The 115232-nt window shown below is 38.7% G+C and overlaps 2 protein-coding genes and 1 pseudogene across 2 annotated transcripts; 1 reads left to right on the forward strand and 2 right to left on the reverse strand.

The window, feature by feature from the left end:
* Nucleotides 1–889: 889 nt before the first annotated feature.
* Nucleotides 890–33834, reverse strand: TOMM70 (translocase of outer mitochondrial membrane 70). Its single transcript, XM_020999903.2, has 12 exons — nt 33370–33834; nt 18857–19030; nt 18497–18623; nt 17092–17201; nt 14490–14638; nt 12063–12270; nt 10399–10533; nt 9076–9183; nt 7913–8029; nt 5910–6007; nt 4538–4660; nt 890–3154 (listed from the first exon to the last, which is right to left on the reverse strand). Exons 1-12 carry the CDS (start codon nt 33709–33711, stop codon nt 3001–3003), a joined length of 1845 nt encoding a protein of 614 aa, XP_020855562.1. The 5' UTR covers nt 33712–33834; the 3' UTR covers nt 890–3000.
* On the forward strand, nt 33130–91846 carry LNP1 (leukemia NUP98 fusion partner 1). The gene is made up of 4 exons (XM_078146135.1): nt 33130–33543; nt 88620–88877; nt 89859–89996; nt 91304–91846. Exons 1-4 carry the CDS (start codon nt 33130–33132, stop codon nt 91445–91447), a joined length of 954 nt encoding a protein of 317 aa, XP_078002261.1. The 3' UTR covers nt 91448–91846.
* A 4101-nt stretch (nt 91847–95947) lies between these two features.
* LOC110217535 (ADP-ribosylation factor 1 pseudogene) lies at nt 95948–96507 on the reverse strand (annotated as a pseudogene).
* Nucleotides 96508–115232: the final 18725 nt, after the last annotated feature.

Below are 115232 nucleotides of genomic sequence, written 5' to 3' on the forward strand. Positions count from 1 at the left end.
TGGTGAAACAAGTAGAATGTGAATATGACGGAACTGTTAAGAAATGATGACTACAGAGTAGTGATGACAAATAACTAAGACAGTGGAGTAGGCTGAATGAGGAAAACTACACACAGTGGCAGCAACATAGAAAGGAAAAAAAAAGTTAAAATCCAAACTTCACAGAACACATCTCTTCAATAAAAGGATTTGTTCTGTAAAATTTGGACTCGGTCAAAAGGAAGCACACAAGGACCCACAAGGCCAGTTTCCCCACCCCTGGTCTAAGAGAAGGCCCCTCTCCTTTGCAAAGGTGACGGGAGGGATAATGAGCATGGAACTCTCAAGTACAGAACTGCACATAAACAACACTGTTCATATTTTTAAATGTTTTTGCTGACTTTCTTTTACATTCTTGGATGGAGGAGGGGTAACACTGAGAAATGTGGGTGATGTGAAAATGTTATCAATAAAGGATTTTTTTTAAAGTAGAAGTTGGATGGGGTAAAGGAAAAGTAAGGAGGATAGTTTTCATTTGACTGGCAGTCTTGTCATAGTACCAGCACACTGAATGCTAGAGTTGGTCCTGACAGATTAGGGTAGAACAGATTTCCATGACCGTTGTCCTTATTGTCATGGTGTTTCACATAATTTCTTCTACCCTTTTTGTAGGATCCAATGAGCATATGGGTATCAAAAGCCATAGTCTGCTGGCCCCTGCTTTTAAAGGAATGCCACTTTTGTCCTGTTTTGTCTTTGAGCACACATCATTTCAAGGGACTGTATTTATCTGTATTCTAACATCTAACACCTCTGGCATTTTCTAACTACTACCATTACCTTGTAGTAGGCTGCTACTATTTGGTGATCACTTACCTACTGGTTCCACCTTTAAAAAAGGAAGTTAAGAAAAACTTGAATGTAATATTTATTTGGTGAATTTACATGTGAGTTCATTTACAAAAGAAAAGTTACAGACAAATGTAGCTTTCAGTGCAGTTTCAAATATTTTAAGAACAGGCAACAGTCCGTGAGGATTTGGAATGATAATATTGAACGGCACATGCGTCATTTTCCTTTGTGTGGTTTTTTTCTACCCCTCCCCAGGGGGAGGAAGGGAGAAGAGTAGAAGAAAATGTCAGTGTCAATGAAAATAAGGCCATGCAAATAAAAACTCTTTTAAGAATCAGAGGAATTTTAAGTAGCGGATAAGTAACCCTCCTGAAGTCAACAGTGGTTGTCCTGGAAGGTGCACAATTTAAAGACTAAAAATGGAGAGAGAGCCCTTAGATCTGAACTGTCACTTATCCTGGTTGTCAAAAAAATTTCACTTCCCGATTTGCTACCTTTAGACCCACGACCTCCTAAAGCCAGGAGTTACTACCCCTGCTGTGAAAGAGGGACCAATCTTATAGATACTGAAAAGGTAGTGTCTGCACTGACAAAGTTTATTTGGTTTCAGAAGTATAAGCACCCAGTGAATGCTGGCCCTTTGGATAAGCAGCAATTCCTCACCCCAGACCCTGTACACTAACAAGATTTTAGTTCCCCAGAGGGATGGCATAAGGCCCTAATATATTGTGGTATGTATTGTCTAAGGCTCAGGCTTAGTGAGATACTATCCAATGGCCCACTGCTTTAAAAAAAAAAAAAAAAGGAAAAGAAAAAGAAAAAAGAAAACCCAAGCAACAAAATGGGACGCTTTGCTAGTAAATCAGGATAACCCAAAGGGATAGTCTGGATAAAATGATGGCTAGGAATAAACAATGAACTGAAGTATGGGTTGCGGGTTGAGTGAGAATAAAAATGTAAACAGATGGTCAGGTTTCCTAAGTTGTCAACAAATTCCTAGATATTGGCCCTTAGGACCTCACAACAAAGGGCTCACTGATTCAAAACTGAAGGCATCCCACACACATACTTTTACATAAAAAGGAGCAACTCGGAAAAGGTACTTTTTCTAACTCTGTAACTGTAACTTGGTGAAACACTCAAGACACTTAACCATTTCAGGAAATATGAGGCTCTTGACAATAACATTTAAGTTCTTAATAAAATCACATTCCTTTACCAACTTTTCTTTACTAGCTATTTTAAATTAAGTAATTCCATGTATCACATTCATTACACTTTTATTTGGGTTATATACATAAGCCAGCATTTGAATTTCTTTAAAAAAGTGTACACCATTAAATCTAGCGGTACCAAGTTCAGAAAATAGTCTTAGGCCTGTAAAAACCCACCTGCTTTACCTCTTGAGTGGTCTACTCCCAACAGTGGCGATGCTATTAAAAGTCTTCTAAGTCTTCCAGCCTACAAGTCCTTCAAAACAGGTTCTGTGTTTCTGCATAGTTTACTACAGGGAGTTTGTGGCTGCTTTAGATTTGAAGCTATTTATATTTCTCATCATTTATTAGTGTTGCTGTGGAAAATGATCAAATTGATCAGTAGCTGCCACCAGGTTCTTCCTAGGGTTATGCAGAAGGCAAAGGCTTTGTGCCTCTGGTCTTATTTAAGGTTCTCTCTCAAATTAGCTTTAAAAACAAAAACATACTTTTTTCCTTTGAAAAACAAATAATCAACCCAGAGGGATTAATTGCATATAAAAGAAATCAATTTTATAGTACTCGCCATATTATTTTAAAACCAACATGCTGTAAAATGTTCACATATATGTGTACATATATAAAAACAAAATCATCCAAAACATAATCACTCCCCCCCACCCATGAACAAATCCGAGTTTTTATTTGCATGGCCAAAATATCCTTTGTTCCCTTTGCAACACTGTTTTGGGTATCCCTTTCTGTTGCATCAGGGAATAAGCTTCAACACTGAAAACTTCCTCAAACAGCCACTCCCACAACATCTAAACATTAAACAGATGTGACAAATGACAAACACCACAAACGGAAAAACTAAACTCCGCCATTCACCACGGTCTGTGATCGCATCTGTAGGGCTCTGCTGACGTGTGGGCAAATGGCTAAAAAGAGGGTCATTTTTCCTTTCCCAGCTGTTTTACAACGTAGGAGGTTTTAAGCCATATTTCTTTGCAACTTCTGTCTGAGCATAGGCAGCATCACAAAGTGAATAGAGGTGTGCCATCTCCATTTCCGACTTGGCTAGGTTAATCGCCTTGTTGAACATGTCAATGGCTTTATCCATGTTTCCTCTGAAAGGACAAAATTCCAAGTCAAAACAATGCAACAAATTTTATAATTGTAAAAAAAGGAAGGGACAGTAACATAAGCAAAATAACATAGAGACCTGACTACTAAATTTTAAAATGACTAAGTTATCTACTTTGTACTTAAACCCCTGTTAGTGAAATATGGGGCTTCTGAGCAATGCTAGGAAGAAGGACGCATTTTTGTTCATGAGACAATTTAAATACAGTCAGAGAGAAACAATGAGGTTTTAAAATAATATCTGCTAAGAACAAGTAGCAGACATAGTACAGATCAGCAACAAGTACTCAAGCAAAAGTCCTATAAAACTACTCTACACCTAGTTGTAGAAATAGCATTTCATATCACTAATTCCAGGGTGGTTTATCTTGGCCACAGAACTTAGTCTCTATTCAATGAATATCAAATTCAGTGATTCAACTTGTATCTCTCCATACAAACTTCACCCAGTGCTTCAATGAGACGGCCACCATTTTGCCCCTTTCTACCCTGGGAACAGAGCAAGTTAGAGGAGCACGTGTTTAGAGGACCTGGGTATATCCACGGATCATTTTTAGTCGGCTGGCAGATTCTAAGCTTCATTTGATTCTGGGCAATCTATACTTCTCTAGACAAAAATTCTCATTTCTGCCTTAGCAATATTAAACTCTTAACAAGGGAAAGTCAGACCAGAAAGACTGATTTGCCAAAGGTCACACATCTATAATGTGTAGCCTTGATTCATTCTATTACTACCCACATGTGTTTCTAATATAGAGAGAACTAGAGAATGCAGAAAAATCTGCTGACCAACAATGATTAGTCCACTCCTCATGGGCCTAGGAATGTGCTTAGGAAATGACCCTTATCTTTTACCTAAGAGACTACATATCCTGATAGACAAAAAATGATAAAAAATACTGTTTTGTAGCACTAGGCTCTTATTACCAATAAAACTAGCTGAATTCATCCAGCCCACGTAAGAAGATAAACAGGAAATTAGGAACTTTCAAGTTAAGCTAAATCTGAGTTCCAATACAAGTGAGTGTTGTAGGGCATCAAAACCCCGAGGCTATACAAGTGTAGAGCAGAATGAGCTGCTCAAGAGTAGACTGCTCTCCTTGGAGGGCACCACTGTCTGGTGCCTTACAGCTGAGATTCCTTTTGTGTACAACTTGGACTATATGGCCACTTAAGTCCTTTCCAACTCTCGAAATTCTATGATTTTGAGACTAGTTAAAATTCCAGTAGAAGCTAACCATCTTATTAGTCATTGAGTAGGCTTTGTTGTCCACCAATACTGTGAAGAGGGGCAAAAAGATTTAATAATGGTGTGTGCCCCCTCCCCCTTTTCTAGAAATAGCCTCAACAATGTAAATTATTTTTACCTCTGCACTTCAATAGTTCCCATTGTTTCATATGCAAAATCACACTTGTTGTCGATTTCAATGGCCTTACTAATAAGCTCCAAGCCTTTTTCTAGATCTTGCTTCCACTGAAGCTGAAGCAAACTGGAAGACAGAAAGAAGGTTCAAAGTCAGCGAGGCATTTCCTAAATTATAACCCCTCTCTATCCCTTGTCAGGGAACGAAGGTATAAAATTTAGTCTTTACCCTCAGAAGATGTAATCTAGTTGGAGAAGGAGAAGTGATACAAAAATGGTGCATACAAATTAATGACAAATTTTATTACAGAGATTAAGTGCTACTAAAATAAAGAGCATGGATGGCATAAACAGGAAAAGCTTCCTGGCAGGTGTGAGATTTGAGGCAGGCCCTAAAAACAGATCAACATTTGATGAGGAAAGAGGAGGCTGGGTTTTTTGGGGGGTGAAAGGCAGTGGTAGGGAGGGAGTGAAGCAAGAGGGCAAAGTAAAAAGAGTAAGGGTGAGAGTAGGGGTGGAAGGGCAAGAAGAAGACTATCCTATCTGGAAATTTAGTTTAAGGTTTATTAGTCTCATATAAAATGTACACTTTATTTTCCAATACACGTATATACTTCCCTTCTTGTGAATGTATGTGACTCTTCTTATAATGATTAATTCAAATACCTAAAGAGGACAAGGTACTATAAAACGGAGTTGTAAAAGGGATCTTTATGAAATTACATGTCCTTCCCACCAGTTACTGTCATTTCTCTATAAGAATGAAGTATATGGCTGGCTAAGGAATTCTGAAAACTGGGTTAGCTTGACAGTAGTGGTGGGTTAAGGGGCAGCTAGTGGCACGGTGGACAGAGTATTGGAGCTGCAGTCAGAAAGACTCATCTTCCTAAGCACAAATCTGGCTTCAGACACATCTTTAGCTGTGTAATCCTGATCACAATCTCATTTGCCTCAGTTTCCTCATCTGTAAAATATGCTGGAGAAAGAAATGGCAAATGACCCCAGTATCTTTGCCCAAGCAAACCTCAAATGGGTCATGAAGAGTCTTGGAAGAGTCAGACAAGATTGAGAAGATGCAACAACACAAAGTGCAATACTTACTGGCTTTCTCCTTATCTCTTAACTATAGCCAAGTGGATGGGGAAGGTTAAGTCAGTAGACTTGGATACATCAATACTGAAACAAGAAGGGACTTGTCTGTTATTTACAGCCCTGTGTCCTTCGCCTTTAAGTCACATTACATCTGAAAAGTACTGAAATGTTAGAAGTGCTATGTGCTGTGGGAAGTTTGACGTAAAATTTCTATTTTATCAATCCCACTTAAACCATTTAATATGAAAAATGGTGGAATGAACAGAAACCACAAAAATACATACCCTTTATGAACATATGTGGTGGCATTGTCTGGTTCCAAGTCAATACATTTGTCATACATTTCATCTGCTTTACCAAATTGTTGCTGATCTGTTAGTGCCTGTGAGGTGACAATTCATTGAAGCTGAGTAACTTAATGCAATTTTAAATTATAACTGCTCAGTATCACTGGCTGGTTGTTTTAATTCTCTACATTTCAATCACTGGTTTCTATGCATTCTCCCTCAATCCCCCAACCAAGCTTCAACTTGACTACCTTCTTCCTTTTTGGTTCAATAAGGTTACACATAAGAGCAATCATGGATTTCGTGTTTGTATGCATAAAATCCACCAGTTTCATTCATAATCCTGACGCCAAATTGTTAACCAAGTATATTTTACATCTTAACAGTTCTGTACTTAAAAAAACAGGTCCATTAATACTATTTGCTCTCTTCTCTGCATCACAATTATTTAACAAATCTACTCCAACAAGTACTTTGGAAATGCTCAATTCTACTTTTTAGTGATAATTTTAACCAGGACCCTGTACCTTACCTTTAAAATGCATTTTTAAAAATACCTATGATATACCCACAATGAGGCATTAAACACAGAATACTACAAGGAGCCTTGAACTTCCATTCATAATGCTTAACCAAATGATCAACTGTGTAGTGGTTTCACTAAGTAGGGAGCACACAAACTTAAGACTGTTATGGCTTGCTTCTTCACATACTCCTTTAAAAAACTCCTCTCCTCAAAAGGTGCCAAGAGTACCAGCACATTTTCCATATCTTTAAGGTAAAGACAAGAGGAAGGCAAAAGAGCAGGTTTGCACTACACATCTTCCTGTCTTTGTAAAAATCAAAAGATAAATAAAAATCAATTTTTTAAAAAGAGATGATGGGGACCTGGAATGAATATGGAGAAGGGAATAAGTTCAAAAGATGTGGATACACAATCCATAGAACATGGCAACTGATACGTAGGTGAGAACAAATGAAGAGTCAAAGACAACAGTGAGGTTCTGACCTTGGGTGATCAAAAGGCAGTTGGTAATGTGGACTGCAATTGAGAATAAAGACAGATCTGGGAGAAATTCCTTGCATAGATGATAACTGATTCAACAGGAGCCAATGAGATCAGTGGCAAACAATGTAAGGAGTAGTCTTAGGACAGAACACTGGAGTATACTCACAGCTGGGGGGGGCACTAGTTCTCCATGACAAGCTAGCAAGAGAGACTGGCACTAAGTGGTTTATACAGGTAGCAAGACCAAGAGATATCGCAGGTCAAAAAACTCAGAGATGAGAGTATCCAGGAGGAAGATGGTCAGAGTCAAATATTACAAAAGTCAAGAAAGCTATGGACTGAAAAAGCAATTAAGAGATGACTTGTAACCATCTAAGAAAGTTATTACATGTTACTTTGTTTTTGTAAGTAGAAAAGCAAGTATCCAAATTCAACTCAAATGTTCAAATCAGATGGGTGCTCAGCTGTGAGCTCTTATTTTTTAGTCACCTGTATTGGAGTTAAATTGATGCTTCAAGTGGAATCTGTTGCATAATATAGAATTCCAATACATGGCCTATTTTGCCATGTCAGAGGACTATTGTCTGCATCTAAATCAGCATTCCTAACTATTTTTATGTCCTGGACCTCTTTTCAGAATAATGCTTCTTAAGTATTTTAAGTGAGATTACAAAGAAAGCCAGTTTTATTAAAACAGTTAACAAAATAGTTAAAAAGGAATTCACAACTAGCTGTGACCCAGAGCAAGTCACTTTACCCCAATTGCTTCACCTCCCCCCCACCCCAAAAGGAATTCACAGTCCCCAAGTTAAGAAGCCCCGATCTAAAGCAACATAAGCAGGTACATATATCTAAGCAAGGTACATTACTTCTGGAGAGATTAGATCTTTTTATTCTGAATTACCAGAATTCAGGGTTTATTGAGAATTGGTTAGAGGATTTTAGTGGGAATTTGCTTAGCAAGACTAATAAAATATCTACCATCACTTACCTGGGCATACAATGCATAGCCTTCGGCACACCTTGGAAATTTCTTTATGACATCCTCAAAGCCTTTCATAGCTGCTTGGACTTGTGTAGAATTGTTTCCTGTGTAAGCTTGACGATACTGTTTTTGAAAACAAGCAAAATACACACTCATAGCAGGCCTGTCAGTCTAGGAACCCTAAATCATGAAAGTCAGCATTAAAGGCACGCAAAATGGTACATGCATTCTTCAGAATTTTTAGTTGGACAATTGTATAAAATGCTTTGTGTTCTGACACATTCCAAAGAAGTATGCTAGCAGGGCAGCTAGGTGGCACAGTAGACAGAGCACCAGTCCTGGAGTCAGGAGGACCTTAGTTCACATATGGCCTCAGACGCTTGCCACTTACTAGCTGTGTGACCCTACCCCATTGCCTAGCAAAAAAAAAAAAAGGAAGAAATATGCTAGCAAAAAGATTTGTTCAGGGCATTTTGATAGCCCCTCATTCTTAATAACATCATTTCATGTTGGCCACTTCATTAAGATATTTACTTATAAGAGGAAACAAACTGGCAGATTTCTAAGTCTTTGCAACATGGCAACATTTTCATTAGTAGTCATTGTCATAATGATGCCTTCTGAAAAGAGCAAAATTCATAGCCTCAATGTTATAGACAGCTCAATTTTTACTTGTACTCAAGAGTTTACTTAGCTATAAAACACATCCCTCATTTAAAAGGAATAGTTTTTTTTCAGGGTCAGTAAGGCATAGTGAAGAGGGGCTAGCCTCAGAATCAGAGAAAAATGGGTTCAGGGCCTGCAAAATTACCAAGACTTTCAGTGGCACCTCTCAACATTTACAAGAGTTGCCACTTTTCCTTGGCGGAGTGAGTTAATCACATCCTAGCCCAAAAAGAGTTTTCTAATCTGAACATGTAAGCCCTTAGACTTATTTCACCATTTAGAAACCAGCAGTTCTAACTCTTGTGGTCACAGGACATTAAATATGGTCCTGAGCTGAGCAGGATCTGACATCTATAAGATGAAGAATATCAAAATAAACACACACATAATGGTCCTTAATAGAATTTTTTTCATATACAAATACCCCTTGTAAAACAGTGACAAATTAGATAATGAAATAAAATCAACTTCAGTAATATTTTAAATAAGGAAGAAATGCCTACCAATGCAAAACATTTTTGAGCTTGGGCCAGGGCAGAATCAGGTCGTAATCTAATACATTCATCAAAATCTGCCACTGCTTCTTCAACCTGATCAAGAAGGATCTTTAACTAAGGAAATAAAAACAAAATTAATTCTTATTCCCAAATTATTCCATAAAAAGCAAGCATCAGCACTAATACAGAAAAAAATGCATTTGTCTAAGACTCAATGTTAGCACAGTTTTGAATAATACTAAAATACTATGTGAATATTTGCTCTCCCTCAAGAAACAAAGTAATCAGGAAATATTATTCTAACGTTTACATCAATTTTCCCCTTGATCCACGTGTAGATTTTACCAACTCCTTTCTACTGTGCGAGATTTTTTTTTTAATTAAAGAAACCCAAATTTTTCTATTGCACAAGCAACAGAAGATGTGCATCTTACATGAAGATATGTTTCTGGAAACAATCATATGATAACGATTTTCCCATGGGGGGGGGAGAAGATGAAAACAACAGATTGCATTCCTAACCAAAGATTTCAAAGAAATCAGACATGACAACAATTAGAAAAGCAAAAGGTACAATAGCTACAAAATTCAAGTAATTTATATTGGAAAAAATTTATTTCGTGTCCTATAAAATAGACCTAAAGTGTACTACAGTAATGTAGATGATATGATTATAGAGGAAAATCGAAGGTACACAGAATATAAAGAGCTTTAGATTAATAGTTGCTGATATTTTTGTTCCTACATACACTCAAAATTATTCTGCTGACCTGTGGCAACTTAATAAATTTAGGGTATTCATATTTCACATCCTACTGAAAACTATTTTTAAAGTAAAGGCAGACAACGTTTCTCTGCTTCACCCTCCTTCTTAGCATCAGAAGATCACAGATCCAGAGTTGGAAGGGGCCTCGGGGCATCTAGTCTTACCCCTACATTTTACAGAACAGGGAAACAGACCATTTCCAAATAAAGGTCTCCAGAACATTCTGCTTGACACTTTGTTTCTATAAAGCCAGGACTTTATACTTCATTAGAAAGCAGTAATTTCCATGGTCATTAGTGTCTAGTTCCTTTAAAAAAGGGGGGGGGAGGACCAAAAAAAAAAAAGATAGGTCTAAGACTGTTCGGTGCAATGACTATGGAACTATATCTCTAACACTTCTGACTGGGAAGGCCTTCTTGGTATGAGGCAGGCAAACCCAAACAAGGAAATAAATGAAGGCATTATAAATCAAGATATTAGTGAAAACAGAGAACTACAAAAACCTCTAGAAAATGTAAGATCATTTCCAAAGGTCAGAACATTAAGCAGAAAATTGTGTTTACCTGTCCTCGGTGGTGGTAGACATCTGCATTCTGGGGATCAATATCAGCAGCCATATTAAAATCCTGAGTAGAGAGCAAAGGCTGCTGTTGCTGCATATACATGCTACCTCTTTTGATCAGGGCATTTGCACGAAGCTGTTGATCCAAACAAATGAAAGATTGAAAATATCCGATATTATCAACACCATCCTTTGAACTCTTACAACACTCTTTCTTATGGCATTTGTTACATTTTACATTGTATCACAGCTATCTGTTCACACTTCTCTCTACTATTACACTGTAAAAGGGCAGCATGGCCACTGGACAGAGGACCAGCCTTAGGAGTCCAAAGACCAGGATTCAAGTCCTGAACTTCTCAAACATTCTGGTTATGTGACTCTAGCAAGACACTGAACCTTCTAGTGTCCCAGGGAACCCTGAAACACTCTTTTAAGTTTCAGATAAATTGCTCCTGGAGTCTTCTTCCCCCAACCCGAGGGGTCACAGAAGCTCTGGCCCAAATGCTACTCCAAAAATACTGAACTGTAAACTCCTCAGGGATATGTCTTCTAGTTCTTCACTCCCCATAGCCCTAGTATCCCAGCACCGCCCTCCCCCCCAAGCAGTTCCTCAGTAAGTGTGCACCGAGGGGTGAATGTTACTGCTGACAGTGAACTTTGCTTCTATTTATGATTAGGAAATGAGAAAGGGAAGTTTTAAGTCAAAGCTTAGGAATGGAAGCACATATCAATTTCTATCTTAACTAGTTAAACATCTGTCTTATTCTAATCTCATTGGATAATTAGGTTTAGACAAAAAAATAAGCATGTAATTATCTGGGTGTTTTCTCCTGGAGAATTTACTAGTTGAATAGCTCACACTCTAACGCTGATCAACATCAACAATAAATATCCTTTCTTTTCAGTGAGGGAGAAACACCAGTTAAAGCAGCCACTTCATAAAAGAACCAGAGACATAGGAAGCTTAAGTAAATTACCCAAGCTAACCAGTGGTAAAGCCCTAGTTTTTTGCAAATTAAAGTAACTTTTTTGCTGAATACCCTAAAACTACTGTTAAGTTTATACAACTGAGTGCCTTTGTGAGCTTGTATTATTGTGCTATCCATTACTCACAAGGGTCTCACAAAAAAGAAAAAGAACCCAACTCCCGATTTGCCTTTGTCATCTCACTGCATGTAGAATGGCTGGGTAAGAAAACTGATACTGCCCCATAGCAGAATAAAAGACCATTGACATTTTGTTTCATACCACTCACTCAAACATTACCAGGGCATTTTAAGTCCAGAACAAATATCTTGATAATAAACATATATGGGCACTATATGAGGGCACTTAGGTGGTACAGTAGGTGAAGCACTGGGCCTGGAGTAAGAATGACTCAGCTTCCTGGGTTCAAATCAGGCCTCAGACAATTACTAGCTGTGTGACCCTGGGCAAGTCACTTAACCCTGTTTGCCTCAGTTTCCTCATTTGTAAAATGAGCTGGAGAAGGAAATGGCAAACTAGCATCTTTGCCAAGAAAACCTCAAATGGAGTCAAGAAGATTTAAACATGACTGAAAAAAAGGAGTACTATTGCAGAACAAATCTTTTATTTCCCTTCCCGTAACACTATGGTATATCAAACAGGAAAAAAAAGGGAAAAAAAATCACTTTTTTTTACCTTCACATTGGCATCTTCCATGCTGATGACCTGATCTAAATCTGGCTTAGCTGCATTGGCATTGCCAATAAGTAAGTAGAACGTGGCTCGTAGCAACAATGCTTCAGCTATATATTTACCTCGAGCATCTATTTCTTTTGTGCACTCACTTATGATCTTATCATAGTTTTCTTCTTCCATATATTGCTTAGCCTTTAAATATCCAGAGCTGGAAAAAATGCCAACAGAGAGAACTATTCATTAACTTCATACTTAAATCTGGCCATAATCAATGTGTCAGGGTAAGCAAACAGCAGCTTCCTCAAAACAGAAACCTGGGACTGGTCTGGCAAAAAGACCTAAATGGTGAATATGAACATGAACAGCAGCACCTGATACTTAGAGAGTACTTTAAGGTTTACAAAGCATGTTGCTCATCACATAAAATGTCATTTTCAACATTTGGATAATTATATGACAGGGAAACAGAGATTAGACTTGAACCAATGGTCAAGTTACAAGGATGTAAATTTTGTCACAATAGAGGGTTGTTCCAAAACTCAGGACTTTTGGGACACCTGGTGTATGGAAGACAAATAATTAGAGCTGTCTCAAAATGGAATGAGTTGCTTGAAACATTTAGAGATTTTTAGGGATGCATGAAGGAACTGCTATAGTGGACAGGAGAGGTCAGATTATGTCCTTGGATGTCTTTCCAACTATTATGATTCTAGGGTAAGTACTTTTGCTCATGAACCACTGCATTATTAATACACAGGGAAACTTTCTAAGGAATTTTAAAATTTAAAACAAAATAAAACTTATTTTTGATGCTGTGCCCCTGAATTAATGCTCATAAACTCACGTTTTAATATGCTCAAGACCCAATCATTTACCAAGATGAAAATCAACATCTTGAGTTAAGTTTGGAAGTATCTCCTAGGAAGTAATTAACAAAAGGTGAAAATTTGGGAGAAAAATCACAACTGCTGCCCAATAAGGGAGGTTATTTATAACAATGGAAAGAATACTAGGAGTTAGAGCATCTGGGTTTAAAACCAGCTGCTGAAGCTTGTTAGGTACTTTTATTGTGACCTTGTACAAACAGGTCAACTCATCTTTGGGCCTGACTTTCCTCATCTGTAAAATGAAGGGGTGGACCTGGAGCAGGAAGATCCGAATTCAAATTCAACCTAAGATATTTTATAGCTGTGTGACTAAGTCACAACCTACGTTTACTCATCTGTAAAATGAAGATAATCCCAGCCCCTATCTCTTGGGATTGATGTGAGGATCAAATGAAATCATTTTAAAGCACCTGACACAGTGCCTGGCATACAGTAAGCCCTTGATAAATGTTGGCTATTATTGTTATTATTATCATGATCATCATTTTTCCACACCCAAAATGCTGCAAAGGCAAAATACAGTGTGCATGTGCAGGGGAAATGAAAGCTGGACTTGGGGTGATGAAGACTTGGATTCAAAACCAGTCCTGATACTTAAAGAGCTCTGTGATTACCTGTCTGACCAGGGCAAATTATTCTAGTGCTCTGTCTCAGGTAACACTTTTAAGATCTGTCTAGGGGGCAGCTAGGTGGTGATGTATTTAGAGCTCTGGCCTTGGAGTCAGAAGGACCCGAGATCAAATCCGGCTTCAGACACTTGACTCTTATTAGCTGTGTGACCCTAGGCAAGTCACTTAACCCCACTGCCTCACCAAAAAGCAGAAAAAGATTTGTCGACTAAGTAAAGATGGCTTACTCTACACCTGTGGATTATGCTTTTGGGTTCATGAACACAGTCATATGATCTGTAAGTGGCCATTTTGCCTAAATTTCAAAGAGTACACATTTTCATGTTGTGAAGATACGTGTTGCTACATATTTTCCATGTTCCTTTTACTGCCTTGGAAAGACCACATATTTTCTAGAAGGGCATGGACAGTGTCACTCATGAGTTTAGTCTACCTATACTATCATAGTTGGCTAAATACAGTTCAGGCCTATTAAGTGGTTGCATGTATTCAAATTTACACTATTTAAAATTAAAATTACATAAATTATGCTAGCTGGCTCTAGCCCAATGGGAAATATTCAGTACAAACAGTGAGATAACTTTACGGGATTCATTAATTACACTAAGCAAGACCTAGCAACACCCCACCTTCAAATACATATATGTGATCCTACAACTTAACTACACAAAATTTGCAGCCTGAGGAAATAACTGCACCTGCTTGGATAAGCAAGGCAGACAGCACAGTGAGAGTAAACCATAAGCAAATGCTGTACTTTTAAAACAACCGTGCATGTTGGATTCATATTTCTTTGAAACCAAAAGGCACTGCCTCAATTAAAAGGTACCAACAGCTTGCCTAATATTTGGAAGCTGAAGTATGGTTTTAAAAAAAAAGCAAAAACAAACCACAGGCTTGGGCATACTTACTTTTCTCTAACTTCTAATGCCTCCCCTTCTTTGTCTTTATCTTCATCAGATTTCTCTCCTTTAAGCATAGGCTGAGAGATGATGTCATCAGTGAAGGAACTAAAATAAGATTTAATGAACTGTGGAGACGGCATCAGAGGTTCACGATTCTGGAATTTAATTATATGAAACGTTAAAACAGATTTTAAAAAATGCTAAAGCATGTACATTTGAAGGATATAGGATAAGAAAATCAAAACTGCACTTTAAAAAATATATCATTAGAACTGAGGTTAAATCCAAATTAAAGCACATTCAATGGTTTTTTTGGTTTTATATTTTGCTTGTCAGGAGCAAATCTTTGCTGTGAATCATTCATATATGAATCCGTGTTAAAAATATGCCTTTTCATTAATGCTTATAGAAGACTAAGATGAAGGAAAAAATTTGGCTAACTATACTTACTTCCAATATACACAGCAACATACATCATCCAATGCTTTACTTCTGCCACTCTTGTCCATATTTTCCAATGATTCCTCCATACATTATCTACCCAACAAGCTTGGCAGGGATTGTTTTAGGGTTCCCCAACATGGTACCTTGAATATACTAAGCCCTTAATGCCCTAAGCCATGGTTAATAACTTAATATACAAGTAGGACTGTAAGGATCATACGGATATAAACAGAATTTTAAAGCTTAAGTTCTGTACCATGTCAGTTGTGGTTTTTATCATTAAATCTTGTGAATGCTGGGTCAATAAGCATTCATTTAGTACCTACTATGTGCCTGGTATTGAATGAGGAGCTGGACAGCTATAACAACAAAAAAATGAAACCATCTATTGGGACAAGCAACACCAACACAAATGCAGAAAGTAATTGAAGGGGGAGGATCAGGCAGACAGGGCAGGAAGTAGAGCTATGGCAGAAACTTAAGGATTCTAAGAAGTGGCCAAGCATCAGAACATAGGACCAGCCTATTAAAAGGCAGAGACAGAGGACATAAAAGCCTGGAAGTGAGCACTGCAAGACATAACATGGAGCTGAAAAGTTGAGGACAAATTTGAGGCTGTAAACCTGGTTAATTTCAAAGATGGTAGTGCCCTTGACAATAATAGTGAAGGGGGAAGACAGATGGGTTTGGAGGAAAAACCAGGAGGTTGTGAGTCTGTGGTGGTGGTGGTACACTTCAGAAGGAGTGCAGGCCTAGAGTTCATGAAAACTACCAGGACTAGAGATATGAGTCATTGACGAAGATAATTAAGTCCAGGGGAGCTGATGAAATCACCCAGGAAAGGTGAAGAGAAAGAAGAAAGCCTGAAACAGACATGGTTGGGGTACATGTGAGGGGCAGAGAGGTTCAAAAAATGCAGGATACTTTTTAATCTGCATTATTAAATTTTCTCTGTCATTTTAAGTCTTCACAATCAATAAAACAATCAAACACTAATTTGTAGCATTTGTTGACTTCCAAGGCATAAATGCTCACACTGAAAATTAACAATCAGTTCCAGCATACCCCTGAGTACCCTCACAATTAGGAACTTATAATAATCCAGCAAAGGACACAAAAAAAGGAAGCCAGGAGGGTCAGAGAGCCAGGAGAGGTGAGACGTTGGAAGAAGTTGGCTGCAAAAGTTGAAGTAAAGAATGACTGAAAAAATTCCATCACAATTGTAGAGGACTCAAGATGAAATGTGCTATTGAACTGCAGAGAAAGAACTGATGGATTCTGAATGCAGACTAAAATATACTATTTTTCATTTTTTGGAGGGTGGGTCTGTGTTTTCTTTAACAACATGACTATCATTCCCCAACTGATAAATGGTCGAAGGATATGAACAGGCAGTCCTCAGATGAAGAAATTAGAGTCATCTACAGTCATACGGAAAAAATACTTTAAAGCACTATTGATTAGAGAAATACAAATTGTGGGGAAGGGCCAAAAACAAGAAGCTACATGTGGTAAGGAAAGGCCAAATGACTCATAAGCCACTTCTTCTACCCAGAAACTATTTGCAATAAATAATTATTAATAATGAGAGCTAGCACTTATTTAGTGCTTTAAGGTTTACAAAATGCTTTACACGTATTAATTCACTTGATCCTCACTACAACCCTGGTACTATATTATCATCCTCATTATACAAATGAGGAAACTGAGGCACAGAGAGGTTAAATGATTTTCAGAGCAAGTAAGCTAGTACTTACTTAGCTAGTAAGATTCTGCAGCAAGATTTGAACTCAGTTGTTTCTGATTTCAAGTTCTGAGCTCTAATCACTTCACAACCACTCAGCTGTCTAATTAGCTCTGCACCCATAAAAAGATCTTCTATAAAACATGTTTTTTCAAAACTTTCATCCTACAGACTCATTTTCCCAAACTTCTTAGAAAGCAATTAAGTTAGAAGGCAGGGAGCACCAAAACCACTGAAAACCTCAACAATCCAGGCTAACAATACAAAATGATCAGTCACACAAAGCAGCTACACAATTCAAAACTAGTTCCAATTTAAGATCTTCATTCCCGGCAGCACACCCCAAACTTAAAATGCAGAGCTGAGCTGATCCTTCTTCACATTCATTGAATAATCTCTCAGAACACAAATAAAGTTTACCTTGTATTTCTCTTTGGCCTTTTCTTTCCCAAGAAGTTTAAGAACTTTATCAGCTAACAGCATGCTTTGTTGATTTTGGAAGCCTTCTAAAATACAAACTGCTGTGACATCTAGGAGTAGGGAGAAAAATAAGGATCCTTATCCATTAAAGTATCATGACAACTGAAATACCAGCATTAACTTTACAATAAAAAAAAATTTTAAAAGCAGCAAAGTGAACTTTAGGGTGTAGCCACATAAACTAAGAAACTGAGCCCTTACAAGCTGATTAATTACACCCTGTAGCTAAACAGGGAACAATGAAAACTTCAGTACTGCTTTCTAAAGTATTCAAAAATGGTATGGCCAACTCCTTTCCTGTTGGGCCTCACCTGTCAAATTAGAGGACTGGACTAGATGAGGAGTTTCTTAAACAGCAGTCCATGAATAGATTTCAAGGTGTCTGTGAACTTGGATGGGAAAAAAAAAATCACATCTTTATTTCAAAATAATTGGTTTCCTTTACAATCCTATCTATTTTGTTTTATGCAGTTTAATATCATTCTAAGAAGGGCTCCATAGTCTTCACTAGACAACCAAAGAGATCCAAAACCCTTGGACTAGGTATCTTTAAGGTCCTTTTCTGCTGTGAAATTCTACAAACAGTTTATGGATTAGAGCCGAGTTCTCAACCTTGTGTGTCACAGACCTCTGTGGAAGTCTGATACAACCTCTGGACTCCTCAGAATGTTCTTAAGTGAATAAAATACATGGAATTACAAAGGAAACCAACTGTACTGAAATAAAGATATAATTTTTCCCCCATCTAAGTTCCCAGAACACTTGAAATTTATTGGACCATAAGGGGTCTGTAGAGCCTAGGTTAAGATTCACTGGATATGCCCTCTCTAGGTAACATGCTATCAGTCGAAACTTATTAGCCAGTATGGCCCAAATCACAAACACTGACTTCCAATTTCATGCCACAGACTAATTTTCCCAGTTCCGCTGCCATGGATGATTTTCACGAAGCTACACCATTGTTCAAAGTAAGAGAAATGGCAATTAACTGTCACATTCAGAGCCTCCAATGATAGGCTGGGCTGCCTGTCTACACCTTCAAACTACTTTTGCTACCTGATTTTTCCCTACTTCACATACTCTCTCTGAGATTCAAGTCAATATGTTCATAATTGCTCATACTAATTTTTGCCTGGCCTAGTGAGCTTCTGTCAATTCCTTCTAACTCCTCCCTGTAAATCTAAGCTTATTTTTTCTTTCAAATTATCATGTGGTTCAATATTCTTAAAGTCCAGAAGAATTGAAGCAAAATCTCAGACCTAAATAACGAAGATACTGAAGTTAATAAATAATTTGGTAACAGGGATTTTTTAAAGTCAAAAAAACCAATACAAAATGCACTTACCTTCTAAACACTCTTTCTTATTGTCTAGTTTCTCATGGGCTTTTGCGCGTCTAAAGAGAGCTTTCACATATCTGGGATTAAGCTCAACAGCCTTTGTACAATCTTGTGCCACCTCTTTCCACTTTTGCTGCAATTTAAAGCAAAAATACCATCCTAAAGGAATAAACTTAAAAGTACCAATCTTGATTTCACCAAGTCACAAAAAAAATTAAAATCCTATTGTAAATAACATTAGTCTGGAAATAATCCCCAAAGGATCAAATCAGTTACTGGATCTGAATAAACAGCAGTAAATTAAATTTCAGTTTGGCAAACTGATATAATAGCACAAATTAACAGGAAAAAAGTCTTATGACATACCAATTGTTCAAATGCAGCAGCTCTGTTCTGATAAAATGTAGAGAGGTCAGCTTTTTTCTCTGTAGGGCATAAACTGATGGCCTCTGTATAGCACTGAATAGCTTGCTCATATTTTCCTGCTTTAAAATACTTGTTGCCTTTGTTCTTTGCTGCTTGGGCTCTATCAAGAGGACTCTGAAAAGGAGAGAATAATTACCACCCACTATATAACAAAAAAACAGACTAAGATCCATAGTAACCAATAACATGGTTTTAAATGACCAGTAGTATAACCACTATGTAGTAGATCCAGTAAAGATCATCTTAACAACGAGCACATTCACCATCTAGAAATAAGCTAGGGCATTGGTTCTAGGCCCTAAAAAGAAACCTTTTAAGTATCCACATTTCTACAACTGTACCAGTGAACAAAATTTGAAAATCTCCAAATTAGTACAAAATATGAAAAGTAACCATAATAAAATGGATCCATAAATATGGTAATAGAATGTCAGAATCAGAGAAGCTTTCATCAGAGAAGCCCAGAAAGGTCCAATGGCTCATCCAACTACATATTGTGACAGAAACAGGACTCCTGACACCCAAAGCTAGCACTTTATTAAATGCATTAATACTTGACAAAAAAGGGCCTTTACATTAAAAGGCTGGTAAAACACCATTAACTGCTGGTTAGAATATCAAGAGATTAAAGAGCCTTACCCAAGTGGCTCACATGCAACTACAAAGAGGCAAATTGAGACCGTTTGAAAATATATTTGTTCCTTTATAATTTGGGACGCACAAGCCTCACTCACATGGGAAGTTGGGACAAGAGGGCTGGGGAGGGGCAGGACCCAGCTCCTAGCATCAAGGACTTAAACCATGTTGGATTCAAAATGGCCCCCAAAATATGAAGCCTGAGCTTGGGTGCTGGGGAGTAAGTTGGACTTGTACCCAGCTCACATGCAGTGCTGTGGAATGCCCAAGAATGTAACAGTGGATAAAGTGTAGACTGCAACCCCATGACAGCAATGAATAAAGTATATCCAAATGGACTTTGAGCCAGTGGATTTAAAGTAGTGAAGTTCATTTGGTTTCCTGACTGGGTACTTTGCACACTTTAGTGCCTGACTGCTTCTTCACTGACTTTTGACTCAGTCACTCTTAGCTTTATTGGTCTGAGCCAACTCCAATTTCCGAGGTTGCAGACTTATCGTTCCAACAATTCTGTTTCACTTGAATGGAGTATGCATTAAAATGTAACACTTCTGGTTCTCACACTGTACTCTGAGGTCCAAATGACTGTCAATGTGTAACCTGATGTGTCAATCTCCCAGTAAGAGTAAAGTCTGGGTGTTCACTGGATTGGGAGGCCTCACAGGCCTTTGCTTTAGGCTCTGCTGTTTATCTGCAGAAAACCCATGTGTGAACAAACCTGCTCTTTTCACAGCAGTACCTTAGGGTTTTGCCATTATAAATGGGTTTAATGTGATATGACAAGACCAGAAAAATTGGATGTAAATTTATGTATCTGAATATATTGCTTGTTCTTTCATGTGATAAATTCAGGGTATGCAGCTCCTCTTTTTGTAGTTTTTATTTTTACTATTTAAATTTGGAAATGCTGCCAAAATTTTGTATTTCTTTAATCAATGTATTCTCTTCGGTCATATATATTGCATTATATATCGATATGTGTATCAATATATACTGATATGTATTACACTTACAACACATGCATATATGAGGGTGTGAAAATCATAGCCTTCGAATTCCATATAGCTTCTGCAGAGAGATCCTAAGCAGCAAAATCTTGGTGTTGTGATGTACAAAAATGGAGAAGAGTATTAAACCATATTTAGGAATTAAAAAAAAATACATTTGTTCCTTTAATACTAATTTGTGTTTCTAGTTATTTTCTCCAGTTTAGTGCCATACTCATTTTGAAGGTATGGAATTGGATCTCAACAGAATCTCAAGAAGCCAAATGATCTTAGCCAAACCTGAACAAAAGTATTCTCTAAAACATACTGACAAGCGGTCACCCAGCTTTATGCTTGAAGGTCTCCAGCGAAGGGGACTTTAGTGTGAGAGACAGAACTTCCAGAAGACTTTATGGAAAACAAAACAAAACAACACAACAACAACACGAACAACAAAAACAGCAGGTGAACAAAGAGGCTCTCTGAATTTTGGCTAAAAAGGAGTAGCTACTGTTTGAACCAAGCTAACGAAACAATGATACCTATATAAGTAGTATGTTCAATACTTCTTGGCAAGAGGTGACCAGCTGAAGAATGACTTTAGGTTGTATACCTATAAGTAGTCAGAAAAACAGGTTTTCCAGATTGTTTTCTTTTATATCTTCTCATATTACTAAATGCTGGTGTGAAGGACACTCAATCTTGAAACTCCTGCCATAAACTGTCAACTCATATTACATGAATTCATCTATTTATTCAACAGATGACTCTCCTTAGTTGGTACAAGCTGTATATTTATAACTATTTTCATGGGAAAATTATATTTAATAAGTCCCAAAATTAAGTTGTATACATTTAATATATTTCAAATCCTCACTTCTACTCCATATATGAATTACTAATACTGCAATGTGCTATAATGAAAAGACCTGGAATTAAATCCTAGCTCTGCTACTTATGACCTGTGTGACTTCTCTTCAGTTTTCTCTTCTGAAAATTATGGGGCTGGACTAGTTGGACTTTTAAGGTCAATTTTTAAAGCCATGAGCTTATGAATTTCAACTATAGCCTTAGATACAAATAGAAAGAAAAATTGGTTTTGCACCCTCCCTTGTAAATAATTTTATAGAAAAAAAAATTATGACTACATCAAAAGGATAAAAGCCAGAAGTAAAGCAATATTTAAAAATGGAAGCCAGTTTCTTGCACTGTACTAAATTTAATCTAAGTATGCACATGGCAAATAGGTTACGAATTTCCCACCTTGCTATATAAGACAATTTTTTTTATTAAATAGAAATATAATAATTGGAAGAGACAGGATTAGACAAAAAAGATCATTTCTGATCATACTCTGCATTCTTCATCACGTGTTCAGTTTATGACATTTATCAAAACAAACTGAATAAATCATTTGTAAGGCTCAAAAACAGCAGATCATCCTAATTTAGGACTCAATGGAACAGAAATCATTTTCCAAGCTCCAGGTGACAGCCCCCTTCTCATAAAAATACCATACAATCCAACTTGTTTTCCAACACTATCTGCCCATGAGCCGAACTTGTAAATAGCACAAAGCATACCTGAGTTCTGGGTGACCAATACAAGCCACTCCCAATCCCTTTAAAGAACTGGTTGATTTAAATGATGCAAGATGTTACAGGCAAATTGGAGCCACTGCAGGATTAGTTCTATAACCCAAATCATCTACTTCTACTACCTGGTAAAGGTCCTCACTATTATCTACCTGAACTACTGTATGGCCGAGTTTGGTCTTCTGAATTCCATTATCTCCTCCCTCTGGCTAATCCTAATGCATGGGGATCTGGTCATGGCACTTTGGGGCTCAAAACACTTCACTGATTTTTTTTTGAATAAAATTTATATTTCTTTGCATGGTATTCCAGGCACTCCATGATTTGATAAATTTCCACCTCTCCAATATTATGTCAAAATGACTCCACTACACATGACCTGTATTGGACTTCTTTCGTCAGTCATAAACATTATTATTTTCCATTTCTATGCCTTTCTATACCCTATTCCTTATGCCTAGGAATTAATCCCATCTTTCTTTATGTTGAATTTTCCACCTATTTAACATACACTACCACCTTCTCCATGAAACTTTCCTTCATCCTCTTAATCAAGAATCTTCCTTCTCTACTTAAGCCTCACATAGCACTGTGTACCTCTTTCAAACATTTTATTAAACTTTTTTTGTATGTATGCATCCTAGAGGGCTAAGTTCCACCTAAATTTTAAATTTTGCCAGTGCTAGCATAATACTTAAAAAAAACAACCCAGAAGCATTTGCGTTTGCCTAAAAACACTTTCAGAAGAGCTGAGACATTAGCTTCAATTGCCCAATGACAAGGACTTATTCGATGAGTCTGGTAGTGCCTACACCTAACAAGTGGATTAGGAGAAGACTGCAAAACTATGGAACACCACAATCATGAAAGAAACAAAATTATGATTAACCTAAATGGCAATGGAGAGAGATACACGATTGGGGCAAGGTAGGCTGTATCTTGGTTAACAATGAACTTTCAGATTCATCCTAGAAAGTAGACCAGTCATGTAGGAAGAGCAGGAAATTAAGATAAAAACTAAAATAGGGATAGTGTTTGGAGAAGGATTGTGGGTATACTGAGTCAGTAATTAAGTTCAGACTACTAGATGGTGGCTACTTAAAGTAACAAATGGGCATCTTTTTTTATAAATACAGTAAGTTGAGAGATAGCGCTAAAAGGAAGATCATCAAGAAATTTGCTAATTCAGAATGATTTAGGTTTTACTCCAAAACAACTGTGATAGGTTTGTGGATCAGGAAAAGTTCTTTTACATGTGGGAAATCTTACTCCAATTCACTCTCCTATTCAATTTATACATACTAATGAATAATTTAAGTCAACAGGTTGCATATGAACAGCATATATAGTTTGGACAAGAGCCATGGATTGCTAGACTAATCCTCTATGCTATAAGTCATGAAAAAACTTGAAAAAAAACCCCTATGATCCAGGAAATGTATGATTGGGAAAAATATGTTATACACATGCTAAGAATAAAAAACACCTAACCAATGAATAGCTGGAACACTTAATTAGTACATATGGGATGTTAAAAGACCTAAAAGGTAGAGTGGAAGAATGCCACGAATCATACCCTACAAGAGAAGATGTAGATAACCTGACATCTGAACCAACCGAGATGATTGAAGTATTTATTTCAGGAACTTTGCTAGGTGGGGTCTTGCTATGCAAAAAGGAATAAAGGTAATTCTTATCTTCAAAGAGCTTATTATCTAATACAGTTTTCTCCATGGGTCTCTTTTTTAAAAAAACTTTCCAGCATTTTTACTAATGGACTGTTAGAAATATGGGCTAAACAAAAGAATGAGACAAACTAAAAAACTGGAAAGTCAGCTTCAAAAATGACTGGCACTTAATAAATGTTTGTTGATTTTTAGGATGTTAAGTGCCAGACTGAGCTAGAGTCTGGGGATACAAAGTCAAAAAATGAAATAAATCATGGCTTCAAGGGGCTTACAATCTCTCAGTTGGGACAACATACACATAAGTTTGTGGAGAATACAGCACAAGAACAAAATTAAGACAAAGGAGAGCAAGCATGCCCTTTCAGTGTACCAAAAAAGGCTTCTTCCTGTAGAAAGAAGGTAGAACTGGAAGAAGTGAGGAAAGAGGATATTTTGGACTTGGTGGGAGGTCACCACACAGTAAAAAGTGTAAAGGCAGAGAGGGGAGCTATAATAACCATTATGCATAAATAAGCATTTATTATGCCAAGCCCAGACTATACGAATAGTAAAGCCAAGACAGTTTTTGTCCTCAAGCAATATATTTTCTAACCATACAGACCATATTCAAAGGGGAATGGCAGCCAGGTCAGAAAACTTTGGTCTGGAGAAATTACAGGGACAGAGAGCAGTGTCATAGGAGAGAAGATTGCCATACCCCAACCACATAGCAGCAGTGTAAATAAATTTGCATGGTTGGTTCATAGCTGATTTGAGCATGGTTCCAGAAAGTGAGGAGAAAGCTGTACCAGAAGATGGCCAGAGGATAGGAGGTAAAAGGAAGCATGACTAAGTGCAGTAATCTACAATGAATGATACTGAAAAGGCAGGTCAGGACCAGACAGTGAATGACTATAAACTTCAGAAGTTTATATTTGATTCTTGAGTATGGGTTCTTAACCTGGGGTCCATGAACTTCTTAAAACAAAACAAAACAAATTGTTATAACTTTATTTCATTATAATTAGTTTCCTTTGGAATCCTCTGCTATGCCAGATTGCCAAAGGGGTCCATGACACAAAACAAGTTTTAAAAATTCCTTGCCCTCTAGGCAACAGGAAGCCACTGAAATTGATCAGACCTGCAACTAAAACAAAATAAAAAACAACTACTCCTAAGGAAATTATTTTGGCAGCCGTGTGGAGGATGGATTAGTGGGGAGAGGCTTGAAGTCAAGGAAATCAATTAGGAAGTTATTAAAATAGTCCAGGCCAAGAGTAGTGAGAAAGGAGTATGTGCAAAAAATGTCGTGGAAGTAGAAATGCCTGTATTAAGTGGCTTACTGGATATGATGCAGATGTGGGAGATGCAAGAATACTGCCTCCACTGGGAACCTGGGAAACCTGGAAACCCTGTTTCCACAGCAACAGAGAATTTCAAAAAGAGGAATGGGTTGTTTTTGTGGGGAATGGGGGAAGGAAGAAAATGCATTCTTTTCTGAACATGTTCATGTCTAGGTGACATGTCTACGTGACAATAAAATGTTCAATAAGGGAACTAGTTATGTGAGACTGAAGGTAGGAAAAAGATTGGAGCTGGCTGGCTATATAGATATGGTAATCAACTGCATAGAGATGCTAACTGTAAAGGAGTTGATGAGGTCATTGAGAGACATAAAAAAGTGGAGTCCAAGATGGAGCTTTGAGGGTACACTTAGATAGTGGTTATGTTATGAAGACTAATGACTATTCAAACAGGTAAGAAGATGATAATCAACAGCATTAAAAGCTGTAGAAAAGACAAGGTTGAGAACTGAGAAAAAGAGCACCAGATCTGGCAATTAAGGATGGAAGGCAGTGACTCGTAGGCAGCTTTTTCTAGGAGTTTTGCTGAAAAACAGAAAGGTGAGAATGCTATGGTAGCATGTCTCTAGCAAAGATCTGTTTCAGGATGAGAGAGAACTGAACATATTTGTGGGAGTGGGAGGGCAGTCTGCTGGAAAAGATGGGAGAGGAACAAATGGACAGGTTTTGGTCTTGGCCAAGCAGGATGGGACACCTCATTATCAGACTATATGGTACAGGAGAGAATGAGGCATGACATTAAGGGGTTTTGAAATTTAGAAGAAAAAAAAAGCTAAAGAAAATATTAAAGATACTACCCAAAGCTCCAACATTTAACAGAATCCATAAGAAAAAACCCTCATACCTCTATATTTCTAGAAATTAATGATTATTTTACTTTCCATTTCCCAATCTCCCAGAAGCAGCAAAACTCTGAGACTTTATAGATTTTATGTACATAGATCAAAACACTGAAATTTACATATACATTAGGGAAAGATTATCTTCTGTGTTTTTGTGAGCTCTCCATGTAATAATCAGATAAACTGACAAAGAATCACCATAGAAAATTATGGTGCATTTATGCCCCTGTGTAGGAAAAATAAGTAAAAAAATATTACCATGTGGCAATCTATCACAAAGGAACATATTGAGTCACCAACAAATTTGTTTAAACATAACTGTCTGTTGTATGCAAAGCATTCCACCTAGTACAGTGAAAATACAAAAGACACTAATAAGGCCCCTATATCAAGGAGTTCAAAATCTACTTTGGGGAAAAAAGTTACACACAGGTACAAACTGAACATAAATGAAGAGGAGGTGGAGGGAGTTGGGAAGTTGTCACTGGTAATGTGAGAGAAGACTTATTGGAAGAGACCCTTTAACAAACAGAAGAAACATGACCAACATCCGTGAAAATGAAAGGGATAAGTTTAGTGAGGGCAGAACAGGAATCAGTCCCCAGAAATAAAGTTAGGGCTAGGGAATTTCTTTTTTTGACAGGATTACTAGGTAAGTATTTCAGTGAAATAAATGCTACATTCATAGTTTACTTATATTTTCGCAAAGCATTTGACAAAAAAGTTTCTCATACAATTACAATGGGCAAATGGAGAAGTGGGTTAAACTGATACAACTGGGTAGGACAGGAATTGTTTGGATGGCCAGATCCCAAAAAGCAGACAAAAAGTTGCCACTCTGAAGTAACTTAAATTCTGAGATATACCTGTGGGTAGATAAGCAGAAGGCATGTACAAAAAAAATACAAAACAGTTTGGTTAGGGGAAACAGCAGAAGCAACTGGGGTTGGGAGGAAAATCAGAAAAGACTTCTTGTAGGTGGCTGAGCCTTGAGGATACTAGGGGTTCCAAGGAGAGGCAGGAAAAACCTACTAGTCATATAAAGGGAAGGAGGCAGGCCTATATAAAAACACAAGAAGTAGATTTAATGTCACATACAGGGGGACTGAAAATACACCAATGTGGCTGGATTGAGATGGTTAAAGATTTTAAATGCTGAAGAGTTTGTATTTCAACCTAAAGAACATAAGAGAACCACTGAAGTTTCTTAAGAGGAGAGTCACATGGGCAAACCTGTCCTTTGGGATATCAATCTGGCAATTCAAATGATTATTTTGGCAATGGCACATAAGGAGAACTGGCATAGAAAGGAAAGTAGAAGATTATTGTAATAATTCTTGTGTGAAATGTTGAGACACTGGGCAATAAACTAGTGCAATTCATTTTCTCATGCTACAATGAATATTGTGCAGGGCATATTTAAGACAGTTTACCAAAGTCACGTTTTCATTAAAGAACTTCACCAACTTCACTCCCAAAAGCACACTTTTTCCTTCTTCCGAATGCCACCAGGATAGACTAAACACTAACTTCTGTTATGTGGTACTAATAAGACACAAAAAAATAAAATAAAAAATTTCACATGGCTCAGGGCCACTTACTGCAATGCAAAGTCAAGCAGTCTTTAACATGGAAGGCTCTACCACTAAGTAGTAAAATTTACATACACTACTCCAAACACAGTTTAGGGAATTTATGCTCATTTCTAAGACTAGTCTAAAATAATTTAGTTCACATTCATACCAAACAATTTAGGAAGCTGCCTAAAGAGGGAAAAAAGTAGTCAAATGAGCCTGAATTTAAGTGTGGCCAGATTTTCGAAGATATTGAACATAGTATTTGTTATATAAAGTATTTTAAAGGCATATAGCTAAATAGTAATGAGCAACTTCTTTCCTAATTTTATATAGTCCTTTTCCCTTTTAGAACCAAAATTAGTACTTCAGGGTGCAATTACTAAATGATATCAAGTAGAATGATTTAGTTCCTTATGAAATCATTTCAATTTTTGAATGTAGCTTTATCTACTTCACCAGATGTCTTGAGACACTTTCCCAACTGATTAATATCAGAAAGCTAAAATAACATGTCATTTGCTTGATTTATAATTATACAATTCCCAAAATAAGTGACTGGTACTGTCTACCCACACATGAAAAATTTAAGATTTGATGGATTAGGAACCTAAAACTCCTTTAGTTCAATTATATTCAGCAACATGTTCCATCAGTTATGCAGGTAAAGAGATTATCTTTCCACTTAAACCCATTCTTTCTTCTAATTTTGATATTTCTGTCACTGGTATCACTCAGTCTCCCAAGTTGGAAACCTTGGGTTAAGACTCTTCCCCTCTGCCTCATATATTATGCAATCAGTTACAAAGTCCTGCCAATTCTACCTTTGAAATATTTCTCCAGGCAGCTAGATGGTGCAGTGGATAGAGTACCGGCCCTGGATTCAGGAGAACCTGAGTTCAAATCCAGCCTCAGACACATAACACTCACTAGCTGTGTGACCTTGAGCAAGTCACTTAACCCCAAGGCCTAGCCAAAAAAAAAAAAATTCTCACCAATATCTTCCTCTCTTCTCTATCCTTATCAAAGACAGACAAGATAGACAGACTGACCCTCATCACTATCCTCCAAAACTGGGATCATGGGATTCCGTACTACAGGACGAGGGAAGGAAGGATATTGTTATGTCTCTTCTTCAATAGCACTGACCATGACAGTTGTTTACAGTTGTTCATCCTAATTCTAGAAGAGGAGCAATGACATCAGAAGACTGATATCTTGACTTGCAAGTGAACTGGATTTAAGTAATGCAGAGCTGTGCAAAATTAGCCTCATTCTCTCCTTCAGAGTCACTGGAGTCCAGTGGCAAAATGTAGGTTAAGACAACGTGATGGCCCCCCTGCCACGACCATGACATTCCTTAGCTCAAGAAGCTTCAGTGGCTCCCTAATGCCTCTAGGATAAAACACAAACTCCTATCTGGCACATAAAGCCCTTTCTAAAATTATTCATATTACTCCACCCTAGTACTTTCTATTTAGAGCCTAACTAGTCTATCGTAATTCCCATGACATTTTATTTTGTGCCACCTGCTTTTGTATAAGCTGTCTCCTATTCCTAGGCTACTTTTTTCTTCCTTTTTTTTCCTTTTTCCTTTTTGGTGAGGCAATGAGGGTTAAGTGACTTGCCCAGGGTCACACTGCTAGTAAGTGTCAAGTGTCTGAAGCTGGATTTCAACTCAGGTCCTCCTGACTCCAAGGCCGGCGCTTTATCTACCACACCACCTAGCTAGCCTCTACAATACTCTTTCACCTCAGCTTCTCAGAATTCCAATCTTCTCTTCAAGGCTCAATCCAAAGCCCACCTTCTGCACGATGCCCGATGCCCCCCAATTATTAATGCTCTCCCCAATTACTTTGCATTTATTTATCTATGCTGTCTGCCCTATGGAATATAAACTCCCTTAGAGCAGGGACTGCTTCTCTTTGTATACCCACAGAATCTGGTTCAGTGCCTGGCACAAGGCAGAGGCATGATAAATATTGATCCTTTATTTTACAAATGCAAAAGAGGATCTGTGAAGTTGAATGAATGAAAAAAGCTCTTATATGCAAAAACACTGGGGATATTAGCAGAAAAGCAAGACAGTCCCTTCTCTCCAGTATCTACTAAGGGGAGAAAAAAATGTAAGTTTCAGCTGCAAGTCAAATGGAAAGGTCTCAAGGGGCTTATAAACCATATTGATTTCTACTGAACCATTCAATAATGCCAGGTGCTTTGGTGGTTAAGAATTTTCTTGACCAAGGAGGCCAGAATAGCTATTGAGACCTAGGGTTAGAACCCACCTGTTGACTCCAAATCTAATGCTCTTTCCACTATGGCATTCAGCCCTCCAGCTTATCAGTTAAAACACACAACACAAATACAAAGCAAATGAGGGGGAAGGCACTAAATAAAAGGCCTGTTGAACTGTTTCTGAATGTGTGCACAGCTTCACTCTTCAAAAATCATCAAAACAAAGAATTAATATAGCAAATATATTTAGAGTTATTTGTTTTTACATTGTATCTCTCAACTTTAGACTGTAAACTTCAGAAGCAAGGGAAAGGCAGACCAATTTATCTAAGCCTTGAAAAATGTCTGAATTAAATTTTTCCACATTTACATAAATCAGAAGACAAAAAACACCGGTTTTCCACCTTAATTGGGGCAATAAAGACATCAAATATTTGGGAAGACAAAATTACCCAAACTGACTTTACCTATTTTTGGAGATCCAACTATACCCCAGGAGAGAACACAACAAAACAATTTTTCCATCAGTTAAAAAAGAACTCATTCTCCACTCTCAGAAAAGTACTGTTAAAGTTTAAAGCAATACTTTTACAACACCTGAAAGGTAGCTAATATTCTTCATCCTGAATCTCTCAACTCTGGAAAAAAGTAAAGCAAGATTAACTATAAGGGGAGGGGGAGAGAAGAGAGAACTAGGTGGCACAGTGGATAGAGTACCGGCCCTGGAGTCAGGAGGACCTGAGTTAAAATCCGGCCTCAGATCAGACACTTGACACTGACACCTACTAGCTGTGTAACCCCGGGCAAGTCACTTAACTCCAACTGCCTTGCAAAAAAAAAAAAAAGATTAACTATAATGCTCAGGGACCTCAGAAGAAACATGAAAACTAAGGAAAAAAAGCCCTTTTCAACATTTCTAGATCACCGTTTGTAAGATAAAATATGATTAAAAACAACCAAAAAACTTACCCTCGATAACCAAACATATACTTAATACATCCTTAGCATTTTCTTCATCTGTGTCTTTTCTATTGCCCCTTCTATTTATTTCATTTTTTAAAGCTGGGAAAAGGATATCCAAACCTGCAGTATTAATAACATCTTTTCTATCATGTCAAAGCAGGAATTTATTTTTATCATCACACATAGCTTCCCATGGTATTGTCATAAAGGCAAAACCCAGGATTTGGAAGTGCTTTTTCACTGAAATTTACTAAGTCAATCTTTTAGAACTTGTAGCAGCCCAAAATATACAAATAATCTGTGGGATAAAAATCTGATTCTCAGTCAGCACCATTAAATGAATGAGAAAATATAAAATACAATGTTACTGAAGAGACAAGATATGTTTAAGTTGAAGAAATATTACCCTGCTAAGGAAAAACTTGGCATGAAGTTTCAAAACGTTCTAGCCAAGGTCCAGCCAAATGCCAAAAAGAAGAATTGGGGGCAGGGGAGGTGGGAAGGAACTTAAAAACTGTATTTATTAAAAATCAATGTCTAAGCAGTTTTTAGTTTTATCAAAGAAAACAATTGTCGAAATTTAGAAAACCAGACCTCTCTCCTCAAATATAAAATTAACATATCTTTTCAAGCTTTTCATTTCATTATTCTTTCACTCCTACTTGAAAATGAACCATCCTTTTAATTCAATTTTAAAATACTGGCACATGTGTATGACAACCACTTCAAATAATAACTTACTAATTTTTGAACTACATAGAACTTCAGTTCTTTTAGGGCTGGAAGTGTTGCCTAATACCCTCATCAAACAGATGTGAGAAGTAAGGTTTAAAAATTAACTGATATGCCTACTCAGACACCTAGTGGGTGGCAAGAGAAGTAAAAGCTTCAGATTCACTGCAGAATTCCTTCTCCTAACCCACCACTTTTCTTAATGCCTAAGTCTTTGCCATCCCTAAATAAACGAGTTCTACAAAGCATTATATAGAGCTGGAAGGAACCCAATCCTCATTTTATAGATAAGGAAACCGAGGTTCAAAGAGGAAGTTGTTTACTCAAGGTTACAATGGCACTAAATGACTCCCCTGAGATCTGAACCAAAGTTGTCTAACTCCAATCCACTGCTTTTTCTGCACAATGCCTCTTTCTCTAGAGTGAATATGGATGACCAGAAGTGGGCATATGGCCAGTAAGGTGTGACCAGTTTGACCATTTAAGATGTAAAAGGATTTTATGTATAAAATTTTCAAAGACAGTGCTGCAAGAAGGAGCACTACGGCTTTTTCACATTAAGATTAAGAGGCATTAAGAGCCATCAACAATACAATCTCAGCTCTTTCCAGTTTAGCCAAACCTGCAGAGCTACCTGATGCCAAAAGGCGAAGAAAGCACACTAGACACTCTGTATTGACAGCAGAAAAATCATAGCAATGCAGAGACTGAGAGGGCATAGAGTACTGGATTTGGAGGCCTGGTTCAAATCCAAGACCTGCTACTTACTGTGTGACTTCGGGCAAGTCACTTAATCTCATCAGTTTCCATTATATGCAAAATTAGTAAATTAGACTACATAGCTTCTTCCAGCTCTAAATTTATGACCTATATCTTGTATTTGATTACTTTATATTTACTTGCTTTTATTCACTTTACATTTATTTTGTATTGTTTTTCCCCCTAAGAACGTTAAGCTCCTTGTGAATGGGGACAATTTTAATTTTTAAAATTTTTATCCCAAGAGACCTAGCAAAGTGCCTAATATGTGGCAGGTGCTTAATTAATGCTTGCCGCTTAAGGTACCTTATGTATGGATCTGTCATTTACGTCGAAGGAGATTAAGACAGAAAAATGAATTCAGTATGCTTCAATGGATATGTAATCCAATTTTAAAAAACCCAATGCTACTTTTAGACACAGTATCTAAAATATAATCTAATCAGCCATTTCCATTGGCTAATCAGTAGCATTGTAACATTCCTTCTTTCTCCGAAAAGAAAAAAAAAGGGAAGGAGCTATCATTCTTTGTTACAATTAAAGTTAAATCAAGATAACGACTAAAGGCAGCACGCGTTGGACAGTTAGTAGTGGGAAGAACAATGGACATGGCTTGAAGTACCTGTACCTGGAAGTTGTGTGACCTTGGGCAATCTGGTTACCATTTGGGGCCTCAGTTTCCTCACCTGTAAAGTTGACGGGTTAGGACATAATAATTTGGAAGAGCCTTTCCGGTCTTAACAGGTGATGTATGATGACCCTTTGCTACATCTCTAAAGAATCCGGGGTAAGAGCTAGTTAAAGTGAAGGAGCCACAGGACTTCTCTCCAACTCCCCACCCCTGAACCTTCAGCCATCAAATGCTGTGTCACAGAAGGGGGGGGGGAAGCTTCCAAAGAGCTTTCTCCACCAAGAAACCCTCCCCTTTCTGGAGGGGAGACACACAGACACCAATTCACCGCTCGAAGGCCACTCCCACCGTCGCAGCCCACCCCCACCGGCCGGTGCCCGGGCTCCTCAGACCCACGTGTGGTCGGCGCCCGGCGGCCAGCCCGCGGAGGGCGGCGGCGGCCCCGGGCCCTCCCACGCCGCTCTCTCACCGTCTCCTCGTGGGCGCCGGTGCCGTCCTGGTGGCCGCTGCCCGCCCCGGCCGGGGCCGGGCTGGCCCTGCCCTCGGGGGTCTTCCTCTCGCTGTTCCGTTTGAGGCCCCCGCCCCCCGCATCGCCCCGGCCGCCGCTGCCCGTATCCCGCCGTCGTCGCTGCCGGCTCCACAGGTACACGGCGCCCGCGCCCAGAATGAGCGGCGCCCCGACCGCCAGCGCCAGCTGCCAGCGAGGCAGGCCCCCCGCGCCGGGAACGGCCGCCCCGCTCCCCACCCCGGCCCCAGCCCCGGCGCTGGGGACCGCTGCCACCGCCGCCTCCAGGGGCTTAGAGGCGGCCATGACGACCTGTCCGCTCCTCAGCCGCCGCCCCTCCCCGGCCGCCCCAGTCCCGGAGCGAGCACGCCAGCCAGCGGGAACTGCAGGGAGAGCGGGCGACAGAAAAGGGCCAGAGGGCACCGGAAACCCGGGGCATGCCGGGCCGATCTTCCGGTCTCCTCGCCATCTCGAGGGGGTGGGAGGGAGAGGCGATCACTTCCGGTCACGGGACCACCCGAGGTCTGAATACGAGCTTTCCACAGTCTCGTTTCTTGGGCTACGCCGAGTGGAAGCGTCCGCTCGGGGTCTCTGTCCCTGGGCCCTGAGGAGGCGGGAGTCGGGATGTAAATGAAACGAGCGCGCGGCGATTTTTGTTGGGGGAGGGGGCGTTTGTAATAAGACTCTAATGAGATAATGGATGTTGAGAGCTTCGCTAACCTTTGGGAGTTATTTCAACGTCCGTCCGTTAGTCGGAGGGCGAGTGGGCGAGCCGAAGGGGGCGGGGCGGAATGTTGCGCGCCTTTGCTATTGGCCTTCGCGGGGAGGGAGGGCGGGGACGAGCACGCTCCGCCCCGCTCTTTGGCGGGGTTTTTCCCTCGCCCAGGGCCAGGTTTTCGGTGTGCCCCAGTGCCGGTGGCTCGTGGGCGGCTCTGGGTACTAGGTGTCTTTGTACAAGTCTGTTGGCTCTCCTTCAACAGTTGCTCAACTTGCATCTTCTTATCGCGATGAACCAGCTCCCCAGTAGCTTAAGAGAGCGTGAGGTTTTTATGGGCAAAGGGGACGTACTGGGAAAAGATTGTACTTTTGGTAGAGCCTTGCAACACTTCTTCCTCCTTCCCTCCCATAATTCTTTCAAGCAGAAGTTCTCCCTGCTAAGGTCGACTTGTCTCACCCCAAGTTCGTATGACAGTGATGAGCTGTTATTGCCCGCCTGTAAGCAAAGCCGTAGCTCTTCTTTCCTTTTAGCTCCCTAAATATTCTCAACCCTGTGTTTGCATTGAATTCCATGCAGTACACCGTTATTGGGACTCCCTTCTACCCAGTCCTACCCCAACCTGTCTTCTAACGTATTCCTTTATCTCATCTGCCCTTATAATTTTGTTCCACCTCAGGTTCTATTACTGCCAGTTCTATAGTACCTAACTTCTTCAACCCCAAATGTCTTGGTGGAAGTACAGTGTTATAACTCTGTGACCCTGGCAAGTCGCTTAACCCCGATTGCCTCACCAAAAAGCAAAAAAAAAAAAATAGTGTTATGGTGTCTAATTAACCTGTTACTGTATTAAGCATTCACCTCTTAAATCCAGCTGTAAGTCTTCACTGCTTTCAACAACAAACTTTGTTAGAATTTTATTTAATTACACTAGAAGTGGGAGAAACTTCTCATTTACAAATTATAATTGTAAAATATTTCAGTTATTCCAAACTGCTCTTGTGAGGAAACCTGGTTTAGTGGATAAAGAACTAGCTTTGGAATTAGTAAGAGTCCTCATTCTCCTGGCTTCATCAGCCTTCCTCTACCATGCCCCACCAACATAGCCCTGGAACTCACACACTGAAAGCACTCTCTGCCCCTTCAGCCTCTCCCTTTGGTTAGATGGCACCCAGATCAGCCATGTCTCATTCCTCTCCAGGTTGCACTGGACTTTCTCTACCATGTCCCTGGCCAGCTTTCTTTTATGTGTTGGAGTGCCCACTTAAAATGTAAGCCTCTTGAGGACAGGGACTTCTTTCTACTAGTATTTGCATTCCCAGAGCTTAGCATAGTGCCCAGCACATTGCAAGTGCTTAATAAATACTTTTTGATTGATTAAAGATCTGAAATCAAGTTCTACCTCGTTAAATACTGGCAGTATGAGCCTTGATAATTGCTTAAACCTATCAGTGCCCCAGGTAACCCTGAAGGCTATATATTGCTGAGCTCTAGCCGGTCAGCGTTAATAAGAATTCTTCCACCTAGGGTTCCCTACACTGATCAAAACATTGTTTAACCCTTTTAAATGATATAACCAAAGGAAGAACCATGACAGTCATTCCACATATATTTATTAAGAGCCAGCTATGTGCTAGGCTCTGGGGATACAAATACAAAAGTGAAAGTTCCTGACCTCAGTGAGTTTACAATCTACCTAGAGGATAAAACATCTTCACAAATAAGTAAATACAGGATATATACGAAACATACAGTGATGAGAGGGTACTAACTACTGGGGAAATCCATAAAGGTTTTTTGGAAGAGGTAACATATACATTCTTATCTTAGTTATTAAATGTACATGCTCCTCTTTTCCAAACTCCACAATAATAATAGTTTACCTATGTAATTCTTAACCACCAAGGTAGTGGAAAGAGTGTTGAATTTTAAGTCAGAGGACCCGAGTTCAAATCCAGACTGCCACTTATTGCTTGTGTGATTTTGGACAAGTCACATAATCTCTCTGAGCCTCAGTTCCCCCTGAATAGAGAGAGAGGATTGTATGAGGTATAACGTCTAAGGTTCCTTACAGTTCTCAGTCTGTGATCACATGAACTTAGGCGCTTGCAGGGTTTGTTGCCTAACACTAAGGTTAATATATTTGCCCATAGTAACACAAATAGTGTCATAGGCAGGTTTGGAACCTGCTGGATCTTCTTAATTCCAAGGCCAACACTCATATATTAAGGCAACTTGCTTCTCGTGTGTTAATTATTATCTTCATTTTATTGATGAGGAAAGTTAGTATTATGGTTGAGTGACAAGCAAGTTAGTCTCAGAAATAGGCCCAGTGGTCTTTTTTTTTTTTTTGGTGCAGCCTGTGATTTTGTCAGTGCACTTGGAACTCCATGTAGATCTGCCACTATTCTATAGCTTATAGCCTCACTGAGTTTCCTAGTGTACTGATTGAAAGGTTAAGTAACCTGCTCTTGACCATATGCTACTATGTGTCAGATATTTCAAAGGCAGATATATCAAACTCAAGTGGTGTAGTGGATGGAATGCCATAACGTGAGTTCAAGTCCAGCCTCAGACACTAGCTGTATGACCCTGGGCAAGTCAATTAACCTTGTTTGTCTCAGTTCCTCATCTTCAGAATGAACTGGAGAAGGAAATGGCAAACCACTCCAGTCTTCTTGCCAAGAAAACCCCAAATGAGGTCGTGAAGAATTGGATGCAATTCAGCAATAATAAAAAACCAAAGTTTTCCTGACAGATGCCAGCACTCTCAACTGCAATACTATGCTTTTCCATTTACCACTGAACAAAGCATTTTTTTTCTCACAAACTGTATACAAGAAGATAACAGCTGGCATTTATGCTTTAAGATTTGCAAGTAAGTACTATAGGTATTATACCCATTTTACAGATTACCAAACTGAGGCTCAAAGACACTAGAGGATTTGTCCTGAGATACATAGCTTTGACCTAGATCTCAACACTACACCTTGCAACCACAACTAACAAATAGGTTGTATTTCAAAAGATCACTTTTAAGTTGGTTGTTCAAAACTCAGTAACTCTAGGAAGTAGATAGAGCCAAATGTTAATAGCTTTACATTATAGATGGAGAAAGCTTAGTTACAGAATCAGCAGTGTAACTTGAGCTAGAATCTAGAATTTGACTACTGGTTCTAATGTCCTGCTTTGTAGGTCCTTTGGACTTTTAAACATTAACTAGTTGGTTTTCTGATGCCAGGTTAACTTTGTGGTACTAGTAACAGCACGAGTACCATGCTTACAATTAAAATTTGAAATTGGATTAATTGGCACCAGTAGGGCCTTACTGATTAAATTAGGATGACATAGTTTGAAATAAATTCAGTTCTTCAATACTGTATGTAGATACTCATTAATAAATTGCTTTGAGGCAATGGAGTGTTTCTTAGCAACAGAACTCAGAGGAGAGCTAAAAATAATAGTGATGGAAATCTGAGTGCTTGGAATAAAGAAGGTTCCAGGCACTGTCTCCCTCAAGCCTACATTATAACAAGTGTCACCATGCATCTGGTTTCGTTCCTCTTGGGAAATAAACAGATAACATTTATACAACAAAGTAAAATAACTAACATAAGCAAGTAATAATTGCTTTTATTAAAACTAAGTATTTATAAAGCACTTTGTGCTTTTCAGACCATTTTCAAATGCTCTCACATGATGTAACAACCTACTTAGAGGTGGGTAGGGCAAATGACAAAATTCCCATTTTACAGAGAGTGAAGTCAAGACAGAATGGTTATGTGATTTTCCCAAGGTCGGTGGCAAAAAAAAAAAGCTAGATCTTCCGACTTCTAGTCCAGTACTCTTCCTACTACACTCAACCTACAAAACACTGACCATACATTAAATACATGCTTCAGTGTGTTTACCTCATAATGACCACAGTAAGGTTTGGGTTGTCCTCCACCTTTTTTTCCTCCTAACTACAAAACATCAGAATTTCTTTAACCAATTTAAAGAGAAAAAATCATTTTTTCTATCCATTAAACTTCTGAGGTTGTGTGGTATTATGTTTAAATCCCATGACCTAAGCAAATATGTTCCAGGGGACCACTTTCAGACTATTTCCCTTAGAAAGTGAATTGGATGCATTACCTCTTTTTGTCATCTAAAGAGTGAAGATACTTATGAAAGAATAGTTGCAGTGACTGAGTACTTTAAGTTTTCAATTTCTAAATTTGCTTTGAAGAGTTCAGCCATATGAGTCATAATTCTTGGGGAGATTTTCCTATAAAATTTTGTTTTTTAATAGCACTCTTTTCTCCAAATGGAATTCTTTCAAATTTTCTTTTAAGAATTTTGGAAGGAGACAAGGCTGAATGTGCTTCACTGACTTCATCGTAATTGATTAATCATGCTGATATTCACTGGTCAGGTCACCAGTTTTGAGTCTGTTTGCTCTTCATTGAATTTAAGAGATAAGAGCTGACATTATAAGGCTTACATAAAAATCTTCACCATAGGACATTCAAGGAGAATGTGCTATAGATAATTAAAATTAACTCAGAAGCAGTCTGTATTATTTACCTTTGCTTTGGCATCCTGATCCTGTCCTTGAATATTTTTCATCTGAACAACTAAATTTCTGTGTCAAATTGAAATGATGAGTCTAATGGACCAAGAGTTATTTTCATTCATGTAACCCTACAAGCTCAAAATTGCTACATGCTTTTTCTTTCAAATTTTACCTAAAACATACATTTAAAATATACTGCTTTCTTTTCTTAATGTTATAGAGAAAGTTCTTAGGAGCAGTAATCACCTGTAGAAATGTAACCAAGTCAGACCAGTTTCCTAGTTCCTTTCCTCTGCTCTACTTCTCCTATAGAGTCCCTTAATTAACTTCTCTAAGAAATGGTAACGATCAGTATCTTTACTTGTATACATTTCTAGTTTTCTGGGATCAGTAACTTTTAAAAATAGGTTAGATTGTAGCGTTTATAGTTTGATGCACTATATTTGGTCCTGTCTAACAAGTCCATTATAGTTTGAGAGGTTATTACTCAGCATCTCCGCTGGAAATCTACTTTTTTTAACCCTTTAATTTTTTTAAAAGTTGCATCATTTCAATAAAAATATTTTTAAAAAATAAAGCATCTTTAATTTAGTAATTTATTATAAATTTGTGGGGGGTTTTCCTGCATTGAAATTTAAATGACACAATATTGGGTCATGTAACCATGGAGTATTGTATTATAAACAAGTCATTACACACAGACATTCCTGTCGAAGCATGCTGGACTTCCCAACGATGTGAAAGGCTCACCTGCCAACACTTGCTTGTTAAGACCTCTATTTGGACTTGACCACTGATCGGTTATAACTTGCATTTTGTGTGTTTATTTGGAAAATAATGTAATCACTACAACTTTAGGTCTGTAACACAACAAATGAAACATGTACGAATGGTTTTTTCAAAATTTCCTTATCCTTCGAGCACCTCCTTATTTTTATCAGACACCTCCCAATTGCACCCATCATGTGCAAGTCTTTTTAGGTAAGCTTGTATTTGGCATTTGAACAATGTGACCAGCCCATCAGAGTTATGCTCTCTGCACAAGGCAAGTGCTCACGTGAAGGTCAGAAGAAGAGATAAAAGGACACTGCAGGTGTCAGTGAAGAACTTTAGTGTCTGTTGTGAGACATGGGAGACACTGGCGTAGGACCACCAAGCAGGGTGTACCCACATCAAAGAAGGCACTGTACTCTTTGAGCAAAGCAGAACTGCAGTAGCTCAAAAGAAACGTGAGATGCACAAATCCAGAGCCACTTCTGATGGGGTGATGGGACCTGGACCCCTAAAAGAAAAAGACCATGTCTTTGAAAGCAACCGAGTCCCTAAATTTTCCCATACATCTTGCAGCTCAGATCACTGGCTTCTCACCCAAGGCACTTGGCCTACCCCAGCCCACCTAGGTCACCTAATTAGCTTAATTGACATTCCTTTTACTGTTGCTCTGTGCCCACCCCAGACTACTTGAATATACAGATCACTCCTTAATCCCATCTAAATCTTCTAATTAACCTAATTCATCTAATCATCTAATTAATCCTTTCATTGTTGCACCTAACCCACCCCAGACTACTTTCTACTCCTTAATGGGATCCAGGTCTTTGCACTGTCTGTTTTGTATTTAAGCATCAGTCTCACCTCTGTTAAGTCGCAGGTTCACTAGGAATATTGGTATAAACTTTGCCAAGGACTGGAAGATGGTTTGAGTGTGTGAATTCATTCCAACTGGATATTGCCCTATACCCTGACATTTCGGGGTTCCCAGCAACCCTAAGCTGCATCACTTCCATTGTAAATGTTCTAACAGACCACAGGTGCCTGACTTGTGGTAAAGCTTTCTGAACTCAAGGGACTGATTAGCCACAGCTGAGCACACTGTACCCTGACCCCAACATTGTGATGTCATTGCTCCTCTTTGAAAACAAAGGATGAACAACAACAGCTTTCCTTCTGAGATCTTCTCTAATTTATTCTGTATGTCTTCTTTATACATAGTTGTTTTTATTTTGTCTCCCTAATCGGACTGTGAACTCCTTGAGAGCAGATATTATTTTTTGCCTTTCATTGGATCCCCAGCAGTTAGCATAGTGCCTACCCTACAGTATGCTCATAACAAGTGCTTGTTTAATTGACTTTTGTTTCTGTCTGCCCTAGTTTCCTCATCTGTAAAGCAGGGTGATAATAACAATAATAGCTAGCATATAGCACTTATCATTATGTGCCAAGCACTTTTCAATTACCTCATTTGATCCTAAAAACCACCCTGGGAAGTAGGTGCTATTATGATCTCCATTTTACTTATGAAGAAACTGAGGCAAACGGGTTAAGTGACTTGCCCAGGATTCCACAACTAGCAAAGTGTATGAGACACTATTTCAGCTATGGTCTTTCTGATGCCAGGCATGGTGCTCTATCCATTGTGCCACCTAGCTGCCCCATGACACTGCTTTTCCAGAGTTATGAGGATGAAAGAAGAGAATAGTTGCAAAGCTCTTTGCAAAGCAATATGTAAATACTAGCTGTTATTATTATTGAGTGGGGAAGGGTCATGTAAAACTTCTACTTGGTTATTTTGGAAGCTGTAGAGAGTACTGATTGAAGAGGGGAGACACTGGAAAGTGAGAGTCCAGTTAGGAGACTTTGTTATTACAAAGTTCAAGAGAGGAGTGATGAGAATCCTCTGGAATCATGATTAGTAGTTGCTATGTCCAGAGTTCTTAAGAGTTTCACAGTTGTTTTTACATTGTTGTTATATAAATTGTTCTTCTCACTTCTCACTGCATCAGTTCAGACAAGTTATCCCAGGTTTCTCTGAACCTGTCCTTTCCATAATTCTTACAGTGTGATCCCCTTACATGAATATACCATAATTTGTTCAGCTATTCTGCAGTCAGTTGGCTCCCTCCCTTCTTAGTCTCCAATTCTTTGCCACTACAAAAAGAGCTACTGTCAATATTTTGGTAAACATGGGTCCTTTCTCTTTCTTTGATCTCTTTAGGAATTCAGAGGTCTTGCAAGGGAGGCCCCCATGATTCCATGAATGCTTAGCCTGGCTTCTAACTGGGACTTTAGGAGCCACGTCAGGCCTTGCATTCAGTTTAGGCAGGTCAGATTAGTTTCTTGTCTCTTAGGGCACAGTCAAGGAAGTGCCAGTTAGCTAAGAAACTTGACATTTCTGACCTTTCTAACCAAATATTGGACTGGCCAGAGGAGTAGCAGGGTAGAACTCAGCTCAAGCCCCACTTCCTATAAGAGGCCTTCCCTGATCCTGCCACCTGCTGGTGCCCACTCAAGTTATCTTAGACTTACTTTGCATCTGTTTTGTATAAACTTATATGTGTATGTGTTGTTTCATTTGATAGAACATAAACTCCCTATGGGCAGAGTTTGTTTCATTTTTGTTTTTATAGTGCCAATACCTAGCACAGTGCCTGGCACACAGTTGGTACTTAATAAATGCTTATTGGTTATTGGATATATTGTGTATTGAATATATTCCTATAGATAGATAGATATAGATATATTCCAATAGGTATATTGGAAATAATTTCCCACAATATCTCTTCATTCCAGTTCATTTCAGTTGCATTTACATTTCCAAAAAAAGCCAAAGCCAGTTATTTCCTCCTCCAAAGGCAAATCTCGCAGGTGTGCTCATTGCCTTTTTGGGGATCAAACCTTTCAACCCATTTCAAAACTTTTTACAGTATAATTGTATCATATTTACATTGCACTGTACAACAGAGACTTTCAGATTTCCACAAAGACATTTGAAAGCCAGACTCTTAAAAGTATCAAGGTTATGTTGCAAGTAGAGTAGAGTTAAATCTTAACACATTTTGCTTAGGAGGGAATTAGGTTCCAAAATCAGTGCAAATGAATCATCAAAATTACCCTTGAAATTCCCCCTTTATTACCCATCAAACACAATACAATATCTTTAAACAATTATGACTGTGACAACAGAGTTAAAGCTCTCTTTAAAAGGAGATAGTCATTTTTGGAAAGCAGAGGAATCTGAGGTTTTTGCTATACAAAAAATTGAATATGTATTATTTTTCATCATACCCAGCTAAGGTACTGATCAAGAGAGAGTCAGAAACCAGGACTTTTATTCAAATAGAAGAAAACAAAAACAAGTAAAGACTTCACTGTCAGCAACACTGATGGTTGGAGGGAAAGTACATCCTCTTTTGGGGGGAATATTTTATTTTTTCTGAATTACATGTAACAGTTAACATTCTTACTTTTTAAATTTTGAGTTCCAAATTCTCTTCCTCTTTCCACTTACCCCTTATTGAGAAGGCAAGCAGTTTGATATAGGTTATACACGTGCAACATGTTATTATATGCAAAATATTATTTCCATATTAGTCATGTTGTGAAAGAAAAAACAGACCAAAAACCAAACAAACCCCAAGGGAAAAAAGTGAAAAATAATATGCTTCAATCTGCATTCAGATTCCATCAGTTCTTTCTCTGGAGGTTGATAGCATTTTCCATCTTGAGTCCTTTGGAATTGTCTTAGATCATTGTATTGCTAAGAATAGTTAAGTCATTCACAGTTGATCATCCTACGATCTCGCTGTTATTGTGTACAATGTTCTGGTTCTGTTTACTTCACTTTGCATCAGTTCATATAAGTCTTTCCAGGTTTTTCTGAAATCTGGCAGCTTGTCATTTCTTATATCACAATAATATTCCATTACAATTGTATACCACATCTGGTTCAGGTATTCCCCAACTAATGGACATCCACGTAACTTCCAATTCTTTGCCACTACTAAAAGAGCTGCTATAAATATTTTTGCACAAATAGGTCCTTTCTCCCCCTTTTTTAATCTATAGGAAAATATTTTCTCAAAGGCTTAGAAATCACACTATCATATAATTGTTTCTTCCTACTTCACCATGTGACAAGAAAGAACTTAAGGAAATCTAAAGGAACATATGAGGGGCCTTCTAGCTGACAGGAATGCTAAGAAGGTCAACTCAGACTGTCCCTCCATTAACTTTATAGCCAAACTAGAACGAATAGAGTGTGAGTATGATGAAAAGGAGATTCCAAAATCCTACTCAATGGGATGAGGTACTTAACACTGTAAAAGGAAACTGGAATTGATCCTACCTCAGTAAATTCACATTTTCCATCTCATGCTCAATATGGGAAAATAAATTCATTTCATGAAACAGATGGCTGAATTATTGGCACTATTTAAGTTGCTATCTCTCTTCTCCCCTGACTCCCCCAGGGCCAAGCAGGCATAGTTAAATTAAAATAAGTAAGAATCCTTCAAAATACTACTCTCTAGTACTGCCCTGTCCTATAAAACCTATGCATGCTGTGGAAAATTTCTCCATTCAGTATTCCCCCTGGTAAGAAGGTGTAAAGGCCAATAGAAGTACAAAGCCATCATCAACTCTTAGCCAGGACATAACTCTTATGTCTTTTAAATGGTCCTTTCCTGCTGAGGAAAAGGAAACAACTTTGCTCCAAATTCCTAAGCTGCTTTTCCTCTAGGATTGAATGAAACTTGTGGAAATCCCTCAAAATAATTTCAAGAATGTTTATTAGTTACTTCTTTTGGTTGAGTAACAAAATCAGGACTGTTATGTTCATCTGTTAAGATACTGAATCATCAGCCTTCTTTAAAAAGAGGGGAATTGAAAAGAAGTGGGGAATCACCATCCCTTCTTATAATTCTCTTGGTCTACTGTTACTATTCAGTGGAGTAGTACAATAGGTTTCTGTTTTTATTTTGCCTAAAGTATTGCTCTCCCTTGAGAAAAAAAGATTATTTTCTTATTATATTAATAACCAATTTTATATACAGGACTCAAACATCTTTTTGATTATCAAGAATCAATTATTAGTAGGTTAGTTAATAGTAGGCTTTCCTCCCTCTCTTTTTATTTCTTGATTCGAAGCCCAGTCCCTGTGAAGGACAGGATGACAATGAGACATTTTCCTCAATCTTGGGCCGGACCCCACCCAACTGGGAGAGCTAATTAAAGGGTAAAGATCCTCTACCAGAATCTAATCTAGGTGAATTTTGGCCCATTGTGTTCAATTTTAAGTGGTCTGGGTGGAAATGGGTCTCTTTGTCCAAGAGCTGACAGGATCAAAGTCAAGTCCCTAGCCCCCTCATTAGAGAACGCCCACCTCTTATTATAATATTCATTTTCTCATTGTTGCCTAATCAGAATTGATCTTCACTCTCCAAGACACCTCCTTTTCCAAGGGTATTTAAACATAGACTCCATGCCGGGTCTTTGGTTTCTGAGAAAGCCACTGACCTCAATTAGTTGATTATCTGCTAGCCTAATTAATAAATTGATTATTAATTACCCAGAAACTATGTCTCCAGACGGTTCATTTGTCTCACCCTGCATTTTGACTGCCCTGACCAAGTAGGAATAGACCGAGTCCCCAAAATATCTGTTCCAATAATACACTCAGGATGAGGCAATTACTATCTGATGCCCCATTTGTTCCTAGCAGCTTACTGACAAGTGAGTAGGATCAGTTTTTGCCTCAGTCACATTTCTACCATATTTTCCATTATTAATTCTCTCCTAAATTTAGTAAAGATACCTGAAATTAAGTAAGACCCAGTGTCAGTGACTCCAAAGAAGCTTTGGTCATTTTATTTTCCTCAGTGTACTGTTACCTTAAATGGCCCAGAGCCCTTGATATATTTACAGGAAGGGACAGGTAGGATAATTTCCTTGGTGTGGCGCAGATTGTCCTGGATTCCAAGGTGGAGGTCAGGTCTTTTTAACTAGGTGATCGGCTCTTTGACTATGTGGGTGGTCTAAACCAGAGACCTTCTCAATAGGGCAATCCAACAATAAATTCTCAGAGTATAGGGAGTACTTTTCATTAATCAGGGTTCTAGAGATTTCCTAGACTAGTAGCAAATGAAATGATTTTCCAAAAGAGGACCACAGGAAAACAGCACAGAGAAGGTGATAGAACTAGTACTCAGGAGTTCGGTTTTTTAAAAAAACTATTTGACAGCATTGGAGGCAGGAGGGGCTGAGTAGGCAGGAGTGAACCTCCTTTTCTATGTCAAATGAGGTCTGTGTGGGGAGAGTTTAAACAGTCTGTCAGAAAGTTATATTAAGTGGGCCTATGTTTGAAAGTTAAGTCCTGTTTGAAAGATTTGGAGGACTACTTCATGAATTTGGATCCAGCAGAGATAAAAATAACTAGATTTTGCCAAGAATCAGATTCATTTGGTCTACATGTAACCCATAGCCTAAGGTCCTCTAATGACTGGACTCCCCTGAATGAGGTCCCCTTTTCTTTGTCTTGTTGCCCCCATCTGGATCAATCCAGGAAAGTCTCCAAAATAAAAGCTTATATAACTTGTATCTAAGATATCCCAAAATGTAGGTGGCAGTATCCCCCAAAATCTGCACAGACACTCAACATGCAGCATTGTTGTTGAGTATCAGATAGTCTGTGTTTTACTCCATAGAGTGAATTTCTTTTGAAATACTAAGAACTCATAGGATCCCTTGAAGGAACATAGAAGCATAAAGCATTCCAATACCCCATTAGTTCCTCCAGGGAAAGACACTACCAAATTTGGAGATGCTGTTGGGGTAACCTTTTTGTCATGTTGGTGGATCCCTCTTTCAGAGTCTTACACAGTCCCTAGGATTCATAGAACTGCCCTGTGGCTTAGACTTTCTCTGAAAGGCAAACATTATTTGATGAACAAGCAGACTCCCTTCTCATCCCACCCGTACTATCCCTTAGTAATTAACTTCTTCAACTAAGACACTGCACAGAAGCTGTGTGAATGATCTTCTTCCAAGGAACAGGATGCATCAGGAAACTTCTAGAAATTTCCTTAATTCGTGAACTTAGGAACTCTCAAACATAGAGTTATTTATAGGACAGTTCACAAAGCAGGTGCTTTCCAGGATAGCTTCTTTCTTTGCTAGAAGTCTAGATTCTGATTTCAAACTAATTAGGTAACTTAAAATCTCTGCAGAAGATCTGTTTGTCTAGGATTCCTGATCCACACTATTTTAGACATAGCTTTCAGATTCCTCTTCTTTCTGTCTTAAAAAACTGAAATTGTATTTGCCCTTCAATCCCTCAGTACCTTTGCTGTTCTCCACAAGCTTTTAAAGATCATTCATGGACTGTGGCTTAGCTACATCTATCAGTTCTTAAGGACCAGAAGGTGAAAAGTCCTTCAAGGCAGTGGAATGCCCTTTTACAATTTCCCTAGTTAACTTGCATATTGTTTGCCTATTAGCCAAGTTTGTTCTGTCCTTTCTGATCTAGAGATAATTCTTTTTAACAGAGAAAACAAGCAAAAAAGGAGCTGCTATTTTTCACTTTCTATCTTTCATATTTTTCTTTTATTTGAGTCTTCTACAAAATGATTGATGTGAAAATGTTTCACGTAATTATACATGTATAACCTATAGCTGAGTGCTTACCAGGGGGAATAAAGGGAGGGAGGGATAGAATTTGGAACTCAAAACTTTAAATAAAAATGTTAAAAAATTGGAAAAAGACAAGAAGGATTTATCTTAATACTTAAAAGAAAAACTAAATGAGAGAAGTTGATAGCAAAACCATAAAAGCCTGAGACCTCAAATTATCCTTCTCAGACTTAGGTAAATTTAACAAAAATAAATGCAAAAAAGTTTGAAAAAAAAAGGATCTGGGCAGCTTTGCCTTTTCTCCATTATTAGTTATCATCATTCCATCTCTCCTGGGTGATGGTTATGTCCCTTATTTCATCCTCCTTCCTCTACCCCTTCCAATATAGCTGAGAACAAAATTAAAACTTCAAAAAATCTTTCTTATTGTCCTTAGTTTATCTTGTCAATCTCAGCTCATTTTGAAGCTTAGCATTCCTGACACTACTCTTACAGGTCCATATTACCCTTGTGTATTCATGCTCCATTACCTGCCCTTATTTCCTTCTCCTGTATATGACTTTAAAAAATGTTAAGCTGGTCTATAGATCTCCTTCCCATCCACATTCTCTTTTGACACCTTTCTCTTTCATCCTCAATGGAATTGTTTCTTTGAAAACCATTACCTACTTCCAGTGACTCACATATCTCTTGAAGGAACCTAAAAAGTGCCAGGGATTGGTGTGAGAAGTTGTAATGCAGACCACAAGCATTTTGGGTCAATTTTGATACCAGGTTGATCGATCTGGGATCCAGCTGTGGGCCCTTTGGTCAAGAAGAATATAAAAGCAGCTTTTAGGATGTTGGCCAAAAACTTCTGGGAACCTGTTTGCTAATTACTTTTAAATTTCCTTACCAAAGGCTTTTATTTATTTATTTTTTAAAGCTTCCTGAACTTTTTAACCTCCTCTGAGAACTGCTTCTACCTGAGGGCATTAGTATCAGTTTTTAGTAAAATGACTATTTATTTAAACCCCTGGGTTCTGAGTGATTCATTGTACCAGATGCAGAATAAGGACCAAGAAAGGAAGAGAGCTCAACGTCAAAGAAAAAGGCCTGATCTTGAAGTTCTGTCTACTGCATTAATCAAGTTAGGTCATAATGGCCCCACAACTTAAGATCCAAGCTATTCCTCAATTCCTCCTCAGGTAAGAAGGCAGTCCCTTATCTATATTCTAAACTCTGCCAAATAATTGTGTAAGCTTTTAATTAACATGTTTCAGCTCTCATTAATTAAAAGAGCTATCTCTTTAGTACAGGTCACATGGCTTACTGGGGACTGAAGTATTTGATCTAGGTAGTCCTGCCCCATTTACGAGAGAAAGCCTCCCCCTCAATCCATGATCTGTTGGGCAACATTGTCTTTCTACTTTTTGGAGCCAAGTAAGGGAAGTAATACCCCTAGATCTCCATTCAGATAGTTATAAGGTGTCAGTTGTTAACTATCCTGTGGTCAAAGATGGCTCAGAGTAAATTTTGTCTACTCAGGTAAAACCTGAGGTTTGCTTGGAGGACTTCCAGTTAAGATGGTGGCATGGAAGGTCCTAGCCAAGTCCAGCTCCCCTGACAAACACCCCAGCAAATATTTAAAGAGGTGCCAGTTGGAAAAATTCTCAATAAAACAAGGGGAAACTCAAATAAGCTTAGTCATTTAGTTTAGGATTGTATAAGAAGACACCTACAAATCTGTGTGTACTCTCAGCATGGATCTACCAGGGTTGCTAGAAACCAGGAGGAGATTAGCCCTGGTCTGTTAGAGCCCAAGTTAAGGATGGAGTTGTTGCAGTCTGAGAGGTTGAGACCCCTCAAAGACTGGAGTACAGGACGGGTCGTCTGGAATGAATTCACAAACTCAAGCATTCTTTAAGTCAAGGTGGCAAAGATTTATTGTTACTCTTTTCAGCGGGCAAGGATTCTTAAGGAACCTGCAAGAGACTGGGGATGGAGCTAGAGTTTATATGGAAAAGGGCATGGGAAAGGAATTCCAGGGACACTGATGAGGTAATCTAAAGGTCCAGGTGTCTTTGTGAGCTATGGATGAGAAAGTACAAGGAGTATACCAGACAGGGAGGGAGATGACAGAGGTATGGATCTTTAGAGTCTGGCAGGAGGAAGAGTCCTTGGGCTGGCCAACAACAAAACTCCTTGGGCTGGGCAAGGCACCCCTCTCCCTCTGTCTTGATGAGAGAATGCTCTGCAACAAGGGAAAGCTTTCTCACAAGACAGGGACTTACTAAGGAATTAGGAGACTTCCGTAGACATGATCTGAGGGCTGGCGCCTGAGCAGCCCAGCACTTTCTCACCCAGCTTTGTGTAGCTGCACCAGGGAGAGAGATGAGGGTCTTGCTGGGGCTCAGGTATGAATAACTGCTAGGCACAGTGTCGTGGGGCTGGGGAGTGGTTGTCAGAGACAGTGTTTCTGAGACTAGGGAGAAATTGAGGTCTAAGTACAAGCACAAGCACCCAAGCACCCCATCATTGTCAACCCTGACAGGCCGATGTTTAGAAGGATGAGCTGGGGGGCAGCTCCTGGAGGTCCCCTTGGTACAAACTACCTGGACACTGTATCAATTTACTCCCCTGGCTACCCCAATGCAGGGTAGCCTGCCAGCATCATCCATAGCTCACAAAGACACCTGGACCTTTAGATTACCTCATCAGTGTCCCTGGCATTCCTTTCCCATGCCCTTTTCCATATAAACTCTAGCTCCATCCCCTGTCTCTTGCAGGTTCCTTAAGAATCCTTGCCCGCTGAAAAGCGTAACAATAAATCTTTGCCACCTTGACTTAAAGAATGCTTGAGTCTGTGGATAGAGCACTGGCCCTGAAGTCAGGAGGACCTGAGTTCAAATTTGGCCTCAGACACATAACACTTACTAGCTGTATGACCCTGGGCAAGTCACTTAACACTGATTGCCTCACGAAAAGAAAAGAAAAGAAAAGAAAAGAAAAGAAAAGAAAGGCAAAGGAAAGGAAAGAAAAGAAAAGAAAGATGAGCTGGGCAGTAACAAAAGTCCTGAAGCCAGGCCTCCTTTTAGAAGCACATTGTGAGACATAACCAGTTCCCAGTGAGTGACTGCCAGGGGAGTAAATTGATACAGTGTCCAGGTAGTCTGTACCAAGGGGACCTCCAGGAGGCCTGAGACCAGCTCAGTCTCTGATGTCTTGTCAGAGCCTGTCAGGACCATAGCAGAGGACCAAGTCAACTCCTGGTTGGTGATTGCACAGGAAAGAGGCAGAGATGTGTATGATGCTGCTTCTCTGTAGTCTAGCTGTTGCTTCTGTTGCCCTGTTGTGGCTGGGGCCTGGCCCTGACTCATGTTGCAGTCTCTGGCTTTTGCTTCTGTTTCTTGGTTGCCCAGTGTGGATACTGGCAATAGTAAAAACACGGTTAAAACACATAATTAGGGAAAATTATGTTATGCTTCAAGGCACTAACAATGTAATATCAATATGTAATACACATATACACAAATGGTATAATATGTAAGTACTTTAAGGAAAAGTCAATTGAATTACAGAAGAAATGGACAACAAAATTAGAATAGCTAGGAACCTCAATGTGTACCCTTTCAGATCTAGACAAATTTTACAAAAATAGGAAAGGGAGCCTCCAGTAAAGCCAGCACCAATGCAGGGTATACCGCCTGCCAGCATCACCAGCAATGGACCAGGGACATGTGTAGTCTGCAAAAAGTCTGTGTACTTAGGCAGCAAGATCTCAAGATCCTTCTAGGAAAGCCTACTGTGGTGGCTGTAGAAGTCCTGGGGAGTCCTGTGGGTTGCATGGTACTGCACTCAGACTATGGTACACTAAGCCCAGGGTTCTTAACACTGAGATGCCAGAAAGGTCTCAGAAGGTCCAAAATTAATAATCTCAAAGATCAGGGGGAGGGAGAAGAGGAAAGGTATCTTACCTCAGGTTGGGGAGGTCAGTGAAGTAGGTCAGTTGACCTAGGCTGATATCAAACAGAGTTGACCACCCCACCCAAAAATCAAAGCAGGAGTCAGAGCCTAGCCCTGGCACAAAGCCCCAGTTCAAGAACTAAAGCTCGAAAGATGAGTAAATAAAAGAAAATATTGACCAGTGTCAAAAAATATTGCAAATCTAGAGATCCCCCAAAAGAAGGAATGAGTAACTCTGTAACTGCAAGCAGACTCAAAGAAGAAGAAAACAATTTTCCAAAATGATATGTGAACACCTAAACTTGAACCAAGAGATGATAAATTAAATAAAAGTTTTAGATGGAAGAATTGGAAGGAAAATAAGTAGTTAAGAAGAGAAAGTGTTAAACTTCACCCAAGAAATGAACTCCCTGATCACAAGAATAGACTAAACAGAAATCAATGATTCTATGAGACAGCAGGAAATATTCAAATGAAATCAAAATTTGAAAAAGAATAGAAGAAAATGTAAGATAGCTAAATTAAAAGACAACTGACTTGGGAAAGAAGTCAAAGAGATAATTTAATAATCACTGAATTTCCTGAAAAATTATGATTAAAAAATAAGTCTGTACACTACATTTCGAGAAATAGTAAAAGAACAAAAAACTGGCCAGATGTGTTAGAATTAGAGAGCAAAGTAAAGGTAGAAATAATCTACCCACTACCTCCTGAAAGGAACCGCAAAAAGAAAAGCTCCAAGAATAGTAGAACCAAAATTCAAAGTTTTCACATTAAAAAAAAATACTGTAAGCATCCAGAAAATCAGTTCAAGTATCAAGGAACGTAGTCAGCATCACGCAAGACCTGGCAGCTTCTACATCTGCCAGTCCTTTCAGTACTCTAGGATGTAGTTCAAATGAACTAGTAAAATAAAACTCCTCCAAGGCAGTGGAGTGCTCTCCTGTAATCTCCCTAATTATTTTGCACATCAATCACCTAATTAGCTGTTTTTGTTCTGTCCTTTCTAATCCAAAGATTCAACAAAATTTGACTATTTATCAAAAAAAAAGAAAGAAAAAAAGGAGGTGTTAAAATAAAGTCTTCCAAAAGACAAATGACATATGCTTAGAACCAAGAATAATTTACCCTGAAAAGATCCTTATAACCCTACATGGGGAGAAATGGAGTAGAGGACTTTCATTTATGATGAACAGTCCAGAGCTGAGTAGGAACTTTGAAGTAAAAACACAGGAGTACAGAGAAATTTAAAAAGATAAGGTTATTTGACAAAGATATTTATTTGAAAGAGCTATATCATGATGTATTGCCAACATTCTAATGGGGGAGATGTACAAGTACCCCTTGAGAAACTTAATGTCTTTGAATGCTATTGAACAAGTAAGAAAAACAGGTCCTGGGAATAGATTGGTTTTGTTCTGAGGTTTTGATATAGGGAAAGAAAAGGGAGGGTAAAAGTTATACACTAGTGTAGAAAGGAGGAAGAAGAGTGTATGATTTGCTTTTATCATAATTAGGATTTGAGAAGAGTATATAAAAACTGAGGAAAGATGAAGTAGTGGATATCAGATATACCTCATTATTATTTGAAACATCAAAGAAGGGTTGAACACACAGTTTGGTGTAGAAATAAAATTCAATAAGAAAACAAATGGAGTTGGGGAGAAGGGAACAGTTAAGAAAGAAGATAATACCAGAGAATGAAGTCACAAGTGGAGGAGGAAAAGAAAAGAACTAAAATTTAGAGTGCCTTAGATCACCTCTTAGACAACTGGAAAGTGGCTAGACAAATTGTGGTATATGAATGTAATGGAATACTATTGAGTCATAAGAAATGACAAAACAGATAATTTCAGAAAGTCATACATAGTATGAATTGAACCAGAATGAAGTGAGCAGAACAAGAACAATAATTTATTTAAGGAAAGCAGCATTATAAGAAACTTTGAAAGACTTAAAAACTCTGATCAATGCAATAGCAAACCAACCTTCCAGAGGACCTTTGATGAAGTATGTAACCTACGTCTTGACAGAGAAGTCTTGATGGATTCTCACACACACCAAGTAAATAAGAAAGAAGTTAAAGATCTGAATAAAATTTTAGAAAAGTTATATATGATAGATTTCTAGCAATTACTGATAGGGAATAGAATAGTTAGAATAGGTAGTTTGTTTTACACATAATACCTCACATTCTTGCTCTGAAGAACAAGAAAAATTTTAAAACAAATTTGGTACATATTAAGTTACACATTTTCCTGCTGTGTATGACACCTTTACAAAAACTGACCATGCTAAATGCAAAAAAAAAAAAATTAAACACATCCTGAACTGACTGCAACACAATAAAAATTATAATCAATAAAAGGCCTTTGAAGAAAGGATTCAAAATTAAATAGTTTAAATAACATAATCCTAAAGAATGTGTCTCAAAGAACAAATTACAGAAAAAATAGGTAATTTCATCAAAGAAAAGGACAATAATAAGACAACATATCAAAACTTTGGGGATAAAACCAAAACAGTTATTAAGAGAAAATTTATAGCTCTAATTCTTTCATCGGGAGGCAGCTAGGATTGAGTGCTAGCCTGAAGTTAGGAAGACCTGAGTTCAAATCTTACTAGCTGTGTGACCCTGGGCAAGTTACTTAACATCCATTTGCCTTAACCCACTGGAGAAGGAAATGGCAAATCCCTCTAGTATCTTTGCCAAGAAAACCCCACGGACCACACTGTCCATAGGGTCATGAAGAGTCAGACACAACTGAACAACAACAGCAATAGCAACATTTTCATCAAGAAAAGAAGTAATAAATTGAGCGTGTATAAAAACAACTAGAACAACAAAATGAAACAAAATCAACAAACCAAAAACCCCAACTAAACCCCAAAATGGAAGTTTTGAAACTTAAAGAAGAAATTGAAAATGAAAAATAATCTTGACTTGATAAAGCTGTTGTAGTAGCAGATGCATTAGTGATCCTGATCGTTCGGCCACTCTTATTTTCCCCTCACTCCACTGCAGACGCGTTCCCCAGATGGGTTTCCTGGTATCTCCACTTCTCTACTGTGTGAAATAGCATTTATAGATCTGTAATTTTCTTTATCCTTTTTTTTTAGACCCTAGCTAGAGAGATTATACCATAGATGCAATATCCTAACTTCTTCCTGAAGCGTTCCTTAAAATGTATTGAGACCGCCCTTACGACTTGGTTGTCTCAAGGGCCGTGGCTCATACTGTTCCTCTCTTGATGCGGCTTCCGGCCACTTTATCTAATTTCCTGATCATCTGAAGGGGGAAAAAGGCCTAACCACTGGAAGGTGGGACTTTTCAAACTTGGCTTTGTCCCCAGGCTGCACAAGTCTTTCCATCCTGCCCTGCTGATGAGATATGTTTTGGTTTCAGCATTTACCAAGCGCTAAGCAGTAGCTGGCAAGCTAGAGCTCGAGGGCCAAATCTGGTCCTCCAGGCTGTACAGAAATGGGCTGTGAGCCAGTCTGGGTCTGTAGGCCGTAGTTTGCCAACCCCTGTACTAGTGTCTCGTTTTCTTATAATACTGAACATAAATACAAGGGAATTTGCCTGGTTTGGACCAGCCCAGTTACAAATGGCTTAGTCATTCAGGATCAACAGATAATGATCTTTTTGAAGTTGGGGGTATATGGTGCAGAGGAAGACGTGTGGGACTACAACCACCGAAATCAAGGGCTTGGAGTCTGAATCAGAGATCAGAAAAGGTCTTTATTCTTTCTCATGAGAAAGGGCACAGCCCTTGTTGCTCAAGCAGCAGCAGCCAGGGAGTGGGCCTGCTGGCTGTGAGAAGCAAAGTTTTATAGCCCTAAAGGGTGCCCCCTCCCGCTTTCTTACCTCTTTCCCCCATTGGCTGGGTACTCAAGGCGTAAAGTCTAAACTCGGCAGCTAATACCCAATAGAAGCAAACGTACCCATATTTGGGAGCTAGATGTATGGGTGTACCAGGAAGCAGGAGCGACAGGAACTGCCTGTGCTGAGGAGGATTTTGAGAGAGGGGAAACTCAACTCAGGGCTTCCTAGAAAAGTGAAACTTAGGCCTGAGGGAACTGCACTTTAGGCCATCTCTCACAATGGTCAGTCAGGATTGGCCTTCACACTTCTGGTATGGCTCTGGAGGAGAGAGTGAGGCTGGTGACTTTGCATAGTCCTGCCTCACTTAAATCCAATTCAGTTGCAAGTTAAGGCATCACCTTCCTGCCATCTTTGGTCCTCTTCAAAAATGAAAGACAAACAACAATCTGTGAGTAGTAGCAGCTGCCCCGCTGGGGTCCCAACTGGCCAATTCCAGTTGGGCAATGCTCCTTCCTTCCTTCCTTCTTTCCTTCCTTCCTTCCTTCTCTCCCTCCTTCCTTCTTTCTTTTCTTGCTTCTTTCCTCCTCTCCCTCCTTTCCTTCCATCCACATAGAGAATCATACCCTTACTTGTGGGTGTTCTGCCCAAAGGAATATACATTTTGATTGCTAAAACCTTGCAAGATATCTTGGGCTAGATTTTTTTCCCTCTTCCCTACTTATTTATTCTATCATTAAAAAAAAAAACAACAACCAAGAACTGTGGCAATTAACTCTTTTGTCCCATGTAGTTTCATTTATGATCTTTTGAAATACTGAACTGGAAAACCAGACTTTGATAAAGCCCATTGGGATTCAGATGGAGCTATTTGACCATGCCTGAAACCCATATTGCTCTGGCACTCATTGATTAGCCAATAATAGGTCCCAGCCCAACCCTACCTTGGTCTTTGTTTGGGTTTTGATGACTCAGAATGAGTGTAAATAGTAATTGTGTCTGTTCTGTCCAGAAACCTGGAGGGTTTTTTCCTCTCTCACTGATGTTTTTTTAAGTAGGTAAAAGAGGCCATTTTTGGCCTCGTTTCTTACCTAGCCCTAATCACTGAATGGGTACTGTCTCAGACAAACTGAGACCTGGGAAAGACCAAGGTCTCTCACTGCATTTAGGGTCATCTCCAGTCTTTCTTGTCATTGGACCCAGATGGCTGTAGAGGAAAGAGTGAGGCTGGTGACTTTGCACAGCCCTCCTTCACTTAAGTCCAATTACTTGCAAGTCAAGACATCACCTTCCTGACGTCATGGTCCTCTTCAAAGGACAGACAACAACAACATACTTTGAAAAAACAACAACAACAACATGCTTTGATGATGTCTGGAGATTGTGACTGCTTACTGAGAAGCCCCCACTCCTGGGATACTAGAGAGAAAACTACCTCAGGCCATTGAGCAAGGAGAGACCAGTGTGAGTATGCTCTGTGTCCTTAGGGACTGAATCTTGATGGTTATTTCTTAGAGGGTCTTGTAGATCCATCAGGTATGTTATGTTGCCCCTGGTCTTCTAGCCTGGTAATTTTAGCTATTTTTTTTTTTAGGTAATTTAGGTAATTTTTTTTTTGGTGGGGGAGGCTATCAGAGTCACACAGCTAGTAAGTGTTAAGTGTCTGAGGATGGATTTGAACTCAGGTCCTCCTGACTCCAAGGGCAGAGCTCTATTCACTGTGCTACCTAGCTGCCTCCTTCCTCCAAGTTCTGGGGATGGCCTCAGCTCTGGCTTTTCTGGGACAAAATATATATATACATACACATATATATGTACATATATACATATATGTGTGTATATGCATACATACATACATATATATGTGTGTGTGTGTGTGTGTTCTATTGGTTTCATCAACAGGTTTCCTCTTTAAATCCTTTTCCTGGATTCAGGAAAACTGAATTTTAAAGGTCACTCTGAAGCATAACTCATCTTTATTAACTCCATGGTGAATTCACTTCCTTTTTGATTCTTTCAAGGTAGTCATTCACACCTTATATAGGGATTCTTTGACTCTTCTGCCTCTTTTAAAGTTAAAGTCTTTGTGGGTCCCTTTTATGGGATTAGGTCCTGGACTTTCGAGGACCATTCTTTTATGGGAGGAACTATTTTTTAAAAAACCTAACAAAATGGACAATTTTTGTTTTAAAGAGATTAAAAATGATACTAATAAAACTATCAGAAACTATCTTGCCCAATTATATACAAACCAAACTGATAAATAGAATGGATGAATATTTACAAAAATATAAAATATTAAAATTAACAGAACAAGAAACAGAATTTAAATTATCCCGTCTCAGCAAAAGAAAATGAACAAACCATAAAGGAACTCTCAAAGAAAAAAATAGGTCCAGATGTATTTATAAGTGAATTCTACCAACCATTTGAAAAAAACCCCAAAAAACCTCATATAAACTGTTTCCAACAATATAGAAAGGAGCCAGAGGTAAAGCCAGAGATAAAGCTGAGAAATAAAAACTATACAAAAATATTTCTAATGAATATCCATGCAAAATATTGAGTAAAATATTAGCAAGAAGGCTATGGTAGCGTTGTTTTAATAGCATCTTGAAGTACTGACTGAAGGGATGGAATGCATATCAAAGCAATACTTAAGGTGTGGAGAAATCACCTTGAAGGGGTATGGCATCCCATCACTATCTACTCCAACAACCTAGAGAACCTTCAGATTGCTTGGCAGTTCTCAACACCAGATCCTCAGGGCATTATTTCAGTAGTTAACTTGGTCATCGTCTTTGTTCTCAAACATCAAAAGTCATCAAACATCAATCATCTTTCAGAGGTTTGCTCACCAAACATCTGTCAGCAGATACAATATTGAAAAAAAACACTGGAATTTGGACACTAAGCTGATCACTCACCCTGAAAGAGCAGTGGCTCCTTTATTCATTAAATGTTCCTTAAAGAAATTTTCCATCTTTATGGCCTTTCCTTTCAGGAAAGGAAGCTCCTAACAGGACCCCCCCCCCAATTTATCTCTAATTTCTGGAGCATTTCATTCACAGCCGTTCATGTAAACAGTCACCTTTTCATAACATATTAGCCTCAGTCTGATTGACAGATATGAACCAAATCCTGGAACAGTGTCTCCAGGCCCTACTCCTTATTATGGAATTCTATTATAATGACTTAGTTCATCCATCTAGCCAGAATATAACATGGCAGAATGGAAAAAGCATTGAATCTGAATTCACAAGATTGTAAGTTCAAATTTCACCTCTGAAGCTTGCTACCAGAGTGACCTTGGCTGCTTAAATTTATACTTTCAAGACGTTGGCTTCTTCATCCGTAAAACTGGGAGAATGGAATGGATGGCTTCTGAGGTCCCTTCCAGTTCTAGACTTATGATCCTTTGTCTTTCTATCCAAATTACTGCTTTCAACTATATTCACTGTAAGCATCGAAACTCCTATAATCTATTGTCAAATAATCAAAATCCTATAATCTACCCCAAAGAGATGAAAAAAATGGGAAAAGGACTCACATGGACAAGAAGGTTTATAGCAGCTCTTTTTGTGGTGGCCAAGAATTGGAAGTTGAGGGGATGCCCCTCAATTGGGCAATGTCTGATCAAGTTGTGGTGTATGAATGTAATGGAATACTGTTGTGCTATGAGAAATGATGAGCAGGCTGGTTTCAGAAAAACCTGGAAAGGCTTACATGAATTGATGCTGAATGAAATGAGCAGAACCAGGAGAACACTGTACACAGTAACAGCAACATTGTTCAATGGCTAACCTTGATAGACTTAGTTCTTTTCTTTTTTTTTAAATTAATTTGTTTTGATTTATCAACAATCACTTCCATAAGCTTTTGAGTTTTAAAATTTTCTCTCTCTCCCTTCCTACCTCCCTCCCCAAGAGGGAATCTGATATAGGCTATACGTATATTAAACATATTTTCACATTAGTGATGTTGTAAGTAAGAATTAGAACCTATAGGAGGAACTACCAGAAAGAGGAAACAAAACACAACAGAAGAAAAAAAATAGCAAATAGTATGCTTCGATCTGCATTCAAACTCCATACTTCTTTCTTTGGATGTGGATAGCATTTCCCATCATGAGTCCTTTGGAGATGTCTTAGATCCTCGTATTGCTGAGAAGGGTAAAGTCTATCAATGTTAGTACTTAACTGATTATGTTATTCCCTCCTTGAGCCAAATCTGATGAGAGTAAGGTTCAGACAATGCTCATCTCCCTCCCTTCTTTCCCTCTGCTGTAATAAGTTTTTGTGCCTTTTCCTATAATACAATTTACCCTTGTCTGCCTCCTCTTTTCCTTTTCTCTCAGTACATTTTTTTAGTTAGATCAGATTAATCCACTTACTTCGATCCATTTAACCCACTTGATTAGATTTTTTTTTTCATCATTGCATCAAAGTCAACTTATACCACCCCCTTTATGTATGCCCCTTTAACATGGTGTAATAACAATACAGTTCTCAGGGGTTACAAGTGTCATCTACCCTTGTGGGGATGTAAACAGTTTGCCCTTATTAATAACATGTTGTTTCTTTCTGTCCCATTTTCCTTTTTATGTTTCTCTTGAGTCTTGTATTTGAAGATCAAATTTTCTGTTGAGCTCTGGTCTTTTTTATCAGGAAAGTTTGGAAGTCCTGTATTTCATTGAGTACCCATCTCCTCCCCTGAAAGATCATGCTCATTTTCGCTGAGTAGTTGATCTTTTGGTTGTAATCCAAGCTTCTTTGCCTTATGGAATAACATATTCCATGCCCTACGGTCTTTTAATGTAGAAGCTGCAAGGTCCTGTGTAATCCTGACTGTGGTTCCATGATATGTAAATTGTTTCTTTCTGGATGCTTGCAGTATTTTCTCTTTGACCTGGTAATTTTGGAATTTGGCTACTATATTCCTTGGCGTTTTCAATTTGGGATCTCTTTCAGGAGATGATTGATGGATTCTTTCTATGGCTATTTTACCCCTCTGGTTCTAGGACCTCAGGGCAATTTTCCTTTATGATTTCCTGAAAGATACTGTCCAGGCTCTTTTTTTCATCGTGATTTTCAGGTAGACTAATAATTTTTAAATTGTCTTTCCTGGATCGATTTTCCAGGTTGACTTAGCTCTCTTCAGCAATGCAAGGATCTAAGACATCTCCAAAAGTCTCATGATGGAAAATGCTATCCACATCCAGAAAAAGAACCATGGAGTCTGAATGCAGATTGAATCATACTATTTGCTCTCTTCATTGTTTCTTCTTTCTCATGGATTCTCCCATTGGTTTTAATTATTCTTTGTAACATGACTAATGTGAAAATATGTATATGTATAGCCTATATCAGATTGCACGCTGTCTTGGGGAGGGGGGAGGGGAGAGAGGGGGAGAAAATATAAAACTCAAAATCTTTTGGAAGTGAATGTTGAAAACTAAAAATAAGTAAATAAATAGATTTTTAAATGAAAAAAAAAAATCCTATAATCAAACTCTGGGAGGGTTGGAGGCCAGATGGGCTTTTTGCGTACTCTACATGTAACCAGAGTAGCATATAAATAGGACCTGATTACAACTGAATTCCCAAGGAAACTTTGAGTATATAGGAATAGGTCTAGCTATTCCCATGAAACCTCCTCATCAGTAAGCCTTCCTGAAAATATATCTAGATCGAGTGTTCACCTGTTTTAATCAGGTGACAGATCTGCCCTCCTCATCTCACGTTCAATCAGTTGTCACTATCACTGGCTTACCAAAATGCTATGAGTCCTTGCGTATACTAGTAATGATGGATAGTAGAGAAGCCTATATTGTTTAGGGTATTATCAGTTCTTGGAATTGAAAGAACTGCCAATATCATCTAGTGAAAGGGAAAAGAAAGGGGAAAAAACCCCCCCAAAAAGCCAGTACATGTTGGCAATACACTACATCCTTATGGTGCAGAGGACTGTTTTGTGGGGAGAGATGGTGTACATGTTCATAACTCAATGGGGGCATCTGAGTCAGAAGGAGGCATGATGAACCCCACACATTGCTATGCAAACATATCTGCTGTGATGGGACTGGAGAGGGAAGATAAACTTATGCAATAGTATTAAATTTCTGAATAATCAGGTTGATTTAGACAAATGACTAACTCTATAGCATTCCTGGTATTTTGGTTTCCTAATTTCATTCAGCCTCCCTTGTAGCTCTGAAATTTCTTGACACTCAGTTGTCCAGCTCATTTCAACTGTTATGTCTTGATGCTTCACAAAACATGAAAATAAACAAAAAATCTTAATTTTTCTTTCTTTCTTTTTCCAGATAGAATTATTTTAAAATGCATTAAGGATACTCCATCATTTTCATCATCATCGTCGTCATTATCATCGTCATCATCATCCTTGTTGCTGTTGTTATTTACATCACTATTACTTACCACTGACCGGTCCAAACCCCCTCTCCCTCCTACCATAACAGAACTTCCTCTTGTAACAAATAGGTATGGTCAAGATGAATTAATCAGCACATTGGCCATGTCTGGAAATATATTCCTCAACTTTAGTTCACTACCTTTCTGCCAGTAATGTGGAAGACAGGCTTCTGAAATCAGATTGGTCAGTACATTGTTCAGAATTCTGAAATTTTTCAATGTTGTTTTCTCTTTCTGGTCATCACGTAAATTGTCCTCCTGCTTCTGTTTACTTCATTCTGCATCAGTTCATATGAGTCTTCCAAAGTTTCTCTGTTTTCTTTATATTTGTCTTTATATTTGCCATAATATTCCTTTGTGTTCATATTGCATTGTTTGTTTCGCCATTCTCCAACTTATGGTTCCCCTCTTTGTTTCCAGTTTTTTCCTTGTACAAAACTATAACTATAATTTTTTTTTGCGTAGACAAGCCTTTTCCTTTGTCTTTGGACTCCTAGTAATAGTATCTCTGAGTTAAAAGGTAATTTTATATCTTTTGGGGTATAATTCTAAATTATTTTTCCTGGATTATCAGAACAATTCATAGTTCCACAAAGAGTGTATTTATTGTGCTTGTTTTCCCAATCCCTTCAAAATATTCTATTTTCTTCTTTTTGTCATCTTTGCCAATATGATGCAACCCTATGTTTCCAGCTTTATTTCATATCACTCACCCATATACATTTTATTTTCTTACAAATGGCCTATCCTCCAGCCAAATTGAACCATCCTCCCTCCCCCCCAAATGCCCTGTGATTTCCTGCATCCAGATCTTTGCTCATGATTTTCCCTCTGTGTTTCTTTCTAGTCTTCGTCTGTTGAGTTAAATACCGTCCCCTCCATGAAGCTTTCCCTAATCCTCCCTGTCAATAACAATCATTTCTTTAGGACTTGGCATAGTATTTCTTTTTTAGCATTTCATGTATTTGTAATGTGGGCTGTGGTTGCCTCTGCCCTTATTGGAACCTCTCCAATGCAGCTTAAAATGACCTAGCTTGTGACAGTAGGCAATTGAGACCTCACTGGAAATGTTCCACTAAGGGTAAATAATCCCTGCCTATATTCTAATTCATCCTCTCCCTCTCCCTCTCCCTCTCCCTCTCCCTCTCCCTCTCCCTCTCCCTCTCCTTTCTCTCTCTCTCTCTCTCTCTCTCTCTCTCTCTCTCTCTCTCTCTCTCTCTCTCTCTCTCTCTCTCCCTTCCCCCCCCCATCTTCCTACAGGACTGTTAGTTGCATTAAGCAATGATCTTATCTCGATTTGTATTTTCTCCACTTCCTTGCCCACTGCTCTGCACAAAGTAGTTTGAAATGTTTGGATGGCATCTATAATTTTAGTAAGGAACTCCCAGTAGGGAAACTCCCTCTACCAATGCAGATCAGCAACTGCTCTGCAGCTCATAGTCTTAGAGTATTGCTTATGGGATTGAGAGTTTAAGTGTCTTGCCCAGGGTCACTGAGCTGGTATTTGTTAGAGACAGAATTTGAACCCAGGTTTTCCTGAATTTGAGGTTGGTCCTTCAGGTTTTCTATTTAGTATTCCAGACTGCTTCTCTAGCACAGAGTAGTCAATCAATAGATGTTTATTAAGTGCCTCCTTTGTGCCAGGCACTGTAGTATGTAGTAGGTAGGCATTTAATAATGTTTACTATTGTTTTTGTGACTTACCTCAATCATATACATTAGATCAAGCATAACAGGGCTTTAAGGAGATTAGGCTGTTGTATAAGAATTTAAATAAAAGTGGAAAAAATGACTCTGAGTCTTGGTATTAGACGTGGCATGGACTTGGAATTGATACTATTTGCCATAGTTATAATGATAGCAGTATGTGTGATGACATCAATGTGAGTAATATTGGTAAGCATCAAAGAGCTAGTATTGTCAAGTAGTTAAAGAAGCCCAAGAAGAAAAATATAGGAGTCCAAGCATGATACCCCCTATTCCAGGTAAACCATCTGCTAATTCAACAAATTACATTTGAAATATTATCAGAGCCCTGGAAGGTTCCTGAATTTCTACATAACACTCAATTCTACTATTTTCTCTAAGTTTGTAAGTCATCCATTACTTTCAAGTTCTTAACTTCATGAGAGAAAATTTGTATGTGGCTCAGGTCTGAATGGGAAAAGTAGAAGAAGGCAATGGGGATCCAGTGAGAGTTAGAATAAGGAAGCTAAATCTGGAGAAAGAAGATCCTTTCCCTAGCTGCCTCATTTCTCCCTCTTCTCAGGTTTCAATATTGTCCAAATAATCTGTCTAGAGGACCCATAAGTAGAAGGGCTTCTCCATTGAACTTCTGTGTATTTTTTTCTAGGAAAAGACCTTTTCAAAATGTTTGCTTGGACCCAGAATTTAAACTTAGGATATAGAGGAGCTGTGCTAATAAAGTTGTTGCGGTCTGTTTCTGATGGTGTTTATAATATTCCACATCCACTGTCCCCCACCTCTGTGATAACGGAGGAGAGGTACATTTTCTCAGTTCTTCTTCAGGTCTAATAATTGTGTAGGCTTAGGTTCTCCCTTCCTCCCTTCTTTCCTTCCTTCCTTTTCCCCTTCTTTCTTTTTTTCATCCTTCTTTATCCATGATATTTTTTCAAAGTGGATTCTTTCCAAAATGTTTGCTTAGGTTCAGAATTGAAATAAGATGCAGATGAGTAGGTCTAGTACAGTTTTTGCAGGCTAGTAGGTATTATATATATATATATATATATACATATATATATACATATATATGTATATACATATGTATATATATGTATTATAATAGTATATATAGTAGATATAGTAGGAATATATTACTCCTAGAGTAATTGGCTTATAGAATCACTGACTAACAGAGCTGGAAGAAGGTACCTGGAGATGTCATACAGTTAATAGAGATGGTTCTAATCAGTCCTATGCCTAATCCATCTTTGACAAGATAAGACTGTATAGTTTTTGAAAGGCTGCCCAATGAAGGGTTGTCCACAATTTCCCTTCATAGTCTATTCAAAGATCTAACAGCCATGACTATTATGTTTTTCTTATACCTAACCTATATCAATCAAAATATTTATTAAATACCAACTATGTGCCAGGAATTGTGTTAGATACTAGGGATATTAAGAAAAAAAAGGACCCAAAGAGATCAAACAAATGGGAAAAGGACCCACATGTACAAAAATATTCATAGCAGCTCTTTTTGTGGTGGCAAAGAATTGGAAATTGAGAGGATGCCCATCAATTGGGGAATGGCTGAGCAAGTTGTGGTATATGAATGTAATGGAATACTATTGTGCTATAAGAAATGATGAACAGGCTGACTTCAGAAAAACCTGGGAAGACTTATATGGTCTGATGCTGAGTGAAGTGAGCAGAAGCAAGAAGACTTTGTACACAATAACAGCCACATTATGCAATGACTAAGATTGTTAAACTGAACCCTTCTCAACATTATGAGCATCTAAGACATCTCCAGAGGCCTCGGGAAGGAAAATGCTGTCCACATCCAAAGAAAGAACTATGGAAGTCAAATTGCTATCACTTATTTTTACCTTCTGTTGAGTTTTGTTTCATCTTTCTGATGGTTCCTCCTATTGGTTTTAATTTTTACTTACAACTTCACTAATGTGAAAATATGTTTAATGGGTATGTAAATGTAAAGCCTATATCAGATTGTGCGCTGTCTTAGAGAGGGTGGTGGAGAGGAAGGGGGAGAAAAATTTTCAACTCAAAAGCATATGGAAGTGATTGTTGATAAATCAAAATAAATTAATAAAATAAAAAAAGGAAATAATTCATGCCTTCAAGGAGATTACATTCTATCAGGGAAGACAACATACACATAAAAAAGTGTATAAAAAATAAATACAATGTAAATTTTTGAGGCACTATCTACTGGGGTTGTCCTGGGGATCAGTACAGGCTTCATGCCGAGGTGTTGCTTAAGGAAACAAGAGATTCTAAGAGGCAAAATGGAAAACTTTCCACTCATGGGGGACTTGTCAGTGAAAGGGTACAAGGCAAGATGGAGTGTCATAAGTAAGAAACAGTAAGCTGGCTAGGGCCAAGTTATGAAGGACTCCAAAAGCTAAAAAGGAGTTTATATTTGAGCCCTGGGGCATGGATCCTTCATATTGAAGCTGAAATGTGATTCTTCTCTGAGCTTATCCCTGTCCTCTGTATATCTGTTTACAAAAACCAAAAAAACTGTAGTACTCAACGCCTTGGACCTTAGGAATTTGTTCTTCATTTGCAACAGTCAGCCTTTTCAAAGGTTCTTGCCTCTGAGATCCATCTTCCTTTCACTTCATATTTTTGAAGATTGTGGGTGCAAGGAACAGGGAGACTGGGAAGAAGGGATATAAGAGTCTAATTTTTTACAACTATGCCACAGATCAAATTCTCTTCATGGAACACATTTCTTCCACTTTATCTTGAGAAAACAAACATAGAACCCTTTCCCAGAAGACCTTGATATTATCTCATAGAGTTGTAGTGAGGAAAGCACTTTACACAGTGCTTTTATGTGAATAATTGTAATTATTCGCATTAGCCAGAATCTCTTTTAATTTTTTCATCAACAGTGGGCAATAGGAAATGAATGATTTCCTGGTACATGATTGCCCATAGCTGTTCATCTTTCAGGTTTGGGTCAATACATCCGTTCCCATACTTTCCAACTATGGCCCCATTTCCAAGCCAGGCTACACCTTCCAGGCATGTTTTAGCTGGTAGCACTCCAATGATATTGACAGCTGGAGATGCATTAAATAACTGAGTGCATAGGAAAATAAGCAGTGAACTGGGCTTCCCACCCTTAAGGCTATGTAGCGTAAGCATCCCCGTAATGAAAAGATTAAAAGGCCTCTTGTTTTGAAAAGGGGGGAAGAGGGGGAGCAGGTTAACTTATAAATAGAAGCTGCCTGAAGCTCCCCTTGGTGCATGTCATTATTTTATAAATCTTTTTTTTTTTTTAAGGATCTCATTAATAGAGACCAATTGGAAACTCCATTCTCTTTTCATGTTTTGGAGAGATCTTGTTGGAGGTCTGTTTTATAATATTTGCTTCTATCACATTGGGTGACAAAGTCTGCTGTTTTGAACCGTCTGTGCATGGAAAATGAAGATGATGATGATGTTTCTTTTGCCAAATGGATGAGCAGCTTCTGGGGCCACAGCTGGATTGATGAAAATGAGAGAGAATTAAGAAACCACAGGGAACGCCGAGCCCAGGATATCAGAAAAGAACCTCCCTGCCTTGTCCAGTAAGTTATTGCTGCAGAACATATATGAGGGAATAAAGGAAGGGGGTTGATCCAAAGTAATTTTTAAAGACTTCTTTGGCATGGCCAAGTTTTCACGGCCTTAAATGTATTTCGTTTAATCTTTTTTTTTTCCCTTCCCTGAACTCATCAGAGCTTTTACTGAGAGAGACAGCCCAAATCTCTCCACTCTGAAATGGAAATCCAGCAATGTTTTCTGCATGGACACAGTGTCCTAGGAACAAAGCCCTGATTATGGAGCTAATAAAAGGAAAATGATTGAGTGTAATCACCTTGAAGCTCAGAGATAAATAGAAGCAACAGTTCTCATCTTCACAGTGATGGTACTCTCCGGTTTTTTCTGAGAGCTTCACTGTTTGTTATATGGTGGTATAGTTATCCAGTTCTTTATGTAACCTCTTATGCCACCAATAACCAGGAAGTAGCCTTCCATTATAAGTTTCTTCAAGGCCAAAAGATGTTGGAGATATATTGGGGGGAAGGGCAGAAGAGGAGGAGTTTTTTATTTTTAGCACTGGGTTCCCCTGAATATGTTTTAGGAAATTCAAGCTTATTTTCTTCTTTTCTCAGGAAATGTGAAGAATCCTAACCAGTTCAAGTAATAAGTTATGTTTCAGATCTGTATCACTTATCAGATAGTAACCTTGACAAATTCACTTAATTTTTTTAGATCTCAGTTTTCTTATCTGTAAAAAATGAGAGGGTCAATCTGGATGATTTCCAAGTTCCTTTACAACTCTGTTATTCTTTGATTCTGTGAGTCTAGGCTGAAAAAGTACTTTACTCTTGCAGATTAACATCATCAAACTTTGCTTACAATGGAGGCAGTTATCAGAATTTGCATTTTAAAAAAATTCCTTTTTATTTTTGTGAACTTGACAACATTTAACAAATATGAACAACTCTTTACACAAAGAAGAGTATTGCATAAGAAGGCATGACTATGTGGATGTTGGTATATACACCTTCAGTTGCAGTAGTCAACTTTTTCAAAGATTCTTGCCTTTAAGAATCCATTTTCCTTTCCCTTTATGTTTTTAAAGATTGTGGGTGCAGGGAGTGGGGAGGCTAGGAAGGAGGGAAGGAGATAAGGTGCTATTTTTTTGTATTTTATTTCATATACTTCAAATTTAGCATGCTAGTTACAACACTGGCCTGCATATTTGTGTCCCCTTTTGAACTTCCTTCTATTCTCTCCCTTTTTAAGGATGCATCAGCTTGGTTGTAGTGTAAAATATTTTTAATGTGTTTAGCCTTTTTGCTAATACATTACCAATATTTTATTTGTTGCTGTCTATAGGTTCCTTTCTTTGTCTCTCTCTGGTTTAGGGAACAGGGCCATCTTAGATTCAAAACAGAAAGCTGATAGGATTCTTTCTTTCCCTATTTTTGCAAATAATTTATGTAATATTGGAAATAATTATTCTTTTAAAGTTTGATAGAATTTACTTGTGAATGCATGTGGTCCAGACATTTTTCTTTTCTCATTCTTTTGTAGTTTGTTCAATTTCTTTTTCTGAGATTGGGATATTTAAATTCTCTGTTTATAGTTCTGTGAATTTTGTTAATTTAAATATTCTTCCACTTCATTTAAGCAGTCAATTTGTTGGCATGTGATTGGGAAAAAAATAGTTTAATGATTTCCTTTATTTTCTCTTCATTTATTGTAAATTGTTTTTCATTTTTTATACTAACATACTAGATTTTTTTTAATCAAATAAGTTAATGGTTTACCTATTTTGTGATTTTTCAAAAAAATGAATCCCTACCCTTATTAATAATTTTTTGTTTTCAATTTTGCTGATCTCTTATTTGGTTTTAAGAAATTTTATTTTTGTATTTGTCTTGGGGTTCTATTTTATTGCTTTTATAATTACTTTAGTTGCATGCCCAATTCATTGATTTTTTTCCTGTTATGTGTTTTTTTTTTAATGGAAATGTTAAGAGATGTAAATTTTCACATCAAGACTATGTGGGATATATCCCAAAAGCTTTAGTATAATTGCCCATTATTTCATTTTATTTAAAGAAATTACATATTGCTTCTATGATTTGTTCTTTGATCCACCAATTCTTTAGGATCAGATTACTCAGTGTCTATTTAAACTTGAATCCTTTCTTCAAAGGCCTTTTAAAATTTATTATAATGTTTGTTGTATTGTTATCAATAAAGGATATGTTTAATATTTCTGCTTTTCTGTATTTGTTTATGAGGTATTTATATCCTAGAATATAGTCAATTTTTATAGGGGAAAAATATGTATGCTCCTTTCTATTCTCATTCAATAATCACCAGAGATCTATCATATCTAACTTTTCTAAGATTCTATTCAGATTTTTAATTTCTTTATTGTTTATTTTTGTTAGATTTATCTAGGTCTAAAGAAGGCACATTGAGGTACCATCTATTATTCTTTTCCTCTCTGTTTCTCCTTATGATTCAATTAACTTTTAAGTACATAGATTGCTATACTATTTGTTTCGTATATGTTAAATATTGATTTTGTTTTGTTATCCATGGGATCTTTAACTATAATATGGTTTCCCTGCTTATCTCTTGTAACCAAGTCTATTTTACTATTTCTTTGCCAGAGAGAATGATTATCATGTCTACTATTTTTAATTCAGCTGAAGCATAAAAAATCTTGCTCCAGCTCTTCCTTATAGCCCTTGTGAATCTTTGTCTGAAGTTTGTTTCTTGTAAATAGCATATTGTTGGATTCTGATTTTTAAAAATTTTTTATTAATTTATTTTGATTTATCAACAATCACTTCCATAAGCTTTTGAGTTTTAAATTTTTCTCCCCCTCCCTCCCCAAGATGGCATGCAATCTGATATAGCCTATACATATACATTCCTATTAAACATATTTTCCCATTAGTGATATTGTAAGTAAGAATTAGAATCAACAGGAAGAACCACAAGAAAGACGAAACAAAACAAAACAGAAGGAAAAAAAATAGAAAATAGTATATGCTTCAATCTGCATTCAAACTCCACAATTCTTTCTTTGGATGTGGATAGCATTTTCCATCATGAGACCTTTAGAGGTGTCTTAAAGGATCCTTGCATTGCTGAGAAGGGTTAAGTCTATCAAAGTTAATCATTTCACAACATGGCTGTTACTGTGTACAACTTTCTTCTGGTTCTGCTCACTTCACTTAGCATCAGTCCATACAAGTCTTTCCAGGTTTTTCTGAAGTCTGCCTGCTCATCATTGCTTATAGCACAATAGTATTCCATTACATTCATATACCACAACCTGTTCAGCCTTTCCCAAATTGATGGGCATCCCCTCAATTTCCAATTCTTTGCCACCACAAAAAGAGCTGCTATAAATATTTTTGTACATATGGGTCCTTTTTCCATTTGCATGATCTCTTTGGGTTATAGCCCTAGAAGTGCTATTCCTGGGTCAAAGGGTATGCACATTTTTGTAGCCCTTTGGGCATAGTTCCAAATTGCTCTCCAGAATGATTGGATCATTTCACAACTCCACCAACAATGCATTAGTGTTCCAATTTTCCCACATCTTCTCCAACATTTATCATTTTCCTGTTTTATCATGTTGGCCAATCTGATAGGTGTGATGTGGTACCTCAGAGTTGTTTTGATGACTTGTTTTTCATGATTTTCTTGCGTCACTCTCATTTCTCTTCCCAGTTTTTCCTCTACTTCTCTTACTTGCTTCTCAAAATCCTTTTTGAGCTCTTCCAAGGCCTGGGACTGATTCATATTTTTCTTGGAGGCTTTGGATGTAGGAGCTTTGACTTGGTTATCTTCTTCTGGTTAATCTTCTTTGTTACCAAAAAAGATGCTGTGGTCTGACACTTCTTGCAAGGTTTGCCCATGATCCCAGCCAATTACTTGAGTTATAAACTCTTTATTACAGTAGAAGTCTGCTTCCAATTTGGAGGATGTACTGTCCCCAGCTTCAGGAATTTATACAGCTGTTTTCAGAGCTACTTCTAGGGACCTGTAAATTTTCAGTTCTTCCAAGGTGGTATGATAAAGGGCAAGGTGTTTCCTCTCCACTGCCACTGTAAGCTCCACCACACCAGAGCTCCTCCTCACTCTAGGACTGCCCCTCAGAACTGTGACCCAGATCCAAGCAAGGGCAAAGCAAGAGATTCCTGCCTCAGCACTGGCAAAGAGATCCCTGCAATCCCCCTCTGATCAGCCACCCGATTGCCCCTCAGTCAATGGGCTGGAAGCTCAGGAGGCAGCCGCCACCCCGGGCTATGCTCTGGAACTGGGGCTGAGACCTAGCTTCTCTCTCACTGCAGAAACAGACTTTTCCTACTGACCTTCTAAGTTGTCTTTGGCCTTTGTGGGTTGAGAAGTCTGGAAACCACCACAGCTGTCTCTGATTCAGTCTGAGGCCTGCTCCAGGTTTGCTGTGGCCTGTGTGCCCATGCCAAACTGTGCTACTCTACCAGCTGGGCACGATATACCTTTCTGATCAACTATCCAGGTTGTCTTGGGCTGGAAATTTGTTTCACTCTGTCTTTTTGTGGGTTCTGCTGCTTTAGAATTTGTTTAGAGCCATTTTTTATAGGTATTTGGAGGGGTTTGGGGCAAAGCTCAAGCAAGTCACTGCTTTCACACAGAGTTGTTTTGATTTGCATTTCTCTAATAATAGTGATTTGGAGCATTTTTTCATATGACTATAGATGGCTTTAATTTCTTCATCTGAGGACTGCCTTTTCATATCCTTTGACCGTTAGCAATTGGGGAATGACTTGTATTCTTATAAGTTTGACTTAATTCTCTATATATTTTAGAAATGAGGCCTTTATCAGAGATACTGGTTGTAAAAATTTTTTCCCCAGTTTTCTGTTTCCCTCCTAATCCTGGTTGCACTGGCTTTGTTTGTGCAAAAACTTTTCAATTTAATGTAATCAAAATTACCTGTTTTGCATTTCATAATGTTCTCTATATCCTGTTTGGTCATAAATTTGTCTGTTCTCTGTAAATCTGACAGATAAACTATTCCTTGCCCTCCCCGTTTGCCTATAGTAAAAGCCTTTATATCTAAATCATGAACCCATTTTGACTTTATTTTGGTATATGGTGTGAGATTTTGGTCTATGCTTAGTTTTTGCCATACTCTTCCAGTTTTCCCAGCAGTTTTTGTCAAATAGTGAGTTCTTATCCCAGAAGCTGGGGTCTTTGGGTTTATCAAATTTTCGATTTCTATAGTCATTGACTACTGAGTCTTGCATACCTAACCTATTCCATTGATCCACCACTCTGTTTCTTAGGCAATACCAAGTAGTTTTGTCCATACTATTTTTCAATGAGTCCACTACTTGGGTAAGGTTTTTCACTTTCTGTTCTAAGCTATTCTCATTTTCTTTTTTCCTCCTAAATTCATCATTTTCTAGTTTTAATTTTTAACCTCTTGTTTTATTTCTTTCAACCACTCTTTTAGTCCTTGCAGCTAAGGCATTTCTCCCATTTCTGAGGTCCTGTTTGTAGTTGTTGAGGGGTTACTCTCATCTTTTGGGTTTATTTTTGAGGCAGCTAGGTGGCACAATGGAGAGAGTGCTGGATTTGGAGTTAGGATAAACCTGAGTTCAAATCTGACCTCAGACACTTGTTAGCTTTCTAACTCTTGGCAAGTCACTTAACCACTGCCTGCCTCAGTTTCCTCAAATGTGAAATGGCGGTAGTGATAGCACCTACCTCCCAGGTAAATGAAGTAAATGAAGCACAATTCATAAAGCTCTTAGTACAGTGCCTGGAATATAGTAGGTGCTTAATAAAATGTTTGTTTCTTTTCTTCCTAGTTTGTGGGCTTTTTCTAACCCCAAATATTTCTTTATTATGTTTGATGTTTTCTTCTGGTTACTTGTCTTTTTAGCCCATGTTCTTGGCTTGGGATTTTGTACTTGGGATATTTTCCCTTTGGTGCTTTTGGATCGATTAAATAGGGCAAGTAGTCTGGATGTTGTGGCTGCTATTTATCTAATGAGGTGGTTGGTATTAGACCTTGACTTTTCCTTCAGCCCCTGTTTTCTCTCTTATGGTGGTCCGCAGCAGGTTCTGGCCTTGGCTGGTCTCTATCTTCTCCCTGCACAATGCCTAATTGAAATTGCTAGGCCAAAGTGCAGTGTTGGAGATAGTGCTCTGTCTTCCTACACAGTCCCATCCCACTACCACTATTGCTGCTGCTGGGGCTGATGTGGCTCTTTCTCTTTCTGTGATTCCTAGTACTCTGAGAAATACATGTCAGGGTTCAGTCGCCTTGCTCAGTGACCTGCTCATTGGTGTGGTCCTGGTTTTATCCTTTCTTCTAACCAAGGCTAGAATCTGGCTCCCATCTCACTCTTCAGTGGCTCTTGCCCCGACTTACTACCTGCCTCCCCACTTTTCCCCATCTTCCGCTTCCAGTTCCAGTGTCCCAGCTTCCCTCACCTCCGGGGCTTTCTGCATTTACCTGAACTTGAACTGGCTTCCCTGGCTTTTCTTCTCTTGCCAGCCTTCATGGCTTGCATTTATGTAGCTGCTTTCATTTTATGTGGTCTAGTGGATAGCATACTGGACTTGGAATGTGGGAGACCAGGATTTGAATTTGGATTTAATACATTTAAAGGCTGTGAGCCTAGGGAAATTACTTGGCCTTTGGAAGCCACAGTTTCCTTTTTTTGTAAAATGGGGATGATACTAGCATCAATCACAAAGGGTCATTCTGCGGATCAGATGAGATGATATGTAGAAGTGCTTTGCAAATCTTTAAGCTCGGTATAAATGTGAGGTAGTATTATTATTCCTTTTTCCCCATCTTATAGTTGATGATGTTCAAATAGAAATGTCCTTGAGACAAGTTATTATCCTACTGTTACTATTTTATGTCTTTTTTTTTTAGGCAGTTAGGGTTAAGTGACTTTCCCAGGGTCACACAGCCAGTAAGTGCCAAGTGTTTGGTCTGAGGCTGGATTTGAACTCAGGTCTTCCTGATTCCTGGGCCGGTGTTCTCTCCACTGCACCACCTAACTGCCCCTATTTTATGTCTTGGATTTGATGTCCTACAATTTTTTTTTGCTGGAATTGAAAGAAGTATGATCTATAGGGTCACCTTCTAGAATCTTACTTAAGTCATCTTAAGGACAATTCCAGTAACAGGCAAGACAACAGGTATGTACTTTATCCCATTCCCTCAGGGTTTTGATTTCTTTCTTAGGTCTCTATATTTTGAGAGCTTTTAATTCCACGCACTTTGGAGGTTATATGTCTTTGATATGACAACATTTATTGCAAATGTTCCTAAATTTTTCTAGGTCAACATTATTTGGGCAATTTGTAGTAATTTGGTCTGTGATGATGATCTTGCTCCAATATAAATCTACCTATTGAACTCTCAGCGATATTTCAGGGCTTTTTTCTTTCTTTCTTTTTTTTTGTAGTATAGGAATCTGTTTTCTGCTACATTATGATGTCTAGTGAGTTTCTGGTATAAAATTATGGCCTCTTGATCATGTCTTTCTAGGTAGTTGATAAGGCATAAATTTTTATATGTGTTCAGTTTCTACCACTTCCTTGCAAAATCTGCAGAGATCAAATCTGGGCTCCTTAAGGATGAACTTTCTGTAATTTCTGGTAGCAATGACTTAATCTTTTATTGTTATAATAAGCTCTTCCACTTCTATAAATAAATCTACATGACTCAACCATTTGAATCTGTTTCTTTGTCGACACATTGTTGGTTGAGTGTATGTGGCTGTTACCCAAAGAGAGTTTTTTGGTTCAATTCTTGGGTATTACCTGTTTCGTAGGCTCTACCTGAAAGCAAATTAATATTAGTTATAATTAATAAGTCAAATGGCATTATACCTATTGTTAGCTTTTACTATTGGGAATTGGTGTCTGTTTGTTCCAGAAATATTTCTGAAAGTTTTAATTCATTTATCATAACATCTATCAGTCTTCTGGTTTTTTTTTTTATTAGTGTACTAGAGAACTAGCCACTGAGTAATCCATATGAGCATTCACAAAGTGCTGCTAATTAAATTCCCAAGTGGAAGATGCTAAGCAGCCTGCTTCTGAGAAAGCTGTGATGATGTGTAACAGAAGTGCCTTGGAGAGATTGTGGAGCAAGCACAGAACTTCTGAAAATGGTTCTGGTCTGCTAGCCACATGATAAAAAAAAGTCATTTTGAATGATTGGAGTTGTAGTAAAAAAAAAGTTCAGATGAGCAAATCTGGTTTCATTTTTCTTTGGCCAACTTTTTTTTTCTTTGGTGGGCAATGGGGTTAAGTGACTTGCCCAGGGTCACACAGCTAGTAAGTGTCAAGTGTCTGAGGCTGGATTTGAACTCAGATCCTCCTGACTCCAGGGCTGGTGTTCTATCCACTGTGCCACCTAGATGCCTCTGGCCAACTTCTTGATAGACGGTACCTTGAAAGAGAAAATGCTGTCTACAGAAGGCCTCAGGACCTTTCCCCAGCCAAGGCTGTAATGCGGCTTTGTAAATATAGTGCTCATGTTTTTGCCTGCCTTGGAATTTGTTCTTCTTTCCTTCCTTCCTTCCTTCCTTAGATTAAAAAAGTAGTGAGTAACCTCGTTGTAAGTTTGAAAAGGTCATGATTGTGAACCATGTGTAGAAGTCGAGGAGACTTAGTCAATGCCAGGTGGCATTGATGCCCTAAGAAATAAGGAATGACCTTCAGGACCCAGCCTAGTGGTAGCTGAGATGTGGACTCATCCAGAAGCAATGCTGAATTTGGACTTGAAGTTAGTGGGACTATTATTATGTAGAAACTACTAAGTCTGTACTAAGTCTGAGCCTGCTCTCCCTAGAGACTGTAACCTTATGCCTCTGAGGAGTTAAGGGGAAATGTTTATACTTCTGTTCTTACTCTGTCTTTGAAATAAATATCCCCTTGTAAAAGCTAATTGATCAGGGCAGCTAGGTGGTGCAGTGGATAGAGCCTCTGGACTGAAGTCAAAAAGACTCATCTTCCTGAGTTCAAATTTGGCTTCACACACTAGGTGCATGATCCTGAGCAAGTCACTTAACCCTGTTTGCCTCAATTTCCTCATCGGTCAAATGAATTGGAGAAGGAAATGGCAAACCATTCCAGTATCTTTGCCAAGAAAACCCCAAAAGAAGTCATGAAAAGGCAGACACAACTGGAATGATTGAAGAACAACAAAAAGCTAATTGATGTTAACTGGTTACTAGAACTGAGGTACTAGACAATGGTGGCTAACAGAAGGTGGGGAACATACCTGGGAAGTTCAAGCTGATAGTATCAGAGAAGAGACACCCAATCCCTCATGGATACCCCTGGAACCCTGATGGAGAGATGTAGCCTACCTTGCTCCAAAAGAGTAAAGACAGAGAGAAAAACCCTCTAAATGTGGGGGTTATTAGGAAAATATAGTATATTATGTATAGTTGTTTTTATGCATTTTAATGTCTTTGTTATGGCCAACAGTTCAGTCATTGCAATTAATGGTAGACAAAAATGACATGAGTCCTGCTTCAGGTATTTATGATGCAAATGAAATTAATCTATTTGGCTTTTTATAGACAACACCAAATTCTGTAATTAGTAGGCAAAATAGATGTTTTGTTTTCTTTTACAAAGTGATTTAACCAAGTAAAATAGGAACTAAATGGCATACATGCAACAACATAAAACATTTTGGGAGATGTGATCTCAATAGAGAGAAAACAACACCAGTCCTGGAATGTACCTAGGAAATCTTGTTCTTCATTGTCTCCTTACTACTTAATTAACTTATGTTTAACAAATCAACCAATGATTTGGTATATATCCCTCCCCTCACTGGATTAATACTACCTACTTCTTTCTTGCTTACCAGAAATGTTGTAAGAACAAATGAAACCTATGTGTGTTAAGGGCTTTGCACTTGTAAAAAGGAACTTAACAAAAACATGCTATTAATATTATCCCCATTTCCTATAACTTTATCTTTTCCTTACTTTGATCCATTTGAGGTACAAAGGATATTAGATTAAGAGCTTGCAGGGAGTTTAAAAGTCATCTAGGGGCAGCTAGGTGGGGCAGTGGATAGAGTACTGGCTTGTAGTCAGGAGGACCTGAGTTCAAATCCAGCCTCATAGACATTCAACACTTATTAGCTGTGTGACCCTGGGCAAGTCGCCAAAAAAAAAAGTCATCTCTTTTTTCTTTCTCTCATTCTGTTTTTTTTTTGTTGTTGTTGGTTTGTTGCTAGATGATGGGGTTAAGTGACTTGCCCAGGGTCACACAGCTAGTAAGTGTCAAAGGCTAGATTTGAACTCAGGTCCTCCTGACTTTAGGACTGATGCTCTATCCACTGTGCCACCCAGCTGCCCCTCTCATTCTGTTTTCCTGGCTATCTCCTTTTCTAAGTGGTCTTTCTAGTACTTGATTATGATTTCTCTCTATTCTCTGGAAGTTTTGTTTGTTTTCATTTTACGGAGAAGGAAACTGAGGTCAAGAGAGATAAAGTAACTTGCTTAAAGTAACTTACACAACTCGTAAATGGCGAATCCAGAATATGAACCTAGAATCTCTGACTCCAAATGCTTTATTTCTAGGCTCTTCTCTCTTTTAACTATAAATAACCTGCCATCTGCCTCATCACATACAAAGGAAGAATTTGCTATCAGCGATCCATTTACATGTTGTATACTTCTATCTAAAGCAAAAGTCTTAAAGCTTTATGAGCCCCATGATCTATCCTAACCCACTGTAATGGACTGGGTATATTTAGCCAAGAACATGAAACACCTCAGGCAGGCATTGGTTGCCCTCTGGAAACCTTACTCTCTGGCAGTGCTCATTGTCATCTGCAACTACAGCCAAAATGAACAAAGAAATTCTGCTTTACAGGCTTGGTGACTTTTATGTGATCAGAACAAAGGAACAAAGGAATATGTAGCCCTCTTCCCTATTTGTCTGCTTCCTCCTTACCTAGTGAGATTGCTGAGAGAAATCATAGACTGGACCAAGAAAACAGTATCAAAATGGCTTATTCATTTCTGCAAATTAGCAGTACATTCCACTTCTGTTCTTTTGTCCCTACAGCCACGTCATTTTAGAGCCATCAAAATCATTGATAAAGAAATTTAAAATTTCTACCACAAACGACATTTTAACTCACTCTGTATTGATTGTGGTTCTCAGACTTAGTGGCATCATGCATTATGCCAGATGAAAATTTTATTTTGTGGTAGAAATATTGAACTCCTTTACTTGTAATATTTCTGGATATATAGTACTTTTCAGGAACTGATCCACAAGTTGGTGAACTAGGTAGCTGCCTTCATTATGTGATTTAAAGAAATTTTCCTGCTCTATTGCCACCAGGAAAAAGACTTAGATTTATCCTAATTATACCCTTTTGTATTGAGGGAGATGAGGGTATTAGAACATCAAGTGGTAGTGGTAATGGAGTGAACCATAATGGCTCCATCTTGTGACTCAATTCTGGATTAGCTCAGTTCCCTTTCTATTCAATTATGAGTGTAGTCCAATTTCTACCTTGTGAGAAAACTCTATTCAGTTGTGAGAATTGTGAGAGGACTTTGCTGCATTGTTTGAACCTGGCCCTGTATGGCTGGGAAGCTGGACCACCTCTACCATGCTTCTTAGAGACCCCTAACTAAGGACTTAAGTTATGCTGACCAGAAACCTGGTCAGATCCAAGATTGATGCAAGGAATTTTCTCACAATTCTACATCTTTTATTGAATACAAACACTTGGGGGGAATGGGACACCTCTTTTTCTGATTTCAGGGAATTGTACTTGTTTACTGTCCTCCTCCCAACTTGGAAAGTCCCTAATCTTTTCTCCAAATAGACATCAGATGACCTAATCTTGTATCCTGGCTAACTGTTCACTTTTCATTAATTGTTTTTAATTCATAAAAGTCTGTCTCTCTCTGCATTCAGGGTCTAGTCCTAAGCTTAGGAGGTCCCAATTTGTTATTCAACTGGTGTGCATTGTTTAATAAATTGATATGCTCAGAAGCTTGAACCTTTATTTTCTCAGTCATTTCATCTTTCACTCACCAGAGTATGCGTACTCGGTTCTGGCTCAGCAACCAGTTTAAAACCTTTGCTTCACCACACAGTAAAGGAGAGAAAACAGTCACAGAATCTATGCACATGCTTTGAAGTAGAAGGCCTTTTATTCTGTCCAGCTGGAAGCAGGTTATCCCAAGCATTCGTGTGGTTTTGGCACCAGGCAGAGCAGACTGCACATTCTTCAGGGACTGGACTTCCCTTGGCCAGTTCCCCATTACACATTATTTTCTGAAGGAAATTGGACTTAGAGGGGGGATCATAATATTTTAAAAATGGGGCTATAGACTTCTGGGGGCAGAGCCAAGATGGTGGAGTAGAAAAAGTACTCAGCTGAGCTCTCTCAGCATTTATCTTCAAATAGCTTTAAAATAATGTCTCAAATTGAATTCTGGAGTAGCAGAGTCAACAAAAGGTCAGAGTGAGACACTCTTTCGGCCTAATACAATATAGGAGATTGGAAAGAGAACTCCAGGACATGGGGAAGGAGGCTGGTCTGGAGCCCACATGGATGAAAGCCCAGTGGTGGGACTAGGTGGTGGTGACAGAAGCAGCAGTAACTTTGGGAGCTCTCAAGCCAGAGATGGTGAGGGCACCTGGCAAATGGCCAGAATGAGTGCTAGCACTCAACACAGGACCAGATGCTGTTTGGCATCTCCACTGCCTATACCCATGTCATGGTCATAATTCAAGGGCAGAGAGGAGCACTTTTGGTAAAGAGGGGAGTGGGAACCCTGAGGGAAAGTATTACTTCCAATCCCAAGGGATCAGGGACATTGAGGAACAGCATTGTTTCCAGTGCCAAGGAAGCAGGAGCCCTTCCTGGATAAGGACCACAGAGAGCAGAGTAGGAGAATAGTGAATACATTTCTTCCCAGACCACACTACAGTGGAGGCACCAAAAACGTCCACTCCCCCTTCCCACCTCCCCCCCAAAAAATAGTTCTGAAAATGGCTGTGCAAAAAATCCCGAAGCTTGAGACAGTGCCCCTCCACCCTTCCCCCCATACCATGAACAGAGCCCAACCTTAACATAAAGTTCCAAATCAAGAAATAGGGTGGAAAAATGAGCAAACAACGAAAAAAGAACCTGACCATAAAAAAGATCAAGACACAAACTTAGAAGAAGATAGTCAAAATAGCTATAAGTAAAGCCTCAAAGAAAAAAAATGTGAATTGGACACAAGCCCAACAAGAATTCCTGAAAGAGTGAGAAATTATTTTCAAAGTAAAATAAGAATGGGAAATGAAAAATTAGGTAAAGAAATACAAGCAAAGGAAGAAAATTATGAAAAGATAATGAATAGCTTGGTAAAAGAGGGACCCAAAAATAATGAAGAAAATAACACTTTAAAAAACAATTGGGGGCAGCTAGGTGGCTCAGTGAATAGAGCACTGTCCCTGAAGTCAGGAGGACCTGAGTTCAAATCTAGCCTCAGATCAAACACTTGATACTTACTAGCTGTGTGACCCTGGGCGAGTCACTTAACTCCAGTTGCCTAAAAACCCCCCAAAAACATAAACCCCCAAAAATCGAATTGGCCAAATTGAAAAAGAAGTAAAAGGGCTCAATGTAAAAAAATAATTCCTTAAAAATTAGATTGAACAAGTGGAAGATAATGACACTGTGAGACATCAAGAAACAATAAAACAATAAATCAAAAGAATGAAAAATAGAAGATGTGAAATATCTCATCAGAAAAACAACTGACCTGGAAAATGGACAGAGGAGAGATGATTTAAGAATTATTGGATTAGCTGAAAGCCATGATCAAAGAAAAGGCTTAGACATATTTCAAGAAATTATCAGTAAAGCTGTCCCAATATCTTAGGTCCAGAAGATAAAGTAGAAATTGAAAGAATTTACCAGTCACTCCAGAAAGAGACCCCAAAATGAAAACTCTCAGGAATATCATGCCCCAATTCCAGAGCTCCCAGGTCAAAGGGAAAATACTTTAAATAGCCAGAAAGAAACCATTCAAATGCTGTGGAGCCACAGTCAGGATCACAAAAGATTTAGCAGCTACCACATTAAAGGATCAGAGGGCTTGGAATATGATATTCAACAAGGCAAAAACACTGGAATTACAAACAAGAATAACCTACCCAGAAAGGGAAAAAAATGTGTAATGAAATAGAGGACTTTCAAGCCTTCCTTATGAAAAGACCAGGATTTAATAGAAAATTTGACTTTCAAATACAAGACTCAAGAGAAGCATAAAATGATAAACATGAAAGAAATAAGAAAAGAATTGATAAGATTAAACTGTTTACCTTTCTGTATGAGAAGATGACACATGTGTCTTCTAAGGTCTTTATCATTATTAGGGCAATTTAAAGGATTCTACATAGAAAGGAGGTGCAGGTGTGAGTTGATTTTATATTGGGATGATAAAAAAAATGGATAGGTAAGAAAGACGGATGCTGTGGAAGAAAGGGAAGAGAGAAGAAGAATGGGGAAAATTATTTCACATAAAAGAGGCATACAAGGAGAAGCTTTTAGACTTACATCTAAATTGGTTCAAAAAGGGAAAATATACACACATACTCAACTGGTAATAGAAATCGATCTTACCCAACAGAGATGTAGGAAGGGAAGGGGACAAGAGAGTGTGTGTGTGTGTGTGTGTGTGTGTGTGTGTGTGTGTGTGTGTTTAGGATAAAAGGGAGGTCAGATAAAAGAATGTAGTGATCAGAAGCAAAACAAACTTTAGAGGTGAGACAGGATAAAAAGATAGAGAAAAAGGATAAACAGAAGAAAATAGATTGGATGAAAATTCATAGTAATCATAACTGTGAATATGAATGGGATGAACTTACCCATAAAATGGAAGCAAATAGTAGAATGGATTAGAAACCAGAATCCAACAATGTGTTGGTTACAGGAAATATACCTGGAACAGAAAGACATACACAGAGTTAAAATGAGGAGTTGAAGCAGAATCTATTATGCTTCAGCTGAAGTAAAAAAAAAAAAAGAGGCAGGAATAGCAATCATGATCTCAAACAAAACAAAAGCAAAAATAGACCTATAATCAGAAAAGCTACATCTTGCTAAAAATCACCATAGACAATGAAGTAATATTAATATTAAATACATATTCACCAAATGGCATAGCATCCAAATTCTTAAAAGAAAAGTTAAATTAGAGGCAGCTAGGTGGCACAGTGGATAGAGCACTGGCCCTGGAGTCAGGAGGACCTGAGTTAAAATCCAGCCTCAGACATTTGACACTTAGTAGCTGTGTGACCATGAGCAAGTCATTTAACCCCAATTGCCTTGCACAAAAAAAATTGACCATGTGTTAGGGTGTAAAAATCTCACAACCAAATGCAGGAAATCAGAAATATTAAATACACTCTTTCCAGACCATAAAGCAATAAAAATCACATTTAATAAAGGGCTATAGAAGCATAGATTAAAAGTCCAATTAGAAACTAAATAATCTAATCTTAAAAATGAGTGGGTCAAAGAACAAATCATAGAAACAATCAATAATTTCATTAAAAAGAATGACAACAATGAGACAACATTCCAAAATTTGTGGGTTGTAGCTAAAGCAATACTTAGGGGAATTTTTATATCTCTAAATGTGTACATAAATAAAAGAGATAAAGAGCAGATCAATGAATGTAACTAAAAAAAAAACTAGAAAAAGAACAAATTAAAAATCCTCAATTAAACACCAAAATGGAAATCCTGAAAATCAAAGGAGAAATTAATAAAATTGAAAGTTAAAAAAAAAACATAGACTAATAAATAAAACTAGGAGCTGGCTTTATTTAAAAAAATAGATAAACCATTGGTTAATTCTATTTATTTCTTTTTCTTTTTTTCTTTTATTAATTTATTTTGATTTATCAACAATCACTTCCATATGGTTAATTTGATTTAAAAAAAAAAAAGAAAACCACATAGTAACAGCCACACTGTGCGATGACTGACTTTGATAGACTTGGCTCTTCTCAGGAATGCAAGAATCTAAGACAACTCTAAAAGAGGCATGATGGAAAATGCTATACACATCCAGAGAAAGAACTATGGAGTCAGAATGCAGATGGAAGCATACTATTTGCTCTCCTTTTCCTTTGTTATTTTGTTTTATTGCTTTATTCTCATGATTCCTCCCATTAGTTCTAATTGTTCCTTACATCATGACTAATGGGAAAATATGCTTAATATGAATGCATAAGTCACACCTATATCAGATTGCATGCTGTCTTGGGGGGGAGGAGAGTTGAGGAAGGGGGAGAAAACTTAAAGCTCAAAATCTTACAGAAGTGAATGTAGAAAATTAAAAATAAATTAATTAATTATGAAAAAAATAAAGTGCCAGGGATGCAAAACAAAACAAGAAAACCAAATTACTAGTATCAAAAGTGAAAAGGGTGAATGTGCTACCAAGGAAGATGAAATGAAAGCAGTTATTTTGCCCAATTATATACTGGCAAAACTGACAATCTAAGTGAAATGGATGAATATTTACAAAAATATAAACTGCCCAGATTAACAGAAGAGGAAATAAAATACTTAAGTAACACTATCTTTAAAAAGAAATCAAACAAGCCATAAATGAGCTCCCTAAGAAAAAATCTCCAGGACCAGATAGATTTACAAGTGAATTTTGCTGAACATTAAAGGAATAATTAATACCAATACTATATAAACTATTTGAAAAAATAAGTAGAGTCCTACCAAATTCCTTTTATGACACAAATGTGGTTTAGATACCTAAACCAGGAAGAGCAAAAACAGAGAAATACAGACTAATTTTCTTAATGAATATTAATGCAAAAATTGTAAATAAAATACTAACAAGGGGATTACAGCAATATATCTCAAGGATCATACACCATGATCAGGTGGGATTTATACCAGGAATGCAGGACTGGTTCAATATTAGGAAAATTGCCAGCATAATTGACCACATCAATAACAAAACCAACAAAAATCATATGATTATATCAATAGATGCAGGAAAAACTTTTGACAAAATTCAATACCCGTTCCTATTAAAAAAAAAAAACCAAACCACTAGAAAGCATAGGAATCAATGGAACCTTTCTTAAAATAAGTAGTATCTATCTAAAACCAAGAGCAAGCATTATTCATCTTTTTTAAGATTCATTAATTTATTTTTAGTTTTCAACATTCACTTACACAAGATTTTGAGTTCCAAATTTTCTCCCCAATTTATCCTTCCCCCAACCCCAAGACAGTGTGAATTCTGAATACCCCTTCCCTTAATCTGCCCTCCCTTCTATCTCCCCCTCTCTTCTTATCTCCTTCCTCTTCTATTTTCCTGTAAGGCAGGATAGCTTTCCATACCCCATTGTCTGTATATCTTATTTCCCAGTTGCATGTGAAAGCAAATTTTAACATTTGTTTTTGAAACTTTGGGTTCCAAATTTTCTCACTTCCTCCCTTCCCACCCACCCTCACTGAGAAGGCAAGCAACTCTATGCAGGTTATACATGTATAGTCATGCAAAACACTTCCATAGTAGTTATGTTGTGGAAAACTATATTTCCCTTCATTCTATCCCACCTCCCATTTATTCTATTCTCTCTTTTGATTCTGTCTCTCCTTAGAAGTTTTTGCTTCTGATTACCCCCTCCCCCAACCTACCTTCCCCTCTATCGTGCCCTCCCCCAGCTCTCTTATTCCCTTCCCCCCTATTTTCCTGTAGGATAAGATAACTTTCCATACCCAATTGAGTGTATGTGTTATTCCCTCCTTAAGCCAAATCCAGTGAGAATAAGATTCACTCATTCCACTTCCCCTCCACTGTAAAAGCCTTTTATTATCTGTTTTATGTGAGATAATTTGCCCCATTCTACCTGTCCCTTTCTCCTTCTCCCCGTATAATCCTCTCTTACCCCTTGATTTTATTCTCCAGATATCACCCATTCATCTTCAACTCACCCTGTGCCCTCTATCAATCTATCTATACATATATTTTTTTTCCCCTCCAACTATCCTAGTACGACAAAGGTCTTATGAGTTATGAATATCATCTTTCCATGTAGGAATGTAAACAATTCAACCTTAATAAATACCTTGTGATTTCTCTTTCCTGTTTACCTCTTCATGCTTCTCTCGAGTCTTGTATTTGGTCAAATTTTCTATTCAGCTCTGGTCTTTTCATCAAGAATGCTTGAAAGTTCTCTATTTCACTGAATGTCTTTTTTTCCTCCTGAAGGATTATACTCAGTTTTGCTGGGTAGGTGATTCTTGGCTGTAATCCTATCTCCTTTGCCATCTGGAATATCATATTCCAAGACCTGCAATCCCTTAATGTAGAAGCTGCTAAATCCTGTGTTATCCTGATTGTGTTTCCACAAAACTTGAATTGTTTCTTTCTGGCTGCTTGCAATATTTTCTCCTTGACCTGGGAACTCTGGAATTTGGCTGCAGTATTCCTAGGAGTTTTCCCTTGGGGATCTCTTCAGGAAGTGATTGGTGTTTTCTTTCCATTTCTATTTTACCCTCTGGTTCTAGAATACCAGGACAGTTTTCCTTGATAATTTCTTGAAAGATGATGTCTAGGCTCTTTTTTTGATCATGGCTTTCAGATAGTCCAGTAATTTTAAAATTTTCTCTCCTGGATCTATTTTCCATGTCAGTTGTTTTTCCAATGAGATATTTCACATTGTCTTCTGTTTTTTCATTCTTTTGGTTTTGTTTTACAATGTCTTGATTTCTCTTAAAGTCACCAGTTTCCAATTGCTCTATTCTAATTTTTAAGGAAGTATTTTCTTTTCTTTTCTTTTCTTTTTTGGTGAGGAAGTATTGTTTTCAGTGAGCTTTTGGACTTCCTTTTCCATTTGGCCAATTTTGCTTTTTAGGGCATTCTTCTCCTCATTGGCTTTTTGGACCTCTTTTACTATTTGGGTTAGGCTATTTTTTAAGGTGTTATTTTCTTCAGTATTTTTTTGGGTCTCCTTTATTAAGCTGTTGACTTGTTTTTCATGATTTTCTTGCATCACTCTCATTTCTCTTCCCAGTTTTTCCTCTGCTTCTTTTACTTGCTTCTCAAAATCCTTTTTGACATCTTCCATGGCCTGGAATTGATTCATCTTTTTCTTGGAGGCTTTGGATGTAGGAGCTTTGACTTTATTGTCTTCTTCTGGTTGTATGTTTTGATCTTTGTCACCAAAGGAATATCCTATGGTCTGACTTTTTTGGGGCAGTTTGGTCATGATCCCAGCAAATTGCTTGAGTTTTAAACTTTCTGTTAAGTTGGGGTCTGCTTCTAGTGTGGAGAATGTACTGTCCCAAGCTTTAGGGGTTTTGTGCAGCTGTTTTCAGGGGTACTTCTAGGGACCTGTAAGTTTTCAGTTCTTCCAAGGTGGTATGATCAAGGGTGAGGTGCTTACTCCTTTCCTGGCCTGTACTGTGGTCTGTGAGTGACAAGCACTCTTTTCTGCCTTGGAACTGTGAGGAGGATTCTCTCTCCACTGCCACTACAAGCTCTGCCACTCCAGTATTCCTCCTCGCCCCAGGACTGCCACACAGAACTGTGATCCAGATCTAAGCACAGGCAAAGGAAGAGAATCCTGCCTCAGCACTGGCAAAGAGATCCCTGCAATCCCTCTGTGATCAGCCACTCGATTCCCCCTCAGTCTGTGGAACAGAAGCTCAGGAAGCAGCCACTGCCCCAGGGCTGTACCAGGACTGGGGTTGGGACCAAGCTGCACTCTCACCATGGTCACAGACCTTTCCTACTGACCTTCTAAGTTGTCTTTGGTGTTTGTGGGTGGAGAAGTCTGGAAACTGCTACAGCTGCCCATGATTCAATCCTTTGAGGGCTGCTCCAGGTTCGCTGAGGTCTGTTTTGCCTATGTGCCCACACTGAACTGCGTTTCTCTCCCAGCCTGGTGCGATAGACCTTTCCAATCAACCATCCAGGTTGTCTTGGGCTGGAAATTTGTTTCACTCTGTCCTTTTGTGAGTTCTGCTGCTCTAGAATTTGTTTAGAGCCATTTTTTACAGGTATTTGGTGGGGTTTGGGGAGAGCTCAAGCAAATCACTGCTTTTACTCTTCCATCTTGGCTCAGCAAGCATTATTTATAATGGGAATAAACTGGAAGCCTTTTAGTAAGATCAGGAGTGAAGCAAGGATGTCCATTATCATCACTATTTTTTGGTTATTATACTAGAAATGCTAGCTATAGTAATAAGACAAATAAAAGAAGTTGAAAGAGTAAAAATAATCAATGAGGAAACAAAACTATCACTCCACAGATGATATGATGGTATACTTAGAGAACCCTAGAGAATCAACTAAAAACTAGTTGAAAGAATTAGCAACTCAGCAAAGTTGCAGTATACAACATATGACATATCTCAAACATATAAAGAACCAAGCCAAAGTTATAAAAATAAGAGCCATTCCCCAGTTAATAAATGGTTAAAGGATATGAAGAGGTAGTTTTCAGAAGAAGACATCAAAGTTATCAATAGTCACATAAAAATGCTCTAATCACTACTAATTAGAGAAATACAAATCAAAACAACTCTGAGATATCACCTCACGTTTATCAGATCGGCTACCATGGCAGAAAAGGAAAATGACAAATGCTGGAGGGGATATGGAAAAATTTGGGCACCAATGGACTATTGATAGAGCTGTGAACTAGTCCAATTATTTTGGAGAACACTTTGGAACTATGACCAAAGGGCTATAAAACTGTGCATATCCTTTGACCCAGCAATACACTGCTAGGTTTATATCTCAAAGAGATCAAATATGAGGGAAAAGGACCTCTACATACAAAAAAATTTATGGCAGCTTTTTTTGTGTGTGTGTGTGGTGGAAAAGAATTGGAAATCGAGGAGATACCCATCAAATGGGGAATGGTTGAACAAGTTGTGGTCTATGATTGTGATAGAATACTATTGTGCTATAAGAAATGATGAGCAGATTGATTTCAGAAAAACCTGGGAAGTCTTATATGAACTGATGAAAAGTGAAGTGAACAGAACCAGGATAACATTGAGCACAGTAACAGCAATATTGTAAGGATGATCAACTGTGAAAGACTTAACTACTCTGTTCAAGACAATGATCCAAGATAATTCCATGGGATCTGTGATGAAAAATGCTGTCCGTCTGCAGAGAGAGAACTGATGAACTCTGAATGCAGATTGAAGCTTACTTTCAAAAACTTTCCTTATTTTTATTGTTTTATTTTGCTTGTGTTCTCTTTTGCCACATGGCTAATAGGGAATTATGTTTTACATGACTTCATATGTATAATGGATATCAAATTGCTTGTCTTCTCAAGGAGGGAAAAGGGGAAGGAGGGAGGGAGAGAATTTGGAACTCACAATTTAAAAAAATGATCGTTAAATTTTTTTACACGCAATTGGGAAATATTTAATGAAATAAAGGAAAATATTTTTAAATGGAGCTATAATAATCAATAATAATTTCTGGTATTTACATAATGTTTTAGTATTTATGAAATGGCTTACCTATGCTGTCTCATTTGATCTCAATTATGCAAAAGAACTAAAAATAGGAGCTCCTCTTCCTATGCCTCAGTGGAGTCATACTTTCTCTGTTCTCTTCAAGTCGTTTACCAATTCAATAACAACATAAACAAAGTTATTAGATCTAAGGTAATATTAATTCTCTCTCTTAAGCCCTTATCAAAACCCTCATTATTTAGACTTTGTATGCTGCTTAGGAGGAGAATGTGCATTAGTGAACTTGCAGCTTCACTCATCAAAGCAAAAACATGTTGGACTGGATTCTCTCAGTCTGAAGGTCAGTCTTGAGAAACTGCTTACTGATATCCTACCAATAGAGAAGAACCAGAGCTGAATGACAATCCTTGGACATCCAGCCTGTTTCCTCACTGTGGAATGAAATTCTTACTTAAGTATAAACCTGCTTCAGAGTGAATTTTGTTGAGCTGAAAGCCATTATAGATATCTTGTTTCTATATTAATATAGAACATTCTCTTTTCTTCAGACACAGTTTGCTGCCCTCCACATGTCCACCATTCATGGACCCTCCACAGTTGTTCCAGTTTCTGGCCACCCCAGAAGGCATTCTCATGAAGAACATGAATTTGGAGGCGATCGTCACATGAGGGCAGGCAAAATGTGCTCCCAGAGCAGTTCATTGCAGGGGCAAATGAAACCCAAAGGTAGATCACATTCCATCCAGGAATTTTCAGAATACTTTGAGCAGCAGCTCTGCATTAGAACCAAAAGACCAGTCTCTTTGGTAAGTTAACAGGCATTATTTGATATCTGGAAACGCTTAAAAATATGGGTTCCTATGGAATCACCTTGTTCACTGAAAACTAGATCTAAGATCCACTTACTCTCTAGTTTACTGTTACTTAGTAGTAGGATTACGAATGAATGAATGAGAAAGTATACATATGTTCAAAGCACTGTACAATTTTATATTGAATATTTATAGGTAGTGATGACCTTAATGATCCCAAGTTTTAAGGATGGGAATTTTAGAATACCTCGAAAGACCAAACTGTGTCAACTAATGCCAGGAATTTTTTTAAAAATACACATAAGGCAAAAAAAATATAGATAGGATGAAAATTTTCATTTCAAATTTTACATCATGTAAAATTTTATATCACATGCCTAGTCCTTTTACTGTTAAATGACTCCTTTGAAAATAATGATTGCTGGGAACTTTAAACATCAGTGTTTTGGGCATGTTTGCCCATTATCATCACACCTAGTAAGCCTTCCCTCTGCCCTGCACTAAGAACCTACTAGGTACCCCTCTACAATAATTGGTTTGCTCATTTCTACTTTTCACAACATGAGGTGAGAAGAAAATTTTCACTTTGCCCCCTCTAGTGGTCCTGCTAGATCTTGGCTGTTAACACTTTTCTCTGCATTTCTAAAAGGTATAGCAAAAATTGATGCAGAAAGCACCTAGGGACCATTGATTGGAGACTATTTAAGGAGCAGCAGCTGTTCTGAGGGGTTCTTACACTCCTTGAAGGAGATTAAAAACGTATAGAAGAGAGGAGTTATGTGAGATAAGGCATTTCCTTTGTGGATTTGTATGAATATAAATTAACAATAATGTCAACAACAATAAACTATTAATATAATGATTACGTTAATTAATAATAGAAATAAATAATAACCCCAATGGATTTATGATGTCATGTTAGCATTCTCTTCAATGATGTAGATTGTAATTGTTTATTCTTCTTGTTCTGTGCAGATCTCATTCATCTCCTCCCAGAAATTCACCATAGGAAGGTCCACCCAATGTGCTGAGGGCCTTCCCCAATTTTTCTTTATACTACATAAGTATCAATGGAGCACATCTCTTTTTCTGGTCTTTACAAGTTTTTTACAGGTAAAGACTTTTACAAGTCTTCACAAGACCAACTCATTTTTTTTACATTATTTTTTTCCCTCAAGAGCTTGACAAACATCGATGAACTTAGATATTATCTTATACAATGAGGAGTAGAAAAGAGGATTATATTTAAAGAATTTTGCACATTTTAAGGAGCTTTCTTTTTTTTTTTGGCAATTGGGGTTAAGTGACTTGCCCAGGGTCACACAGCTAGTAAGTGTCAAGTATTTGGTCTGAGACTGGATTTGAACTCAGGTCTTCCTGACTTCAGGGCTGGTGCTCTATCCACTGCGCCACCTAGCTGCCCCTAAGGAGCTTTTTTAATATCACATATTATCTAGCAATGTGACATAGAACTTGAGACTGTGTAAGATAGAGCGCTGTTGACTTGGTTGGGGGATCACTGCTTTGCCCCAGAGTACTGATATCCAGAGGTCTGCATTTCCTCATCAGAGAGGGGCATGTTTCCTCTCAGCAGCAACCTTGGTCTCCTCCACCTGGTCTCATAGTCTCCAACCAAGCTATACTTCCACATGAGTAGATTGTCTCTGTGGAATATAATCCCATTGTTCTGCTACTAGGGTACACCTTTCCTAGGTCCATCTTTCCTCCTCCTATGATCATAATAGATAGCATTTATATATTGATTTAAGGTTTGCAAAGCACTTTAAAAACGTTATCTCATTTCTTCCTCTCAACGACCCTGGGAGGTAGGAACAATTATGATCACTATTTTACAGCTGGAGAAGCTGAGGCATGTAGGAGTTAAATGACTTGCCCAGGGTCACACAGTTAGTAGTTCTCTGAGGCTAGATTTAAACTTTAGGACCAGTAGTTTCTCCACTGCATTACCTAGCTGCCTCTACAATCTCTTGGGACCAGGCTACCCCTTCTCATGATGTGACTACATTGTCATCAGACTGTCCTTTGCACCTCACCTTCCTTAACCCATCTGAATTTGTCCTAGTTGCCAGTTTTGGTCAGAAAAGTAGGGTGAATTAGGTCAGATGTGCACTGGACTGACACATAACAAGCCCCTTTCCATTGATTTAAGATGATATTTACTCCTTATTTTTTCACATGTGCATAAAGTGACTGACCTACACTTTTATAACAACCTTAGTTTTAGGGTGATCTATTATGAAAATGTCCACATTTGGAGCCTGATACATAAAGGCTGCTTTGTTTAGAAATAGAAAACTACCATGACCAATGCTTTTACCACGCCTGGTTGCAATGCTAGGAGAAATACCAAGCATTGTCAGCTGTTGTGACTTTATAGCTGTCTGATCCTTCTCTTTCAGGAACCTGAGGACAGAAAGGAGAGAAAAGATAGAGAGAGCCTGAGAAGCAGGACAAGAGCCCATCAGGAAGCAGGGGAAAGGAGGAGATCAAAGGAAAAGGAACAGGAAGAAGCCAACATAGCGGCCCTGACCAAAAAGATCTAAGAGTAGTTCCTTGTTTTCACATGACAACTGTATGTAAAGTAGGTGGACCTTGTTTGATGAATATTTTGAATGAGACTGGAGAGTAGTATCTGCAAAAAAGGTCATTACAGGGTATTCAGTGTTGGAGTCTGGGATAAAAACAAAACAAACAAAAACACTAGATGATTTTGTCCACTTTGGCATTCAGCATGTTTTCCCTCTTCCCTTTGATATATTAGTAATTTCCTTTGTTTCCCTTTCAGGAGAAGGAAGAGTACCAATGTAATTTTAATAGAGTAAATTAATTCTTGAAAATAGAAATAAAGATATTTGAAGAACCACCAACACCATCTCCATCCCATTCCCCACTCTCACTTCCTCTAATCAATCCTAAATAAAAACCATTTGTATGATTTTAAAGCTACATGCTAATTGCCTCATTTTTGCTTTAAGGATTAAATCCTGATATTTGTGGGACTGTGACTGGGTGAGATATGAATGTGTAAATGAACCTAGGATTGTAAATTTTAATTGTATTACAGGAAGTGAGTCTATGGGCCAAAAAGGACACAGCTGAAGGTATTCAGTGACATGGGAATGGGGTTGGGGAGTGTTCCAACTGCTTGCATCTTGAAGTAGGGAAGAGGGGAATGGTATTGAGTTTTCCTAAACTGAAAAGAAAGAGTCAGCTGGTCTTTAGAGAAGCCTGCTTAGTCACTCAAGTGTCCCTTTTATGGGCAGGGCAAAGGTTTGGACCCGATTAACAACATTTGTGGAAATATGTTAACTAGATCCCTGGCACTCTCACTTAAGAGTTTTAATCCTTCCCTAGAGAAGCCATGAAGTAGGAAAAGGATGTCAGGTAGAGAGGCCACCCAGTGGTGGCCGCAGAATCAATTGCAGATGGAAAGGACAAATGCCAGGTGGAGCAGCATTGGTGGAGTGGCGCAAAAGAGTTCATAGTTCAAGCCAGTCCTGTAAGAGCCAGAGCTGAGTAAGGTTTAGAGCTATGATGCAGAGGACCAAACCTGGATTTTTCCCTTAACTGGTACTATAAATCATGTGGATTGTGTAGGTCTGAGGAAGGAGAGCATTTTTGTCTGGCAAAACTAACATTTTTACCATGTATTGGGGATAGGAAGAATCTCCATTCTAGGGTGGTACTATAATTTTGGAGCAGATGTATAGGTCTTACCCCATTCTTCATCTTCACTGACACCTCCAATTCCTTCACCTCCCAAGATCTTTCTCAGGCTATGACTTCTGCACTAATTATACTCTCCTCCCTTGTGTTGACCCTTGGTAAATCAATTCAACTCCTTTCCTTCTTGTGTGTGTGTGTGTGTGTGTGTTGTGTGAGTGAATTGAGTTTAAGTGACTTGCCTAGGGTCATATATTTAGTAAGTGTCTGAAGCTGGATTTGAACTCAGATTCTCCTGACTCTAGGACCGGTGCTCTATCTAATGTACCACCTAGTTGCCTCGAACTCCTCTTCTTTCAAATTCCTTGCCCCCTTGCCCTATTACCTATTATGCTTTGACAAACATTCAACCCTGGATTACTCCCACCATCCTCCTCCATCCCTCCCATTCACATGTTGCTGAATGGAGCTGGAAAATGTCTGAAAACTATGCTGATTGGCTCCACTTCAGATTTATATTATCTGATTTCAAGTGAGTTCTCATTGCATCAAGGCAATCCTTCTACTCCTCCCTATTCTGTTCTCTGCCCCATTCACTGCAGCAACTCTTCCAAAGCTTTCTCTCTCTCTCTCTCTCTCTCTCTCTCTCTCTCTCTCTCTCTCTCTCTCTCTCTCTCTCTCTCTCTCTCTTCTCTGTAAGCCTCTCACATCATCCTTTTTCCCACCTTCTCAGCTGAGGACTCCATCTCATACTTGACTGGAAAAAATTGAAGCTATTTGCTAAGAGTTTCCTTTTCTCCCCTTCTCTTTACCTCACATCCCTGCTTCGCTATCTCTTCCTTCATTCCAGTCTTTGATGAATAGGTAGCCTTTCTCCTGACCAAAGCCAATCCCTTTCCATGTACTCTTTTAAAAAATAGTTCAGAGATTATATTCTAATAGCTTTAATTACAGTGCTTGATTGTTGAAATAAAAACCGAAAACAAATATACAAAACAGTTGGTTACTAATTGAGTATTGAAAGCAGTGTTTCTACAACACCAAACCATTTCTAAGTTTTTCCCAAGATTAAGTTTAACAGCTCCAGTTTTTTTTTTCGATGGCAAATCTGACCCTTGTAGTATGAGGGGTACTAAAGGACATTTCACACGTGTACAGTTGGGGTGATTGTTTCAAAATAGGACCAAATATTTCTAGAATAGAATAATTCCTCAAGCTCTCATGTTCAATTTATTTTCTTTCAAAACCCAGATGCCACAGAGAAATGTCTGGTGTTCTTGACTATGTCTTTGAAATATATCCAACTAAGCTTTGGGGCTCATATGAGATATGCTTACTATAGAGAGGTTTCTGCAGTGGTTTCAAACAGAAGCATCACACTCTTGACCAAAATTTTAAAGTGTTTTTTTGTTTTCAAAGTATGTCAAAAAGCTTTTTAATTTTATAACTAGTCATCACTGTGTCCTTAAGTTATTCAAGTGTGATAGAGAAATAATTCCAACCTGTCCTGAACTGCAAGGGGGAAAAAGTCTAGTTACAAAAAGTTTATGATTGAATATCTATTCATCCCAATGTTCAACTTGCTCTTAACTACAACCTCAAAGATTTTTTTTTTAATAAGTATCTGTTGTGGTTTCATGGTGTGTTGTGGGGGTCATCTCAAATGAATTCACAGATTCAGACCACCTCCAATCCAAGCAAAGGCATTCATTGGGAGGGAACGCCTTTCAGAAGCAGGCTGGGTCCCAAGGGGGAACCTACAACTTATCAGAGGAAGATGGGGATTTTTATAGAGTAAAAGATGCCAATTACATAACAGAATATGTAAATATTAAAAAGGCAGGAGGGGGTTGTTAAGGAATTAGGTAATCGGGATGGGGTCCCAGGCTTAGTGGAACTTTGTATGTGATTATCCACATTGCATACAGAAAAACCCAAACGGAGTGGGGGTATTAATATATGATAATGATATTATAATAAGCCTCTCTATGTCATAAGTTCATGTATAGGACAGCTTTTGCTATTACTGTACAGGTGCCTACTTATGGAATGTCCCTTCTATTGTTTTGGGGTCCACATCCTGCTTGGGCATCCTGGTGGTGCTGCTTCCTGATTGCCTGGCTATTGTGGTCCTGTCTGAGATTGGATGGATGTGTTTGTGATTGAGTGCATGGACACACCTGCTGTTTCTGTGGGAAATATGAGGAATGGGTCTGGGGACAGTGGCTAGCTAGAGGCAGTGGCTAGCATTCCATCACATGGACATGCCTCCTCTTCTAGTGAGGCAGTAAAGCATATATGAGGAAGTTAGGATATTGAGTTGGAGGGAGGGGCAGCGGCTAGATAAGGGCAGTGGGCCTCCTGTTCAGTGAAGCCAATGACTGAGTCTGGGGGGCCTGTGGTGTGGTTAAAGCCAGATTGTGTGGTTAAATCAGGACATACCTGCTATTCAGTGAGGCCCATAAGGAAGTTAGCATATGGGGGCTGGGGGCAGCTTTATTAGGATTCCATCATACCCATATGAGCACAAATATAAGCCCAATGTCTATAAAATACTTAAAGATCCCAAGGCATAGTATTTCATGGATCTCTATTTTAATCATGCAAAACTGATCACTTATTTGATTTTTCTCACCTTTTTTCAAGTTTCTTTTTCTTTTTTTTTCTTTTGGCGAGGCGATTCGGGTTAAGTGACTTGCCCAGGGTCACACAGCTAATAAGTGTTAAGTGTCTGAGGCTGGATTTAAACTCAGGTCCTCCTGACTGTGCCACTTGGCTGCCCCTTTTTTCATGTTTCAAAAGAGAAATTGCTGACAAATAAAATGGTCTTCACGTTATTACTGCAAAACCTGCACTAAGCACATTTCTCCCTTCTGTGTGTTTAAGTGTTTTACTTGTCTTTAAAATTATTTCTTAACTATTAAAAAAAAATAAGCTAAGCTCGGACTAAAAACCAGCCACCAAAATGGATTTTGTTGCAGATCTCCTAAGCCAGTAGGAGCAGTATTTGCTTCTGCTACTGCACGTTAACTCCCAGAAGCTCAGCTGCCAACGTTCATAAAATATGAACCCAGTATTATGCAGTGAGCTGATTTTTTTTTTCTAAAATGAAAGAGCTGAGTAATATTGCATAAGAGTGCCAGAAAGTGCCTCACTGGAAGTGAAAACTATTTACATTAAATAAAATTAAATTTTTAGGCCTGTTTTTGTCACATTTAAAGCATGGTACAATGTATACTATGACAAGGAGAGGAAAAAACCAGCTTCTCATACTCAGTACCACAAAGCAGCACAGTTCGCCACATTGGAGTAAAGTGTATGGCGAATAGGAGGAAATAAAAGGGTGAGAAGGAAAAGAGGGAGAAGGAACTTCTGTTGTTTCATTTCTGGTTTTGGCACTGATTGGACAACTAGTCCAGCCCTTCATAGAGCCCGTCCCCACTAGTGGTGGCACAGGTGGCTTGGATGGAGCAGTTTCTGTGATGAAGAGTGCGGTCCAAGTCATCTGTGGTTTCAGCTGCATTCGTGGTATGGGGAAGATCCTATTTGTTAGCAAACACTAATAAGATGGCATCTCTAAACTCATCCTCTGCCAGCATTCTCATCAGTTCTTCTGGGGCCTCATTCATTCATTCTCTATCATTAGTCAACCATGAAAAACAAAACAAAACAAAAATCAGTCCTTGTGTATTCTGAAAATAATGGCACCATAGGGATTGGATCTTGTCCTGGTCACCTAAATCCCACACCATGACACTAATGTTTTGTATTCTACAGTTTCTACATTGAAACCTATAGTGAGAATAGTAATTACTATTTCACCCGGGTTCAGTTTGTACAAAATAGTTGTTTTTCCTGCAGCATCCAGGGTAATCATTAGACTCTGCATTTCTTGTTTGCTGAAGAATCACTTGAAGAGGTTAGCAAATATATTCCTCATGTTCCTAAGGTGATGTGTTGAACATTAGTGAAAGAAACTTCCCCTCTCATAAGTCTCAGGCTTCTGGTGTTTTCACCCCCAAGTGGCTGTTCCTTCTTTTTTCCACTCTCCTGGCATTGGTTTTGCTCCTAAAAGATGGCAACTTCTGATAGAGCTGTGTCAGAGCTCTACAGGTTCTCTTGGTTTCATACTTCCTATCCTCTCCAAAAGATTGGGCCCTCTATCACCTCTGTCACTTCTACACACACACACACACACACACACACACACACACACACACACACACACACACACACACTCTCACTCTCTCTCTCTCATTTTCAATCTTTCCCTATCTAATGGCTCCTTCCTTGCTTCCTATCAACACACCCATTTCTCCCCAACCTTAACAAACCCTCACTTTATCCTACCCTTTAAGATATAATCATATAGCTTTCCTACCCTCATCAGCTAAAATTCTTGAAAAAGCTGTCTATACTCAGTGCCTCCACTTCTCCTCTCACTTTTTTCTAAACTCTTTGAAATCTGGTTTACAGCCTCTTTAAATTCAAATTGCTCTCTCCTCAAGTTACCAATAACCTCTTAAGAAGGATAAGGTGTTTTAAAACACCATTATATTTGTCAATTAACACTAGAAGGAGCAGAATTCAAAAATACCTTGAAGGACCAAGCTGCTGTCAAATTTTTGGAGTACATTTTTTTCTTGCAGCATTTGAAATTGTTGATCATTCTTTCCTCCTAGACCTGACTTAAACTCTCTTCCCTCTGAGTTTTTAAAGCACAGCTCCTTCCTCGTTCTTCTCTCTATCTGATCATCCTTTTTCCATTTCTTTTACTATTTCATCATCCATGTCATGCTACTAACTGTTGACCTCCCCAAGACTCTGCCCTGGGTCTTCATTTTGTGATCATTATCAGCACCTATCGGTTTATCATCTCTATGCAGATAATCTCCAGATCTATATAGCCAGCACTAGTCTCTCTCCTGAGTACTAGTCTCACATCATCGACCATGTATTGAGGAGTTCTAACTAGATATCCTGTGGGCATCTCAACCATCCAAAAGAGAACTTGTTATCTTTCCCTCCAAATCCTCCCCTCTTCAAAACTTCCCTATTGTTGTCCAGGGCACCAGCCAGTCAACTAGCACTTACTAAGCACCTACTATGTGCTAGGCAGTATGCTCAGTGCCACCCTCCTACCACTCACCCAGGCTCACAACCTCAATGTCATCCTCGACTCCTTATTCTCACTTACCCTACATATCCAATGAGTTGCTAAATCTTGTTCCTACCTTCACAACATTTCTTGTATGCATTTCTATGCTGAGCACAGTGTCTGAACATAGTAGGCACTTCATAAATGTTTATTGACCCATGTCTTCCTTTCTCCATTCTTGCTTGTTTGTGTAGAAGACCTTTCACACTTTTCAGTTATAATCCAGACTGCCTTTTTCATGGTCTTGATTCAGATGTAACCTATGTTGGTGCTAGGGTAGGAGTGTTTCCTGTTTTGTTCTCACATTTTCATTAAGAATGCCCTCACAAAATGTGTATAGAGTGGTCATTTTCATGACAATTTTATAGAAATGAAACACAGGCAAATGTATCTGAAGTTAGTAATGACATTTTTTTTTTTATCTTTCCCTTTTAAGATGTCTTGAAAATGATCCTGGGTGCCTTCAGTCACCCACAGCATGCATTTCTTCTGTGCGTACTTAGTCAGGTCTAATCAAACCATTCTTCTATTAATTCTACTTCTTTTTAAAAAATATTATTATTATTATCATCTTAATTTTAGGCAATCGGGGTTAAGTGACTTGCCCAGGGTCACACAGCTAGTAAGTGTCAAGTGTTTGATCTGAGGCCAGATTTGAACTCGTGTCCTCCTGACTTCAGGGCCGGTGCTCTATCCACTGCACCACCTAACTGCCCCTAATTCTACTTCTTTTTAAAGAAATATATTTTACTTATTTCAGTCAGCCAAAATCCACTTCTCACTCTCCCATCACACTCCCCAATTGAGATCTGGAATTGTGTTTGGTCATTAAACCTGTAAGAGTTCAACAAATTATATTCCATCACATTTATAAACCATAACTTGTTTATCAGTTCTACAACTTAAAGGCAGGTCCTTAGAATCCCATTTTTTACTGACTAAAAAAAATAGCTATAAAAATATTTTTATCCATCATTAGAGTTTGCTTAGGACTAATCCTTCCCTTAATCTATCCCCATCTAATCTTCCTCCCCACATCTCCTCTTTCCCTCCTATCTCCTTATTTAGTGAACTATATTTCTGTATCCAATCTCTCTCTCTCTTTGTGTCTGTCTGTCTGTCTGTCTGTCTGTCTGTCTGTCTCTCTCTCTCTCTCTCTCTCTCTCTCTCTCTCTCCCTCTCTCCCCTGTGTTCTTCCTTCTTTTGACCAGTTCAGATGAGAGTGAGGTTCAAGTGTCAGCCACTTCCCTCACCCCAACCCTTTTTCCTTGTTGGTATAGACATACACTCTCATTATGTGAGTTCATTTCTCCTAACCTTCCTTTCCCTTTTATTCCAGTGCAACTCTTTTCCTCTTATGCTTAAGATCATCAAGACATAAAAGAACCACTCCCAGGTCTTGTCTACTTAGACTCCCTTTATCACCCCTGATGATGTTAGGGTTCAGAGGGGACAGATGTATAATCTTATATGTGAATGTAAGCTGTTTATTCATGTTTACCTTTTCATGTTTTATTTCACCTCCTGCAGTATTGTATTCCAAGTTCTCTGGTCCTTTAAAGTGGTGGCAGCTAAATCACATGTGATCCTGATTGCGGCTCCTCAGTACTTGAATTCTTTCTTTCTAGCTGCTTACAGTACTTTTTTTCTTTGAACTGGAAATTTTGAATTTTGGCTAAGATATTTGGTCTTTCATCCTGCCCTGGTTACTCCTCTCCAGGCTGAGCTAGAGGCTAGAATGGACCTTGCTTTGGGCCTGGGATATGAGCCATACCACTGCTGTTGCTGGCTTCTGAACTTCCTCCTTTCCCCATACACTGCCCAGTACCTCACTACCAGAGAAAGCCACCAGAGAAAGTTCAGTTGCTCTGATCTGCGACCCAGAACTGGGCAGTGGGTGACAAAGCTGCCAGTTGGCTCTTTCTTTCTTTCTTTCTTTCTTTCTTTCTTTCTTTCTTTCTTTCTTTCTTTCTTTCTTTCTTTCTTTCTTTCTTTCTTTCTGTGAGGCAATTGGGATTAAGTGACTTGCCCAGGGTCACACAGCTAATAAGTGTCAAGTGTCTGGTCTGAAATCAAATTTGAACTCAGGTCCTCCTGACTCCAGGGCCAGTACTCTATCCACTGCACCACCTAGCTGCCTCATTGGCACTTGATTTTGTTTCAGTGCTTTGATATAGGACTGGTGGTGCTTGGGAGGGGTCTGAGGTCTCTTCTTATGCTGGGGCACAGTCTCTCCTTGGCCCTGGAGTGCTTCATGTAGCAAGCTCCAGGCCAATCTATACCCAGTGTCTGCAGGCCTTTATGGATGTCTTTCTATGTTGAACTGTGCTGAACAAGTGACTCATTATGATTTTTTTCTGGATTCCCCATCAGGATTCAATCTGACACATTTTCCGAATCTGTATAGAGGAGTTTTTTGGAAAGGAACTAACTATACGTTTTCTTACCAGTTGATCTTGGCTCTTCTCCTCTTTCTTTACTCTTCTAAAAGCCATTTCAACTTCCTCACAGAACATATCACATACTGAAGTTATAATTAAAACATGGTGGTTCCAGTGTAATTGATGATAAAATAGATATAAAACACAAAGTTCTAAAAAAAAAAGTGAACTACTATCACTAATAGCAACTTAGATAAATCTGTTCCGTTTCTTGACTATTTTGTCTTTTTCACCCGATTTCAGAGGCAGTGTGGAGTAGTAGGTGGAGTACTGGACTTAGAATCACAAAGACCTGGCTTCAAATCCCACTTCAGACATTTACTAGCCATGCAAATCTACTCTACACAAGCCACTTAACTTCTGTGTGCCTCAGTTTCTTCATCTGTAAAAGGAAGAGGTTGAACTCAATAGCTTACAAAGCCCCTTCCAGCTTTAATTCTATAATCTTCTTATCATCTAAAAATGTTCTCAGAATAAGTTTTCTTTTGGGAATCAGTCAGTCAGTCAACTAGCATTTATTAAGTACCTATTGGAGTGCATGGGGTATTCAAGGAGGACTGGCAACTTTGGGGTGAGGGCTTTCTGAGCCCTTTTCAGGGCTGTTCACCCAACTTTGGGGTCCACCTGCACCCGATTCTCACTTGTGGCTCCAAAAAGCAATAGTATGCACAGCAGTTACACCCAATAAAACCATCTTAGCAGATGGGCTAAACCAGGCTGAGGGTAACCGACAGGCCTCAAACCCTTTGGTGAGTTAGAGGAATGTCTACCCCAGGCATGTGAAGACTTCGCCTGGCAGAATGGGCAGATGAGAAGAGTTTGTTCCAATGGCAATGAAGGTGGCTGAAGCGGAAGTTGTGGAACACTTAAAGCTTGATCAGACATCAAAGACACCAAGCAAGGTCATCCACTGCATCCTGGGCCATTGCCAGGCATCTTGACTTTTGTCCTGTCATTGGACTTTGATGACTCAGGAAGAGAGAGTGAGGCGGATGACTTTGTGTAACTCTGCCTTACTTAAATCCAGTTCACAAGCAAGTCAAGACATCACTCCATGAATGTCATCCCTTGATGTCATTGGTCCTCTTTGAAAATGAAGGACGAACAACATTAAGCACCTACCATGTAACAGACACTGTATTTAGCACTGGGGATACAAAGAAAAATGTGTAAAATTAGTCACTGATGCAGAGTCATTCCAAAATGACCCCGTGTTTTAAAGTTGCTTGACTTTGGGGAGGGTGGTCCTGCAGGAGAGGATGGCTTTAATCACATCTTCTTAGCGATAATCTCGTCTGTCATGAGACCCTGCTGCCACTTGAATCCCTTGCATGCTTATTTACCCCACCTCCTCATTATAATCAACACCTGGTTTGACAACCTGGTTGGCTCAGCAGCAGATCCACCGATGCTTTTCTGTCTTGATGTATTGAAAGACTCCTTTTAACTTTCCCTTCCTGAGTTTTACCTCTTTAATCAGGAAGATGACCTGAACATAGAATTTTCCTTTCAACAAAGGCAAAAACTAGAACTTGTTATTAAGGATTTCACAGCCTAATGAGGGAGACAACATACAAAAAAACCCTATAAACAAGATGTTTGTTGTTTGGATAGCTTTTTCAATCATGTCCGACTCTTTGTGACCTCATTTGGGATTTTTTTTGGCAAAGATACTGGAGTGGTTTGCCATTTCCTTCTCCAGCTCATTTTATAGATGGGGAAACTGAGACAAAAGGGTTAAATGATTTGCCCAGGGTCAAACAGCTAGTAAGTGTCTGAAGCCAGATTTGAACTCACAAAGATGGGGCAGCTAGGTGGTGCAGTGGATAGAGTACCGGCCCTGAACTCAGGAGGACCTGAGTTCAAACCTGACCTCAGACCAAACACTTGACACTAGCTGAATGCCTCTGGGCAAGTCACTTAACCCCAATTGCCTTAAAAAAAATTGAACTCACAAAGATGAACGTTCTTGACTCCAGGCCTAGCACCCTAACCATTGCACCACCTAACTGCACAACCTAAATTATAAAGACGATATATGCAGGATAAATGGGATGGTGTGGGAAGGGCTTCTTGTAGAAGGTAGGACCTTAGCTGAACCTTGAAGGAAGCTAGGGAAGCCAGGAGGCAGGAGATGAGGAAGGAGAGGATTCTAGGCATGGAGGACACTCAGTCAAATGTTTGAAGTCTGGAGATGGAATGTCTTGTTCAAGGAACAGCAAGGAGTCCAATGCCTGGACTTTTGCAATAACCTCCTGTTTAGTCTGCTAGTCCCAAGTCTTTCCCCATTCCAGTCCATCTTAATTGATCTTAAAGCACAGGTCTGACCAAGTCAGCCCCCCATTCAATAAATCCAGTGGCTCTCTAAGACTTTTAAGACACCCTATATGTTGGTACTCCTCAGAGATTTCCCATTAGAAAAGTTGTCATTGACTAATGCTACTGCCTAAGGAGATATGAATGTGTTTCACAGTATGATACACAGAAATGGACATCATTAGATTCTCTTACCACCTCTAATAGAAGGTTGTGGAGAGGAATAGGGTATCGTGAAAGCAGTTAAGGCTATCCCAAAGGTTGTTTTAAAATTCTTGTAGGTTTTGAATAATGATATTGTTATGGGAAAAGTATCACCTTTCTGAGTTTAGGTGGTAGGTAACAGCTGCTGAAATTATAATAGTAAAAACTTAGGTTTTATTATTATGCTCATGCATATGTTCAGGCCTCAGAGAAAACAATAAACCTAAACCTTCATTAAGATTCTAACAAGGCCCTTATAGGCAAAATTATATCAGAGTGACAGAAAAGAATTATTTTACATATTGCAATCTGTTAGGCTATAAAAGTTACAGAAAAGACAGATTCATAATCCCATACTTCCTTCAGTACTGCAAAGTTGAACTAACTTAGCTAAACAGAATCATTATTCATAACTAACAAACCTAGTTGAACAGACTTTATAGATAAGCTAAGTCAGGTTACCTATTAAACTACATGTAGAGGGTTCACAAATAGGCTGATTGAGGGAGAAGATTTACATGTTGCTGAAGAGTTATTTGAAATTCTTCCTTTGATTTCTTATCTAAGGAATATTTAAGGCCTCAAGTAACATTAATATTAACAGAAGACAGGCTTTCAGTTAATCGAAAGTTGCAGAAGAAATGACCCTGTGCCTCAAATAATAAAAATTAATAAAAGAAAATAAAAAATAAAAAATTCCCAATACAACATTGTAAGCATTTGTTATGAATATTTTATTTTATGTGCCACATTACTCATTTTTATCTTTCAGATTTATTTTTAGGAAAGACACTGTTCAATAAAGTCCTTGGGATTGGGTTGTTGTTTCCTTTGCCTATAAACCAAAGGCTGCCTCCACAATATTTCTAAAGTTGCTGAGATGCTTTTTAAAATATTAGTCTCTATGCCCATAACATGCCTTTGAGACTTGTTTGAAGATCCTTTAAGTGGTATACAGTTCTTCTACAATGGTCAGTAACAACTGAAAAGTTAGTTCAGTTTCATTCTTTGCAGTGACAATTCTAAAGAGCATGAAATTTAACTAACTTTTTAATGAAATAATTAAACAAGGGGCAGAAAGATGTAGACCTTAGCTTATTTTTTATTTTTAGTCAATTGGGGTTAAGTGACCTGCCCAGGGTCACACAGCTAGTAAGTGTCAAGTGTTTGGTGTGAGGCCGGATTTGAACTCAAGTCCTCCTGACTTCAGGGCCAGTGCTATATCCACTGCACCACCTAGCTGCCCCTAGACCTTAGTTTTTTAATGAGGGTTGTGGTTTGTCCTTCATTCTTGAAGATGATCATGACGTCAGGGAGATGATGACATGGCTTGCAATTAACTTTGATTTGAATGAGGAAGGGCTGTGCAAAGTCACCAGCTTTACTTTCTCATACAGAGCCATCTGGGTTCAGTGGCCAAATATTCATCAGGACGACTACAGATGGCCCAGAATGCTATGGGAGATCTTGGCCCTTTTAAGCTAAGGTCTTTTCAGGTTCTCGCTTTATGTGAAGCAATACCCACTCTGTGAATAGGCCTCTTTAAGAAGTTGATGCAGTTTAGGGGTTCAGGGGTCCTGGGACCCCAAAATCACAACATGTGTGTCCTGCCCAAAAGAATTTGACCTAAGCCTTCTTTCAGCCAAAGACAAGGTTTATTAGAACATTGTCATATTGGGCAGACTCTTAAGGAGTCTGAACATAGGTAAGCAGTTGCTAGATTATAAGAATCCCAGCAGTGGCTAGATTATAAGAATCTGAGCATCTTAATGGAGACAAGATGGACCTTATTTACAGAAAAACTGTGGGAGAGATCTAGGAATGGCCAGTAAGCTGGGATGAACAGAACTTCTGGGACCTGGACCTCATGGCCAAGGGAGAATGGAGCCTTAAGGGTGGGAAATGGCCAGGGCCCATACATAGAGATAAGACAATGGAGGGAAGATTGGAAGTCCGGGGTTTTTCCTTTCTGGGGCCTAGATCTCAACCTCATCAAAGTGAGTCAAGGGATGGCCCCTTTAAAAAAAATCAAACTGGGAGGGAAGACCCTCAGGGTTGCTGGCCAAAAGAGAAACTGTTACTATTTACATTCACTCTGATCCAGGAGGGCCCAAAAAATCATCATCCAGTGGTGCTTGGACAGGGACCTATTGTTGTCCAGTCCATGAGATCCAGAGTGAATTGGGTTTAAGGCTTGATGTGCATCTTGTTGTAGTGGGTATTGCCTTCAAAATGCAGCAGTGAAAGAACATTATGAGTAACCCTGTGCCTACTCTGAGGGTCATCGGATAACAATGCCTGAAACAACAAGAGATGAACTTTGCCCAAGTGGAGGAACTCAGAGGCTTTACTATAAATAATATCTAACATTTGTACAGCACTTTAGGGTTTTGTTTTTGTTCTTTTCTTCCCCAATGGAGTAGAGATAATGGGGGTGGGATGGGAGTGAAGGTAGATTTTTTTTTTGTTAATGGAAAAAAATAAAATTCAATTAAATATATATACAAAAATCTCAGGTCTTCTTGGATCCAAGCGATGGGGTTGGATCTGGACCTCAGAAAGGAAAAACCCTGAACTTCCCCCCTACCCCCATGACCAAATCTCTAGTTTTTGCCTGAGGCTATAATCAACTGGCTTTTCTTTGTGGCTACACCCAATCTCCCAATTCTCTTTTATCCTTAACCTAGCCTAGACCTCCCTATGTCCCCAGGCCACTTCCCACCCTTAATCCTATCTAGGCTCCATTCTCCCTTGGCCATTCTTGGAATTCTATTACCTCATAGACTACTTGGCCACTCCTAGATCCCTCCCATAGTCTTTCTGTGTATAAGGTCCATTATATCTCTATTAAGATTCTTATAATTTTTGGGTATGGAAGTCTGTCTTACCTAACAGGAAAATAGGGGTGAGAAGGGGACAAGAGAGCAGGGAAGGCAGATTGGGAAAGGGGGTAATCAGAAGCAAATACTTCTGAGGAGGGACAGGGCCAAAAGAAAGAGTAGAATAAATGGGGGGCAGGATAGGATTAAGAGAAATAGAGTTATGGAAACACTATGGAAGTGTTTTGCATAACTACACATGTATAACCTATATTGAGTTGCTTGCCTTTTCAATGAGGATGGGTGGGGAGGGAGGAAGGGAGAAAATTTGGAACCCAAAGTTTTAAAAACACATGTTTAGAAAAATATTTTCACATGCGACTGGGAAATAAGAAATACAGGAAATGGGGTACAGAAGTCTATCCTGCCCTACAGGAAAATAGAAGGGGAAGGGGATAAGAGAAGAGGTGGAGAGATAGAAGAGAGGGCAGACTAGGGGAAGGGGTATTCAGAATGCATGCCATCTTGGGGTGGGGGGAGGGGACAAGATGGGGAGAAAATTTGGAACTCAAAATCTTGTGGAAGTAAATGTTGAAAACTAAAAAGAAATAAATTTATATTAAAAAAAAGATTCTTGTAATTTAGCCAAGGGCTCATATTCTTAAAATCTATCCAAAAGCTCACTAACATTCAGACTCCTTAAGAGTCTGCTCAAAATGATGGATGTTCTTTAGCTGAAAGAAGGCTTGGGTTGAATTCTTTCAGGCAGGACCATGTATTGTGATTTTGGGGTCTTAGCACCGCTAAATCTAAGGCGGTATGATAACTACATCCTGTCTGCCATCCTGGTGCAAGGCCAGGAGAAGTTAGGATTATAGGCTGCCTTTGACTCTAAGCTATAATGAAAATAAGACCTAGAAATGCCTCAGAGATTTATACTTCATTTTACAGAAGAGGAAACAGATCCATAGAGGTTTAGTGATTTGCCCAAGATCACAGCTAGTTAGTAGCAGAGCCAGGGCTAGAACCCTGGTCTTCAGAGTACTATTCCCAGTGTTCTTTCTACTACAGTTTTTCTTTTCATATCATTACTTTCCTCTTTGTGGTTTTGATATATTGTGGGTCAGTATAACATTAAATGGGAATTTTGGGGGAGTTTTACAGAAGCTGCTGATGACACTAGAAGGCCAGCAGATGACACAGAAAAAGTTTAGAAACTCAGAAATACATAAAAGATATGTATAATATTGTATAACATCACATATTTTATCTTTTAATAGCATGATAATTCAGACTTCTCTGGTATGAAGGGAGGGCCAAAAATTTTTATGAAGATTTTCTAGATAATGGGGGCACTACAGCCTTAGAATGGATAACTGCACACAACACTGCTTCATAAATCAGAATAAATAGTTCTGATAGAATCCCAGGAACAATAAAATATATGGAAGGCTATATCCTGGTTATGATAAGATCTAGGAAATAAGTATAGTAAAAATTATAACATTTTGTAAAGTAACCAAGAGAATAAATTAATTAATGGAACAAAATAGAAAACCCCAAAATTGAACTTGGTGCATATAGGTAGGGTTATAGATTCAGAACTGGAAAGGACCATAGAGTTTATATATAAGGAAGAAAATAAGCAATTTATAAGTGCCTACTATGTGTGAGGAACTATAACAAGTGTTTCACCACGATTATCTCATTTGATCTTCACAACAACTCTGATACTGTGTAGATGCTGTGATGTCCATTTTACGGCTGAAAAAACTGAAGCAGACAGAGGCTCACATAGCTAGTATGTGAATCTGGATTTGAACTCAGGTCTCCTTGACTGCAGGCCCAGTGCCTTGTCTATTGTACCACCTCACTGCCTATGAAAGGTTACTATTTGATAAAAATCTCACTTAAAAAAGTACTAGAGATTGGAATCACTATTCAATGAAAACTGCAGGCAAAAATAGATAATGATTTGGTTAAAAAAAAAAGGGACTTTGATCCATACCTCATACTATAAGGACATAACTATTTACCCGCAGATCAATTTCATAGATGCAAGGTACCCCAATATAAGTGAGCAAAAACTTTGAGTGAATGTTGACTCCTTTATTATTTTTTTATAAACAGAGTGCATTAAAATTTTGAGACTAATTTCTGATAGTTAAGGGTTAAGAAATTCAGGTCAAGGATGAGACTAATGGCATCTTAATTTTTTGATGCTACTTCCTGCCCTCATCTCTTGCTTACATAAATAAGGAATGGCTCACAGACCCCAGCCCATGAGAGGAAGCCTCTATCTCTTTGCAATGAATCATACATTTGCAAGGAAAGCCATGGGTGAGCCAGCCTTAACTACTGCCACCTCTTTCTTGTCTCCCTCCTTTATCTCTGCAACTAATTATAACCGTCAAAGAGTGGAGGGAACAGCACTCAACTGTCAAGCTGATCTTCCTAAAGCACAGGTCTGACCTTGTCACACCCTGCTCTCTAGGAGCTGAGGGTCTAGTGAGGAAGACAATATGAAAACAACTATGTGCAAACAAGATATGGACCAGATAACTTGGGGATAATCACTAGAAGAAAGGCATTAGTGTTAAGGGGGATTGGTAAAGGCTTTTTGCAGAAGGTGGGATTTTATCTGGGACCTGAAGGAGGCCAGGCAACAAAGATGAGAAGGAGAGAATTCCAGACATGGGGGACAGCCATAGAAATGCCCAGAGTCGGGAGATGGAATGCCAGAGTCACTAGGTCATAGAGTAAGTGGAAAGGAATAAGGTATAAGAAACGTGGAGAGGTAGGAAGAGGCAAGAGTAAGAAAGGCTTTTAAAAGCCAAACCATGTACTGTATTTGATCCTGGAGATAATAGGGTGCCACTGAAGATTAATGAATGGGAGGAAGGGAGGGATATGGATGATGTAGAAAATAAGTACTGTCTAAGTCTTATTGGTCTAACTAATCTCCCTTCTCTTCCCACTCCCTTTTCTTCCCTTGCCTGGTCACAGAGGGAGTCTAGTTGTTGTTTGTTGTCGTTTGTCCTTCACTCTTGAGGACCGATGACATCAGGAGGAAGATATCTTGACTTGCAAGTGATTTAAGTGAGGCAGGGATATGCAAAGTCACCAGCCTCATTCTCTCCTCCAGAGTCATTGGAGTCCAGTGGCAAGACCACTAACGATGGCCCCAGATGAGGAGTCTAACTAGACAGAAGGCATGGAAATGATTCTGTTTTATCTTGATGATCTTAAAAGAAGAATGGGTGGGAAAGAGGAATATACTGGGAGAGGAAAGAGAAAAGAATGTTAGGGAAAATTATCTCCCATAATCAGGGTACACAAATAGAAATCTATATAAACAAAGAGGAAGGGTAGGAGGGGAGAGGCTGACACTCAAACCTTATTCTTAGCTGAACTGGTTTAGAGATGGAAGAATACACAGACACATACAGTTGGATATAGAAATACATTTCACTCTACAGGAAAATAGGAGGAAAAGCAGAGAAGGGAAAGGAGGAATTAGAGGGAAAGTAGATTAAGAAAGAAAGAGAGCAGTCCGAAGCAAAATAAACCAAACATATACAAAAATATTTATAGCTCTTTTTGAGGTGGCAAAGAATGGGAATCTGAGGGGGTGCCCACCGGAGAATAGCTGAACAATTTGAGGTATTTAAATGAGATGATATACTATTGTGTTGTGGGAAATGATGAAAAGAATAGTATCAGAGAAACCTGAGAAGGCTTCCATGAATTGAAGCAAAGTGAGGTAAATAGAATCAGGAAAATATACAATGACAACAATACTAGTAAAGGCAAACAACTTCGAAAGGCTTAGGAATTCTATCAGTGTAATGATCAACCAGGATCCCAGAGAACTAATGATGAAACATACTACCCACTTCCTGATATAGAAATGAAGGACTAAAAGTACTGAATTAATCACAAAACTATGTATGCATACATATATACATATAATTATATATGTATATATACACATATATATGTAACAGTTTGTTTTTCTTGTTATTTTCAATTGGGGGTGGGGTAGGGGGAGAGAAGGAAGAAAGAAGGGGGACTTTTGCTGAAAAAAAAAGTTCTGAAAAATACCAAATATAATTTAAAAAAGAAGATTCCCTTTAAGGTTAAGACAATTTGCCCTCACCATGAAGGAGAGATTTTTGGTACTTTTTAAAAAGAGCCAGTACTTGTGAATAGAACTCTTTTGATACTACTCACTCATCTGGTAACCTGCTTGTACATTGTCTGTTGTCTGTCAAACTAAGTCAAGTTCTGCCCCAGCAACCTAGCCTTGGAGCTCCTGGTGACAACCTCTGGCTCATCTGTTCATTATGACTCTTCTTGCTCCATGACCTAGGGTGGAATTGGATCCAGTATGGTGGTTCAATTCTAAAGGTAGTATGTAAGGTGGAAATTGCATATAGCAAAATTACCCTCTGTCCATAGGAGCAAACAGCCTCTGGTATGTTAGAACAATGTAGTGTGGAGAGTAAAATGCAACAAAAACAAACTAAAGCACATGTTCTTTAAGCAAGATAACAGGTTATTAACAATGACAAGTATTAGCTATTAATAAAATGGGTCAGACCAGCCCCCTCAATCAGGTCAGTGACATTGACAAGAAGTAAAAAGCCTTCTTTATTGAGATGCAGGAAAAGAGGAATTCTGGGTAGTTGGGGAATACCACAATTGGCTACAGCTGGAGAAGGTGAGTTGACCTTCAGCTGTGGATGATCTTGCCCCCATGATAATTAAGGAAGGTTAATTGCTTTATGTGCCTCCACTGTCTCTAGTATCTTGGCTAGAAAATCAGCACCACCCCAATCAGGACCACTCAGTTAGCTGTCCCTTCCAGGGAGATCAAGCAACCCATAATTTTGCAAGTTAAGACTGGGGCAGACGAATTATCTTTTGGGGAGGGAGTCAGCCTAATCTGGTTTTTATTTATAGGCAATAAAACAGATTTCCCAGGTTAAACTGGTTAACAGGCAAATGTCCCAGGGGCTAGTTGAAAGGGAAAGATGTTATCATTATCATGATGATAATTACCACGACAACTATAACATTCTTCCCTTTCAACCAAGCCTTTAAGCTGATATTGATTGGAAGAGGCCACATTCTTATTCTGGATCAATTCAGACAGAAACTGACCATTATAAAAATCAATATGGAATAAAACCAAATATGCTGTAAAGTCAGAGTAGAAATCAGAGGTAAAATTAATTTTTATCTCTCATAGTAGGTAAAAGGAAGTTGGAAAGACAGAGCTGTAATTTCTGGATAAGGATTGGCTTTAAAAGGTGGGTCAGTAGGATTGGGATGCAAAATGATACTGAATATGTGCTATGGCCAGAGAAGTCTCCACTTCCTTCACTGGCAGGGAGTAAGTAGGACAGCAGAGTCTGCTGGGAAGTGGAGGGAGCAAGACATTGGGACTTGGGGTGCCAGAATCCTATCTCTCATCTTGGGTTTACTTTGGGGAATATGTTCACTGGGTAGAAAGCTGGATGGACTTGCCCACACTATTAACTGATTTATCTCTATGTGTCTTATTGATCTCTCTCTCTCTCTCTCTCTCTCTCTCTCTCTCTCTCTCTCTCTCTCTGTTTTTCTCCCTGTCTCTCTTTGTCTCTCTCTCTCTCTGTCTTTCTCTTCTCTCTGTCTCTGTCTCTCTCTCCCTGTCTCTCTCTCTCTCTCTCCCCCTTTATTTGTCTCTCTCTGTCTCTCTCTGCCTCTATGTCTCTCTCTCTCTGTGTCTCTGTCTCTCTCTCCTCTGACTCTCCATCTGTCTCTTTTTGTCTCTATCTTTCTTGCAGAGCACTGACGTTTTAAGGACACTGTCGATATTATTTTTTATCAGTAGAAACACCTGAGCTTAGCACCTAATTAGCAAGAATAATTAATTAAAATAAAAAGCTCCAGTAGTTTTGTCCCTAGATTGACCACATCCCACACACCAGTAGCAATCACTCCAACAGTGGCCTTTCTATATCCTGGGGTTCCTGCCCCTAAGTACAAAAACTGATAATTACAGTTTGGCCAATTAGTGTATTTTGGATTTTTGCCTACCTGGGAGCTGTCCATCTGTATAAGCAGTGGGAAAGGGTGATGTACCAGCCCCATCTGCTGGCATAGCTCTGAATAGCTGATAGAGGCAAAGAAATGTATCCTGACAGTGTTTGGTGGGGCTTAGCCTTAGTGCTGTGATTCAAAGTTGGTCAGAATAGCTCAGGGCAGCAGTCTGGGGTAGGATGGGGAAGACCTAAGGCTCATACCTATACAATCAGGATGGAAACTGCCTTACATTCAAGGCAAACTTCTCATGGTGCCTTTCGGTGATTTCTTTTGTCAGTCAATAAACATTTATTAAGCTGTATACTAAGCACTTTATCATTAAGTTGTTCTTCATGTTCATTTAAATTTGATTTGTATGAAGATATGCATGGGAGAAGATGCAGGCTTGTGGTGGGGAGATCAGAGGAAAGATAGGCACACAGTGTGATTGTTACCATCAGTCTATATCAGAGGTTCCCAAACTTATCTGGCCTACTACCCCTTTAAAAAAAATTACTCAGCAACCTCCCCACCCCAAATCTACTTTCTTCAACCCTTCAATTTTTTTGGAAATTTATATCATTTTAAAAAATTTTTTAAAAAGATGATGCATCTTAAATTTAATAATTTATTGTAAATGTGTGGGGTTTTTCCTGCGTTGAAATTTTGATGATACAATATTGAATAATGTAACTGTATAGTATTATATTGTAAATAAGTCATTACATGCACATAATCCTGTCGAAGTGTGCTGGACTTCCCGACAATGTGACAGACTCACCTGCCAACACTTGCTTGTTAAGACCTCTAGTTGAACTTGACCACTGATCAGTTATAACTTGCATTTTGTGTGTTGATTTGGAAAATAATGTAATCACTCCGACTTTAACTCTGTTACACCACAGATGAAACATGTATGAATGGTTTTTCAAAATTTTCTTCTCTTCTCTTCTTTTCTTATGCTTCCATTACCCCCTCATTTTTATTTAATTCTCCCCAGTTGCACCGGAGGCTACTACCACCCCCCAGGATCGTTCCAGCGCCCCCCAGGGGTTGGTATTGCCCAGTTTGGGAACCTCTGGCTCTATACCTTTAAAATAAGGCATAGTTCTATCGCACTTGAGGGCTTACTTTATCGGGGGGGGGGGGGAAATAAGATTTTCAACCACGTAAGATAATATGTAATAACAAAATACTAAACTGTGAAGCATAGACAACAAAAGCAATAGAAGTAGTTATAAACTGTAAATATTACATAAATAAATAGATTTAAGAAACAATTATTAAGCATCTAATATGTTTAAGGTAGTATATTAGGCATGAGAACATAAAGATGAGGCCCCTACTCTCAAGGACCTTACATTCTACTAGGGGATACAACATGTAAGAAGATAAGTAAGTATGAGATTATGTGTGAGTATTATGTATTCAAATTTTTTTTTTTTGGTGAGGCAATGGTGTTAAGTGACTTGCCCAGGGTCACACAGCTAATAAGTGTCAAGTGTCTGAGGCCAGATTTGAACTCAGGTCCTCCTGACTCCAGGGCCAGTACTCTATCCACTGCACCTTCTACCTGCCCTGTATTCAATATTCTGGATGTATAATACATGTATATATATGAGAATACAACAAAACCTTTTGTCTTAAGGAGCACCAAGCATTTGGGAAAGCTAGGTTTGTGTGAATATGTCGTAGGCAATATCTTGTTTCCCGTAACATGCTCCCTAAGAGCAGTGAGAGGCAGCTAAGTGCCATAGTGGATAGAGTGCTAGGCCTAGAGTCAGGAAGACTCATTTTCTTGAGTCAAAATCTGGCCTCAGACATTTACTAGCTGCATGAGCCTGGACAAGTCACTTTACCCTGTTTGCTTCAGTTTCCTCATCTGTCAAATGAGTTGGAGAAGGAAATGGCAAACCAATCCAGTATCTTTGCCAAAAAAACCCCAAACAAACCCAAAAACCAAAAAAGGGTCATGAAGAGTTGGACATAACTGAGAAATGACTGGACAACAAGAGCATAGACTTTTAGACCTTGATGGGACCTTACAGGTCATCTATATTATAATCTCATAACTGGTATACAAGTTCAAATTCTATGCATTGGAGTACATTTGACTTAGAGTTTTATTATTTAAAGTGTTCTTTGAACAAGATACCGCTAATATACTGATATACTGATTGACTCAGTTTACATAAAATCTGATACCTTCTCAGACTCCTCTGAAAAGGAGTTATTTGCATAAGACAATGTTTATGAGATTTTTCCGTTTTCAAACTGGGTAGTGGGTTATAAATGGCTAATGTAACCAATAATTCTACTTTTCTGAGTGTCAGGTTTCAGAAAAAATATCGCAGACATGAATTTATGCGCATGAACAAATTTTCTCTTTTCCCTGTATAGATCAGCTAGGTGGCACTGTGGATAGCATGTTAGACCTGGAGTTAGGAAGACCTGAGTTCAAATCCTATCTCAGGTACTTGTTAGCTGTGGTGTTGGGAAAATCACTTAACTTCTCTCAGTCTCAGTTTCCACATCTGTAAAATGGGGATAATAATAGCACCTATTTCACAGGTTTGTTGTGAGGATCTAATGAAATAACACATGGAATGCATTTTGCAAATATGAAAATTTTTAAAATTTAAATTAAATTAAATTTTAATTAAAAATTTGCAAATATTTGCTAATATTAAAATGTTACATAAATGCCAGTTGTTGTTATTGTTATTATTTTTACTACTTAGCAGCTGCTCCCTTTCTCTCCCATCATCAAGAACTCCGGCCACTATTATGAGTCTGCCATGAGTGAAAGAGAGAGATTTCAGAGGCCCATATCAAAGCCATGGCAGGAATTGATTCTGAGGCTCTAGCTATCACCATTTCATTCCTCATTGTAGTTTCTAGTGTCAGGTGCTGTAGCAGCTTATTGGAATGGACACCACACCTAGGGGAATACACAAAAGAAGGATGTTTTTTCCCTCCTGATTGTACTCTCCAGATGGGACTATACCTGCAGGACATAAGGAAGGGGAGGCATTTATGGTCCCCAGCACACTGTGACCATGCGGTTGGATTGTGTAAGGGTCCTGCCTTCTTTCTTTGCTCCCATTCATTCTACAGTGGCAGAATCATGAGAGCCAATCATGAAGGGAGGCTATCAGTAACACGCTTCTGCTCCTCTCTGATTTAGTACACAGCTTAATTGCAACTATAGACAGTGTGTAAACAGTGAGGTGTTTTTTGTTTTTTTTCCCATCCTGTTATAGTAGTTACAGCTGCTCCCTTTGCTACCTCATCCTGTTAACTACTGCTGATCTTGCTGTGTGTGGTAACACCTCTGCTGACAGACCTGTCTATGTTCTATCCTGTGCCTTGGCTGAAGCTCTACTCCCACCTGCCCCTCCCAGATTGAGGGAAACACTGATGGGTATCTTTAATTCACTTTGCCCACAAGAGGCAGTGTTGCACAGTAGAAAATGTGCTGGGCATGAAGCCAAAGGACCTAGATTCAAATCCCTGCTCTGCTGCTTGCTACCTTTGTGGCCAAGGGCAGGCTTTCTGCACCTCAGTTTTTTCTTTTGTGAAAGGAAGGGATTGGAGTAAAGGAAGAGATGGGAAGTGGCGCTTGAAGAACGTTTGGCAGCTATTTGTCAACCTGGCC

The sequence above is a fragment of the Phascolarctos cinereus genome, unplaced genomic scaffold (genome assembly GCF_003287225.1).
Source record: "Phascolarctos cinereus isolate Bilbo 61053 unplaced genomic scaffold, phaCin_HiC Scaffold_726;HRSCAF=1367, whole genome shotgun sequence".
Lineage (NCBI taxonomy): Eukaryota > Metazoa > Chordata > Mammalia > Diprotodontia > Phascolarctidae > Phascolarctos > Phascolarctos cinereus.

Excerpts from the sequence above, each read along its gene's own strand:
- TOMM70 (XM_020999903.2), bottom strand. The coding sequence starts at position 33,711 with ATGGCCGCCTCTAAGCCCCTGGAGGCGGCGGTGGCAGCGGTCCCCAGC. Across the intron at positions 10,534-12,062 it reads TGGAAGATGCCAATGTGAAG|CTTCGTGCAAATGCCCTGAT; the intron begins GTAAAAAAAAGT and ends TTGGATCAACAG. Across the intron at positions 6,008-7,912 it reads GCTATGCATTGTATGCCCAG|GCACTAACAGATCAGCAACA; the intron begins GTAAGTGATGGT and ends GTCACCTCACAG.
- LNP1 (XM_078146135.1), top strand. The coding sequence starts at position 33,130 with ATGCTGTGTCACAGAAGGGGGGGGGGAAGCTTCCAAAGAGCTTTCTCC. Across the intron at positions 33,544-88,619 it reads CGTCGCTGCCGGCTCCACAG|ACACAGTTTGCTGCCCTCCA; the intron begins GTACACGGCGCC and ends TCTTTTCTTCAG. Across the intron at positions 89,997-91,303 it reads TCTTTACAAGTTTTTTACAG|GAACCTGAGGACAGAAAGGA; the intron begins GTAAAGACTTTT and ends CTTCTCTTTCAG.